General features: G+C 28.3%; 8 protein-coding genes, 1 long non-coding RNA gene and 6 pseudogenes across 15 annotated transcripts; 9 read left to right on the top strand and 6 right to left on the bottom strand.

The window, feature by feature from the left end:
- The first annotated feature begins 3,822 nt into the window (after positions 1 to 3,822).
- Positions 3,823 to 6,630, top strand: LOC149062160 (uncharacterized; annotated as a pseudogene).
- Positions 6,631 to 7,842: 1,212 nt separating this feature from the next.
- Positions 7,843 to 8,537, bottom strand: LOC149062159 (uncharacterized; annotated as a pseudogene).
- A 5,561-nt stretch (positions 8,538 to 14,098) lies between these two features.
- On the bottom strand, positions 14,099 to 17,528 carry LOC149062158 (uncharacterized). Its single transcript, XM_089215239.1, has 7 exons — positions 17,433 to 17,528; positions 16,622 to 16,950; positions 16,355 to 16,551; positions 16,014 to 16,263; positions 15,792 to 15,952; positions 14,285 to 15,341; positions 14,099 to 14,207 (listed from the first exon to the last, which is right to left on the bottom strand). Exons 1-7 carry the CDS (start codon positions 17,526 to 17,528, stop codon positions 14,099 to 14,101), a joined length of 2,199 nt encoding a protein of 732 aa, XP_089071365.1.
- Positions 17,529 to 20,915: 3,387 nt separating this feature from the next.
- On the top strand, positions 20,916 to 27,588 carry LOC149062157 (uncharacterized). The gene is made up of 2 exons (XM_089215237.1): positions 20,916 to 21,383; positions 27,538 to 27,588. The coding sequence occupies exons 1-2, from the start codon at positions 20,916 to 20,918 to the stop codon at positions 27,586 to 27,588; spliced, it is 519 nt and encodes a 172-aa protein (XP_089071363.1).
- LOC107172822 (E3 SUMO-protein ligase KIAA1586-like) lies at positions 24,168 to 27,016 on the top strand (annotated as a pseudogene).
- A 16,776-nt stretch (positions 27,589 to 44,364) lies between the features above and the next one.
- On the top strand, positions 44,365 to 46,912 carry LOC149062156 (52 kDa repressor of the inhibitor of the protein kinase-like; annotated as a pseudogene).
- Positions 46,913 to 61,319: 14,407 nt separating this feature from the next.
- On the top strand, positions 61,320 to 64,681 carry LOC107167478 (uncharacterized). Its single transcript, XM_015516531.2, has 3 exons — positions 61,320 to 61,518; positions 63,672 to 63,831; positions 64,026 to 64,681. Exons 1-3 carry the CDS (start codon positions 61,320 to 61,322, stop codon positions 64,657 to 64,659), a joined length of 993 nt encoding a protein of 330 aa, XP_015372017.2. The 3' UTR covers positions 64,660 to 64,681.
- Positions 64,682 to 68,747: 4,066 nt separating this feature from the next.
- LOC149062153 (uncharacterized) lies at positions 68,748 to 80,427 on the bottom strand. 2 transcript variants are annotated; one of them, XM_089215987.1, is made up of 6 exons: positions 80,005 to 80,427; positions 74,983 to 75,111; positions 69,650 to 69,873; positions 69,431 to 69,523; positions 69,123 to 69,294; positions 68,748 to 68,960 (listed from the first exon to the last, which is right to left on the bottom strand). In XM_089215987.1, the coding sequence occupies exons 3-6, from the start codon at positions 69,746 to 69,748 to the stop codon at positions 68,806 to 68,808; spliced, it is 519 nt and encodes a 172-aa protein (XP_089072113.1). In that variant the 5' UTR covers positions 69,749 to 69,873; positions 74,983 to 75,111; positions 80,005 to 80,427; the 3' UTR covers positions 68,748 to 68,805. The 2 variants fall into 2 exon arrangements, with proteins under 2 accessions (XP_089072113.1, XP_089072112.1); XM_089215986.1 differs by lacking the exon at positions 80,005 to 80,427 and adding an exon at positions 75,224 to 75,833.
- On the bottom strand, positions 71,358 to 71,819 carry LOC149062155 (uncharacterized). Its single transcript, XM_089217470.1, has one exon. The coding sequence runs from the start codon at positions 71,707 to 71,709 to the stop codon at positions 71,389 to 71,391; it is 321 nt and encodes a 106-aa protein (XP_089073596.1). The 5' UTR covers positions 71,710 to 71,819; the 3' UTR covers positions 71,358 to 71,388.
- Positions 75,564 to 77,057, top strand: LOC149062154 (uncharacterized). Its single transcript, XM_089215236.1, has 2 exons — positions 75,564 to 75,582; positions 75,928 to 77,057. Exons 1-2 carry the CDS (start codon positions 75,564 to 75,566, stop codon positions 77,055 to 77,057), a joined length of 1,149 nt encoding a protein of 382 aa, XP_089071362.1.
- Positions 80,428 to 87,725: 7,298 nt separating the features above from the next.
- On the bottom strand, positions 87,726 to 88,353 carry LOC149062152 (uncharacterized). The gene is made up of 2 exons (XR_016189543.1): positions 88,042 to 88,353; positions 87,726 to 87,901 (listed from the first exon to the last, which is right to left on the bottom strand). It is a non-coding gene; the product is annotated as an uncharacterized LOC149062152 (long non-coding RNA).
- A 6,844-nt stretch (positions 88,354 to 95,197) lies between these two features.
- On the bottom strand, positions 95,198 to 126,055 carry LOC107167479 (lachesin-like). 6 transcript variants are annotated; one of them, XM_089217185.1, is made up of 8 exons: positions 125,490 to 125,874; positions 120,915 to 120,969; positions 118,196 to 118,270; positions 104,853 to 105,094; positions 103,034 to 103,290; positions 102,697 to 102,960; positions 102,480 to 102,619; positions 95,198 to 97,614 (listed from the first exon to the last, which is right to left on the bottom strand). In XM_089217185.1, exons 4-8 carry the CDS (start codon positions 105,072 to 105,074, stop codon positions 97,478 to 97,480), a joined length of 1,020 nt encoding a protein of 339 aa, XP_089073311.1. In that variant the 5' UTR covers positions 105,075 to 105,094; positions 118,196 to 118,270; positions 120,915 to 120,969; positions 125,490 to 125,874; the 3' UTR covers positions 95,198 to 97,477. The 6 variants fall into 6 exon arrangements, with proteins under 6 accessions (XP_089073311.1, XP_089073308.1, XP_089073310.1 ...); XM_089217182.1 differs by lacking the exon at positions 118,196 to 118,270 and having other exon boundaries at positions 125,490 to 125,534; positions 125,718 to 125,873; XM_089217184.1 differs by lacking the exons at positions 118,196 to 118,270; positions 125,490 to 125,874 and adding an exon at positions 125,905 to 126,055.
- On the top strand, positions 111,440 to 115,344 carry LOC149062151 (uncharacterized; annotated as a pseudogene).
- LOC149062150 (uncharacterized) lies at positions 117,264 to 117,976 on the top strand (annotated as a pseudogene).
- An 8,541-nt stretch (positions 126,056 to 134,596) lies between the features above and the next one.
- LOC149062149 (zinc finger MYM-type protein 1-like) lies at positions 134,597 to 136,813 on the top strand. The gene is made up of 2 exons (XM_089215235.1): positions 134,597 to 136,080; positions 136,210 to 136,813. The coding sequence occupies exons 1-2, from the start codon at positions 134,597 to 134,599 to the stop codon at positions 136,811 to 136,813; spliced, it is 2,088 nt and encodes a 695-aa protein (XP_089071361.1).
- The last annotated feature ends 7,366 nt before the right edge of the window (positions 136,814 to 144,179 follow it).

Below are 144,179 nucleotides of genomic sequence, written 5' to 3'. Positions count from 1 at the left end.
TGATAGTGTGAACAGACAGGAATTATGGAAAGCAATGTTAAATTTTGGAATTCCGAAAAAATATGTAAATTTAGTAAATATGTGTAATGACAAGACTGTACTGAAAGTACGTTTTCTTCAGACACTATAACCAGCCTTTGAGGTTAATTCTGGATTACGACAAGGAGATGCCCTATCCCCAACATTGTTCAATCTGGGACTAGAAAAAGTTATTATAGAAGCTTATGAAGACAGAAGAATGGAAGTTATTGGTGAAGAAACTATCTTAGCATATGCTGACGATATAGTTATTTTAGGGAATACGCGAGAAGAAATTTCCCACTCACTCTCTAAACTAATAGAAACCAGCAAAAACATGGGTTTATGTATCAACGAAGAAAAAACTAAACTTATGATACTATCCAGAAGAAACGTAGATCAATCAAACCTAAAAGTGGGAAGTATGAATTTCGAAAAGGTGAATAATTTCAAATACTTGGGTGTTAATATAAACAACAGCAACAACATGCATAAGGAGATAAAAGAAAGAATATCAAATGGAAATAGGTGTTACTTCAGCATAAACAAACTATTGAGATCAAAACTGCTATCAAGAAAGTTTAAAACCACATTGTACACAAGCTACCTTAGACCAGTAGTAACCTATGGGTGTGAGACCTGGTCCACAACAAAAGATAATAATAAAAAACTTGCTATATGGGAAAGAAAAATACTAAGAAATATATATGGACCAGTGTACAACGACAACCTAGGAATATATGAAAAAAGACACAATGAAGAACTGTATAACCTGTATGAAAAACCAAATATACTCACATATTTAAGATGTAAACGCCTAGAGTGGTTAGGACATGTATGGAGATTTATTAAAGAATGTTCTGATACGAAAAATAAATAAAAAAACGTCCACTTGGAAGACCAAGAACAAGATGGAAAGACACAGTGGAAAAGGATATGAGACTAATAGATGAGGATGCAACGTTAGACTGGACTTTGAACAGAGAAAAATGGAGAGGCTTACTAATGGCAGCGCAGGTCCTTAATGGACCGTTAAGCTGTTGATGATGATGATGAATCTACAACATTTATATACTTTCTTTTCTGCTTCAACTCATATCAGCTCTAAATCTAAAACATTGAAAATGATGCTTGTCTCAGCTATAATGAATCTTGGAGTGAAATAATGCTCTGTCAGAAATAGAAAAAGAAAATAGTGAAACACTAGAAACTCGATGTGAAGCAGCTGGGTTACGTCATAACTTTGAATACTTGGAAACTAAAATTATGGCAATTTTATTTTTGAAAATTAACTTAAAACAGTATACCCGAATGAAGAAATTGTTTTAAGAATTTTTGTTTGTACACCTGCAACTAATTGTTCGGCCGAAAGATCGTTATCATGCCTCAAAAGGATTAAAAATTATCAAAGATCGACAATGAGCCAGCAAAGATTAAATGCTTTAGCAATATTGTGTATTGAAAATCAAATTACAACTGAAATGGATTATGAAGACATCATAAAAGCCTTTGCGGAACAAAAAAGCAGAAGAAAATTAATTCTATAATATTTGATTTTAGGTATTTTAATAAAAAAAAATGTTTTCACAAATATTTGTAACACTTAAAAAAAAGTTAATGATTTAATAAATTTAAAGGTTTTTTATACGATTTTGCTATTGATATTATTGATGTTACTATGATTATATTTATATATGTTGATTTTTTACTTTCCATTGTTATGGAACTGTACAAGAATCGTATTGACAAGTAAAAAAAACTATTAGGCCTACATAAGTATGTATTTTTTTAAACTTATTTGTTTTAAATCAGTTGCGTTTTGCACACCGAACAAGCAACACGTATGTTTCGCTTTCACAGTTCGCGAGATAGTGCTGACTAAGTTATTACAATTTTTTTTTTGTTAATGTTTACAATGCAAACCACGGCCTGTCGGACGGATGGTAAGTTTTTATAAACAAATATTTTTTTTAAGTGGGTCACACTAAAACTGACCGAATTGCAAAATGTATGCAAATATGGAGGTCGATTCAAATCTGCCGCATAATATAACAGTTGATGCTAGTATTTGGACACAAATACAAAACGACAATGCGACCTTGAAACAAATGGTAGCGGAATTGCGATTAAACAATGAGAAATTACAACTTCAGATTTCTGAAATGAACGCTGGGAGCTCCAAAGAAATTTTGAGCTCGCCAAAAAAAATAATCAAAGTGACGAAAGAAGTAGCGAAAACTTCTGTAAAAATCCATAAACCACCTCCAATAACAGTATGTGGTGTAAACGATTTTAAAAAATTAATGATTAATTTAAAACTCGAAGAAGCTGAAGGACATGAGCAACAAATGAAAACTTTGGCTAATGGTGAAATTAAGATACTAACAGGCGACGAACACCAGTTTCGACGAACTATAAAATATTAGAAGAGCAAAAAGTTGAGTATCATAGATACCAACTTAAAACTGAAAAAAAGTTTCGGGTGGTAAATCGTGGATTACATCCTGAAACTGATCTCTGTGATATTAAAAACGAATTATCCGAGCTAGGACATTTTGTACATACTGTCACGAACATTCAAATAAAAAAAAAAAGTCGACCCTAACAACAAGTTTAGTGATCGAACTATTGTAAGACTTCCATTATTCTTCGTGGATTTGGAACCACAAGCAAACAACAAAGATATTTATGATATTAAAAACTTGTGTTATCATATAATAAAAGTAGAACCCCCAAGGAAAAAAAGGTCACACTAAAAACTACTGTTTCAAAACACCAAATTGTGTAAAATGTAGTGAAGGACATACTTCACTAAATTGCCCTAAGTCTAAGAAATCAAAGGCGAAATGCGCAAACTGTGGTGAAGCACATACTGCAAATTGGAAAGGATGCATCACTTATAAAAATGCAATAGAAAAAGCTCACCCTAAAAAAACTACAGCAGTACAAAGAATACAACAGAAACCTGCGAAACCAGTCACTCAAGAAGTTTCTTTTGCACAGATGGCTAGTTCTTCAAACAAAAATCAAAAGGGTCCACTGATTAAAACCCATACACAACAAAACCAAAATGTACCGTCGCTATCTGACGTTATGTCAGCATTAACAAAATTAAATGAGAGATTGGACAGGCTTGAAGATAGCCAGCCGAAAACCAAAGCGCAAAAGAAAAAGAAATGAGTAGAACGCTTCGAATCATAACATGGAACGCTAATGGGCTTGTATAACGAAAACAAGAACTTGAACATCTTATGAATAACGAAAAAATTGATATAGCTTTAATTTCAGAAACCCACTTCACAACGTGGACCACTCTAAAATTACATGGCTATCGAATATATACAACAGAACATCCAAGCAATCGTGCTCATGGAGGAACTGCAGTAATAATAAAAGAAACAATTAAACATTATGAACTTGATAAACATCCTCAAGAATATTTACAGGCAACTAGTGTCCATATCAATGACGGCAACAATGATCTAACTATCTCTGCAATTTATTGTCCACCAAGACATAAAGTAGATGACAAAAAATTCATTGAATTCTTCCAGACACTCGGTAGCAGATTCATTGCTGGAGGAGATTATAATGCCAAACACACATTTTGGGGATCGAGATTGATTACCACCAAAGGGCGGGAATTGTTCAAATCAGCAAATCGTCGCTGATACTGCAACAAGACGTATCTCAAAATTTGACAAAATGAGATTATTGTTGATATTGGTAGATAAACACCGTCCGGAAATATTTTATTTCAGACTTTTTTTGCTTAGTCAACTGGTTAGACTGTAAATCACAAAAATGATAACATAACTTATATCAAACGTTGGTCATAACACAGCGTATCTCATTAAAATCACATTGAAAAACGCTGTTCCTGCCAGGTGTCTCAATAAAGTAAGTTTATTTTTTGATTTTTCTTAGATATTGCTATGAAATGGCATATTTTCTATATTTGGTTATTATATTATAATAATACAGAACGAATTTATGCTAAAACATATATAATATACAGAATTATGTTAAGTAGTTTGACTCTTTAAAATACTATTTATTTCACTTGAGATAGGCAGTGTTCATAAAACCATTATATTGATATAGGTGTTGTTATTTATTATGTTTATATTTTTGTTGAATTCAAAGTTAGATTGTTTTACATTACAAAATATAAATTAATAATGTTGTATATTATTTTTATTCTTTTAAATCTACTTATTGTCTATACCTATTACTTATACAATTATCTTTTCTTTTTACTCTTTAGGTAAAACTGTGTAATTTTGCTCTTATAATAATGGAATCAGATACAGCTGATAGTGATACAGATGTTAGTTGCTACTCATATTCAGTTGATGAATTATATGAAGCTGTAGAAAATAGTTCAAAATTAGTAATCAGGCAAACTACTGTTAAAAAAACAATATCAAAACCAGCGTCCTTAAATTTAAATGAATTAAATGAATTAGACTGTTATGTGCTCAATGACTGTAATTCAGAAATTAATATTGATAATATTGAAATATTTGAATTCAATGAAACTATGTTAAATAATGATAATATGAAAATAATTCCCAATTATGAAAATGAAACAGAAAGTGTAACAAATCATAACATTATAGCTGATATTATACAAGATGATGACACCAATAAGTCTTCTTTAGAGCATAATAATAATAATATTATACAAAATAATAAGGATATTAACGTTAGTGTTGAAGAAAATGATACCATTTCCCAAAACATTGGAAGAAAACGTAGTAAAAAAGCCAATTCAGAAGCCTGGAGTAGAAATGATGCAAAATATAAAAGAATGCGAGGAGAAGCCTATTTAGGATATAGAAGGAAGGAAAAACAAAGCACCTTAAATATATTGCATGACACACCGAGAGAAGAAAGACAAATGGGCCCACCATGTCAATCAAAAATATGTAAACAATGGAAAACAAGATTTTGTTCAGAAATAAAATGTGATGATCGTTTAAAAATATTTAATCATTTCTGGAAAGATCTGGTATGTTGGAAAGAAAAACAAATTTACATTTTATCTTTAATTGAATTAGTAGAACCTAAACAAAGAACAACTAAAAGTTTAACTTCCCGAAGAAGTGGTACATATTTTTACTACTTAAAAGTTGGTAATAGTAAATTTTGTGTATGCCGTATTATGTTTTTAAATACATTTGGATTAAAAGAGTCAACTATTAGATATTGGTTACAAAAAGATTCACTGTCTGAAAACATTTTACCAAGAAACGTCAGAGAAGATTTGGGAATAGTTGATGAAGAAATTGAATGTGAAATGGAAACAGAAAATGATGTATCAATTGGGCACAAAAGAGGAAATTCAAGACGAGCAAAAAAATATAAGAACGAATACTTAGAACATTTTTTTATCAAACTTCCTAAACTTCCATCCCATTATTGTAGGAAGTCTACTAGGAAACTGTACCTGCAAACAGACATTACTTCAATTGCTCACCTTTACAATATTTACTGTGATGCATGTAAAATTGATAATGAAGAACCACTAAGTAGAAAGAAGTTTGTTAATGTTTACAATGATAAAAATCTCTCAATATATATGCCAAAGAAAGATCAATGTGATAAATGCTGTGAATATAAAGTTAATAATGTATCTGAAGAAGAATATCAAAAACACATTGCACGAAAAAATCAAGCCAGGGAGGAAAAAAACAGAGATAAAATATCTGCTGAATCTGGTGAATGTCACACATTTACATGTGATCTAATGGCTGTACAATTATTACCTTATTGTCAAGCCAGTGCATTATATTATAAAATGAAACTGGCTGTTCACAATTATACCATCTATAACTTAAGTACTCACGAAGCAATTTGTTATTGGTTTGATGAGAGCCAATGTGATCTTGTGGCATCAGTCTTTGCATCATGTCTCGTGGATACAATCGAAAAAACATTGAACACATCATTAAAACCAGTAATAATTTATACTGATGGCTGCACGGCTCAAAACCGAAATAGTGTTCTATCCAATGTTTTATTGCATCTTAGCATTAAGTATAACATAGACATCACTCAAAAGTACTTAGAAAAAGGCCATACTCAAATGGAATGCGATAGCGTGCACAGTGTTATAGAGAGGAAAATGAAAAAGACAGATCATTATTTACCGAGTCAACTATGTAATCTGGCAACTGAGGCCAGAAGATATCCATTTCCATACAAAAATCAATTGTTAGAATTTTCTTTTTTTCCCGATTATAGCATCAAAAACTTAATGATTTACGATTCAATAAGACCAGGAAAAAAATCTTTTGACCCAGTTGTAACAGACATAAGGGTTCTCAAATACTGTGCCAAAGGAGTCATTTTATACAAAATCAACTACAATGACGATTTTACAGAGATGCCTAGAAGACCAAATAAAATTGATATGCAAAATGTATGTTCATTTCCTAAGCTATATGAGTCACAAAAAAAAATTTCACTAGATAAATGGAATGATTTACAGTCTTTAAAGTCTATAATCCCTTTTGACTGCCATGGCTTTTATGATTCCTTGCCTCATATGGACGAAAGTGTACGAAAACTAAAAAAAACACAAACCAAGAATTAAGACTGATGGATAACTGAAGACTGACTAATAATTGAAGACTGTTTTGATTATTTAATAATATTATGTTATTTTCTTATTGTTATACAAAACGATAAGTTGTTTTTTTATTATAATTTATGGATAAGACTACAAGTTATGTTAATTATTTTTTAATTTCTAATTTTTATGATTCATTTTACATTTTTATACTTACAAAGTTACGTTGATTGAAAAAGACAATAAGTTATGTTAATTATTTTTAATTTCTAATTTTTATGATTCATGTTAAATTGTTATACAAAAAAGAAAGTATATTGATTTTTATTATAATTTATGGAAAAGACTACTCGTTATGTTAATTATTTTTTAATTTCTAATTGTTATAATTAATTTTACATTTTTATACTTAACAGCAAAGTTTGTTAACTATCAATTATGTTTATTCTTTTTTTAATTATTATAATAAAAGTATTTGAGTTCTTTAAAATATGTTGTTATATTATTTTTTCTATAGTTAAATTATTTAAATCATTCTTTATAATTCATAATGTGTGGTAAGGAAAGAAAATACATTTAAGTAATAATTAAAAATATCATCTCGCCATGAATAATATAAATAATAGTGGATAAATAAAAAATAAAAATTAATTATTAAGTTAATATTAACACAGCCTATCTCAATATGATTATCCCTAACTAAACGTATCTCATGTAAAACTTTATATTTACACACAATTTGAATTATTTCATTAATGAAAAACTGAAATTATTTATCTTGTTGACAGTTTCGAACATACCGTAATTCAAAAAAGACGGCTACGGCATCGAAAAAATAATTTTTGCCCGCGCTGGGAGGAGAATGTATTAGCATGCTATTTCTTTTCGGAATTTTTTTATCCAATATGTTGACTAGAGTTTGCAAAAATCGACAAATAAGACCCTCGTTGTTTTTAAATTGATACATCAATAACTCGGAAACTATTGAAACGGATTTATCGATGTCGTAATAAATAGTTCCAGGCCCTCTAGCGTACGCGTTAAAATACGGTTATACGTTATGTTTATTATAATATTCAACGAATTCATTAATACTCCAGTCCCGTATAATAACGCACCAATTTCTAAGAGCTACTTTACATTTTTTGTCTTCTTCTAATATAGTATTTAATCGACTATTCAAATAAAATTATTTGATGTTCGCAAAAGCGTCGGGCAGACAACAAGGATACTGGTACAGCAAATTTTTAGCGACGTTGGGTACATGCATACTGATTTGATATTGGAACTTCCATCTTCGTATCCGAGTTCTTCATCAACGGGTGAGTGGTTCGCATTGCCGTCTTGATGTCGGCAGACGTGAACGCAATGAACATGGTCGCCATGGGCTGTGACGATGACTGGGAGCTTTGGAGGGAACTGTCGCAACATAGTTTGTAGCTCTTTAGAAACTTTATCAACTCCGTTAGGTCCACAGGGCACTATAACGTCGCTGATGTATCGATCATTGCCTCGAAAATCGATGTCACAAAGCCGATCGAAAACTCTTCGAAGCAAGTGCTAATAAATGGGTGAGCCACGAGCAACATGGCCTTGATTCTCTCCTTCATAGGAATATCCTCCATATTGCATTCCTCCAGTCTCTCGTCGCGTGCCAGGTTCGTAGTCATCCATTTCTTCGGGTATCAAAACTATCCATACTGAAATGTGATATTGCGTGCCCACATTCAGTTTGAAATCCGTCAGAAGTTGAGTGACGTGAACCAAATTGTCCACACTCAACTTCTGTCTCCATGGCTGTCCGAATCTGTAAAAGTGGAATGTTGGTGAACGCTGTTGACGTCGTCTTGGCCTTCTTCGTCGGTACAACAGGTTTCTTCGCCTTCCTCTTCTTGCATGTAGATTCCATTGCCGAACATTCGGCGTTGTCTCCGTCGAACATACTTACAGTCAGCCTGGGTAGGTCTGTATAGTGGTCAACGTTGTACTGAAGATGCATTGAACATTACGCTCTTTTATATGCGTTTTTACTGTTCATACCGGACGCGAGTAATTAATATTAAGTGGAATACTTATAAAAAAAATTAGATAAAATGCATAATATACGTATTTTTATCACCGTATCGTATGCAATTCTAAGAACAGCGTATCATGTTTTTTATAAACGCATAATATTGCAATTTAATGCACAGTCAATAGTGTCGATTTAAGATGATATTTTTATGATATGTTTTTATCATAATATATTTATGATATTTACTTGTCCTTGATGTTTATTAATTAATCGAACACACAATAACGGCTCCACATGGAGCAATTAATTTTACATGGCCAACCGTTTATGACGTCATCGCGCGAAGAAAAGAACTGGGTGCTTGCTCAAATTATTCTATAATTTCGACCACGACGACGACGACGACATACGCGGGTCCTCTCCATTCTGTGTCATTACTTTTGCCGCGGATGTACAGCGGCCGCCCCTATGGGGGCCATCTGCCCGATGTTTAGTACGTTAATGCGTCAAAAGTAATGGCACAGAGAGGAGGGGACCCGCGTATCGTGGATCACGTCCTTTTAAATAATATTTTATAAAATGAAAAGTTAAATAAATAAGTACCTATAATAAATAAAGTTTTATATTTACCTCACTGTAACAGTGAGTCTTTCTTCTGGAGAGAATTGGTACTCGTAAACAAGTTTCTTGTTTGGTCAAAGGTAGTCTAATCAATGATATCTGAATAAATTAATTTTTAATCAATAATATAATAAGCATAGTATATAGTTATACTATATTATATTGGTTTTTAATAATCATATAACTATAATTTAATATTCATATTATGCGTTCGCGATTTTAAATCGCAGCGTTTTTAAAAACTGGAACGCGATCGTACGAATCGCCTGGTGTGTAATCCACTTTACTCTTTACCGCTTTCTCTATACTCTTGTCCCTCATACACGTCGCCGCCGATAAGATACACACAAAAGAAAAAAGGTCTTACAGGTAGCTGGAAACCCTAGATACTATTATTGTTAATTGTTATTGTTATAATAAATAAATTATTATAGTATTACAATATAAAACGTTCATAACAAAATAAATATTATAAAATCACTTTCGTGACTGTGTTGATGAATCCCGGTTTTTCCGTTATGATATTATTTCGCATTGTTTTGTTTGATCGCATCGGGCTCTGATAGTTTGATATCATTGACCTTTTCTTCGCGTTGTATGTTGTGTTGACAATGTTGCTCTGCTCAGTGCTCGCGATCGTTTAATGACAACGTATCATTTGCTTTCGATGATTGAATATGAGCAATAATAATAATTCAATGTATTTTTCAATTACATAATTAAATAAAAAAAAACCGATGAGATAATATTTACTTTCATTTCGAATAGTTCCACTGAAATTAATCTGTAACCTATAAGACTGCCAAAGAAACTACGTTTCTTCCGGGTGTCCCAGGACAACACTCATTTTTTTGTTACGAGGTAACATTGTTTTTCGTTTTTCAAATAAGCAATTTCGTTATTTATTCTTTTTTTGTCTATTCAATTTTTTATGTTGAATTTTAGTACTAAAACCAAAAATAGGTGGGTACAAAAATTTAGAGCACTCAATTGGAAAATCGGAAAAGTTTGAAATTTATGAAAAAGTGTTGGTAAAAAACCCTCAAACAAAATGTCAAAAGTGGTTCCCAGGTAAAATTATAAAAGTACTGAGCGGTTGTAGATATTTGATTATAATAGATAAAATTGTGATAAGGGTGTATATAAAAATAAAATAATATAATATTAAAACCTAGTATGTTGAGTGAAGAAAACTAAATTTTAGTAGTTATTATGGTTATTTTAATATTATATATTTATAAAAATATTCAACGAAAAATCCAGATGTTACACTTAAACGAACATTTTCGAATACGAAATATGTTTCAGTAAAAAAAAATGTACATCTATAATTGATTTTATTCCAAATACCACACCAAATAATATTTCTAGTGAGTTTGTTGTTGAAAGTAATGTAATAGACATAGAAAATGAGAGAACATTTGTAGAAACATCAATAAGAAAATGGTTATGAAACCAAAAGGAAACTGATATTAAATCATTATGTGATAATGATTTAAACATCTCTGTTCGCATGAATGAAAATGATAATAATGATAATGAAGATTCTTATTATACTTGTAATTATATCTGCATTAGTAATTGTGTTGTATGTAACTCTAGGTAGACAGTTAGAAAGGTTGCAGATAAATCTCACGTCAAAGGTAGATCGGTTTTGAGCAAATTATACAGGCACATTATTTCACATAATACTGACTGTACAAAGCAACTTAAGACCACGGTGGGGTCTGACCACCAGTCGAAAAGTGACTTATTATTTTAATTCATCAGATTCTACATCTAATCGTGTAGTTGAAAATAGTTCTATGAATCAACAATTAACAACCAACAACGATTCTACTTAAAACGTGTAACGTCTCTAAGATGTAGGATGAGAATAAATCACAAAACCTTTTAAGTTTAACATTATCTTATTTAATCTCTACATCACAAAACATTAAACAATAAAATGTTTCTTTCACACAATAGTTCTATTCATAAAAACGTGTTCTTGTTTTAACTAATAATGGTACAATTTTGATATTGAGGTTAATCAATAATGCCAACCTTAATACATTACAGATCCTCTTTAACAATTTTAAATAATATATATAAAAAAAAAACAATGTTGATAATATTACTATGTTGTAGTAATAATACATAGAGAAATAATTATTTAAATAATAATAATAAAATAATTAGTTATAATTAAAGAAACACTAAAATATATAAAATAATAATGATACATTATAATATAATATATAAAATAATAATAATTGTTAATAATTTTTTGCGGGTTCGTAAAAACTAAATTTATTTGATTTTCTTTTGTAGCTATGTTTTCAGTTTCACGTTATAAACACCAGCAGTAATCGGCCATCATACTGACATCCCATCGACCTTGATATCGCCTTTCCATCTCTTTGATGTCTTGATGAAAACGTTCACCCTTTTCTTCACTTAATGAACCCAAATTTTCCGGGAAATAGTCAATATGTGCATTTAAAAAGTGCAATTTTATGCTCATATTACAGCCCAATAGTTGTAAATTTTTCATCAAATCGGCTACGATCGATTTATAATCTGGATCTTTCGTATTACCTAAAAACTTCGACACCACGCTTTTAAAACTAGTCCATGCATTTTTTTCTACGGTGGTCATACTATTTTGAAAATCTGTATCTTTCATTAGTATTCTGATTTGTGGCCCATCAAATATACCTTCCTTGAGCTTTGCTTCAGATAATACAGGAAATTTGTCGCACAGATATTTGAAACAATGTCCATTTTTATCAAGGGCCTTTACAAATTGTTTCATTATTCCTAACTTTATGTGCAAAGGAGATAATATAACTTTTTGTGGTTCAATTAAATTATGACGTATTATATTTTTAGTCCCCAGTTCTAAAATCTGTCTTTTTGGCCAATGCTTCACCGTCCAATGTTTCATGCGATTTCTGCTATCCCATTCACATAAAAAACATGGAAACTTAGTATAGCCACCTTGTTGACCTAATAACATTTCCAAAACTTTTAAGTCACCACAAACAATCCACTTATGTAGTGGATATTGAACTTTTTCTAACATTAAATGTAAGTTTTCGTACGTTTCTTTTAAATGTACAGAATGTACAATGGGAATATACGCTAACTGGTTTCCGTTATGAAGTAAAACACCTTTTAGACTTCTTTTAGATGAATCTATAAACAACCTCCCTTCATTCACATCATAATATTTGCCAAAATATTGAATTAATCCAGAAATATTATTACAAAATACAAGTGGTCCTTCCTTTGAAAAAAATTGTTTGAATTCCATTTCACGATTCCTATACCAAGGAAAAGTAGTACCTTTTGCAAGTAAATTTTTTTCTTTGAGTCTCGAACCCAAAATTTCAGCTGCCTCTTTAGTAAGAACTAAAGACTTCACGTACTAAATCATTTAATTCAAATTGATTGAAAAGTTGTGGAGCATCTGTGGTGTCAAGTTGAAAGTCTTCGTCATTATTACTAGAATTGCCAGCGGAATCTATAGAAGTATCGTGGTTTAAAATAGTTTCGAAAGCTTTGGATGGTACAGGCACTGGTAATTCAGGGTCATGTGGTATTGGCCGTATAGCAGAAGGTAAATTTGGGTAAATTATAATCAGATTTATTTTTTTTATTATAACCGGAAATATTAATCATAGAAAAATAGCAATCATCAATATGATTTTTTGGTTCTCGCCAAACCATTGGTACTGCAAAAGGCATTGATAAACGCTTACCTTGTTTCCAATTTCGCAAACTTTCAACACAGGATCGGCAAGCAATATGGGGTGCCCAAGATTTATTTTGATCGCCTAAATGAATACCAAAATATTCTTGGTATACATTTTTAACAAAATTTGTAATGTTATTTCGTTGTTTCATTATAACATATTCAGCACATATATAACAAAATAAATTTGAGTTGTTTTTACAACATCTTCTTTTAATTGGTTTAGACGTCATACTAAAAACAAATTGAAAATCGCACAAATAAACTCTAACTAGGATATTTTATGAAGACTAAAATGAACGTAACTATAGAGAATAAACATAAATTGTGTGAGTTTAAAAATATATTTAATTGAACTACTATAAGATAAGAACTAGGTACTATACGATAAACAATTTAATAAAGATAAGATTAAAATCAGGGCTTGGAACCTTTATGATTTTTTCGGTTTCGGTTCCAATTCGGTTCTTCAAAAAAATAAAAATTCGGTACCGGTTTCGGTTCCGGTTCTTAAAATTACAGAATTAAGGTTTCGGTTCTGGTACCGGTTAATACCGGTATTTAGAGGTTAATTTTTTTTTTCAAAAAGTAAAAAAAACCAAGTATAAACTTAATTCATATACCCATATGCGCAAACTAGGGGGAGGGGGCTACAGCCCCCCCCAAAATCCTATGACATACAATTTTAAAATGCTATATTGTAATGGTCAGCTTGCCTTTAATATATTCAGCCCCCCAAGTCAAAAGTTGAAATTGTGCCTACGCATTTAGGTATAATTATCGAAAATGATAAAATCAAATTATAGTAGGCTTATTGGGTTAAAACTTAAAGGACTTAGTAAGTTTACTATTTTGTTTTAAAAACATCCAAAATAAATTTTAAAAATAGGGTTGACTCATGTTGTAAGAAGTGGAAGTCAGTTAATTGAATAATTTGATACAGTCATGAATCAAACACTCAATGGTCTCTGTAAAAAGTGTTTTCATTTAAATAATACCCTAGCATTTTGTATGATATTCATGTGGCCAAGCCTAACAATACATTTACAATACAAACAGTTATAATGTTATGTACTAATATATTGTATACTAATTAGTAATTACAAATAAAACATAACATAAATTTTTATCATTTTCTTTTCTGTTTTTTAGACAACACAACATTTTGTTGTTCTTGTTCTTGTTCCAGTTCAACTATTCTATCTCTAACTATAAACGAATTTTGAATACTTGTTTTTCTGTAAAAAATGTATTTTACAATATTAAATTACTAGGATATACCAAATGGCAAATACATAAAAATATTTATACATACTCATTTTTATTTTGAAACAGCCTGTTAGTCCTAACCAGTAACTGATCTTCCAAATTTTTAGATGACACACTGGTTCGATAAGGAGACAATATGAATTTGAGTCCAGAAAACAATCTCTCCACACTTACTTGTGTAGAAGGAACGGAATAAATTGTTTTTGCTAATTCAGCAAGCTCTGGGTATGAGGTTTCCATTTGCTTCCAAAACTTCAAAATATCTAATTTATGGCTCAGCCTTTTCTGATCAACGTAATACGATTTAAGAACTGCTTCCATTCTAGTAGCTATGGAACCTTGAGATGGCGAGTTGAAGCTTAAAGAGGACTCATTATCTTTTTCTTGAAGAAAAGTTTCAAGTTCATCTGAATCATCCATTGAAGTCAAATTATTATCATTGCCTTCTATAGTTTGACTTTTCGTAGAACCAACAAACTCAATTTCTTTTTGTTCTAATTCTTTTATATGAACCCAGACATTAATTAAGTGCTCAATAGCAATAGTGGACTGTTCTTGAGTCAACATATTTTTAAAACGGGGATCCAGATATATAGCGGATAATAAAACTTTGTTGTTCATTATATGTTGTTCTCTTATAATTAAACACTGCGCTAAGTTATTTGAAAAATTTGTATTTAATGATTGTGTTTGAATTTTACAAGTTAGCCACGCTCCATAAAAATCTGTTAATGTCAACTGTTCAGATTGCAACTTTTTTGTACATATCTTGGCAGGTAGTAAAGCTTTGCACAAGGCATCTACTTGTTGCCATTCAAAATTACTCATGCACAATTTGTTCAATTTCGAATCATTAGCTGACATGTTTAAAATAAAAGGTTTTAAATATTGTACTCTTTCAAGCATGTCCAAGGTAGAATGCCATCTAGTCAAGCAGTCCAGAACTGGTGACTTTAATTTTTCTTTTTTAATAAGATATAAGTAAGTTTGGTTTCTTAGCTTCTTAACTAAGATTCTCACCTTGTTTAATAGTTTTTCAACAGTACTACCTTTGAGACTATCAATTACTGCTAATTGAAGCGTATGAGCTACACAGCGTATACCTGCAATAAAATGATAAAACATAAAACTATTAATTCTAAATATTCTATAATGGATAAATATTATAAAACAAATATCAATATTCATGTAAACTTATATTTATAACAATCCATTTGCAAATATACCAACTTAGTAAATAGGTATAGGGGAAATGTTCACACAGTATAATAACAAAGAGAAAATAATATGAGCTAAAGCCTCACTATAAAAAAATTTTGTCTAGTCGTGCTTATGCAACATATCACAAGAGATATTAAAATATAATAATATAATTTATTTATTTAATTTAAATATTTTTAAATTAACTAAAATATGTGTTTGTAATTATGTATAAACTATGAATTATATTTAATGAATTATTTGTGAGTTTCAATAACTATAGTTAACATTTAAAAAGTTACTGCTATTATTTTATTTATAGCCTCTGAAGAGTAATCTATTAACAGACTTACCAGTAAAAATCTCACCACCAATATTTTGGGCAACAATATCAGTTAAAATTTTTTCTGTTTTTTCATATTGTTCATCAACATCATCAAAGTTTTCATTTAATAAATCAGATATTTCTCCATCATCAAGACCCGGATTAAAGGTTGACACATTTTCAAGATCACTAAAAAAAATGTATCATATTTTTTATAATTTTGTTCAAAACATATGAGTAAAAGTATTACCTGTTATTATCATTATTGTCATCTGATGTAGAGGTAGTATCACTATCATCATTTATTAACTCATATACAGGTTCATCGACTTCTAATTCTAAGTCATTATTTTTAGAAATCTGTGTTTCACACTCATTTTCAAATAAATCAATAGCTTTAAGCATATTTGCTCCGTTGTCTGATGTAATAGTATATACTTGATTTATGTCAATTTTAAATTTTTTTAAGATATTTAAAATTGTATCTTTCAAATATATACCTAAAAGAAAAAAATGTAAAGCGTTTGAAATTAATTTTGAAAAACTGAAAATAATCCATTACCAACGTCCAAAACTAAATGTATACTTTACCTGTATGTGACTCGGTAAGTTCTATTAAGCCAATCGTCTTCAGTATAATACTATCATCGACAATGTATTGAATGTTTATTCCTAAGAAAGCTCTGTTCAGCCTCGTAACTGCATCTAATTTTAAGCTTATCAGCTTAAAATGTATGTCTTTCATTATTGTTTTTTTTATCTGATCACATTCTTCGTGTAAATATTTTCTATGAAATAAGGACAGAATTTAAAATTATTAGAAGTTAAAAAATATTTACTGAGTTACAATGTTCTTACCTAATGGACTCTGAATTTATAACAACACTATTTTTTACACCATTCAAAACTGGATCCAATATCCTGCGCAGTCCCGAATCATTCAACATACTAAATGGACGCCCATTTACCGTGACAAGTTCAACACAAGCATCTATTATATCTTTCATAGATATTGATACTTGTACGTTTGGTTTTGAAAAGTTAAAAAGTCTATGATGTGCTTCACTTTTCAAATTGGGCTTTAACTTGTTTTTTTGAAGGCTTTTTTCTGATTCTAGTTGTTTGAACTTTTCAAACAAATCAACATGTATACTCAAATGCTTTTTTAAATTAGTCCCATGCTTTCCCTATTAATTTTAAATTTGAATTATTATCAATATAATGTAATGTAGGTAGTAGGTACTATGTAATCAATCAAATAAACAAAATTTTAACATTTAAGATTAAAAAGTACCTACATTTTAACTTTCTAATCAAATGAGTAGCAGTAAGTACAGATTAAATCATTATTTTACTGAGAAAAAAACTATTTCCCAATACAAATTATAAATAAAGCAATAGAAGTATAGAACATTTTTTCAACAAAATATAGGTATTAGGTAGATACTAGATAGGTAGGTACTTTTCAAACTTCAAACAATCATTTTTTTAAATTTAAACGGCCACAACCATCTAAGATGAAATAGATAAAGTATATTATACTATATTATAATATTATATACTTCGATAGTTAAAAGATGAAATTGAAGGTAGTAAGGTAGCATAACCGTATAATGTACTTATGTATTAATGACTACCTACCAAAAAAATGACAAATTAATAAACTTACTTTTACTTTTCCACTGCAGTCTTTACATACAGATAATTTACTGTTTTTATCGTATGAAAAATACTCATAAATTGTCGATTCTGATAAACGACCCATTTCACAGGTTTCAGTTCTCACTTCTCACGTTGTACTGACGTCTGACCGCAACTGCATATACTAGTCAGTAGTCACAAATCACAATTCACAACACAAATAGAAAATTGTATAACTTATGTCAACAATCAACAATTAATTACTAGATAGAAGCAGTCTGTGGCCTGTGCTCAACATTACACTATTACCACATTAATTGATTGGTTGTTACTTTGTTTTGTATGATAGGTACTATGATATGCTATTTTTAGTGGTGGACACTGCCAAATAACGACTATCGAATAATTCGATAGTGTTATTCGAATGGTCAATAAAAATAAAGGTATTCAAAATTCAAATATTCAATTGTACACTTTAATCGATAGCTTATAATAATTAATAAGAATAAACGAACATTGCATATTGCGATATTAAAAATTATTGGTTATCCGCCCATCAGTCCTATTTTACTATTATAAGAAACTGTTAAGAAATTATATTTAATATGTATGTACCTATATACCATTATATAATATTAATATTAGTCCTTGTCGCAATCTGATAACAATTTATACGGGTGTGTATTTTGATCGTTTTAATAATCATTTTATATTTTTAGACATCATTCATCAACTTACATTACAAGAAATTGTATACAAAACTATTTATAAGTTATAAAATATATGGAAATAATCATAACTACATGCTTTACAAACCAACGGGCAAATAACAATATTAATTATATATTTATTTTAGTAAATGCTCATATTTTATTATTTCCTGGAACTGTTAGATTATAGAAATGTACAATTATAATTACCCGTATACCCGTATAAAGTATAACCAAATTTTAAGAATCAACTATTATTTAATAATGTATTGTATTACCTGCCTAAATATATTAAATAATTAAATAAAACTAGAACCGAAAAAAACCGAAATTAACCGAAAAATTCTCTTCCGATTAATATCGGTTCCGGTTCCGGTTTAGGTTCCTAGGAAAATCGAAAAAGGGTTCCGGTAAGGTTCCGGTTCCAATATTTTCAATGGGTTCCGGTTAAAATACCGGTATTTTTAATTTCGGTTCCAAGCCCAGATTAAAATTTCAGTAAAGTAGACGACATTCAGTTTATAATAATAATAATAATTCGACGAATATATCGCACATTATTGTATGACTAATGACTACAGAAGAGACAATATTTATTATTCGAATTGTAGAAAAACTAGACGTGTTAGAGAAAAATTGATTACAGATTTGAATTCAGCGCTTCAAAATCTATAAAATATATAAGTGCAAAAAGTGAAAACAGCAAAGTAGTCGCAGGACGGTGAATTTTATCATTAATATCAAACTTTTTCTCTCTACCCCATCTGTAATTCCTAGCTGCATTTTCTAAATTTTTATCATATTTGATTTTAGTAAAAGGAAGTAACCTATCCAATGAAGTGAACAATGATCTACCCAAATGTAGTTCAGCAGGGCTTACTCCCGTAGCCCCATGTTTAGAACTATAAGATAAATTAAACTTATAAATCGTTACCCTAACAGTAACACCACGTATCTGCAAATTTTCGATTTTAATATTTTGATATCAATCGATTCAGAAGAATTCCGCGTGTTGTTATCTAAAACCATGGTTATAGTAAATTAAATATTAACCTCAAAAAATTGACATTAGTGATAACCCGTATCTGAAAATGTAATGTGACAACACGTATCTACAATATTTACACTGGTAATTCGTACAATTGTACACCACTCTCGAAAAATGTAAAGAATTGGTCTCAAATTTCAGGTAATTATTAACTTAATTATAAATATTATACTATAGTATGTTGTACCAAAGTATTATTGATCTACGAGGGCGGGCTGATAAGTAATGCCTCTTATCTTATGGTTATTTTTAGATGTACGATAAAATTTTCATCTGTTGTCAATATAATACCTAGCTTATGTTTTTGGTTTAGTGTGTGCGAAGACGCGATAGTGTAATGTTAATATTTTTTTATTTATGGAATCTATAATCACGGCCCCTTCAGATGTGCGGTTCAAACAGCGTGCTGTTATTGAATTTCTCGTTGCAGAAAATGTGAAGCCAGTCGATATTCATAGACGCCTGCTTGCGGTTTATGGAAATCAAACTCTCGATGTAAGTTCTGTTCGTCGTTGGGCATTACGGGTTAAAGGTTCTGAAGTAGGAAAAGCGATTATTACCGATCAGGATCGAAGTGGACGGCCGGTGACGGTTACTGACGAGGGCCTCGTCACGAGGCCCATAAACAAAAAGTCGATGATTTGGTCAAGGGAAATCGGAGGATTAAACAATCAGAAATAGCAATAGCGTTGGGAATATCTAAAGAACGTGTCCAACATATTCTCTGCGAACTTGAATATCGAAAAATATGCACAAGGTGGGTGCCCAAAATGCTGACGGAAGAAATGAAACAAAATCGCGTAGAAATTTGCCGCCAACTTCTTTTGCGTTTTGAACGTGAGAGAAAATTTTTTAAATATTATGGTTACTGGAGATGAATCTTGGGTACATCATTATGGCCCGGAAAATAAAAGACAGTCAATGGAATTTCGTCATAAGACTTCACCAGCCCCAAAGAAGTTTAAAGTTCAAGCGTCAGCTGGAAAAGTGATGTTGACTGTGTTTTGGGATTCAAAAGGTGTGATCCACACTGAATACTTAGAAAAAGGATCAACAATAAATTCTATACGATACATAGAGGCACTAAAAAAGCTGAAAAAAAGGATTAAGCGTGTTAGACCAAATTTAACCCAATTTTTGCTTCATCACGACAACGCAAGACCTCATTGCAGCCGTGCCACAATGACAGCAATTGAATCACTGGGATTTCAAGTCATTCCACATCCACCCTACAGCCCGGATTTGGCACCATGTGATTTTTTTCTGTTTCCTAAGCTCAAAGAACATCTCAAGGGTACAAAATTCAATTCTGACGAGAAAGTTAAAGCTGAAGTTAAACGATGGTTCAATGCTCAACCCGAAGAATTTTATTTGAACGGCATTTCTAAATTAGTAAATCGTTGGCAAAAATGTATCGCCTTAGAAGGTAGTTATGTTGAAAAATAATAGTATGTAAATAAAAATCATTTAAATTACTATACGTGTGTTTTTCATTAATTATTCTATGTATAATACTTTTAAAACTACGCGTCAACAGGCATTACTTATCAGCCCGCCCTCGTATGTATTGTTATTATGTATTAAATTTGTATTAAAATCCTATTTGAATTGATGTTTTCAGATACGTGTTGTTGAAAACTGAAATATTTTTGATTGAGTCACATACGTGGTTATACTCACAACGTACCATAAAAACTAAGGTAAACTTCGTATTAGTATAGTATTATTATTTTAGTAATAATTTTTAGTTACCATGGCCAAACGTCGTTTAAAGACCATATTAAGTTTAGCCGAACAAAATTGTATAGAAGTACCAAAAGCTAATACAAATACCGATTATGCAAATATAATTTTAAATTCAGATATTGTATTTCTTGACAAAAATAATTTAAATGAATTATCACCAAGTCATAACTTAGTTGGTAATGAAACAAATAACATTAGTGCTGATGATAGAATAAAACCTACTACAGAATATTTAACAGTTGATGAAAACCATTTAATTTTCAATGCATCTGAAGAAATAATTGATTTCTCTGAATTACATTTTGGTGATTTATTTAACTATGGTGCTACTGACATAACTATAAATAAAGAAAATGAAGCAAGTAAAATTACTGAAAGCCTAGAAAAAGTAGAGAGTAGTAGTAGTAACTTCATTAACCATGATGATACTAGTATAATTACTTATGAAATTGATACTAATAAGAGTACTGAGGACATGGAAAATGAAGATTTAACTAACTTCTTAATTGATGAAGATGCTAATACTATGATATCTTATGAAACTGATATTAATAAAAGTACTTTGGACATGGAAGAAAATTTATCAGATTGTGATACAGCTGTAACTAACAAAAGAAAGCGTAGTTTAAAATCAAATTCGATGAAATGGAAACGTGAAGTAACCAAAAAAAAAAAGAATGTCTGGAGATGCTTATATAGGTTATAGCAGGCATGGAAAAAATGTTAAACATGACTCAAACAGAAATAAAAGAACTATGAAAGCAACATGTAGTTCTAAAAAATGTAAAAGTCTTAAGAATAGGTTTTGCCATTTTTTTGATGAAGATATGAGAGAAAATATCTTTAACAAATATTGGAATGCAACTTGGGAAGAAAAAAAAACATTTGTTACTACTATGGTTATAAATACAACACGTAAAAGAGACACTACAGGACTGGGTAATGACAGTAGAAGGTCAAATACTTTTTTTATTTCTTGAAATACAACCGTTCTGAGCGTCTTCAAGTATGTAAAACAATGTTTTTAAATACTTTGGGGTTAAATGAATGGATGGTACGTAACTGGGTCAATACAGCTGTTCATGGACTACCAGGACAAATAAATAAAACAAAATCAACACATTCATTAAGTACAGAATCAGATAATATTTCACCCCGACAAAAAGCTTCATTATCCAAAAGAATAGAACATTTGAAAAAATGGTTTTCTTTACTGCCTAAAATGCCCTTTCATGACTGTAGGAGTCAGATTGATAGACTTTACCTCGAAGGGCCATTTTACAGTAAACAGGAAATCATAAATGTATATAAGGCAAAATGTGGTATTGATAATATAGTACCACTAAGTGACTGTTATGTATTAAATTATATGTCAGAAAATAAACTGTCAATATTTTTACCCAAAAAAGACAAGTGTGATTTTTGTACTTCATGCAGTATGGGTCACATTGATGTTAATGAATATGCCGAGCACATTGCTCACAAGGACAGAGCTAGACAGGAGAAAGAAAATGATACAAATTTAGCAAAAAACAATTCATGTATTGTACTAACCATGGATTGTCAAGCAGTGAAACTTTGTCCTGTGTTAGAAGCAAGTGCTCTGTACTATTCCATGAAATTAAAAGTACACAACATGACTATTTATAATAATGCAAGTGGAAATTGTCATAATTATTGGTGGCATGAAGCTGATGGGGAATTAGAAGCATCTGTATTTGTGTCAATAATTATTAAGCATTTAGAAAAGTATTATATAACTGAGAAGAAACCTATAATTTTATACTCAGATGGATGTGGGTACCAAAACCGCAATGTTATTATGGCAAACGCTCTATTACATTTCTCCATAAAATATAAAATAACTGTCGAACAGAAATACTTAATAAAAGGTCACACACAAATGAAATGTGACAGTGTCCATAGTCTTATTGAGAGGAAACTAAAAGGCCATAAAATCTACTTACCTTCAGACTATATAAGAATTACTAAAGATGCAAGAAAAAAACCATCGCCACTTGAAGCTACATTACTAAAGTATGACTACTTTTTAAATTTTAAAACTAATCAAACTTATTCATCTATTAGACCAGGAAGAACAAAAGGTGATCCTGAAGTTAGGGACATTAGAGCATTGCAATACAATCCTAACTCAAAGACAATAATGTATAAATTAATTTTTGATGAACCCTATGAAGAAGTACCTACTGGTAGAAAACAATATGTTAAATTAGTTTCAGACAATGATATTCATTATGAACAGTTGTATAAAAAACCAATACCTATCACATTATCCAAGTGGCAAGATCTACAAAAATTAAAAAAATTCCTTCCACCTGATACACATTCTTTTTATGATACCTTAGAACATTCTTCATCATTTAAATCTAGGTAAGGAAAAGTTTAAAATTTGTTTTTATTTTTACTTAAAAATGTTAATATAACCAGTGGTTAAAGTGAGGGGGGACGGAGGGGGACGGAGTCCCCCTTCTTATTTACGGTAAGATTATGCGTCCCCTTTAATTTAAGTCTCCAAAGTCCGGGGGGACGCTACCAAATTTTAGTAATGTATAAAATAGCTCACTCATCCACACACACACATCGATTATTCACCGAATTTAAACGTATTTTATTTCGCGTCAATAATCTCCATGTTTCTAATGATAGGGGCGCGTGCAATATGTGATTATTAAATAATAAATTATAGTGACTAATATAGTGTATAGTGGTGTCTAATTATAGATACACGGTCGCTCGTGTAGATAGCCTGATAACACGTACTCGGGCTATACGTAGAAACATACGAACGCCAGAACGTGGGAATACCGTTTAGCGAGACACACAATAGTCAATAATATAACATAAATGATAAATCATAATATTCATAATACTATTGATATTTATTATTTAATGCTCTATTATTGATATGATATTGGGAATGGTTGTGATAGTGTGATTAACGATTTTAATGAGTAATGACCAATAAATAATTTTATTAGTTAATACTTACCATCAGTTGACAGTTGGTAAGTTTTCATTTTTTTGATTTTGGTGTTACCTATAGTGTACTTTTTACAAGTTATTACGATATAATATAGTAGGTAAGTTAATAAGTTTTAATAATTTATATTTTTATTGAAGATCTTTATAATTAAAATAAATATATTCCAAACCACATTTATATTCTAAATTAATTTCATTGGTAAGTTTGTTAATTGTTATTGAGTTACCTAGTTTTTAATTTATACAGAATTGTATCATGGCTGGCCTACTAAAATACAAATTTACCAAGATCAAAAAGACTGATGGTAGTGAGAATGTTGCACAAATTATTCAAAGTCCATGTACAGAAAATACGGTCTCTTCTGTCAAAAAATATGTCGCTGAAATACCAATAATACCAGACTCTAAATCAGAGTTTCCTGAATGCTGGGATTTTAAGCAGGTAGATATAAGTTATTTGATATGAATAGGGTAGAGGACTTATAGTAGTTTTAGCTCTAAAAAGTCACCAATTTATTTATTTATTTTGTATATTTAAGTGTAATACATTTAAGTATACAAAATAAATTAATAAATCTAATTAATTATGAATAAAACTTACTAATTGAATGTATGAACAATGAACTACTTACTTTATACAATATTGTTTAGGTTTTATAAATTTCAAAATTGTTGTTACTTTTACAAGTTATATATAATTATTTTATATTTAGTATTTAGCACCTAACACTAAATTAAAATTAATATATTTTTTAAAATTGTTAAGTAGGTATATAAAATATTTATTTTACAAATTCCTTTTATTATGTACAATTTAATATAGCAAATGATGAGTATTTGATAAAATATGGTATCAAGATATAAACATAATATAAAAATATCTAAACCTCTATCAGGATATTTAACATACCTTTTTTTTGCAATTAAAATTTTAAAATTTTAAGATATTAACTAAGTTTTGATATTAATTATTAGTATAGGTAATGTACCTATAGCCATTGATAAAATATAGGTACTATATATACTATAGCATATGAATACATTTAAATAAATATTATTATCAAACTGTTAGAATGTCTGTTCTATTTTTTTAGATTACTTATTTTACTAAAGAATATCCTTGGATTTATTTTAAAAATAAACATATTGGATGTATGATCTGTAGAGATGTAAATCAAAATTTATTAAATCAAAAAGGATCACATGTGGCATCTGAATGGTCTAATGGAGAAGTTTATTCATCAGGTTCTACATTAGAAAAGAAAAAAACTAATTTAAGAAAAAAAATTTCTAAACACAAGAATTCTGCTGCTCATTTAAATGCACAAAAAGTTATATTTTTGTCTGAAAAAAAAGTTATTGATGAACATATTTCAATGTTGATGGTGACTGATCAAGAAAATACTGCAAGAATATTTCGCACAGCTTATTTAATAGCTAAAAATCAACGCCCTTATACAGATATGCCAAAACTTACAGATCTCCAAGAATTAAATGGACTTGATATGGGAAGAATACTTCAGACTAACGTATCATGTTCTAATATTATTGATCACTTGGCCTTAGAAATGAGAAGGAAGATTGCTATGGACATTGTGAAAAATAATAGAAAAATTTGTATTTTAGTTGATGAATCCACAACATTAAGTAAAAAATCTATGTTAGTTATATGTTTACGTTGTGCAGTTGGTGAACTTAATGAAGTATACACATTTTTGTTTGATATTGTTGAAGTATCAAATACTTCAGCTAAAACTATAAAAGATTCTATATTACAAGTATTGGAAAAATATGGTATGGACACTCATTTTTTGAAAAAAAATTTAATTTCTTTTGTAAGCGATGGAGCTTCAAACATGTTAGGCCGTAAAGCAGGAGTTGGTGTATTATTACAGAAAAGTTTTCCTCATATTATACTTTGGCATTGTTGTAATCACCGTCTAGAACTTGCTGTTGCGGATTGTTTAAAAGAAGTAAGTGGAATTAATCATTTCCAATCATTTATTGAAAAACTATACTCACTGTATCACATGTCACCAAAAAATATGAATGAGTTGAAAGAATGTGCTAATTCCATTGATCAACAGTTATTAAAAATAGGTAAAATATTTACAATTAGATGGGTAGCTTCAAGTCTTCGGACAATAAAAGCTGTTTGGAATAACTTTGAATCTCTTTTTCAACATTTTTCTAATGCAATAATGGATGATCAAAGGAGCTCTAAAGAAAAAGCAAAGTATGTTGGTTTGAAAAATACTTTAAAATCAATAGAATTTGTTCACAACCTTGGCATACTGTTTGATGCTCTGACAGAATTATCAGATTTGTCCATTCAGCTCCAAAAAAGAGATCTATCTCTTATGGCTGCTCATAAATTAATTGAACGGACCATTAGCGTTTATATATATGGCTAATAAAAATGGTGAAAAAACCAAAGAAGTAAATTCTGCTTGTGAACAAAAAGAATTTAAAGGCATTATATTAGAACATAAATATTCTGTGGTAAAAATTGAAATCGGCCAATTTTTTAGAAGTTTGTCTGACAATCTAAAACAAAGACTTTTTACTACACAATCGTCTCATGTATCAATTTTAGATAAAGCTGATCCTTATAAAGATTTATTTAATAATTTATTGATTGATTTAACCATGCTTTCTCCAGATAATTGGCCTGATAACTGTGATGTACAGTTTGGTGATATAAATGTAAGCCGTTTGTCTAAAATATTTCAAATTGATCAAAGAGCCAGTGTACGAGGATTTCGTGAATACAAAGTGTCTTATCCTTCAGTAAATACAGACATTGAACCATTAATGACCGCTGTAAAGACTTTGGCTATTTCTTCTGCTGAATGTGAACGGTCCTTTAGTTCAATGAACGAAATTGTTTCTTCAAAAAGAAGTGTGTTGACTAGTGATCATATTTCATCGTTAGCTTTCATTAATTGTACTGGACCACCAATTAATAAATTCAATCCCAACATCTATATTAAAACTTGGATATTATCAGGGAAAAGAACTGCAGATGAACAATGTTGTCCAAAAAGAAAAAAGAAAGATGAAGAAGAATCTTATACATCTTTATGGTTATGTTTAGATAAATAGTTACACATACTGGCTATACTTGTACTTATAACATTTACATAGCTTATGTCACTTATAATACCTATGCGATATGATAATATTATAATTTAAATAAATTATTTATTATTTGTTTTTTTAATTAAATGTTTAAAAATAAAATGTAAACCCATATTTTTTTTTTTTAACATTTCAGGCAATGAATTGCAATTTATATTTTACATTACTTAGCAGGCATTATATATTTTAAATCATTTCTTTAGGAGAAAATTTGATTTTATATACTATTAACATAAACTTTTTGTGAAAAAATTACAAGGGTGTGTGAAAGAAACAAATTATACCTAGTGAGTAGTGGGTTTCTTAAAAAAGTTTGGTTAGATATAGACTTTGGAAGAACTCGGGAACGCTCCTCAATTTTTAGTGACTTTAGTCCCCCCTCAACATTTTTTCCACTTTAACCACTGAATATAACCCAAAGACTGGGTAGTTAACTTTTGTTTTAATTAGCTATGATAATTTTTTATTTTATTATTATTTTTAAATCCAACCAAAAAATCCAAAGACTGGTAAAAAGTTGTTCATGTTTTGATTGATATGTTCAAATTATATTATAATTACATTTCTTTTGTTTGTTTATTCGATTTGTTATTTAAAAAGATTAATGTAAACCAAAGACTGGTTAGTTAACTTTTTTATTTTAATTGGTGATAATATTTTTTTATTTTATTATTACTTTTACAAATGTGAACCAAAGACTGGTAATTTAATTTGTTATGTTTTTATTTATAATTATTTATTGTTTTAAATAAAAAATTTTATTTTCAGTTATGTGTTGTTTCTTATGTTTTTTAATAATTTAATAACACTTATCTACAAAAACAATAACACTTATCTGTAATATTATTTGTGAATAACACATAAAATAATATAAGATATTTTTTTATAAGTTCGATTCAATAAAAAGTATAATAAGCTCATGCATGATGACATATTAGATCAATAATTTTTTCAGGTTTATACATTTATTGAAAAGTAGATGGTTTTTAAGCTCTCCTGAAAAATAAGGTTTTTGCAGATACATGTTGTTACTGTTAGGGTAGCGAAATGTTAGTTTCCACTTCTTTAAATAATTCTTAAAAATGCGAACCAAATTTTCTGCTGCACCGTGTTAGATGAAGGATTGTAAGGTGAAGTTTTAATATGAAAAACTCTATTGTTTTTTAAAAACAATTCAAAATCTTCAGAATATAGCGATGGACCGTTATCCGTAACCAACCTTGCAGGAATACCCCACAAGGAAAAATATTCTTTTAATACTTTAATTGTTGAAAATGTTGTAATATTTTTCATATATTTAACAAAAACCCATTTAGAATAGGCATCAATAATACAAACATATTTCCATTTACTGGAGCCATAAAATCCAAATGTACTCGTTGTGCATGACCTTTTGGCCAAGGCCAACTATGAAAAACGGATTTAGGCGGATTATCACTGTATGCCAAACATTTTTCACATTCTTTTGTAATTAATTCAATATCCTTCTCAATTTTAGGCCATCACTCATAAGATCTAGCAAGAGATTTCATTTTGACAATCCCTAAATGAGTATTGTGTAATTCCTGTAGCAATTCCTTCCTGCATTTAGTTGGTATAATCAATCTATGCCCCCACATAAGACATCCCTGTTCAATTGCTAACTCATTCGTCCTATGATAATAAGGTTTCAACTCATCAGAAATATTGCTTATATTATCTGACCAATTCCCAGTAAATACATTAAGAAAAACTTCTTTAAGAACCCGATCACTTTTAACTTCCTTACAAATATCTAAATCTGATACCGATTTAATGTTTGAAATTATTAAGTTAATAAAAAAATTGTCACATTCATCAAAATTATTTTATCGGATTTAATTAATGGTAAACGAGATAACGCACCCGCTTCCCATTATCTATTCCAGCGGTTCTTAACCTTTTGTAGAACACGGACCCCGATGAAAGATTTTTAGAGATCGCGGACCACCTACCAATTTTTTTTCAAATACCTTTTTTTTTACAAAACATATCAAGTTATCATAACCAAAATTATAATAACTATTTTATACTACAAATTATAGAAGTAGACATAACAAAATGTACACATTTATAATTATTACACTTGAACATAATTAGACTTAAATTTAAAAAAAAAAATTGTAATATAAATTATTTTATTATTAATTATTATTATTATTATCTTATTCTTAATATTCTAAAACTTAATTTTTATTTGCTTAATCAATAAGTTTTAATGCGATGGTTGATGTTGCATTTCAGTTACTAGTTTTTGAACATCGGGCTCAATACTCGAAAGCTTTAATCGTAGTTCAGATTCTACGTTTTCTAATCGGTTTCGAAACTTATTCTTAATATAAACGAGGGCGGAGAATGCTTTTTCACATAAGAAAATCACGTATTAATTGAAATTATGTAGGTATAAAACTGATCAACTGCACTTATTGGTAGTAAATATACGACTGTCGAGTGCCGACTTCAATGCTGCATGCCTATAAAATTCGTATGAACAAGAAATTGATAAATAAATATTAATAATAAAATTATTAGGTTTAGATACTTAATTTATCGAATTCCACATTGTAATCGGTGTAATAAAGATAAGATAGGTTTACCTATCTCTTACAATATAAGATATATTTTATAATTTTATATGAAACAAAAATAATAATCGAAAAATATTGTAATAATACACTCATGTCACAAATTGACTTATGTTAGGTGGTAAAGTTGCCGTGGACCCCCGACATGAGTGTTGCGGACCCCCAGGGGGCCGCGGACCACAGGTTAAGAACCGCTGATCTATTCCTTTAATAAATTGAATTGTAAAAGAATATCCTGACAAAAATATAGCGTACCTCTGTAACCTATGAGCTGCCATTGTAGGAATCTCTTTACCCTCACCAAAAATACTTATCAATGGCTTGTGATCAGTTCTTAATATAAATTTCCTACCATACAAAAATTGATGGAAATATTTAACATCATATACTAAAGCAAGAGCTTCTTTATCTATTTGTGAATATCCTTGTTCACTTTTTGTTAAAGTTCTAGAAGTTAAAGCAATTGGTTTATCTTTACCATCAGGTAACCGATGTGACAACACTGCACCCACACTTACTGGACTAGCATCACAGGCTAATATTAATTCCAAATCAGTATTATAATGAATAAGAACCTTTTTAGACATTAATTTTTTTTAATTTCATCAAATCCTTTTTGCTGATCTTTGCCCTATATAAACTTAATAATATTTAATAATGCATATAGAGGACTCGCTACAGTAGACATGTTAGGTACAAATTTACCATAATAGTTTACAAGTCCCAAAAAAGCTTTCAATTCATGAATATTCTTTGGAGTAGGTACCTCTGAAATTGCTTTGATTCTATCCGTAGAAATATGAAGTCCTTTTTCATCAATAGAATAACCTAAAAAAGTAATTTTTGTCTTATAGTATTCACATTTCTCCTTGCGCACTGTCAACCCCGCAGAATCCAATTTCCTCACGTACGTGAAGTTGGCCCCCCCACATCAACCCAGAAACTTCAAACCTCTTTAGAAAAATTGCTACTTATTTGCTAGAATTTGCTATGTAGTTTTTAGAATTTGCATGGTTTTGGTTTTCCCAGCAAAAACATTTTTCACTCGGGGGGGCCAACTTCACTGTAGCCCCCCCACATTTACTCAGAAACTTCAAACCTCTTTAGAAAAATTGCTACTTATTTGCTAGAATTTGCTATGTAGTTTTTAGAATTTGCATGGTTTTGGTTTTCCCAGCAAAAACATTTTTTATAAAAAAATATTTTTTTTTTATTCCTAATATATTTATATCATTTTTAAATCTCTTTAGAAAAATTGCTACTAACTTTTTATTTTTTTTTTTATTGAATAAAAACATGATGAATACGTGTTTTTTTAATTTTATTTTTTCTTATGTTTAAAAAATTATATTTATTCTCATTATTAGAATGAAAACAAAAAATAAAATATAAAATATTTTTTTCGATTCATTCTTCCATCAACAAATATAATAGAGTATCATGTTGGCCATTGGGTGTATAATAACAAAATAGTTTATTATAAAAATTAAAGTCTAATGAACTACATTATAATAAACATTATTAATTATAATCATTTATCTGTTATATATTACTTTTTTACGTCCTGAAGTTGACACCTTGAGTATGGTTGACCAAATTCAAACTTGTGCCAATAAGGTTTTGCAGATTTCATGCAACAATTTGAAACATAAGTTTTAGAATTTGTAACATTGCTTTATGTCCACAACTTTCAACATAGTTTTGGATGCCAAATTTATTGCGTCATTTTTAAGCATGTCTGTTGATGTTGGTATTGTCATAGATGGTTATAACATCAATATTAATGACTCATCAAATATTATTTTAATAATTAATAAACAACACGTCAATGAACTTGGCCCACCCACTTTACGCAATCCACTGCAAATATATGTCAAAAAATAGCGAATACTTATTACTTAGCAATTAATAGCAAGTTGGTTTTCAAAATTAGTAAGTCAAAGTGCTTGCGGAAACTATGCAACAAAATAGTTCATATTTAACTTCTAATTGCATAATTTTTTTTTTTTCGAAAATCAACGATTTATCAAATTTATTACTAATGAACTATACTATAATGAACATTATTAATTATAAGCAATTTAAAAAAAAATGAAATAAGTCTTTTATCTAAAAATGATAATAATAATATTAAAAGTTTAAATTAACATTTCACGTGTTTCTTTTTAAAATGTTTAGTTTAATCTTATATATACAAGAAGATGTGGAGTTAAATATTTTTCTTTTGTACTTGAGAATTTCATAATTTTTTTCAAAATATCATTGTGAAGTTCCCATTTATTTTCGGATCTTCGTATATACGCCACGTAGTGACCAGAACTAAAAGCTACAGCTCCGTAAAATATGTAGCTGAAAAATAATATATGAGTATGATTGTTACTAAGTTGTATGAAATTATATGAAATTTGTTCAATTTTAACTCAGTAAAAATAAATATAATTATATTTTTTGTTTAAATTATAAATAAAATTTTAACTACTATACTAACTTTTTTGTTTCAATATTTATGTTCACTGGAAAATCATCCAGCTTAAATTGTTGATTTTCAGCAAAAATATCAGTCTCAATAAATAAATGATATCCCAAGACTCTGGATGAATTCATGATCCCGCTACAAAATTCTTCTTGGCATTCGTATCTATTATTTTCTATATACTGAATAAGACTTTGTTGTAATAAATTAAATCCATTGCCTTTAAAACGCATGATGATTGTTGGGCAACCGTGAGTTTTTGAAGCATTTTTACATTGATTATTAGAACAAGTGATGTATTCTTCAGCCGATGGTGCATCTTTGAGCAATTGTGTAACAATAAAAGAAACGTTACATTCAGTGTTAATTAGTTTTATGTTGGATACATTCATGTCTTCGTTAAAAATGCCTTTTAGTAGAACAAATCGATCGGTGTATGTTTTTTTTGATGTCTTGTGATGAGCTAATTCTTTGCAAAATTGTAACATCCTATTTTTACTTGTGTTTATAAAATCTTTGTAGAAACTTATATCAATGTATGCCATTACTAATATCGACGAAACCGAATCAAACGGGCAGGTGTTGTGTAATAAATATTTATTTTTATTATATCGAATAGGAGTAGATGTATTACCATTTAACAATATAGTATCCAATGATGAACGCGTTGAAGGATTACTAAGAATTCTTTCTATTTCTGGATTTGAACTCATATATTTAGTAACTCTTTGTTTTTTATGTTTATTTATTTGAACTGGAGAAATAGTTGTATCATTCCCAAAACCACGCCAATTTTCAACAGCACTCAGAGAACATTCCGAGTTAATTGAAGTACTTAATTCATCGTCCGTAGCTGAGGAGTTTGGACTACTGATAGAATAATTCTGAATATTATCATTGTTGGTTGGTATTGGACTTGTTGTATTTAAATCGGAATCAGAATAGTCAATATTTTTTAAATATTCTATTGGTGCACATACAAGTTTATTTTTTGATTTCTCGTGAACCATTGTGTCATCAATGATTGAAATGTGATTATTTCTGTGATCTTGTGATATTAAAGAGTCTCGAATCTGAGTACTTCTGGTCAGTTTTGCATTAGATTCAATACTTTTTAGATGTGTTATTATAAACCTATCCACACTCATAGGTCGAACATCAAACCTCAGAATTTGAGATTTAAGCTCTTTGAAATCATTTTCAACTACGGCAGAACTTCCATTAGTATAAGGTGATTTAAACATTGTTCTCATAACATTGGTCCATAGAGGGAAATCTTTACAAATACGTAGAACATGGTTGGCTAATTCAGGAAGATAATATGCCGATAACCGATCTCCTTTTACTAAAGAATTTGTTTTACTTTGCTCGTAAATACTGTTTAAATATTGCTGTACATGATTTGAACTTAATACTTCAATATTATTATCTTCTATAACATAATCATCATCAGTACTTTGAAAACCATCTATAAAATCATTTTGTTCAGGCAACCCTTTTATTTTATTAATTATATTTTCTCTATTTTTCTCAGCCGGAGTTTTATTATGGTTATCATTTTCAATCCATCCATCAGTTTCGCTCATAATTACAGTCAGTACCGCTTCTAAATAATAACCAAATTCAAAAAGATTTTCTGATGATAAGAGAAGCCGCAGTGATCTAACATAAAATTCTTTCAGTGTTTTATTTCTTACACCAGTTAAACATTTCAATCGACAAAATATTTTAATAACATGTGCAACATCTATGCGTAAGAAACAACACGGTAAACGTTCCTCATGACCCATCAATGCCATGAAACAATTTTCTACATAGCTGCTTATGCTGCTACCGTTACAAAAGGCTCTCGACGTGGCTCCAAGTAGAGCTTTCGAATAATCACAGACAACTTCATTAGGATTGCCAATACCAAACTGCATCCATTCACTCAACCATAAAAAAATTGTCAAAGTATTTTGTTTTTCTGACAACATTTGTGAAACAGTCATGTTATTTCCAAAACTGGTACTTACTACAGCCTCATATAAGAATATGTGACTTGATAGTAATTTTAGCGACGAACGTTTAAGCTTTTTAACTAAAGAACCAGTAGCATCAATTGATAACTTACAATAATTTTTGCATGCTTCTTTGTAAATTATAATTTGATGTTGAGTCCAATAATGTACTAAAAAAGGATCGATGCCAATAGTATGTATAGACCCTGAATACTTTGAATTATTCTTAAATTCTACAAGTGATTGAACTGAGCATTTATATTTTTTACCTATTTCTTTATCTTTCGACTCCTGTTTCGCTTTTCGTAAGACAGATGTCTTATATAAATTTGGTGGGGAAATACTACCAAACTCCATATCATCAACATTTGCACGCCTCCAATTGCAAGCGAGATCGGTTTTTAATGATTGCCCTATTTCTTGACGTTTTATTCCTTTCAACGGTCTTTTTGTATTATGTTGATGTTCAAGCCCCTTTGTGTTATTCGTTAAAATTGAAACATCTAGCGGTTTTCCTTCGTCAGGTTTAGATTCACTCCAACCAAAAAGATTAGCATCACAATCCTTACATTTTGCCTTAAATGTAATGTAATACCTACTTTCGGAATTCGTGTATGCTTTCCCTCTTTTATAAATGAAGTTACAAGGAAGTTTATGAGCCTTTAAAAATTCATCATTTATTATATCTGTCCAAACATATGGTGTTAATATTTCATAATTTCTTCTTTTATTTTTTCTTTTATACGAAGTTGTTGTAGGACATATTAGTCTAAATTTTTCATATGACAGATAAAATTTAAATAACTCTCTACTAGAGTCATTTAATGATAATGATGATTCTGATGACGATATAAATGATTCATCTGTTGAACTTTCTTTATCATTTGATGATAGAACAGTTATTTTTTCATTAATACCTAGTAGATTCTTTAATTTGGTTTGCCAATTATTTCGATTATGATGCACAGCCAAATGCAATGTTACTGATGTAATTTTTCCTTCAAGAGCAGTAGAAATCTCATTCCAAATTTTCGAAGAGGCTTTTTTCAAAATACCATTTTCATTAAATAAGTCATTTTTCCTTTTTTCAAGATGACTGAAGACAATACCTAGCTCAACTACTGGTTTTCTACCTTTCTTCGATTTTTCCTAAAATAAAATTGTTTAAAAACTTAGACACCCGCATTTTATATTATCAGAAAAAAAAAATATGTAGGTATTTATTGTTGTTTTTAAAAATAAAATATCAATCTCGCAATCCATTTTACATATAGCACAGTAGGACAATAAGTTATCACTTTAATAGCTTAATATATATAGTAAATTTTGTTAAATATTGATTCAATTTTGTATCATTGTAAAAGAAAAACGTTTCTGAGCAAAGGCTGTCAAAGGTATTTTATATTCATATTAGGTACCAAAATACACATAAGTCGTAATTAAAAAAATTAAAAATTTGTTAATTTTTTGACTAATTCGATATAATGTTATTCAAATTTGAACATAAAATTACTATAGCAGCACCAATTTTATATTTTTAACATTATTCTACTTTAAAATATCATTAAATATAGAAAATATAACCTACTTGAAGCTGGCACCACAAAGTTAGCACAATCAACTAAAACCATTCCAACAAACTCTACTCGGACTTGTTGGACAATTGTTGGATTTTGTTTGAAGCTATAAAAAAAGTTATTCGATTTCAAAGTTTGTAGTGCCAACTACATGACCAGCACTACATTTATAAAAAAACACTTCAAAACTCTTACAAAAATACTCATATAACGTTGTTGGACATTGTTGGGCATTTGTTGGAAGCTATATAAAAAGGTATTCAATTTCAAAGTTCAAATGCCCAACAATGTCCAACAACGTTATATGAGTATTTTTGTAAGAGTTTTAAAGTGTTTTTTTATAAATGTAGTGCTTGTCATGTAGTTGGCACTACAAACTTTGAAATCGAATAACTTTTTTTATAGCTTCCAACAAAATCTAACAATTGTCCAACAAGTCCGAGTAGAGTTTGTTGGAATGGTTTTAGGTGATTGTGCTAACTTTGTGGTGCCAGCTTCACGTAGGTGAAAATATAAGATATGAAAATAAATTTATATTTTAAAATAGTTTTTATTTATTAAATATATTTATACTACCTAATAATCTTATAATTTACTTAATTATATTTATTCTTCTTTAGATTCTGAACGAAGTGATTAATGTATTGATTTTACAATTATGAGTTTTTTTTTTGTATGTATACTGTACAACAATTTTCGATATTTCTAATTATTTTTTTTAAAGTGTCAATAAAAAAGTTTTGGGTACTCAAAAAAACTTGAAAATTTAATACAACGTTACTTATAAGTCGCTCTTATTGTAGTTAAAAAAAAATCAAAAATTGTTAAGCACAATCTTTTTTATAAGTGTTAAAAGTTCAAATTTTTACAAAATATGTCAAAATCGCGAAAATAAACAATTAATTTTGTAGTTGAAAATTCATAAAAATGTTGTATAAGTAGCTACGAGTTAAAAATTTAATACAAGATTTTCAATAAGTTTGGCTTGTATTATTATTATATAAATATTCATATTAGACGAGGAATTTCAAAAAATTAATTTAATTTTAAAATAACATGAATTATTGAAGTAATCTTACTACTATTAACTTAATATAATAACAGTTTATGTATATTAGGTATTTCCTATCATGAGATAAAATATCATTCTGAGAACCTTAATTTAAAACATAAAAAAGCGGGTAAGTGGATGTCGCTCTGCTGTACATTAGGGGGTGGGGTGGACCTCTGACTAGGGTAGGTTAAATTTGAATGAAATGATAGGTATCATTGTATACAAAAAACGATTCTAAACGGAGATGATTTGTCAGTCTAGGATATATTATAGATTATTAAATATCGAACCTTAGATTTAAAAAGAAAATTTGTCATGCATTTCTAGCTTAAAATAATTTGCGAATTTTTGTGATTTTTACGTATTTAGTCAAAATTTTAACTTTAAATGCTTATAAAAAAAAATCGTGCCTACGAATTTTTAATATTTTTTAACTGCTATTGTTACAATGTGTTAGAAGCCTTGTATTAAATTTTCAAGCTTTTCTACCGAACAAATAAATTTTTATCGATATTTATAGAAAAAAAAACTAAAAAAGTTGAAAAATTAAAATGTCAGTAAACAGCTCAAAACAAATCTAAATATTTTGAAAATTGTATCAAATATATAAAATGCCTATATAAATATTCAGTGAAAATTTCAAGTATCTGCGGTCATTTGTTTTAGTCTTTTAGAGTTACACCAAAATAAGAAAATCACTAAATGTGAAATCCAGTGAAAATCCAATGTTGTAAAAATTTAAATTTCAAATGCTCATAAAAATTTAATTTGAATTTCCGGTGGAATTTTTATTTGTGATAAAGATTGAAAAACTTGTAAGAAATCTTGTATTAAATTTTTAAATCTTAGATTTAAAAAGAAAATTTTTTATGAATTTCTACCTTAAAATAATTTGAGAATTTTCGAGATTTTTACGTATTTTGTCGAAATTCAAACTTTGAAGGCATATAAAATAAAATTGTGACAATGAATTTCTTTTATTTTTCAGCTGCTATTGTAACAATATATTTAGAGCCTTGAATTAAATGTTCAAGCTTTTCTGCCTAACAAATAAATTTTTATCGATATTAATTTTAAAAAAACTAATAATGATCGAAAATTTCAAATGCCTATGAATAGTTCAACTTAAGTCGAAATTTTTTGAAAATTGCATGTTTGATAGAATATACTTATATAAATATTCGGTGAAAATTTCATGTATCTATGGTCATTCGTTTTAAAGTTACATCAAAAACCAAAATCGATTTTGTCGAAAAATGAGTGTGCGTAAAATTTCCCGTTTTTCCCTTAATTTTTAGTTTGTTTTTCTCGATTATTTAGAAAAGTATTATTAAGAATTTTTTACTTTTGACCCCCCAAAGTACCAACTAGATTCACTTTCTGATCGAACGAGGTACTGAAGTCAAAAATCGAAGCACTTTTACTGCCCCAAAACGTGATGACAGACACAAAAAAAAACACACATCATTGTAAAATTAATACATTCATCGCTCCGCTCAGAATCTAATACAAACTGTTTTATTATTCGTAATTTCGTCACATTTGTCGTATTCACATAGGACACGGCGTAATAACCTTATGATAATTATTATTGCTTTATTATTTTCTTACTTCTAGATTTATTAAAACATAAAAGTACATAATTTATAAACAATCAAGGTAACTTACTATTTTGTTGTCCATTTTTCAAACGCGGCAAGCAAATGACAATGTGATAAATCAATATTATAAGTTGGTACACGAAATCGCATCAAACATCACACGTTGGAAATCGTAATACGAAAACGAATGACAGACAATCTAGTGTTTTTTACTTTATCGATAGTAAAATCAACGACGATACAATCATATGTAAATAACAAGATAACAATACTAAATATAAACCATTTTAATCGTTCGTATAGTCGATATACATAATAAGGTCGGGTTATATTAAACATTTAAAAATAGCAATATTTTAAAAGACAGTGGGAAATATTATTAGAACTCATATTATTTTTCATGTACTTTCTTGAAGTAATCGACCCGAAATCATTAGTGTGGGGCACAGGCGGGGTATCTTCACGGACATAATAAATTAATAACTAATAATGTATAGTTAAATTGTATTTGTTCATTACTGGGATAAATTAATTTAGTTAAGAATGTGACAGCCGACAGGTACTAGTCACAAAATAGGCACTTATCAAAGTACCTAAATTTACTTTGGATTTTATTTTTATTGTTATATAATAAAACAAATCTACCTATACCAAATAATACATAATATAATACTTTTCATGTAACTACTAGAGAGTAAATAAGAAATAATTATATGAAGTCTGAACAATCCGTTGCTATTACACGTTATGATTTGTCGATGGCTATAGTAGTGTTATAATATTATTTGATAAATCGTTGATTTTCGAAAAAAAAAAAAATTATGCAATTAGAAGTTAAATATGAACTATTTTGTTGCATAGTTTCCGCAAGCACTTTGACTTACTAATTTTGAAAACCAACTTGCTATTAATTGCTAAGTAATAAGTATTCGCTATTTTTTGACATATATTTGCAGTGGATTGCGTAAAGTGGGTGGGCCAAGTTCATTGACGTGTTGTTTATTAATTATTAAAATAATATTTGATGAGTCATTAATATTGATGTTATAACCATCTATGACAATACCAACATCAACAGACATGCTTAAAAATGACGCAATAAATTTGGCATCCAAAACTATGTTGAAAGTTGTGGACATAAAGCAATGTTACAAATTCTAAAACTTATGTTTCAAATTGTTGCATGAAATCTGCAAAACCTTATTGGCACAAGTTTGAATTTGGTCAACCATACTCAAGGTGTCAACTTCAGGACGTAAAAAAGTAATATATAACAGATAAATGATTATAATTAATAATGTTTATTATAATGTAGTTCATTAGACTTTAATTTTTATAATAAACTATTTTGTTATTATACACCCAATGGCCAACATGATACTCTATTATATTTGTTGATGGAAGAATGAATCGAAAAAAATATTTTATATTTTATTTTTTGTTTTCATTCTAATAATGAGAATAAATATAATTTTTTAAACATAAGAAAAAATAAAATTAAAAAACACGTATTCATCATGTTTTTATTCAATAAAAAAAAAAATAAAAAGTTAGTAGCAATTTTTCTAAAGAGATTTAAAAATGATATAAATATATTAGGAATAAAAAAAAAATATTTTTTTATAAAAAATGTTTTTGCTGGGAAAACCAAAACCATGCAAATTCTAAAAATTACATAGCAAATTCTAGCAAATAAGTAGCAATTTTCCTAAAGAGGTTTAAAGTTTCTGAGTTAATGTGGGGGGGCTACAGTGAAGTTGGCCCCCCCGAGTGAAAAATGTTTTTGCTGGGAAAACCAAAACCATGCAAATTCTAAAAACTACATAGCAAATTCTAGCAAATAAGTAGCAATTTTCCTAAAGAGGTTTAAAGTTTCTGAGTTAATGTGGGGGGGCTACAGTGAAGTTGGCCCCCCCGAGTGAAAAATGTTTTTGCTGGGAAAACCAAAACCATGCAAATTCTAAAAACTACATAGCAAATTCTAGCAAATAAGTAGCAATTTTTCTAAAGAGGTTTGAAGTTTCTGAGTAAATGTGGGGGGGCTACAGTGAAGTTGGCCCCCCCGAGTGAAAAATGTTTTTGCTGGGAAAACCAAAACCATGCAAATTCTAAAAACTACATAGCAAATTCTAGCAAATAAGTAGCAATTTTTCTAAAGAGGTTTGAAGTTTCTGAGTAAATGTGGGGGGGCTACAGTGAAGTTGGCCCCCCCGAGTGAAAAATGTTTTTGCTGGGAAAACCAAAACCATGCAAATTCTAAAAACTACATAGCAAATTCTAGCAAATAAGTAGCAATTTTTCTAAAGAGGTTTGAAGTTTCTGGGTTGATGTGGGGGGGCCAACTTCACGTACGTAATTTCCTCAATACCTTATGTAACCTATCATTAACTTCTGGCTTGCCAATGCCTGAAATAAAAATATCATCAAAAAAAACAACCAACTCCTTCAATACCACTCAACATACTTTCCATTTCCCTTTGTAAGTTCCCAGGAGCAGAAGCTACTCCATAAGGTAATCGCTTATACATAAATAATCCCTTATATGTAGAAATGGTAGTGAGTTTTTGACTATTAGTACTTATAGGTAACTGTTGGTAAGCTTGAGAAATCTAAGGTACAGAATAATTTAGCTCCTTGAAATATACTAATTAAATCATTTACTCTTGGAATTGGGTATCTATCTATTTTTAAAAATGTATTAAGTGTCACCTTATAATCTCCACACAGTCTGATTGACCCATCTGATTTAATAACTGGCACTATCGGAGTACCCCACTCGGACGTTTCAACTGCCACCAATATCTATTCTCTTACCAATCTATTAAGTTCCTCACTTTGGTTTACAAAAAATAGGAACAAAATCATCTTTCAAATAAAATTCCAATTGCTTCAGTTTAAAACGACCCAAGGAATCCTTAAATACTAAAGGAAACAACTTACTAATATCTTCACATTATAATGAATTAATGTCAAATTTAGAAGAAAAAAATATCAAGCTCCCCAAGACAATCTCTTCCTATTATAGGAGGACCACCATTTTCAATAACATACAGTTTTAATTTTTTACAACAATTTTTAATCTTAACATTAACAATAAAATAGCCCAGAGGAATGATAACTGAGTTATTATATGCTTTTAAACTTACATCAGAATTATTAATATCTTTAATTTCAGCTATCTTTAAATATTTAAAATCTTTAAAAGATATTGCTGATATACCAGACCCTGTGTCTATTAATGAATTAGTACTATTAATGACTAGTATTGACTTACTTACTATTAATATAATTAAAAATTATGAAATTTATAACAAAAAATTCTGAAACAAAGAATTCTTAGATTAGTTTGTATCTGTTAAATTATAGAAATCTTGAAATGCTTACCAATTACAAATGAACATCAAATCAACAAAGCTGGAATGCAGTGAGTATGAAAAAAGCAATTGATGCAGTTAAAAATAAGAACTTAGGTTACCACTGGGTAATTCCCCAAAATCATATTACTCATTGTTATTTGTTTTGTATTCTTCTATCTCATCTAATTAATGTACATACTTGTTGTATAGATTGTAGATTGTCTTTTTACTCAATAAAAAAAAAAATTTTGTAACAAAAAAAAAAAAAAAAAGGTTACAATAAAACTGCCAAATATTTCAACGTCCCGAGAACCACATTAAAAAGAAGAGTTGAAGATATTATTATTATTGATGCAACAGGTATGTATTAATATTATTATATTAATATACTTAATAGGACGCTACACCCGTGTTGTCTCCATCTTACAAGTGCGTGACATTGCAAAAACTATTTCACGCGGTAAAGAATCGAGAAAGCTACAGTTATAACTAAGAAACGAATTATTCACCTCATAAAAAGGAGATTTTGTCCGTGCAATATCGTTTTTATTTTTCGATATCAGAACTACAAAAAAAGTTATTCGTGCTTAAAAACTTTTAAACTTTTTAAAATTAATGTATTATAAAACAATAAAAAATTTTTTTAGCTTTCTCGGTTCTTTCCCGCGCGAAACAGTTTTTGCAATGTTACGCACTTGTAAGACGGAGACAACACATGCGGGTGTAGCGTCCTCTTAATATCTAAAATATACAATATTACAGATGTTAAGAGGTATATTATTATATTTGTCAGGTAGTAAAAAAAATTCTTCGCCGATTTCATTCAGTTTTCTCTAACGATCAAGAACAAGAAATTGTAAATTACCTATTTGATATGGAACAGTAGCTTAATGTTTGCGTAGAATAGTAGATGTGATATTTTCTGGATTTTTGGCCCCACATAGTTAACTGTATTTTCTTATTACATCAGATGCCTTCAAATAACCAAGTGATTGCGGTAAAGATAATAGGTAAATATCTTAATTTTCAATGAAACTTACTGTTTTTCTCAATTCTATGAGATAATTTAAACTCTTTTGTACCTGTGGTGTAAATAGAATTGGCACCAACACTAGCTGTGCTAGTACACTTCCTTAGAGGTCTAAATTTTTTCTTTTTAAATCTTTGATTTAAAAATGTAATACAAGATTCTTCATAAATTTGTCTTATTTTAACAAAACAAAAAAATCTTTACTGGAAAGTCAAATAAAATTGTGTCGTGCGCTACAGCTCCTTTTTTTTGTTCGCTCGTGATACTACCATGTCGCATGGATGATGAAATGTAATAATAAAATGTAATAAATATTTTGCAATACTTAGCAACAAGATCTACTTTTGTATCGTTTGCATTATACTTTTCTACAGTTATATACATAATACGTGAAATTATAAAATTAATCTGGGAATTATTATTAAAAGATTCTTATATGCCTACACCAGCGTTTCTTAAACTGTGTTCCGCGAAACCTTGGGGTTCCGCGTAGATTACTTCAGGGTTCCGCGAAGCTTAAGTAATTTTTTTAAATGTTCAAGAAAATTACTTTAAAATATCCATTATGGAAAATAATACTTGTATATTAAATAATAATGTATAAGTCATATGGAATAATCTAACTCTATATATTCAATAATCTATACTTCTGCTTAATATTATAATTTATTTGCAAATGTAGTGATGCAGATGGTTTATCACTACTATCGAAACTGGCTATGCTGGTAGATAATAATAATGATGATGGCGGAATATTTCGAGCATCAACAATTAAGAAATGGATTACAACTGGAAGATTGAATATACCATTACCTTCAAAATTATTAGATGATATAAATGATTATAATTTTCCTTTCAACTTTTTCGGCAACGAAGCCTTTCGATTGACACCATATTTGTTGCGACCATATCCACAGAGAATTCTTAATAGTGTCAAAAAAATGTTTAACTGCAGACTAAGCCGAGGGAAACTTCAAGTTTTAAGCAGTGTAATTCGCATCTGTAATACAGAAAGAGTGACTGATATCATAAAATCTGTATGCATTCTTAACAAGGGCGTATTTTTTTTTTTTTGCGGGGGGATCGCTCCATAAGCCTCTGTTTTTCTTTTTATTATTTTAATATTTTCGTAGTAATATAACGACTTATGATACACAAAGTGTACACCGAATATAGCTAAATAATTTTAAATTTTAAAATATGGTAACACTGCTGAACACTGTTTATCGCTTCGACCATATAAGCTATATATACTATATAGTATATATACCATATTAGCTTATATGGTCAAAGGTTTATCGCACTAGACATGCCGAGTGAGAAGTCTATGGTTAGCATAAGCTGGTCTATGACGGTTAGAAATATCGTGATTTGTTATCGTGATTAGTGGTTATCAATTTATTATAGAGTTTATATTTTTCGTTTATCATCTAGTTGACGCTGTTAATAGTTGTGTTGTTGTGTATTACAATTTAGTTATTGGTTAATATTATAAAATAGACTAATAAGTTTTTTGTGAATGTCAATAATAAAGGTATGTTTTTATAATGAATAAACGAAAATAGTCTACGCTCTTAGAGTTTTGTAATAAAAAAAGAACAATAGTTCCAATTCTACAATGGTAACTGCGGATGCCGATGATGCAGTTGTAATATCCGAGGTAATACCAGCGTCAACAACAACTTATAATAAAGTAACTACTAGTAATATTGAGGTAGAAAATGATATTTCCTCATTAATTATTAGTAATGATATCGGCCATTATATTAATTCATCACGTGTTATTGAAGATACTGTTAAAATGAAACTTTTGGAAAATAAGTGGAAACCACCCCCAAGCTTTAAATATCCGTTTTCAGTTCATAAAAAACAGGGAATGGAAGAAAAACGGTTTTTAAGTTATAACCATTTTGAACAATTTCCATGGCTTGTTTATTCGTAGTCATTATCTGGTTGTTTTTGTTTATACAGTACATTGTTCTTAGTTCAAAATACTGGTGGAAAACAAACTACGAAACAAAAAAAATTGTTACAGTTCCCTTCCTAAATAAGTATGCTAAATTACTAGGCAAACATGGTGATTTGGAAACGCATAGTAACAATGATATCACAAAAATGCTATCTTATGTTCTGAAGATTTTGTACGAACACATCTCTGTCCCGACAAACGAGTAGATAATTTATTAAGTACTGAACGTTATAAACAAGTAACTGGAAACCGAAATCGGTTAAAGCCAATTGTTGAATCTATAATATTTTTGGGCCGCCAAAATATAGCGTTCAGAGGGCACGGTGACCAAGGAAATTTAACTGATAAACATAATTTAAATGAAATTAAAATATCATCTGTAGCTAACGAAGGCAACTTTCGTGAACTTTTGAGATTCCGTGTTGGATCTGGAGATGATTTCTCAAAAAATCACTTGCTTACAGCCCATTCAAAAGCAACATATATCTCACATACCACACAAGATCAATTGATTAACTGTTGCAAAGAAGAAATGCTAACGATTATTTTAAAACACGTAAAACAAAATCATTATTATAGTATTATATTTGATGAGATCACGGACATAGCTCATATTTCTCAAATGAGCTTAATTTTAAGATATATCGATGAAAAAAATAAAGTTTTTGAACGATTTGTCGGATTTTTGAATTGTCATGATAAATCTTATGATAATGCAAATGTTGACGAAGAACTTCAAGTAAACGAACCCAAATTGACTGGAGGAAAATTAGGAGATATTGTAATATCTATTTTAAAAAGCATGTCACTGGATCTGGAAAACTGTGTTGGTATTGGAACAGACGGATGTTCGGTCATGATTTCTCAACTTCGTGGTGCTGTTCAACAGGTTCAAAAATATTGTATAAATGCTGTACACAGTCCCTGTTCTAACCACGCATTAAATTTATCAATTTCAAAGTCATCAGACGTACGGCTTGTAAGAAATACAATGGGTATTATAAAAGGATAATATCATTTTTTAAATTATCATCAAAGCGAATTTTTATTTTGAAGAACAATCTTAAAGGATGCAAACGTTCTATAACTAGTTTATGCGAAACAAGGTGGATTGAACGTCATACAGCATTTTTGAATTTCAGTCTTGTTTGTCAGAAATTATAGAAAGTTTAACTGACATATCTGAATAGACTGACCATATTTCTTCGTCAAAAGCTAAAACACTTTTAATGGCTGTAACTTGTTGTGATTTTATTATTACCTTATTTACATTGACGGACGTTTTAAATGTTACACTACCAGCCAGTAGACTTTTGCAAAGTTACAATATAGACATTGCAAAAGCATCTGATATAATTGATGGTATTATACTTACCCTCTCTGGAAAACGATCTAATTGTGAATCAGACTTTTCACAATTATTTGAACAAAGTAAGAATGTTATGAATAAATTGGACATTGATTTAAAATTACCAAGAATCGCCAAACGTCAAACACAAAGATCTAATACCCCGGCTCAATCACTAGAAGAATATTATCGTCGAGTTTTATATATTCCATTACTTGAAAACATTTCAGAAGAATGCAGTCACGTTTTCTTAATGCAAAAACTAAAATAAGAGTTATATTGATGCTGCTTATGTCATCCAATGTTTTAAACATATCATATGACAAAAAAAACGAACTTCTTCGGGCTGTAACAAATCACTATGCATACTTGGATATTAATATTTTAGAATTTCAAGAAGAATATGGAAAACCAAATGGATTGAAAGTAAAAATAAAGGGAAGTATTTGATTTATATTTGTCTTTATGTTAATATATTATTAGTATAAATATTTATACTAATAGTATTTTATAAAATTATAGGTAAAACAATTCCTGAAAACGTATTAGAATCAATTACGCATTGTAATAAAATACCATTTCCAGGGATCAGAAAAATACTGATAATATTAGCTAGGTACTTTGCCAGTAAGTGTTGCTTCCGCTGATAGGAGTTTTTCGACGTTACGCAGGTACTTACATAAAGTTTGATAAAAAATAATTATAGATTAAATGGTATGTAAGTCTTGATTATTTTTGCTTATTTATGCTTCTTATGCTTTATTGCTTTATGATTTAATGCTTATCAGATTAAAAACTTGGTTAAGAAGTCAAATTGGACAGGAAAGATTGACTGGTTTGGCACTGTAGCATGTACATCGCGATATATAAGTAGAATTAGATGCATGGAAAATAATAGATCGGTTTGCAGAACACAAATGCTTTAAACTTTAAAGAATTTGTTTTATAGAATAAAAATAAATAATAACTTGGTGCTTAATTAAAATATTATAATTATATTTTTATTATTATTATGATTATTAACTAAAGGTTACATATTTGTATCTTTTTTTACCTATAAACAATTTATATGTATAAAATTTGCAGATCAAAATGACTTGACCAGCAATAAGTTACAAATTACTATTTTCATAAATTAGAATTTAATAAGTCGCCCCCCCCCCCCTGAAAACAGGGCCAGAGACGCCCTTGATTCTTAACAATTTCATTTGTAAAAAAAGAAGGAGTTTAATATACACGATATGAACAAGAAGACAAAATGTATCAATTTCGTGAAAGTGAAGGTGTTTTTGAAATTTTAACTAACCGTTATTTAAGTAAAAATGAAACTAAGTTTCGGCAATTTTTTCGTATTAACTATAAACAGTTCGACTTTTTGCCTTTTGGTTTCATTGATCGAAGTAGAATTGTGTGAAGAACCTAGCAATGGAATAAAGAAACCAATAAGCAATCAGAAAAACTGGCACTCATATATTTTTAAAATAAAAATATATGTTTCATACAGTGTTGGGGGTGTTGCTTTTTTGTAGTTAAATTACACCACGAATAATCTTTCAAAATTGTAACTCAGTTATTTTAAAGTTATTTTTTGTATTTTGTCAAGCTGTATTGTTTTTGAGAAAAAAAGTAACTGCATTAGAAATTACAAATAATATATTAAAATAAATGATTATGATGTTTATAGGCAGGTATATTAACTATAACTTATAAGTAATGAGTATAGGTAATGAAAATTAACAATTACTTAAAATAAAATAAATATAATTTAAGGTGGCCCTTATTTATGAACTTTCAAATTTTTAATTTCTCACCCTCCCAATTTTTTCATAACCATACAAAAGTTATGTGGGTAAAATTTGGTGATGATTAATAATCCCCTTCAGGTGCCGCAAGAGGGTTGAATATTCACCAAATAGGGTAGTTTTAGGGTTATTCTGATTTAATTCATTATATATTGCATTTAGCATAAAACTGTATAGGACCTAAATTGTAGATTCAAGTATTCTCTATAAAAAACGTTCCGATAAAATTTCTCATAAATCTATTATTTTCTGTAAAAATTAGAATAAAATAAAAATTATCACCTTTTTCTGAAAAAAAAAAAATTGAAATTTTTCATTTATTCTCTATATGATTGCTTTTACGATAACATACTTACAAATCTTCAAAAATGAAATAAAATAAAATAGTTAAAACTAATGTACTAAAACTAATTTTACAATTATATATGTCCTGTCCTTATCATTTTTCGGACGACTGTCCCCTATTCGGTTTTAATATATCTCTATTACGAGAGTGTAACGAAACGTGTATAATAACTGCGTTAACTTACGATTAGATAAGAAATTAAAGAATACCTAATGCATAGGTTCGCTGCATGACACTTTTAACGAATTGGTGTTATTTTTTTCAAATGTGCGGTGTAAAAACGATTTGCGCGCCCGCTCGAAGGTTAAATTATATCTTATCTATATTTGTATATTTCTTATCGAGCTTTTCTTATTCAGTTATTACACACTGTCACTTCGTGCATTATTGTCTGTTTATGTAGGTACTGTTCATTGTTCAATGTTCATAAATCGCGATACCGTATATCATTTATGCTTTACATTATTTTATTTACGAATAATATTTTGAAAAAAATGCATGTTCTATAAATTAATATTGAATATTTATTATAAAATGGCTTCATCGTCACCACATGTTGTTCTACGTACGCATGATGAAGTATATTTAGTTGGAAATGTGAACAACCAAATTGTTGGCAGTAAGTTACCATCTATTAAACAAGTTTTGAGTGTGCTATTTTATAATTTGAGACATGTAAAATTGAATTTGCGGGAAAGTGCAAGATTGGTATTTAAAGAAATAGTACTATTTTGGCAAAAAGCGAGAATACCAGTTCGAGATGAACAGCATTGTATTTTAAAATTGGAAAAATTATATCAAAACTTACGAGAGTTACAAAAATCGGCTAAAAGAGCATCAGAAAAAAATACTAAAAATGTCAACGAGTTCAAGGAAAAATTAAATGACTTATTTGATGTATCTCATTCAAATGCATTAAATATAATGAAAAATGAGGAAGATAAAAATTTTTTACTAATACAAAGACAAAAGGGAAGACCGGGATGCATGTTGGATGCATGTTGGGAACTGATAGAAATTTGGCAAAAAAATAAAACAGGGCCTTTGTCAATTTACATAAATCCGAACGTCGAAAAAAAGCAAAAATAGAAATTGAACAAATAGGTAAGTAATTTTGATAAATTTACAATTTAAATAACATATAATAAAGTATTATTTAGTATTTTTTACTAATTAAAAGTATATTTAAATTTAATTTGTTTAGATCACACCGTACAAATAGATTTCAATACTGATAGCAGTTCAACCGAAGAAGAGGTTGATATAGAAGAAGAAGACATAACGCCAAGTCCACCAAGTCCATCATGTAGTAAGAAATAGAGAGGATCAAGAGATTTTATGACTCCTAAACTACTCGCTGCATTAGATAAATGTAAGTTGAGTGATCGCGATGCTGTTCACATAATAATATCAACTGCTGACGCCCTAGGTAATGATGTTTCTAAATTAATAATAAATCGATCAACAATTCAACGTGATCGAATAAGGTTTCGAGAAAATAAAACGATTGAACTTCAAAAAAAAATTAATTTGCTAGAAAAAGAGTCTCTTGTCTTACATTGGGATGGAAAACTTCTACCAGATATTACATATGGAAAATCAAAAGTAGATAGGTTACCTGTAATTGTTTCGTTTGAGGGAATAACTCAATTACTTGGTGTGCCAAAGCTCAAAAGTGGTACTGGAGAACAACAAGCAAATGCAATATTTGATATTATAAATGATTGGGGCGTAACAAATAAAATACAAGCTTTATGTTGTGATACGACGGCATCAAACACGGGTCGGTTAAATGGTGCCTGTATTATATTGGAACAACTGATAGGACGAAATCTTTTATATTTACCTTGTAGGCGACATATATACGAATTAGTGCTAAGAAGTGTTTTTGAAATTAAATTAAAAATAAATTCTATTGGTCCTGATGTTCCTATTTTTAAAAAATTCCAACAAGCCTGGCCCGAAATTGACTTAAAAAAGTACGAAATTGGAATAAATGATGCAGTTGTAAAATCTACAGTTGAAACAAATAAATCTCAAATTATAGACTTCTGTTTACAAAATTTAAAAAAAAAACAATGTAGAGATGATTACAAAGAGCTTCTAGAGTTGACTGTTATTTTTTTAGGTGAAAACCCACCAAACGGTATATTTTTCCACTATCCTGGTGCTTTTCACCATGCCAGGTGGATGTCAAAGGCAATTTATTCATTCAAATTATATTTGTTTCGAAAACAATTTAAACTTAATGTTCGAGAAGAAAATGCATTTCGAGATATATGTATTTTTCTAGTTACGATATACGTAGAAGCATGGTTTAGATGCCCTGCTACAATTGAAGCACCTTATAACGACTTCATATTTTTAAAAAAATTAATCGAATACCCAGATAAAGCTATTTCTGAAACAGCTACACATAAATTTTGTGGACACTTATGGTACCTTGCGCCGGAAAGTATAGCCTTATCTTTTTTTGATTTTCGGGTGCCAACCGAAATTAAAATTAAAATGGTGGAAGCACTTAAATCAACCCAGAACAATGATGATACAATTAAAAAAATTGTTTTGAGTAAAGAGGGTATAAAAACATTTATAAAAAAAGAATTACATGAATTTGTATCACCAGAAACAGTCAACTTTTTTTCAAGATTTAAAATTTCAGCTGACTTCATAGATTTCCACCCGGATAATTGGAAAGAAAGAGAAGACTATAAAAAAGGAATTAATATTTTAACAGAGTTATCAGTCATAAATGATGTTGCAGAAAGAGGCGTTAAGTTAATTCAAGAATACAATAGTATACTGACGAAAGACGAAAATCAAAAACAATTTCTATTACAAGTTGTAAATGATTATAGAACAAATTACCCTGACTGTAAAAAAAATACATTAATTCGTTCGTAATTAACAAATATTTTATTTGAATGTAATGCATCTAATTTTAATATTGTATTACTCCATTGATCCACTTCCTATTTATTTTAAATGACACTAATATTTTTATGTACTTATGTAGATAAACGATTTTTTTTTTTTAAGATTAAGTTTTTCACAGAAATTAATAGATTTACGAGAAATTTTATCAGAACGTTTTTTATAGAGAATACTTGAATCTACAATTTAGGTTCTATATAATTTTATACTAAAAGCAATATATAATGAATTAAATCAAAATAACACTAAAACTACCCTATTTGATGAATATTCAACCCTCTTGCGGCACCTGAAAGGGGTTATTAATCATCACCAAATTTAACCCACATAACTTTCGTATGGTAATGAAAAAATTGGGTGGGTGAGAAATCAAAAATATTTAACTTTCCTTACCCCCCTACTATATAAGGGCCACCCTAAAATATATACATTAAAATTATTCAAAAAGTTATTATTTACAATAACTTATAACATGTCAAGTTACTCCCCAACACTGATTTTAAATGATAAAATTAAAATAAATATATTTTGTAATATAGGTATATAATGTATATGGCAACTGGCGAGTCATTCCATTCGTTGTCATTTGGCTTTCGTATTAGTCATAGCAACATTAGCCTGATAATAAAGGAAACATTCTCTGTTTTAAGAACTAAATTAATGCCCATATTTTTGCCAGACGCTAATACAATTCTGTGGTATGATGGCAGAAGCTGATATGTCGTTTTTTGTTGATTTTTGGATTATCATGTAAATAGTTGATAAATAATGTGTTTCAAATGGTGGCAATGTATGATATGTCTTTTATGTGTGTAGCGCCATCTATGAGCAAAGACCAAAACTGATAAGTCATTATTTGAAAATATAGATGATGGCAAATCTTGATATGTCAAAAACAAAAACATGAAACATCAATACAGAGCTGATTTGCTCAGATTCAGAATCTGAACCTGGTACTGTTTATTTTATATAATAATATAAATAAATATTAATTATGCTGTATAAAATATTTTATTTTACCTCTAATTTTATTTAATTTTAGTATGTCATAATACAAATGAATTTGAAGTACACGATGACACAGTATCTCCTGAAGAAGTAGCCCTTTCTAATTCAGGTAAATATGATAAAATAGTATTAAAATATTTTTTCAAAAGTATATTATACTTTATAAAATATTTTTTCTTTATATTATTATAATTATTTATTTTTTACCATAAGATATTAATAACAGTCCCAAATCTGTAACTTTCAATAAAATTGATGATGACAATATTATTATAATATCTCCTGAAGATATACCAGCAGTTTTTAATTTAGGTAAATACATAATAATAAACTTTTTGAAAATAGATATTATATTAATTGTTTTCTTATGTTTTTAATTTTATTTTTACTAAAAGAGAGCAATAATGGTCCTAACACTGAGAATACCTATGAAATAGATATCCATGATGAAAATATTATAACATTGTATGAAGAGCAACCACCAGTTTCTAATTTAGGTACACAAATAAAATTTCATTAAAATTATTTAAAAGTACATAATATTTTATTATTTTATCCAGTTAATATAATTTTTTTTTTTATTTATTGTATCACATAAAGGCAACAATGGTGTTAATACTGAAGTTATGGATGAAACAGACATCCATGAACCACCAAAAAAGAAAAAAAGAATTGAACAGAAATATTTGAAAGATCATGGGATGGAGCATATCAATCGCAAAGGAGTAACAATTCCTCAAAATAAATTTAAGGAATTAATTAATTGCTGTCGTAGAAAATGTGACAATATCTGTCCACCAGATAAACAAAAAATAATATTTGAAGGTTTTTATAAATTGGAAAAAGAAATTCAATATCAAATTATGTCTTGTGGAATAACTTTAACTGACAAAAAAAGCACAAGACTAGGAAGAGGTAAATATGGAATAAGTCATGATCGTTTAGTAACTGTTTTATATGTGATACAAATAGAAAATCAAAATATAACAGTATGTAAAAAGATGTTTCAAAGTGTGTATGGAGTAACTAGAGGTAAAATTGATTTACTGATACAGAAAAAAAAATTCAGTGATTCAGGTACATTACAACAGCTTGATAATCGTGGTCGCCATGAACCACATAATAAAATGACAGAAGAAAAAGAAGAAATGAGAAATCATATTGAAAAATATCCTAAATACCAGAGTCACTATTCTCGAAGGCACACAAATAAATTTTATCTTCAATGTCATTTAAATATTAAAAAGTTGTATGAAGAATATAAACTAGAGAAAAATGGTAACAAATGTGGATCATATGATTTGTTTAAAGAAGTTTTTAATAAAACTGGTTATAAATTTAAAAAACCAAAACTGGATACATGTAAGACTTGTGATACTTTTGTACTACAGATTAAACAATGTAATGATAACCAACAAAAGATATTACTCCAACAACAACATGAAACCCATAAAAAACTCGCAGATTTAGGTTATATGCAAAAAAAAGAAGATAAAATTAATGCTTTAGCTTCTAACAATATTAGAGTTTTAGTATTTGATTTAGAACAAGTTTTAGATACTCCTGCTCTCTCTACAAATGTTTCATTCTACAAAAGGCTTTTGTCAACGTTTAACTTGACCATTAGAGATTGTTCTGAAAATGAAGGTACTGAATGTTATATGTGGCATGAGGCAATCGGAGGAAGAGGATCAAACGACATAGCATCTTGTCTTTACCAAAAAATATTAAATTTGCCCAATAATATAACCCATATTATCACCTACTCTGACACATGTGGAGGACAAAACAGAAATATTAACATGGCTGCTATGTTAAGTCTAGTTGCTGCAAGTTCTTCAACGTTGCAAATAATTGACCAAAAATTTTTACTGCCAGGCCACACTCACTTGGAGTGTGATGTAGATCATGCGAAAATAGAAAGAGCGAAAAAATTTTCTGACATTCCTATAATGATACCAAGAGATTGGTATCAATTTGTTAGAACAGTAAAAGGAAAGAAACCATTTAAAGTAGTTGAAATGAAACAAGAGCAGTTTTTTTCATTTTCAAATTTAGTAAGCACTTCACTGACTAAAAAAACAGTAGATACTGATGGGAATAAAGTAAATTGGTTTCATATAAGGTGGATTCGATATGAAAAAGTTTATGGTGAGTTGCAGTTTAAGTATAGCCTCGATCCAGAAGAACCATTTAGAGTGTTAGATCTTACACAACGTGGTAAAAGAGGAAGGCCAAAAAATATAACATCATTATATTCAATAGCGTTAACCAATTGTTATAAAAGTCCTTTACCTATCAACCCCAAAAAAAAAAAAGATTTGTTAAGTTTATTGCCGCTGATACATGAAGACTGCCATAGTTTCTACCTAAACTTAAAAACGTCCAAAGAAGCTGCTGAACTGCCTTCAATCAATAGTGATTTTTCATCAGATGAAGGCTAAAATTATAATAATATATTATGTACTAATTAAAACCATAAGTTGTTTTATTTTTTACTTTTATTGTATTTTATTTAAAATTTTTAACTAATTGTTATTTTGTTAAGTTTTATAAAAGGCTAATTTCATTTTTTTTATTTATTGACCAAGAGTTAAAAGATCAATTTTATGTTTTTACATTTATTTAATGAACTTTGTTGTTTTATTCTAAAATTGTTTTGAATGCTATAATGCTGTGTTTTAAAAAAAGTTACTTTTATAATTTTTATTTTGTTGATATGTTGAAAATTTAAAAAAATAAATGTTGGCAAAAAATGATATGTCTTTATTTTCTACTTAAAAACTTTTTGAAAAATAATTTATTTATTATAGTGTAATAATTTAATTCATGAAAGGTTATTGATTACAATGATACATGAATAAAGGCATTTCACATCAAATTGTATTTTTTATTCCATTCTAAACCTTTAAACTCGTTTTTCCGAAAGTTTAAAAAATGTACATATCAGCTTCTGCCGTCATACCACAGATATTGATTTTAAAGTGAAAGCGGCCGAATTCAGTAATAAATGGAATTATCTGAATTGTATTTGGACTATTGACGGTAAACATGTCTGGATACGCAGTCCAAGTAATTCGGGATCTCTTTTCCATAACTACAAGGATTATTTTTCGATAGTACCTATTGCTCGCTATGCTCGACGCAAATTATAAATTTATCGTTGTTAATATAGGATCGTATGGAAAAGAGGGTGACAGCTGGATTTTTTTTTAAATCCTAATTGGGAAAACAAATTCTTGGAGGAACATTTAGATTTCCCAATATAATTGTTACCCATGTCATTATCGGTTACGAGGCATTTAGACTACACAAGCACATAATGAAGCCATATTCTAAGAAGGCAAGCAGAGAAGACGATTCTAAAAAAAAAATTTAACTATAGACTAAGCCGTGCTAGGCGAGTCACAGAAAATGCTTTCGGTTTGCTCAGTCAAATGTTTAGTTTTTTACCAACCTATAAATATAAATATAACATGTGATGATTTAATTTGGGTTGAATGTTGTTTGCATAATATGTTGAGGGATGCTTACATGAAAAACAATAAACGACCATTTTATGAACTCAATTCTGAACAAACAGAACCCACCAATAATATGCTGTCAATGACAAGAGGAGGCGGATTCTACAATATTGAAGGATTTGAAGTAACTCCAATCAGTATTCATTTATTTAATAATTAAATGATTCAGCATATTAATCATGATTTTACAAGTTTAGATTACGGTTAATACAAATAGAATATGGAATGGGGATTGTAGATAATTTTAATGAGGTATGTAGATAAGAGATTTAATATTGGAAGTAATGGCTGCTATGGGAATATTGCTGTGAGTTATTATTAATAATAATATTAATATTAATATAAAATTTAAAATAAAAACAAAATTTCTTAAAATGTGTCTTTCTTGACAAATGTTTATAAATTAGTGTTAATAAAAACAAATATATAGGGACTAAAAAATATTTTAAAATAATAACCTTTTATTTAGTCAATACTTAGGTACCTATTTATCAATAGACAAAACTTAACAAAAATAAATAAATATAAATTTCTGAAGTAGGAAAATCCAACTAAAACTTCATCCGATTTTGTGGCATTAAAGGCAACAGAACTTTGATAATTCTTTGTGTTTTTAATGAATGTATTCCTCTTGAGCTTAGTTTTTGTAGTGGTTGTTCAACGCCATTTTTTAATTTGGATTGCTTAAGAAAGTCAAGTTGCTGAAGTAGTGAATAATTATTATAGGTAGTGAAATACATTAAGTACCTAATCCAATCCTCTTTCGGCTTTAATGTGAACTATGTCATTTAACATGGGTCTAACTAAATTTTTGTTTAATTTGTATACTGAACATTCTAAATTGTAATCAAAAAGTCTTCTATTATCATTACTATGGCATTAAAAAACCTTTGTTAGCTGATTTAATACATTGTTAAAAATCTTGAAAACATTATTTTTTATTATTATATTATTCATTTTAAATATATTATACAGTATTAGTGGTATAGAAGATACGAAGTCATCGTTAATAATGCCACCTAAAGAACTGGATTTGTCAGTTTTAAGAGTTGATAAGAATTTTGGCTGCTCATCAGAAAATATTGAATCAAAAATATTGATAATAATGCCGAAAACACAGGTTTCGTCGTTGAACCGGCGCTGTGATTCAGCTGGGCTCCGGGTACTTTGTCTCGGTGCACACGAATTGCGTACCAAAACAGGAAGACGAACCTTTTTGAACGAATTGCGTCCCGGATGCAATTTGTGTTACCTTTTCATCACTCAACATTTTTTTGAGGTTTGCAGTGGTTTTCAAATTTATTTTTAAATTTTTAACAAAATAATAATATTTAAATATTTATCATTAACATAATATTATTATATGAAAACTTATTTTTTGTGGATTGTACTTTTAGGCCGCGGCGTTTTCTATCGAATTAAAACCAATGCATTTTTAGTTCGACGGATAAGCGGCGGTATACGCAGTGTAAAGTAATAGCTCTGACCTGATGAATATTTTCGATAAAAATATTAGGGACTATATGGACATCCCAATCGATAAGTAACTATGGATTACAACCGAGACACTATATTATAAGATAATATAGTATACAGCATTAATGCATTTTGTATCATGTTGACACCACAGTGATTAGGTAATTTCAGATAAAACAAATAAAATTAGTGACACCAGAATTCAATACCTACATTATTTCGGAGTGGTCTAATCATATTCACTGTTTGATATTAAATTTAATTCATTGATAATTTTATTATTATGGAAAATGAACTTATTATGTCAACAATGTTAAGTGAAAAAGGTGAAATATTAAAAGTTATTAATGATTTTAAATTTGAATGTCACAAAAATTATTCAAATGGAGATATTAGATGGAAGTGTACAAATAAAAACTTCAGAGCATTTTTACGAATAGATACCCAACATAAAATAAAGGTTAGTGCAAGTTGTTTAATTCACACTCACGATAAACTAGAAGTAAATATTCTGAATCACCAAAAATTTAGTAATAGTTTAAAACGTAACGCAATTACAGACGTATCAGAATGACCTAGTAAATTATTTCATAGACAATTAAAAGAAGAAGACGTACCCACACTAACATTAACTGATGTTACGTATATAAAAAATAATATGCATTATGCTCGTAGAACCAGTTACCCTCAATTACCAAAGACTATCAATGGTGTTCATTCTATTTTAAACTTTATAGAAATTAATACAATAGACAATGAACAATTTGTACTATTTAATAACTCGGACAATGGAATAGTTATGTTTTTGTGCCAATCTAATTTAAGCTTTTTTAGTAAAATAAGTGTATTTTACGTAGATGGAACTTTTGATTATTGTACTAAATTTTTCTGCAGTTATTCACAATTCATGGATTACATAATGGTTTTTATATTCCACTTATTGTATTTTTTTTACTAAAAGATAAGCAAACATTGAGTTACTTTGAAGCATTTAAAGCAATTAATCATGAAATAACCAAAATAAATCCTACATTTACTCCAAAAATAATTTACGTGGATTTTGAAAAGGCAATACACAAAGCCGTTAATAAAATATGGCCAAAAACCTTAATAAGAGGTTGTACATTTCATCTCGGACAAGAATTAGGCTTGGCTTCTGACTATATCTTGAATAATGAAATAGGCAAGTATTTATCATTGCCGTTTGGATTATCTTTCCTAGAACCACGCGAAGTTGGAGATTTTTTTCGTTTGAAATGTCTGCTATTCAACCAGACGAACACAAAATTACCGAGTTTGCTAACTATTTAGTAGACACATATATAAATGAAAACTCAATATTTCCTCCAGAGTTATGAGTTATAATTTCATTATTTTTATATAACCTGGCATATCGTTATTTTGACAATATCGTTATAGGAACCACTTACAATAGTTAACTGTAGATGAAAAACTAACACGAATTGCGTCCCGGACGTAATTCGTTCAAAAGGGTTCATCTACCTGTTTTGGTACGCAATTCGTGTGTACCCCTCAGCCTAGCTGAGTGATAGTGGGTTCCTCAATGATGCGGGCCCTTTGAGGGCGGCCGGTGTTGGGCGTTGACTATGGGCTCCTGGGTCGTCTACGGTACGCTCCTTGGGTGTCGGGGGTGGTGACAGACCGTCTGGATTCGGTGGGTTGCCGGTATCAGGTCTCCGTATCCGAGTGCGGTCAGTAGTATGAAATAGCCGGTTCTGGCTCCCCCCGCTTCGCCCCCCTTTTAGGAATGATAACTATATTATGAACTATGAATATACAATTGTACAAATGTATATCATACACCACTATTTATAGGTAGGTAGGTATTTTTGTAATACAATTGTCACTATTCATGATAATCGACAATCATAAAAATTATAAAATAAGATATTAATAAATATTAAGTAATAATAATAATAATAATTAATGAGTACCTAACAAGCCTGGTATTATTAAACGTGACTTCGTGAGTTCATAGCTATTGATATATCTTATATGATAATATACGGTCATACGGACGACTAAATGTCACATTGTTACAATGTTATCTCTATATTATAAATTATAAATTTATTATTTTATTAAAACATACTTATAATTATTATAACATATTATCTAGTTGTTATTTATAAAAATAATCTCGAAAATATCTGCTTGTTTTCCAACAATATTTTCTAATATTCTACGATTTTTTTAAATCGATGAACCATTATAGACTAAATATATTCTAGATAAAACGTAAATTCAAAATTAACTTAACTAGTGATATTAAAAATGTAGAAGTTTATTTTAAGTTAACGTAGATAGAAATAAGTTAAGTTAAAGTTAAGTTAATTAAAACAGCGAACTAGTAAGTTAAGTTAATAAGTTAAAATTATCTTAACTTTTAACTTATTAACTCGTGAATGCCCGGCCTTGATGCAAAGAACATCCAGGGTGTTTCAGCGCCTTCACGACTGCAAGATAGCCTTTCCGTAATAATGACGGACATTTCCACAAAATTATATATCTATTTCAGGTCGGGCAGGCTGGAAAAATGGCTAAAATTTGTTTAGTTTACTCATATAAAATAAATTAGTATATTTTACATGTTTTTCCCCTTTATTCATTTGATTAAAGTGAACTTTTTGGCAACCTATATGTTACGAGGACGACTACTTGGCTTTATGTGGTGCCGAACGGGACCACTTGCCATAGGCCGATGTGTAGAGCGCCCGAAGTTAATCTAGGTAGGCACCTCCTCTCACTTCCCCCGATACCCCTTATAATGATATGCATAGGCAACTAACTACTCTGAGGGCGGCGGCCGCGTGGACCGACGATTATGTGACAACGTAAAGGAAGCTACCTACTTACATAGGAAACAGGATAGTACAGGCTATATATGGGGACTGGGGGCCCTGTGGTCGATCCGGTTTGGTGCAATGACGCAGCAGGGCTTACAACAGAATGGACCCTTAAATTTAACTTAGTCTAATGATGAGGACTGTGCGTGTTGAGATGGATGGAGGTTGAAGTGAACTGGATACGAGAAGGCCTTGGCGGCCTCTCACACACCACGGCGGGTGCTGGCGGACTTACGTGTGCCGGCAAACTCAACAACAGTTGACGTGGTATCGACGGCGGAATACGGAGACCAAAGCTCGTAGCACTCAGTGCGTCGGGTTGCGACTTTGCTAGACGTGTGTGAGGAGGATATATACAATAATAATGACTCACTTCTGTGTGTTGTGGTCACGGCTAAAGATAGAATGGTTGCACAACGAGTCATTATTTTGTGATCACCAATTGTTCTTATCAGAAATCTGTTAAAAGTTACGTTACACCGCTATCTAGTTGCTTACATATACATCATCAAAATTCTATTCTTATTTTATATTGTGGTATTCAAAAAGTACTAATTAGTAATTTACAAATTTTATGGATAATCCGATAAAACATTAAAGTTTCAAACTCATCAAATTATGAAATGAAAAATACTGGGTATTTAGAACAAGAAATAGCACCTTGACAACATATTAATGAATCCAAAATAATCAAACACATTTGTACATCTTCGATGTTTTCAGCTTTAAAATCATTTAGTCCTATTTCTGATGGTACTATTGTTTTACCATTAATTTGCATAATTAATCCAGAATCTGAATAAAAATTGTATTTTGGTAATACAATATTATGTTAAGTTGTAAACAAATTTTATGCATTTTAATGCAATACTTATAAGCACGGTTATCTATATTATAATGTAGATAACCGTGCTTATAAGTAACTCAATATTGGGTTACAAATATAAAAGTTAAAATAATAATAGTTACCATTATTGAGTTTTAACTTAATAATTATATAAAACATATTTTTTATTATAAATGGAATTATTTGGGATTATGGGATTATTAAGGTACGGTTTCCCTTGCGCGATCGCGAACGCGATCTGCGTTCTAAGATCGCGCGTCCCGATCGCGCGACTGCTGATACAATGTAAATTAATAGCGTTGGTTTCCCCTGCGCGATCGCGGTCGGCGATCTAAATTTGTTCGCGGCGCGAACGCGGACTGGTCTCCGAGCAGACAAATCGCGTTCGCACCGCGATCGATGTGTTGTTTTGATGATATTATTTAATATTAATATTAATATGCAACTCATTTATGATTGAACACTCGTTGACATCGGCCGTTCAAAACATGAGTTTTTCAATGGTAAAATTCACTAAGGAGCAAGACGAGATATTGGTTGAATCTGTAGCTAAACACCCCCCAATTTATAATCCCCAAAGCAAAGATTATAAAGATTTGAACATACGGGATGCAATTTGGAAAGATATAAGTTGCAACGTTGGACGAAGTGGTAAGCAAACTATTATTATAAATATTGTTTGTAAAAAGTATTAAATTTGTGGGAATATAAATAATTTTGTTTTTACATTGAAATTATAATATATTATTATAATATTACGATTATAACAAGTGTACAACAGATAATTTAACTATTTAAGTTTAAAATAAATGATTATTTTCAAGATAAGACCATGACACTGTCTATTTATGATTGAGTATTTTAGAAGTGATTAAAGCACGTGTATGTACATCTATACAACAAGCAACAAGCTAAAAATAAATTATAATTTCTGGACATTTATTTTTATCGTGTATATTATAATATCAAAACTAATTTTAATCTCCGTGATATACCTACATTATAATGAATTATGAATTATTTTTAAAATATTAACATAGCAAAATAATTTTTAAAATGTAAGCATTTTTGTGTGAGACGGTTACTTATATTAAACATTGTTAAAACTAATTATTTATTTATTTAAAAAAAAACACACACTAAGTATTGGTCGAAGTATTGGTAGATGATATTCTTGAAATTTGGTGATTTTGCCACGAGACTGCACCTTCTTGAATAAAAAATTGTTTAAATTTTTCTCTAACATCAAAACCATCTGCACTCGCAAAGCCACCTTTACTACATAAAGTGCCCATCTCAATACTTTGTCCTTCGTCATATTCATAGTAAATTTTATAACCTTTTTCTAAAAACGCATCTCTCAGCATATTGTGCAAACAACATGCGACAATAACAAAATCGTCGCATACTTCTACATCAATTGCTATTGCAGTATGAAATATTCTAAAAACTTGTGCTAATAAGCCAAATGCATTTTCCGTCACCCTACGACAACGACTCAACCTGTAATTAAAAATAGTTTTTGCTCTATCTTGTTTAGCCGTAGATCTAGAGTACGATTTCATTATATGTCTGTGAAGTCTGAATGCTTCATCGCCAACAATAACAAATGGTGTAGAATTATCAGAGCCTGGTAGTTTTTCGTCACTTGGGAAATTAAAATTGCCAGAATAAATTTGTTGTCCCATTTTTGATTTTGCAAATATGCCACTGTCTCCTTCTTTACCATAGGACCCAACATCAATGACTAAAAATTTACAATTCACATCTACCAATGCTAATAAGACGAGTGAAAAATGTTCTTTATAGTTAAAATATAAAGAACCTGTATTTTTTGGGCACTTCATTCGAATATGTTTACCATCGATTGCGCCAATACAATTTGGAAAATTCCATCTTGTCCAAAACTCTTGAGCTTTTTCTTTCATATTTAATTTACTCGGATTAGGTATAAAATGTGTTAACAGATGCTTTTTCATAGATTTTAAGGTGTTTTGTATTATAATACTAATATAGCTGTGTGATATCCGGAAAGCAAAAGATAAAGAACGGTACGTTTCTCCAGAAGCTAAAAATCTGAAAAAAATAAACATATATTATATGCATGTCATTATTTATTTATTTATTTGAATCAAAATACACTTATAATACAATAGGTACTATTGTACTAATAACTAAATAACCGACACCAATTTATGTTCTAAATATTTTATTTGTTAAAGTTAACGAAATATAATTTTTTAATCTGCAGCTTATTAATAGCTAATTAATATACTGCAGTATACAGATGCGTTTTATGTTTATATTTGAAATTTCAAGACACAATAAGATTTTCAAAATATTTTAACTTTTGTTGAGCTATTCATAAGCATAATAAATTTTCTGGTTTTTTTCATTTTTTTTTTATAAGCATTTAAACTTCGAATTTTTACCGAAATTAATCATTGAAGTATTGCAAATAGTTTTGTAGTTAAAAATTCATAAAATGTTCAGTTTTTATATTTAAGGATTGAAAATTTAATGCAAGGTTTTTTGTAATTAGTTTATAATTTAACCAAAAAATCAGAAAAATATATTAAAATTATAACAGCAGATTTTTATATAAATTTTATTTTATTTTTTTATTTATTTTTTTATTTACTTATTTATTTTATTTATATTTAAATTATATAAAATATAAAAAAAATATATACATTTTTATATAAAAAATAACACGATTTTTTTTTATTAATTACGTTTTTATTATTAATCAGTATTTTAATAACTCTTGTTCGAAATCGATTACGAATATTTATTTGTACTAGATGAAGACTGCAAGAGAAGGTACAAGAATATTAAAGATGCCTATTTAAAAAATAAACGGGCAAGAATAATGAATACTGGAGCAAGTGCCTCTTCAAAACCCTCAAAATGGCATTTAGCACCATTTTTAAGTTTTTTGGATACAGTACCACAAGAAAGAAAGTAAGTACCTTATTACATATGATAGAGTGATTGATTTCAAGTGCAACACTAATTATTATTTATTTCCCAAACCATTAACTTTTTTCAAAATTTTTTTTTTTTTTAATTTTTTGATACATATTATTTATTAATTGCGGTTAATTTTAATTTGGCTATAATAACAAATTATTAATATTTATTATTCATTTTAACAGCACAACATCAAATATATATGATACTGATAATAATGAAGATTCTGGCTCAGACGAAGAGGAAATAAATATCACACAAGATGATATTATACTGCAGGCATCACCAGTAACGCAATGTCCTCAATCTCCGTCGACTTCAAAAGCACAAAAATCGATTAATAAAAGAAAAAAATTAAATGTCACTGAATTATTAGAAAAAAGATCCAAAGAAAGAACAGAGCTGATGACACAACTAATTGCTAAAAAAAATACGGATGAGTACGATGATGTTGATCATTTTTTTAAAAGTTTAACTCTATCTGTCAAAAAGTTGCCACCACACTTAATTTCACAGGCGAAATTGAAAATGTTGACAATTGTGACTGACTTGGAACTTCAAGCTGCAAATAATCATGCACATAACGTCCACATCATACCTGGCAATCGCAGAGTATCATTACAGTCAAATAATTCTACCAGTAGTTCCCCATATTCTAACAACTTTACTCCATACAGTTATAGTCCACCTTCACTAGATTCACCATTATATTCAAATATTCAACAACAGTTTGGACCAGAAAATCCAGCTACATTTACGCCTTTCCAGTCAGTTCAAAATTTGAATAATGAATGGAACACCAATTCTCAAGAAATTTAACAATATATTTTAAAATATTATCTTATAAGGTATTTTTATTTTTTTTTAAATTAATTGTTCATAAGTCAATGAAATATATGATAAGGTAACTATTTTTATTTATTTTGATCAATACAAAATTGATTTATTATTAACTTTGATACAAATTGTATATTAAAATAAAACAACAGTATTCCACAAATAAATTTATAAATCTGAGTTCTTATTTCATTTTACTTTATCTGTACCTAATTGAAAAATTGTACTTACCTCAATGTAACCGCCAATTTTTCTTCTGGTGATATGGGTTTCCTTATAAAAAATGTTGGATTTAATGTTAAATCGTCTCTTATTAGATTCAAAATAAAATCGAACTGATTACGGTTTAATCTAAAAAATTCTCTAAACTTAATTTCATTATTTTTCAGATGACCGTTGATAAGTATTTCATGATAACCTTCGGTACTCCTCTTTGTAAATAATGGATCATGCGGCTTTCTTTTTTCTTCCAACAAATACCAGTGTAAGATCTCATCATCATCTTCTTCTTCTAGCAAAAGAATTTTTAAGACTTCTTTATCGACTGTATCCATTATAATAATTTTTAAAAACGAACAGTATTCGTGCACCGTGAACTTAGCACTTCAAAATATCACGTTCGACTGACGGACGACTGTTAAAATATAAATTATAAATCTTTGGGTCGCAACGTAGAATCGTCTAGAGCAAACCAACATGACGCGAACGCGATCTTATTTCGTAGTTCGCGTACGCAGTTCGCGTTCGCGGTTTGCGTTCGCTATCGCGCAAGGGAAACACCGTACCTTTAGGTACCTTCAGTTATAACCAATTGTTTTTCAATATATCTGTTAAAATTCGGTTGAAAATTGCTCAATTTATGATAGGAAACATAAGGTTCAATTCCAAAATACCAATTTTTTGGAACATTAATTGAGTCCAAATTTTTCAAAACATTTTGATAAAAAGACATTTCTAAAACTTCTATATCAATCTGTCGACAACATTAAAACAATGATAAAATTAATCTTAAATCATACTAGCTAGAATTAATCAAATTAATATACTTAGAACCTTTCTTCTTTTAGAAGTTGAGGCTTCTGATAATATTCCATTAAAACAGATAGATTCAGAATTGTCTATATCCATTACATCTTTATTATGTGAATCAGTTAGGTTTTGAATCTAAAATATTGTAATAGAATTTTTTATTAAATACCTACATGTACTTGACAAATTATTTCATCAATAATAATAAGGTGCTTATAGTGGCTTCACATATGTAATAAAACTTTATATCCCAAAACAAATAAACACTAATTTAAAATTTACTATTTGGTAAATAGCAATGTGTGTAATAGCCTCTATACAATTTACATATTAGTAAAAGATATAATATCTATCAGCGAATTGTAATTGCTATTTACTCCAATATCCAATGGGTCCACTGAAGGTTCTGAAGTTTCTGGTTCACACAATTTTAATGGAATTGCTCCCTTTCTTAATTTGTGTTTTTTTTAAGCATATCTATAAATTAAAATAATACCTACAGACTACAACATATTTTAACACATAGGTACATAGTGTATTGAATAATATCATATCATTCATAATACAACAAATTCTTATTGTATGTAGCTCAATAAAGAAGTAAACTTACGGTGTACTTATTAAGTCCTTCACCAGACTCCCATGTGCTAATAATATCACATTCTTTAAAATGTGAGGCGCACACTCTAAAACTTTTTTTTAATTTAATACCTAGAGCATCCTCCCAAAGTTTTTTTATTTCGTCTTCTTTAAGAACGCCAAAAAGAGTTTTGGACGCACAATGTGACTCACGAATTGCACAACAATTAGGCATAATGACCAAAAAGGCAATAAACGTAATTGAATATTCACAAAACCAATTATCAAACACAGACTACAGTGATGAGATTTCGTTTAAAAGATAATACATAAACATAACATTGTCATTTAATTATTATATAGATAGAATATGAGATCATTGCATCGTGATTATAATAATTAAGTTACTTATTAACTCAATTATATTATATTTATTATTGAAAATGCAATAATTTAATATTATGGCGGGAAATGGGAATATTTTAATACTGTAGTACAAAATTAAAATTAAACGAATACGGGGCACATTGTAAATTTTGTAAACAAACATTTGTATCCGAAATATGTGTACTTAAAAATCATAGTAAAGGTTATAAATTTATAATTAGCATCAGTTACAGCCAGTAGGTTAAAAGAAAAAAATGTTTGTAATTATAGTACATACTGCCGGAATTCGCCGGGCATTTTATACGGATGTGTTTCCCATCAATGCTTCCAATACAGTGTGGAAAACCCCATTTTTTATAAAATTCTTGTGCAATTTTTTTAAACAAGTCTGAAGAAGGAGTAGGTATATGGATTTTTTGCAAACATTCCCATATAGCTTCACATGTTTCCCCGAGCAATAGTGGATTTTCCAATTTGAAAAGAATAAGCCAATCATCTGAAAGGAGTCCCACTCGCCAAATAACTAAATTAAAATACAAGATTAATTATAATTATAATAATTAAGTAAATTATATTCTATATTTGTTCATGCATTTTTGCCCGCTTATAGCTTTTGATATTTTCTATAATTTCGATTCTACAATAAAAATATTATAACCAATCATATAATAATTGTAGATTTTACAACAAAAGCTGTACGATTAACAATGTATAAAAATGTATATGTTGGCTGGTTAAACGATACTGTTTGAAAAACAGAAAAAATTATCAAATTGATAAAAAATATCTTGTTGACTCAATATTAACAAGATTATTGTCAATTTAACATAGTTTGTTCCGATTTTAATCGGACAATTTTTTTTTGTATATATAAATTTTTAAAATTTGATACAAGATTACTACTATTTATTATCATTTATCAATGGTATTACTAAAAACAATATATATATATACCTAATACAATATATCCTCGACTGACAGACCGTGTCCACTATAAACGTTTTTCGTACACAAATAAATTATTTTTAACATAAGAAACTTGTAAACTCTATAGCAATATGTATATATAAATATGTATATTTTAGAAGAGTATGTAAAACAAAAATGGAAAAATCTTCGAGATCAGTTTAGAAAAGAATTGCAGAAAATTCCCGTGATGCGTTCAGGAGATGAAGCTACAGTAACTGATGTGAAATGGCCTTATTTTCAATCGATGATTTTTTTGAAAGATATCCTTCAACCAAGACCAACAATAAGTAGCCTAGATACATTTCAGTGTCATGATGATAACTTTGAAAGTCTTGATGAATTAAATGACAGTGAAAATTATGAACATGATAGTATTGATCATAGTCACAATAATTGTAATAGTGATAATGTGTCATGTTTTAAACGACCTAGTTCTGAATCTGTTGTTAATGATGAGGAAAACTCTCAAATTAAAAAGTCAAAGACAAAAAAACGTTTACAAAAGGCAAATGGAGATGTCATTAAAATGACTGAATTTGAAAAACACATGGTCAATCTAGAGTCTCAAAAATTACAAATGTTACAAGAACCCGGGGACGCCCTTAGGAAAAAAAACTACTCGAAACTATTAAAAAAAAAACTACTTAAAATCCTTAGTAGTCTTTTTGGACTAACTACTAAGAAGTTTTTATAGTTAACTTCTAAAAGTTTACTACTAGTGGTTAGTAGTTTACTACTAAAATATGATTAGTAGTTTACTACTAGTGGTTAGTAGTTTACTACTAAAAAATGATTAGTAGTTTACTACTAGTGGTTAGTAGTTTACTATTAGAAAATGTTCAGTAGTTAACTACTAGAAGATTGTCAATAGTTAACTACTAGTGGTTATAGTAGATTACTAAAAATTATATAGTTGTTATTCTTTATTAATAGTAATGTATTAAAATAAAAAATGATATTATTACCATAAATATATTAAGATGTTTATAAAATAGAATAAAAAAGAATATTATAGTTATTTTTTTATAACATAGCGATAGTATTTATTTTATTATTTCTATAAAATTTAAGAAAGGATGGAATAAAATATATACTTGAATGGAGTGTTTACGCTCAAAACTACACACAAATATGATATATTTATATATAGAATATAAATTATAATTAATTATTAATTTGAATGTTATTTGTAAGCCTGATAGCTGAACCAGCATTGAAGTCTAGGGTTTTTTGTTTTTTTGAAAAATTATTTAATTTTGTTCTTATAGCTTTGTTCATTATTTCATCAGTGACATCTATGAAGATATTTTGTGTAAAATCTGAAATATCATAATTAAGATATATATTTTAGAATACTAGATTATTTTAAACCTGTATAATTCATCTATTTATTAAAAAAATATAAACATTGATAGCTTTTATTGCCTTTACTTTCTGGTCATCTAGCTTTTTTTTTAGTTCTCCACTTTTAATAAAATTACTTTTTTTGCCAGTAACTGATCCATTGCGTAATTCATCGTCAGTGAATACAATAATCATAAGATCTGATATCATTTTTGATGGGCATTTACGATTAATTGATGATAATGCGAATGAGTTAACTTCTATTCCCGATTTTGGCCACAGTTCAACCCAATTTTCTGAAGAAACAGTCTGAAAATAAATATAACAAAAATAATATTAGAATATAGATAATAATTTATTTGTATACATATTGTTATAACATAAATAAATGCAGATTATAATATATAAAAATATTAGTAGTCTGAGTAATAAGTATACCAAGTACCTCAGATTGGTGTATAATAGCACTAGATGAAGCAACTTTTTTTACAATTTCCATATCCTTGGGATTTGCCATTTTCTGAAGTTCATTAAAATCCTTGAAATAAATTAATAATAAAACATAACTATGAATAAATTTAAGCTTAATAAAACAAAAAATAAACATATATTTATACATTTGTATATATCTTAAACATATAGATGACCGATATAGTTAACACACCTCCAATATACTTTGGGGTTGATTTGAAAATAATTCAAGCACATTATCAACTTTGGAAGCATCCTCAACTAAATATTTATTTGCTATCTTTGATACCATAGATATTGAAAAAATCTTTGATCTAGCATTTAAAGGAGAAGCAGAAATTGAATTTGTTTGTTTTTCTATAACGCTTTCCTAATTTTTTAACACCAAATTTGATAGTTCATGTATTCTTGGGAATGCTATACAGAAATAAAAGGTGTAAATATAATAAATATATAGCAGTGAAAAATTATAATTATGTATCACAATGATATTAAAGTATGCTTATAACAAGAAACTATAACAACATTATTTTTATTAATGACATGTTTTACTATAATATAACAATTAATTACAATATTTTTTTTTTGTAACATAATCATTTTTTTTTAAATTTTATTTTGTAACATTTTATTTTTATTTTTTTTTTTGTATGCATGAATTCGAAAAAAACAATCCAAACAAAAATAGGAATCACATTTAGGACAAATCGTTGATACGCGAGAGGTTTTCTTTCTTGCTATCTGCGTTCCTGTATACAAAAATGTATTTATTTAATACAATAAAATATAACAATTATGTATAAGTATATTATTACCTTCTGTTCGAGAAATGTATTTGTAGCATTGATTACACCGACCTCTTTTTTTATTGTTTACCAACTTATGTTCATCATATAATTCTGGAACTTCTGGAACACTGTTTGATTGCTGAATTAATCCATTAATAATGTCGTCTTTGAACTGGGTAATTGTCTTAGAATTTCCAGTGACTCCTTTATAAATACTAAAAGCATTCAATAATGATGTGTTGCAAATAATATCCATAGCAACTTTACGGTACCACTTCACACCTCTTCTTATGACTTCTTCCATCGTGTTTGAATGTTTTGTACTTATCATAAGAACATCTCTACGGTCTCTCCATTTTAGTACCATAATTTCGCGATCACTCTTTTTTGCAAATATTTCACCCCGGTTAAGTTTTTTTTGTGTTACATCTTTAGGATTTCTTTTTCTATTTGATCTAAGAGTTCCTACTAAGTGTGTTTTCTGTTGCAATAATTTTTCCGCTAAGTCAATGGAGTTATACCAATTATCTGCATACAATGTTCTACCGAAATCGAGATATGGTTCCATTAGTTCAATTACTACTTTACATGGAACTGAATCACCCATTGTCGCTTCTTTTCCTACATATATTTTATATTTTGACGTATAAAAGTCCCGTGTACACAGCTTAAAGATTTTGACTCCATAACGATGACGTTTATTAGAAATATACTGCCGAAACGATAATCGACCCAAGTAAGGGACCATAGACTCATCGATACAAACTGACTCTTCAGGAATTACTGCACTATTGAACTTTTCGACGAGTAAATCAATCAATATTGGATTTTGTATAATCTATCATTAGTAGGAGCTTTGTCATTATCAGACATGTGTAACATACTCAAAATAATTTCAAACCTGTTTCGGGACATAAATTTTGGAATATTGCAAGAATATAATTTAGAATTTTTCCAATAGTGAGCAATTTATGGCAGTTTCATCATGCCCATCCACATAGCAATACCAAAAAAGAGTTTAATTTCCTGCTCATTTGTGTCGACCCATTTTCTAATTCTAGCATGTCGAGATAAGCCTGCTGTGTTTTTTTTAGCATTAGCATACCTGTTTGTTTCAACCACTAACATGTCAATAATTTCTTTGTCAAAAAAAAGATAAAAAAAAGTCGATAGGACTGGCATCAGACATAGTTTCAATTATTATATCTGGATTTATTCCAGTAGTATTTACATCAGAATTAAAAATTATATGACTATTTAGCTGTCCATTAGAAAAATCGTTATTCCAATTATTACCAATCGTATTAATAGTTACGTTACAATTATCCAATAATTCAAGTTTGTAAATATTTTCGTCCGGTTCACTTTCCGAGGACCAGTTTGGATCAGCGTCAATATCGTCGTAATCTTCCAAATATGAATCCGAATTTGATTCCAGCATAGCTTCTATTTCTTGTCTATTCATTTTCGATTTCAATATTTTATAAATATACAAAATAAACAAAAGAATTTGAAATTGATACGAGGCAACACAACGCAATGAAATACAACCGTCTACTAAGACAAACCCGTGTGGCCGTGTATAGTTTGTCGATAGCCCGTATACGACATAAAATTGAAATCAGAAATAATAAACAAGATATAAAGGGAAAAAACTAAAGAATAATAAAATAATTTCATGTCTAAATGGGGTGCAGGGTAGTTGTTCGAAAAATGATAAGAGCCTCGGATACGATAATTCTGAAATTTTCATGTTACCAACATAATATTTTTTTTTTTACATTGTAATTAATTTGACATTTCATATATGTGCTGCACTGAGTATGAATCCATAATATATATTATTAATATTACATAATACAAATTATGTAACAAATAACTCTGAACTGTCTGAACATGCTATTTTTAACTTCTATTGTCTTATATTATTAAACAGTCTTATTGGCTTTGGACGCTTTGGTTATTGCATAATTCGTTGACAAAACAAGGTTAGGTATTAAATGGTGAAGTTTATAATTTATATGCAGTTTCTATTTAATATTTTTTCTATGGTCTAATGGTCTATCCTCTAAATAAATAAGACGTTTAGACCAATTTAATAGTATTGTGTATGGTCTAGACTACATCCAACATCCGTACACTACTGACTACTACTCTGTACAAGTAATTATAGAATTGGAATTTTGAAATACACTGCAGGTAATTACAAAATATGCTTTATTGAAATTCGTAATATAATAGTTAATACTTTAATATAATAATAATAATAGTAAATACACTTAAGTGTTTCTGCTCTACGGAAGTTTTCGACATTTAACCACAACATTTACCATTTACTATACAAGTACATACTAAATATCAACTTATGAACTTAACTAGTTCAACTGACAATTAAAATAACTTAGTTTTGCTCAGTTGATTTACAAATAATCCATCAAGATATGCATCAACATTTATTGAAATTTTAAAAATAGTATATAGTAATATAAAATTAAAATTAAATACTGCCCATAGCTATAATAATACAATTTAATAGTAAATCAACTTTTTTTAAACAAATTTAATTTCAAATTTTTTTTCATAACCGCGTAGAGGTTTTTTCCTTGTCCCCCGGAACCATATTAAAATATGGTTTTTAAATTAGTTTTTGGATACAAAATTGTCAATACACTTGTCATACAATTGTCAACTAATCAAGTTAAACGTCAAATTAATTAGGTAGTTAAATCTTAAATACTATAATAATAATTACAATAATTACACATATGAAAAAAATAATGAAATTGTTAATTATTTTGCAGAAGAAGGTCTGGTTTTCCTAAAATATATGAAATATAATTATTCAAAAACTGTCAAATATCTGCGAATAAAATAAATTGTAAATTACCTGGATAAGGACCAATTTGTTGTGTTATGTATCCATCTATCCTATGGCCTGCTCTACGTAGAAATGTTACTACACGTTCTTCAGAATAATCTTCAATTAAATCATCAATGAACTGTTGAATTGCCTTAGTATTTAGTTCTCTGGTATGCTTTGACCGTTCTAACCGAATCTAGGTATATAATTATTTTAACAAAAATAAATAAAGGTGATTAAAGAATACTTTATTTTCTTATAATAGGTATCATGTTGAAACTTGCCTTCAGATTATTTGATGCTTGTTTAAATTCTACTTCACAAGTATTTTCCAAATACCTCAACTGGTCTATAGATGAAAAACAATATGTGACCGACTTTGATAGCAACTGGAATTGACTAGTTAAATTAACACTTACCAATAAACTCCCATATTTTTGGATGAGGCTTTATGATTTTCAACAATACGGCATGGTAGCTTTCTAAAAAATTATTTGTCCTAATATTTCGATTGTAAACTGTAAATCTTTCAGGAGTTATAGAATGAATCCAAAATGGAATTATGTATTCATAAATAAAGCTGTGGTACGCCAAAAAATCAATATCATTTAGTGAAATATATATTTTTATTTTATAAATTATCGCATTACATTTAAATAAATAAAAAATTATAACGCATTAGAAGGTATTTTCATCATTAGGCTAAGTTTGCGTAATATAAATTTTTATACAATGTTTAATACTTAATTTTCCAACATGCACACATTGACATATATATATATATATAAGTTACATATTAGGTAGGTAATATTAATTATTATAATATTATACATTTAAATTATTATTTAAACATTGTACTTTCCATTGAGTAATAGGTAGAAAGGTAGAATAAGAGAATGTTAAAACACAAATTAAAAAAATTAACATTTAAAGTTAACATTTTGACACGTAATGTACCTTATTTTTATTTCTTTGTATTAGCATTGATTATACATAGTATATATAATATATACATACTATATATAATCAATGGTATTAGTATTTATTTATTGCACTAAATTCAAAATTCAAATTGAGAAATTTTTTTCGGTTACGTTGGTGTACATGTAGGAGGTTAATGATAAAAATGTCTTATCATTTTTCGAACAACTATCGGCTTCCGGTCTAAATGAGCGATAAGATAATAGTTCCAAGACATGGACATTATGCGTACCATCTAGGAAGTACTTTACTAACATTTATTAGATTATTATTAGTCATGATGATTAAACTAATCGTGTACAGTTAATGATGCACATGGATCTGCAGTATAAAATTAAGTGTAAGTTATAATGCAGAGCCGCGTGTACCATTTTTGGTACATGTTAAAAAATTAATTTTTTAGTATAAATAATTACATAATAACCATTCAAATACTAAAAGCATAAACTAAAAAGCTTATTTTATGATTATTGTGGTATAGCGTATTGGACAAACATTGTAATAAATTGTATTAATTGCTTGGCAATACAACAGTGTACCATATATGGTACACATGGCAGTTAACCTGATAATGTATTTGATTTTTACTACCTAGTATAATAAAATGAATTAGGTATTAATTTCAATTGTGATCAAATACACTAGCCGATTTGTATTTTCCCTATAAAATTGACATTTTTAAACAAAATGTAAATAAATAATGCTCATCTTGATTTATTAATTTACTATTTAGAATTTTGTAATATAAAGTTATAATGTAACAATTTTCTACTGCTTAGCTAGGGCCTACACCTATGAAATATTTGGATATAATATTAGGTAAAATACATTAAGTTTAATAATTATATTTATTATAAAATAATATATTTACAACAATATTTATATTTTTTAACCCACCTCTAATTTATCAATATGATCCTCAAAATTTGATTCGCATGGTTCAACTGATCCTTTTTTGCAATTCAATCTTTTTAAAATACTTGATGAGCTAAGCACTGCAGACTTACGTTTAGTTGATGTAGCAACCTAAACATTACAATTATTTTAGTTAATATCTCCTAAATTATGATATTTCCTATTCCTAATATACAAAGTTTAAAGATTATGCTAAATAATATTGTATTTAATATTTCATTACCATTTTATTTTTATCGGTGACATTTGATTCTGATAAAATAATGTGTCTTTCATGACGTTTAGAGCGACACACAGTGGGATATTGTCGTAAAAACCTGGCCAAAATTAGAAATTTCAAAATGCATCTAGAATGATAATTGTTGATAGTTTATCTAATAGAGATAATATTAAAGCAATTACGTAATATTTTACGTTGTTACCAGTATTAATTGTATTGCAATAATACCCCACAGTATGGCATTACAGATGCGACGCGTACGTCGGTATTATTCTGTACAAAAAGTTTTGTTAGAACATAGCTGATATTTTTTGTTGTATAGTTATTTTTACGAAAAAAAAAAATGAACTCGTTACCTGGAGGTATGTATATAGTATTTAAGTTTAATAAAATATAAAATCAATTTATCTTTATATTTTTATATACAATTTTAATAAAAAATACAAGAATTAAAATAAAATATACAAACACAAAATTCATCATTAATTTTAGTAAATTTCCGAGATAGTCCGAGTCCATACAATCTTATCTTTTTTTATTGTATGTTATGCAGTTTCAAAAAAATTAAAAAACAATTGCGCATACTTGCGCTTTATTGTGTAAATTACTTTTGATTCACATACATGTGATTAAACGTATTAAAATTGTTTTTATTCAAACTACACTTGGTATTTTTATACTAATGTTATAATATTATAATATTTTAGGATCTGGTGATAATCATATGTCTTTAAGTCGGAGAACATTATTTCATATAATGCAAGAAATTAATGCTAAACATTTTAATGCACAATTTGACCATTTAAAGAAACGTTTAGTTACATTAACAGAATGTCCAGAAAATTCCTTAAATAAATTATTATCATACTTCATTAGTGAGTTTAAATCTAAATGGCAATCATCACAGAGAAAAAAGAACATATTTCTATCAAAAAATAAAATCTGGTTAGACACTGAAAAACATTTTCCTTCAAAGATTTCAACTCAGTCGGGCAAATCTAGAGGTCGGCCTTCCACGTCATTTCATGATAGTAGTGATCGATCAAAAAGAAGAAAAACGGAACAATTACGTACCCAATATAGTCCAACTATGCTTTTATATGCTGCTCAAATGTCTCTAAGAAAATCTGGAAATGTAGATAGTGCTTACGTTATAAAAAATATTACATGTACAACACCTACAAGAGCTTCAAAGTACAAAAAATCTTATAAAGACAGTAAAAATAAAATTAAGGTTATTTCTAATGACGAAGCTCTTTCTTTGCTTATTGAGGCTCAGTTGACAAAGCATCAGTACAATTTAATTAGGACATGGGCAAAAAATCATGGTTGTAATATTTATCCTGCATATCATCTTTTAAGATACGTGAAATTACAAGCATTATTAGATATAACTACTCAAAGAATTTTAAAATCACAGGGTAGTATTACTGATTCAGTGAGTGATAAATATTTTGAAAAATTATATTTAATTTCCAAATGGGGTTGTGATGGTAGTTCTCAACAAAGTGAATACAAACAAGTTTTTAATAGTGAATGCGACTCGGACTCGAGTATATTTTTTACATCTGTTGTACCTTTGCAATTAGTTAGTGGAGATATGGATGGCCCCAATAAGATAATACTATGGCAAAATCCCCGTCCTTCATCACCCAGATATTGTCGACCAATTAAAATTCAATTTCAAAAAAAAGTCGAGAATTATAGAGGCATAACACTACTGAACTCTGGATATAAAATACTATCATTAATTATACTCAAAAGATTGCAAGTATACACAGATGAGATAGTAGGTGATTACCAAAGTGGATTCAGAAAAAAACAAATCAACTACTGACCACATATTTGTCTTAAGACAAGTTATGGAAAGAAGCTACGAATACGCGAAAGATCTAAATATGGTTTTTATAGACTACAAACAAGCCTATGATAGTATAGATAGAGAAATATTATGGAAAATCCTTAAAAACTTTGGCTTACCAACTAAATTAATCAACATGATAAAACTATGTAACACAAACATCAGCAGCCGAGTCAAGGTGAACAACGAAATATCGTCTCCGTTTACAATAAATAGTGGACTGAAGCAAGGGGATGTGATGTCACCAGCACTCTTCAATATGGCATTGGAGAGCGTAATAAGAAAGATACCACGAACTGAGACACTAAACCTTGATGAAGGAAATATCCTACTAGCATATGCAGACGATATAGTGGTTATTGGGAATTCGCAAGAGAATATCCAGAGTACTGTTGAAGAACTGATGAAGATAGGAAAATATATTGGCTTAACAATTAACAGTGGAAAAACTAAATACATGATGTTAAAACGAGGAGGGGATGATCATAATAACCTCCAAGTGGGAAATAACATCTTCGAACAAGTACAAGAGTTTAAGTACCTGGGGTCTACTCTAAATAACCAAAACAACATGCACGGAGAGATAAATATCAGATTGGACGCTGCTAATCGATGCCTTTATGCACTATCGACACTCTTTAAATCTAAGTTGTTGTCAAGAAAAACAAAAGAACATCTATATATTAGTTACATTCGCCCTGTATTGACATATGCATGTGCCACATGGGCAACGACAAAGGGCGACGATGAAAAACTACGTCTATTTGAGAGAAAAATTCTTAGAAAAATTTACGGACCTGTATTCAACAATGCGGAACAAAAATGGGAAATAAGAACCAACACCCAACTATACCAGCTTTACAAAAAAGAAGATGTGGTCCAATTTATCAAAGGGACAAGGATAGAATGGGCAGGCCATGTGTGGCGAGCTGATGGAAGTGTATTGAAAGGAGCACTGACATATATGATAAGAGGAAAGAGACCAAGGGGAAGGCCACGGAAAAGATGGAAGGATAGCGTCAAGGAAGTATTAGAAGAAATTGGAGGAGACTGGGAACAGGCATACAATAGAGAACAATGGAAGGAATTAGTTTTGGCGGCCAAGAGTCTAAATGGCTCGTAAAAAAAAAAAAAAAAAAATTAAAATTCAATTTATACATGAGACCGTAGACATAACTTTACAAGAAAAGGTGTGTATAGAAAATCAAATAGAAAAACTTCAACCATCTATTGTTCATTTTAACGATACTGAAATCATGGTGAAACATATTTTGATGTTTACTATGATTGATGGTAAAGTGTGTAACTCAGTCACTTCAACTAAGTCTGCAATGAAGTGTTATATATGTGGAAGTACATCTAAAGATTTTAATAAAATTGAAAAAATGATAGATATAAAAACAAATGATTTAAATTTAAAGTTTGGGCTTTCAATTTTGCATGCGTGGATACGATTTTTTGAGTGTTTGTTACATTTGTCATACAAAATTGGTATCAAAAAGTGGCAAGCGCGTGGAGATGAAGAGAAAAGAAAAGTTTTGGAAAATAAGAAAAGGATTCAAGAAGATTTTAAATCTAAATTAAGACTACTGGTTGATATTCCTAAATGTGGTTATGGAACTTCAAATGACGGAAACACAGCGAGGCGATTTTTCGAAAATACAGAAATGTCGTCATCTATTACTGGAGTAGATATTGAAATAATTAATCGTTTTAAAATAGTACTACTAACAATATCTAGTGGATACAAAATAGATTTGAAAAAGTTTAATAATTACTGTATATTAACTGCACAAAAATTTGTCGACAAGTATCCATGGTATAACATGCCAACATCTGTTCACAAAATATTAATTCATGGAACTCAAATAATTGAGGCACTGTCAATATTACCGATTGGTAAATTTTCGGAAGAGTCACAAGAAGCTAGAAATAAGGATATAAAAAAATATAGAGAAGGATTTTCAAGAAAATGTTCTAGAATTAAAAATTTAGAGGATGTTTTTAATAGACTTTTAGTAAGTTCTGATCCATTAATTTCCAGTCTAAGGCAACTACCTCAAAAAAAAAATTAAACATATTCACCCAGAAGTATTGGAAATGATTTTGCCTCCAGACATCAACATAAAAACCATAAAAACAAAAGGAACAGAGTCAGATATTAGTAGTGAAAATGAAGTTTCCACGTCGTCGTCGAGTGAATAAATTCAACAGAAACGTGACTTAAAATTTAATTTTTATGATATCTGTAAAATAATATTATTCTATTAAAATAACATGATATAAATAATTAAATAAAGTTAAGAAAATTGATTTTTAATTAGTATTTATATTTTGGCCAGGTTTTTATGAAAATATCCCACTGTGCGACATGGAGGTATTTTATTATGTTGTAAATAATACTTTCTTTTTTCACACATATCAATCCAATCTGTATAAAAAATTGAAGTAACAAAATATGTTATATAAGTTATAGATTGGAATAAATAGTAATATAGATACAGTGATGCATAAAAGGGTTAATAATTATTAAGTGGTTACCTATGTGGGTACTTTTACTACTTAATATGAAACTACATGTGCACTCAAGCAGATATATGGTTGTAAATTAGGCACTGGTGTAATGGGTCAGCTTATGTAAATTATAATAGGACAAATAATAATAATAATAATCAGTACCTACTTTAGGTATAAGATTTAATTTAACATTTAAAAAAAAATTGTATTACCTCTACAATATTTTTTTACATAGGTATTATTTAAAAAAAAGGAGGGCGAGTTGTAATTACTTTTATTAACTCAAAATGTGCGCCACTGTCTGCTGGTAATAGATATTATAATACATTATATATAATATATAATGTATAATATATAATAATATTATTATAATAGATATTATCTAATTTGAATTTATTTTACTTACTCCCTTGTGCTAAAAGAATAGCCGATACTTTTGTCCACTGTACATCTTTTTTCTTACATCTTTTAACCATAGATGAAGCATATGTCACATCAATACTTGGCCAAAATAAAACAATCTTGGTTTTTTCGCTGATCAATTCTTGATTAGTAATTTGATCGCCTGTGTTTGATGAAGTCTGAATATTAATCCAGCATAAAAATCCAACTTCAACAGAATTACCTTCATTGGTAAACTCAAATAATCCACATTTTTCATCACTCATATCACTAATAAGTAATTTTGTGTTTTCATTATTAATCGAACACATTTTTGAAATTACGACGTTGTTACACCAACGGAAAACAGTGATAGGCAAAATAAAAATGTTGACACTCAATGATAAACTGTTTATTATGTTACAAAATAATGACGCCGTTAGGGAATCTGATCATAAACGTAGATCGCATTTATTTGCATTAGAACAAAGAAAAAACCGCTAAATGAAAATGACGCGTTGCATGCATATCATGGGTACTGTGTTACTGTGTTAGTGTGTTGTTTGTGTGTACCGCGTGTTGTGTCGCCTGCCGCCGTGCTGGGGGCCTATTCTCAAAGGTATCGAATCTGATAATCGAACAATATGGTTCGATTGACAATATTCGATCGTTAATATCGATATTTTCGATCAATCGTATTCTCAAACAACTGTCGAATATAATAAATTACTTTCGACACTCCATTCGACTGTCGAATAAAATCATATTTTTTCCATGACATTTTTAATTGTTATCATTAATTTGAATGATAACAAAAGTTAATTAATATTATTAAATCATACCAATTTATTACCAAATACTATCTAAGCCTAAAGTATTTATAATACTTAATACTTATAGGTACTTAGTAGTTAGTTTGAACTTTGAAGTTATAAATTTATAATAACTATAACACTATGAGCCTAAAGAAATGCAAAGGAAGGTCCGTAACAAATGCACAGAAGGAAGCACTCGTCGAGTTTATGGAGAATAATACGGATTTAAAAAGAGGTAAATTTACCTCCAGCTTCACCCACAAAAAGGCTCACAATTTATGGGAACAAATAACTCAGTTATTAAATTCTATGGTTGGTGCTAACAAGACCGCTGACAAATGGAGAAAAGTAATTATTAATGAATAATGACTAATATTAATTATTAACACCAATTAATTAACTCATCACTAATTTTTGTTTTACATATTTTTTATTTTTATACCAAATAGTGTTGGACAGATATGAAGTGTAATGCCAAAACAAGATGTATTGAACTTAAAAAAAGTACTAGAAAAACAGGTGGAGGGAGCTATGAGTTAGAGAATGAGTTAGCACCATTAGATGAAAAAATTGTTGGTATAATAGGTGATGTACCAATTTATGGTCAACCAAATACACTTGAACCCATCGTCTCTTTTGAGGGATATGAAATTACAGTGGATTCTTCGACCAATAGTTTACAGTAAGCATTAAATATTTAATAAAATAATTTATAATAAAACAATTGAAAATTCCAATAACAATTGAGAGTAGTAATTAAAATAATTACATTTTTAAACCAAACAATATAATATTTTTTAGTCCACTAGTTGAATCACAAGTTGATTACGAAAAAAGTGAGACAGAGACTTGTTTGCCAGATTTATCACTACCAAGATCAATCGAACTTGTGTCTACGGACATAATGTAACTATAAATATTTTTTTTTTACACATTTTATTTGATAATATATTTAAATCATATTTTATTACAGACCATTACAAGATTTTATTATGACTGATAATACCAGTAAAGACAACAGCAAGAGGGAAGACAAAGTTGGATTAAAAACTAAAAACAGGTAATATATTGATATTTTATTAGTGACAATGGCACTCAAAGAAAGGATAAAACTTTTTTTATGTAAAAAAATCATATGCTATAAAAAATATTAATTTCTGTTCAATCAAGGGGGCCTTGACATATACTATGTATTAAAAAAATCAAATGTTACCCATTAATTTTGATAGTCAGATTTAAAGAGAGATTTCAATAATTACAACTTTAAATAAGGACACTCGAAATATGGTTGAGTGTATGTATTTTAAACTTAAATTACCTAACATGAACTTGTATTTTGCAAGGTATGAAAGTAATACCTAAAACTTATACATACAAAACATAATTAAAGTGGTTTTAATTAAAAATGTTCTAGTAAACTAGATGTCTTTCAAAAATCTGTCAATGCATCTTTACAAGTAATTAGCATAAGTGAAGACAGAAATAAAATTCTTAAAGAGTACTACACTCAGAAGTTGCTGCTCTTAGAAAGGATTGCCATTGTCAAAGAGAGGAAGTTGGCTTTAATGGAAGCAAACATAAATATTATAAATTAAAATTAAAATTTATAATTGAATATTCTATAAGACAATATTTAATAATATTTAATTTAAATTTAAATTCCAAATGTTTATATGAAAAAACCAAGTATCATTATTATTAATTTTAATTTGTGATATGTACATTTTATGGTAAAAGACTACTCGTAACTACAAGGCTGAGGTAATATTTATTTTGTTAAAGTTAAAGTTAAATTGTAAATTTTATATAATAACTAGGTATTGTTATTATTATTATTTTTAATTTGTGATACATTTTATGGTAATAATATACTACTCGTAACTACAAGGCTGAGGTAATATTTATTTTGTTAAAGTTAAAGTTAAATTGTAAATTTTAAATAATTACTAGGTATTGTTATTATTATTATTTTTAATTTGTGATACATTTTATGGTAATAAAATACTACTCATAACTACAAGACTGAGGTAATATTTATTTTGTTAAAGTTAAATTTTAAATGTTTATATAAAAAACTAAGTATCATTATTATTATTTTGTGATACATTTTGTGGTGTAAGACCCACTAACCACTATGAACCTATACATTAAATATACATTGTTAGTAATACGCTTATCTAAATAAATAAACTATTAATGTTTTAACTATTTGTCAGTTTTCTGAATTCATTTAAAATATGAATTAATTATTTGTTGTTGCATTCGTTTTCCTGCTATTAGCTCTGTATTTGCACGGGTTGCATTTGGCTCATTAATAGCTGCATTATTTAAAATGCCATAATCATTTTCTTCAAATTCGCCATCATTGTCTATAATAGGTAAATTGTTGCTTATACAAATATTATGAAGCACAGCACAAGCATTTATTATGCTTGATGCTTTTTCTGGTGCATAATGTAGCACTCTGTGCTTAAGTAAACATCTAAAAAAAAAAAACAAATTGGTCATTTCTATCTTTTGGTCTAGGTAATATAAATATATAATCACATTTTAATAATACCTAAAACGCATTTTAAAAACACCATTACACCGCTCTATCAGTGACCTTGTTCTACACAACCAAGTGTTGTACCTAGCTTCTGGGGTGTTTGGTTGATATTCTGTAAGTGGTGTCAATAGCCATGGTCTTAAACCATACCCAGAGTCACCTATTTAAATTACAAATAAATAAGTCAACAGTTACTAGAACCAATAAATTAGTAATTTGAATTAAATTGGTGTACCTACCTAGTAAAAAATAAGAAGTATGTCCAATTGAGTGTAAATGTTTTAATAGTCCTAAAACAGGACTAACACGCCAAATATGACTGTCATGTGTGCTTCCAGGGAATTTTGCGCATACATTTAAAATTTTCATATTAGAGTCACAAATCTTTAACACAGTATAAAAAAATATTTAAATTCCAAATGTTGATTATACTCTAAAATAGATTTACCAATTGTGTGTTAATGCTATGATACCCTTTACGGTTAACATATACATGTTCCGGATAAATAATATCCTCTGACTTTGGAGGTACTATGGCTATGTGAGTCCCATCAATAACTCCTATTACACCAGGTATACCAAATTTTTCATAAAATCTAGTAATGAAAGTATATAAATGCAATATTTTCTAAGATGTTCCAATAACAGAATACTTACCCAAAACGGACATCATTGAGTTCTCCAAGGGAACTTGGAAAATGAATATATTTATTTAATATTTCTGGACAATTAAAAGCATTTATTACCTCAGTAATGCATCTGCTAACAGAAGGTTGACTTACAGCAGAACCTCTATTTTCCCCTATATCTTGTTGATAGCTCCCACTGGCAAAAAATCTTAGAGCAGTTAACAACTTAAAGAATAACAGAACAAAAAAATATTACATAATATAATATAATTACAATAATCTTATATTTGTACAACATTGTTATTTATTACAAACCTTTCTTTGTATACTTAAGCCAGCATTTGTCACAGAACTAACCATAAATGGAGTCAGAATGTCTAATAATTCTCGAACTAGCATCTTATTCAACCGATAAGTTCCAATAAATTGTCTATCACTAAGTTCTAAAAATTAAAATGTACATGATTATATAGAAAAGTTTTCTGTTTCAAAAACTTAGGCATTGAAATTAATTTTCCAATAGTTAAAACAAACATATCTATCTATTTACATCAAAATTAGCAAAAACTGAAAAATTAAAAATTAAAACCATATTTCTTTTTATGAAAATCACAAATTACATACTTATGTTCAAATATCTTGAAATTAGTAGGTACAATAGTCAATAGTAGTTAATGTTTGTACAACAATATTAATATTCATATATCTGTGTTAAAAAAATAAATATGATTATTACCAACAAATGGATCTTCCACTAGTAAAATACGCCTTGGTATATTTTCTATATTCATAATATTAAATATGTCCATATTTCCGATGTTATTTAGCATATAATCTTCCAAGTCATGGTCAAATGCCATGGTTGTAATGTTGTAAATTATAAATTTCACCAATTATAAGTTTAAACAAAATAATATAATAATAATGATAAGTGACGATTGTCGTAAAGTGTTTTCGACACGTAATTCACTGTCGTTGTGAATTGTCGAATATTACTGTCGAACTAGCTGTCGAAAACGTTTGAGAATAGTAATTTTTGCGGAAATCGTAAAAGACGATATTTACGATCGATTTTTGATCGAAAGTGGTTTTCGATACCTTTGAGAATAGACCCCCTGGAACGTAAAGTTTGGTATCAGCGCTATGGCGATAACGGCAGCGTATGCGCCTATCAGAGGCCAGGGCTACATGACCACATTATTATTATCAAGTTATTAATAGCTTATATTATCATATTATGATGATTGTAAAAGCTAAAATGTAAACATGACATTTAGCATTAGCAATATTATAGTTAATTTAATAGTTATTATACAAGGAATATTTTTAACCACGCACTATACGTATTTTATATTTTCCTTTTATTCATTTATTTCTCTAATATTATATAAGTAAAACATAAAAAATGTGTATCATATATTCATATATTTACGTTAGCTAAAGAAAATAAAAATAAATAAAATAAATGGAAAATTACGTACCAAAAAAATATAAAAATTCCTTACTATCGGAAATAATGGATCGCCAATATCAACAGTTTCTAGACAAACCAAGTGGTTTAGAAGACGACAGGTAAATATAATTGATTTTTTTTTAAATTGTTTGTAGGTGTATTTCATAAATATTGTATAGTACGTATCTTAGGTATAAGATGATGTCTAAAGGGTCAGAACCTCATTAAATTGTGTGCACAAATATTTATTACCTATTTGGTATTCTGTTTGTTTTATGTAAACTCAAGAAGATAATTTGAGACCGGCGCCTAACCGAATGTTACTAGCAGTTGCAGATGATGCTCCCAATAATCTTAATGATTATTGTAACTTAAACATCAATTCAATCATTGAAGTGAATCATGAAGTAAATTATATTGTTTATTATGTTTTTATTAATTTAATTTTATAAATAGGTACTGCTCACCCAAGAACATTGATATAGGTGTATTTTCTCAGTTATTGTTATTTATTACCAATTTATAATAACTATAAATTTACATTTTTAACATTATGTTTAGTTTTTTAGTATTTTTATAATCTGTAAACAACATGATAATGCTAAAATACCTAAATATTTTATTGTTTAATTATTTCAAATTGAGTATATTATCTACTAGTAGATAGCTATCATCTACTTATAGTTTAATACTAAGTATAATTCTTTATATACAATTTAAATTATTCACAAGCAAACTTTGAGGGATTTTGAATTCAACTTTTTATTATTTGTGTAGTAATAAATAATATAAAATGTTCCTATTTATAATTTTACAGCCTAATAGAAATCATACAGATGGTTCTGGAGATCTTTTAACAGTAGATATGGATGTTTCTGAAAGAGTTTTATATAACAATACTATGCTAGTTGATGAAAATATTGAAGATTATGATAATGCACAGCAGGAATTTTTGGTAATAAAATGCATAAATATTTTGATGTATTCAGATCCACATGATAAATTATAAAATGTACGTTTTTAAAATATGTTGAATAGGACAATAGTGATATTGCAGATGAAACCACCACACATTTTAGTAATAGCAAAGTAACAACTGAGGAAAGTGAACTACTTCTTCTTGCATTTGCGTTGCGTCACAAATTGACAAGTAGAGCACTAGAAGATTTGATTGATTTAATTAATTGTCATACACCTGATCATCCTATACATCAATCTAAGTATTATTTATTGAAAAAGTTTACTGAAGTAATTACTCCACCTGAAGTACATTACTTCTGTGAAAAATGTCAAGCCATTCTCCCTAATGACAATTCAAATGAAGACACCATGGGTGTGATAAAATGCACTCAATGCTATTTTGAAAATATTTTCAAACATTTAAAGGACACTTCATGTTATGCCCCTTGACATATTCCAGGGAGGGCTATTGCCCCTTCGAACCACCCCTTAAATACGGCCCTGAGTGATATGATAACATTAAAAGTTAGTAGTTCACTACTATAACTTTGAGTAGTAACTATAAGCGTACTTCTAATAATTTAATAGTTGACTACTAGAAATACATACCGAATTAATAGTTATGAATAGTTTACTACTAGTAATGAATAGTAAACTACTAGTGATGAGTATTTTCCTACTAGCTGATTTCTTATTTTATAGTAGTTAACTATTTGTTTTTAGTAATAACTATACAAGAACTATTCAATTTGAGTAGTAAACTAGTAAAATTAAGTAGTTAACTACTAGACTGCAATAGTTATGTTTCCTAAGGGCGAAGACTTAAATTTTTTTAAATCTCTACTACCTTATTTTAAAAAACTACCAGATTTATCAAAAATGAATGTTAGAACTCAAATGCAAAGTATAGTTTTTCAGGAGTATACAAAGGTTGTACAAATGAATGAACGTTACTCGACTATGAATAATAATGCTAATGTAAGACCTGTCTCAACTTACTCTACACTAAGTTCTTCTGAAATTTCACCAGTTCCTTCTCCCGGATCATCAAGTGCTACACAACGTTATTATGAATCTTTCACTGAAAAACCAACTGAAAATTCATGCTATGGAATCCCTACAGATAATTGGGAACATGATTTTTAAAATTTTTTATTTTATTCAAAAAGTGATTTTAATTTTACTATATTTTATTATAATTTTAAAATACAAAAAGGAATTTTTTAATTTATCGATTGGCATAATTAATATGTTTTTTTAGTTTTATATAATAATTTGTTTAGTACAAAAAATGTTACAAGATGGTAAAACTGTCTTACTTTATTGTTAGAAATAGTCGTTCTTCTGCTGATATTGGTTCACAGAAATTTGTTGTAGTTCGCGTAATGTCAGATCGTATTTCATTCAGAATATAATCAAATGTTTTAATGCTCATTCTTGTATAATCAAAAAATTTACAAGGATATATTTCCTGAGTTGACCGTATAATGTATAGAATTCACCATATAAATGTCTATCTAAAATTATGAAATCAATACAATTTACAACAATATATTTATACAGGATTTATTTAATAATAAAATGCACATTAAAGTACATAAAATTACCTATAAATTATTTAACAAAAATAAACTGTTAAGTTAATGTGAAAACTTACCTAGGTAAATTTGGTTTGTCATTTTTCTTTGCTGTTTCTTTTTATCCAATATTTCTTGTTTCTTCATAGCATAGTACTTTAGTAGTGAATTTTCATAGAGAATTACATTACTCGGATCCATTATTAAGAATATATAATATAGTATAATTAACAATTAAGATATAAGCTACTTGCACAACAGACAACCGCCAACTAAAAAATACAGTATTAACAACTATAAGATACATTCGCGCTTGCCGACCCCACAGGCAACCAGGACACCCGATCGCTCGCGTGGAATATCGCGTTGCCCAGTCGCTCGGCCGCTCGCCCGTCCGCCCGCAAAATCGCATTCACCTAGGACGCAGCGTAAACATCTGATTTAAGAATTTCATTTAGAGAAAGCAATAACTGCACATGGGTGAAGCTGGGTTATTCAGCTGTATGTAGCATGCTCACGAGTCAGAAAACCTTTTGTCTTATGTGTGTACGCACCAGAAGGAAGTACAACAAAATATTGTGTATCCAATTATTAACTTTTCTAGATAAAACGATTATTTATTCGTACATCATGATATACTAAATTGAATATCGTTGTAAAATTATTCCTTAATATATTTTAATCGTTGTTTAAAAATTTATTGTTAGCATAATCACAGAAAACGAATTTAACACACAGTTTGAGCCATAAAAGTGGAAGAATTTTTAACGGGCTACGAAGTGCACGGGTTCTAGTTTTATATTATGCGATGTTCACGCCCATCATTAAGGGGCTACCCAAAGGACCACTCGTTAACAACCGAGACGAGATTGTCTCTATTTATGCTTTTTGCAAAGGTGCCTACTACTAGCAAGTAAGCAACCGAAGTTGCCTACGCCTTATTATTTCCAGATAGGCAATTATAGTTGCACGACGACGACGAGGATGGGACAGACCGAACTTTGGAATTAGGATGATGCAGTTTAATTATGGGGAGGGGTCTCTGGGATTGATTCTTGTTTGGTGCAATAATCCCAGAGCTCACAATATAAGGCCAATGCTTAGAAACTAATTTAATTACTACGGAAGTCAGGAGACGGTGATACGCTGCAGACGACGCCGCTCGGGAAACTGACTCTCGAAGACCTGGGCGGCCTCTCACACAACGTCCTGGCACGTTGCTGGCGGACTTACGCGGACGACTCGTTCGTTACGATGTGTATGATAATAATAATAATGACTTACACGTTCAAGTTTTGTACGATGTCGTGGTTTATTGAATGGATGGTTGTACAGCGACACAAAGTTTAATAACAATACTAACAGTGAGCAACCAGGCGCACAGTGCAGTAATACATAAAAGAAGTATAATATAGATTTGGTGCTCACTGTTGTGGTGAACAACACATAATAATATAAAGATTGCTTTAATAGCGGATAAAAAAAAGCACAAGAGCGAGACAACCTTTTTTTGTAGACGTAGATACACGACAGAGACCCAGCATACGAAAAAAAAAAGATAATAAAACAAAAACAAGGGCGTTGGCCGTATAAAGTAAACAGAGAAAACAAGATATGATTACACAAAATGATAATCATGCCCAAAGACAGCGGATATACAATAATAACGGATAAAGAATATTGATAAGTATAATGAATACAAACATAAGAATAATACACATTTAAATAATGAGAGGCATAGAAAAGAGATTAAATAGAAAGGCGACTCCCGTGAAACGTTTTGATACTAAGTTCGATACTAGCGCTCCCGACGGTTGTCTTAATTACTAAACAATCGATTGTCAACCATCGATATTACTGATAGAATATCGATATTTATACTATTGTATCGATCTAATTGCTATGGAAATTATTTTAAAAATTAAGAATAAAATTTTCAAATATTCTAAATAAAATAAAATAATATACTCAATTCATTATGTCAATAAATATTTATTAAGTCATAAAACATAAAATGTATACAATTATTTACATAGTACAAACATAATTTTTGTCATAAAATATTAGAATATATACAATTATTTACAAAGTACAAACATAATTTTTGTCAGGGTTATAGATTTATACATAATAATATCTACGTAAATATTTAATTAAAAACATCAAAATATTAGTTCAAAATACAACTAATTATTTACTATTTTTTTACATTGTGTCATTGTTATCATAAAATACAATTAATTTAATACAGAGGTATTTGCTAAAGGTAAATTAATGCAATAATTTTGTCTATACATAATTAACATTTTGCCGTAACAAAACCCTTTTTTTTTTTGAATATTTATCATGATAAGAAATAGCAGCAAGTTTTATAGGATCAGAAGTGCAGTTGTTTTTTTCTCCTTTACTCAAAATACGATTTATATGGTTTACATAGGAATAAATTAATAGTTTACAAGCTGTTTTGAGAAAAATTTTAAATAAATCATGTTCACTGCAAACTAAATTTTGGATAGGCACATTCTGAGAAACAAATGAATACAATTCACCAAATGCATTATTTTTATATACATACTTATGGAAATTAGAATTAAACAGATTTATTATCAAACTGTACACATCTATTGTTTCTTTATCCGGGTAAAATAAGTGACATTGTGAATATTGGCGTTCTTGAATTAAAAAATGTTCATCCAAAGGATAAGTAGCACAAAGTTTTGAAATGCAGGTAGAACAATTTTTAGTCAATTGCTTTACTTTTTTAATAATCCACCCACTAACATAAGCTCTACTGCCAGAGGTTATAATATTATCGTTATTGGGTGGCATTGACACTAAAGTAGTTTGTAATTGGTCATTACAATCAGCTTCTTCAACAACAGATTCAATTGGTATTTCATTGAATAAAAATTCTTTTAAATTATCTAAGACTCCATCGCAGTCGTCGTCTTCACAGTTTGCACCAACGGAATGATTAGATGTAAAATTATTAATAACAAGAGCTTTAAAAGAAGAAATGAAGTTTGCAGGGGTTGGGTTAATATTTCGTATTCCATGACTTCTTATTGAACCAAAAAAGTTTTCAATAGGGTCCTGGTTGAAATTTCTAAGTAAAACATACTTGAAACCATCTTTCAATAGTCTTTTACAAATTAACTGCATTCCTTTAATAGTTCTTGTCCAATTTGAAACTGATGGAATTGATTTATTTGTTTCATACTTCATGGTACTTAGGACATCAAGACATTTTGGCCAAAACTTCCAATGAGGTGAATTTAATGTTACTGCACTACTAAGCTCTTTACCTGGGCTAGGCTTGATCACATTTCCGTTGGCACTGTCAAAAAGGTTGTCAATAAATAGGCATAATTGGCCAGTATCTTCTGCCCCAGAGTCAATGCCTTTGTATTCTATAACAATTAATAAAAACTATAAGTACTGTATAAAATGAAAAATAACATTAATTGTTCAAGCAATAACATAAGTTGAAAATAATATTGTTTCATGTTTTTAAATGGTTTGTTACAAATATATATATAGCTTACCAGTGAAGTTAGAGTTGTTTGTCATTATGGCCATTCTCTTCATGATTGCTCCAACACGCTGACTGAAGACTTGGGCTGCAATTGATACCTTCATTTTTTTAATTTTTATACTTGATTTCAACCGTTTGATTAAAACTGATGTCAAGTATTGGCTATATGCACCCAATACGTAGATATCTTATTATCTTAAGTTATAGGAATAACTAAGAAGTAAGAACATTTAGGCTGACAAAACATATATCACTATAGAACATATAAACAAAAAAACAAATATTACAAAATATTGAAAATTTCAACATATTATATAAACTTAAAATAATATATTTACCTGGTAAATTCAGAGTTGGCAATGAATTAGTAATCAACTTTTTAAATCCAGGACTTTTACAAGTTTCTTCAAAATGCTTATCACACATAACAAAAGATTTATAAACTATGTCAATTGGTTTATTTAATAATTTGTTATTTCCTGATCTCTTCACCCAAGCGTCAAATGTGTTTTTTTCTTTTGGAAACCTATGACGAAGAACAGTTTTGTCAGTGTATTTGGTGTCACAACCAATCACAACACAACTATTTGACGGCATGGCGAAACAGTAACAATTATTCACCAAAACTATTAATTTAACAATTAAAAACAAAAGCAAGTTAAATTGAAAATCGTTAAAACGGAACAGTTTTGAAAAATTAGTAAAACCGTTATGGCGTTGCGTTATGTGGTTATGTCGATACTCGATGACGCGTCACTAGATGTAAACAAAATTACTGCCGAGTGCTGGAACGGCAAAAACAGAGTGACCCGTCACGCAAATATTTATAATTGTACGCGACATATATTACGTTGGTATGGCGCGTGTCTTAAAAGTGTATATCAGACCCACCGTATAGAGTTATACCCCCCTGATGAGAGGTATCGGTGAAACCGAGAGAATATGATAAGGAAAGGACGGTCGTCGTCGCGGCGCCACGGTAACGATATCGTATCGCTAATTTCTAGGCGCGAACATGCGATACCCATAACCCATACTTAAGTCTATGGTGGCTCCACAGTCCACACTCCACGCCACAGACTTAAAAACAAAATTTCAATACAATGTATTATAGAAGTCTCTAGAGTAGTCTAGTCTGTGAACTGTGATATACACTTTTACAATTCACATAATAATATCAAAAATATTATGGTAGGGTGGCAAGGTAGCTGAACAATAGAATTTACCGCTATCGTTGAAGTTTCTACTGGCCTTTAGGTGGGAAAAAAATAAGAATCATTAAATAATATTGATAATATAATACATTGTTAAAAATTTAAAATATTAAATATAAAGTACTTACTATAATCTATGTCAACTTATTCATCTTCATATTATTGTCACTTAAATATCATTATGACAAAATACAATTGATCATTTATCTTAATGATTAATTTTTTTAAAGTTGCAATATTGCAATATCTATACGCAGGAGTGGACTAGCCCCCTTTGCTACAGTGTCATTGCACAGAAGGATGGTACAAAATTAACCATTTTCTATATTATTATTGTTGAATATTTTTCTTTTATAATGACAAACGCAGAATTTAGATATAATATATATACCACACCCCTCGTGAAATATATTATTATAAATTGTATATTATAATATATACCTATAGAACAGGTATATTATGAATTAGTTAGGGATACCTAGATAATTTATTTATTACCTTTTAATTAACGCCCATGAGGGCAATTTTACAAAGATAAATACACTAATTAAACATTCTTATTATTATAATACACTTTTTTCTATGATTTTTCGAAATAATTCACATAATATAATTTGGATTATAGCAGTGTTGATAGCAAGAATTATCCTACAAAAAGGTGGATTGCATATTAATAATATGTAATTAGTTTTCAATGCATAAATTATAACCATTGTAAATACTTATATATACACCAACTACTTATCCTGATAGATTAATTTATGGTGTAGGTAAGCCTTATTACAAATATTATGAATTATATATTACCTAATAATATATTTAAAGGAGCCTTATAATGGGCTTTATTTTTATTATTGATATTTTTCATATTATTATAATAATAATTAAAATAATAAGGTAACTCTAACTAAACAATTTAAATAATAAGGTATGGTAAGAAGTATATAATATATTTAAAAATCTAGTTACCTGCAATACCTAGTTGAATATTTAACTATAATCAGGCAAATTATAGCCAGAGTGCCAGAGAGGGCTTACTCTGCCTCTAAATATTGCCGTCTAGACCTCTCTTAGCCTAACCATTATAAATTATAAAATGTAGGTACCAGATCGTCATATGTTATTTTTATATGAACTAAATTATCATTGATTGTACCAATCAGTAATTATTTACATTGGTACACCTGCATTTAAGTTCGGCCCCGATTTGTGCGTTTATACCATGAAAATTATTCTGCATGTTATCCCGGGGTCAAAATACATAATGATGACAATATTATGGTGTCGTAGTATTTATAACGATCCAGTAAGTCGAGTACATAATGAATCTGATTTGATTAATTTTAAATCCATTTTATAGATACCTTCGTACGTTTTTATTTTTAAATAATAACATTATAATGAGTTTAGTATAAAATATCCTAGGTTGACAAACAGTCTCAGCTCAGAAACGTTTTTCAAATACAATGATATTATGTTAGCGGTTCTCAAACTTTTTTGTTGGCGGATCCTTTATATTTCTAAAAAAAAAAATACGGAGCCCCAAAAATCAGAAATGTCTATATGAGACAACAAAAATTCATAAAAAAAATGATGTCAATTGTAAATTATTTGCTTTTTATTTTTATTTTCTGTAAAATACGAATATAGACAAATTATTTAATTAAGATTAATAATTTAAATTTAATTAATACAGATATTCTCAGGGAGCCACGCAGTGCCGCAACTTGGTACATATTGGTGGGTGTGCGACCAACTAAAAGGGCCCATGTACAGAGGCACAACAATATGGGGAGGGGGGGGTCAAAGCCCCCCCCCCCCCCCCGAATATGATTCAGACCCCTCACAAAAATATTTCTTATTTATTTAGAAATAAGCCGCTTATAGGTTATTTTAAATTAATAGTTTTGTTAGGTAGGCCCCCCCAGAAATGTAATCCTAGTTGAGACCATCTTCATGCACCAATAAGTCATTACAATATATTGCTTGTTGTTTTTAGCTATATACATCGGTAGGAATAATGTTAAACGAATAACTATAATGACTCGATATATTACAACGTAGCAACAAATTACAAAGTACAACAAACAAATGAGGAAAACAACAACGGTACGACACTATGACTCGTCGGGCGTCACAACATCACTGGTCTCTTCAGGCAGGCCCTCACACTGCTTTGGCTCGACTTGGTCGACACCAGTGTTACCATCCCACATTCTCCCACCTTGAACAGCGCTCAGCCACGGAGCCCTTAGATTACTCTCGCGGAGCCCTAGGGCTCCGCGGAGCACAGTTTGAGAACCGCTGTATTATATCATATTAAATATCTATATTAAATGTATCAAATTAAATACCATCCATTAAAGTAGCTAAATTGTTTCCTACAGCAGAGTGACATCCACTTCGCCACTTTTTTTAAAATGATTTTTCATAAACACTGATATGCTGACAGTTTGAAAACAAACCAAAAATACTATACTCGCAAAATATTGTTTTCAATTAATTTTTACTCAAATAAATTTTTAATCAATAACTTAATAAAAGATGAATTAATCATTTACATTAATTAATCAAATAATTAAATAATTTATAATGATCATACATACAAACAGGGGCGGAGTGGCCCGCCGGGCAACCGGGACAATGCCCGGTGGCCTGGCTTGCTTATATTAGAAGTGGCCTGGTCCTGGTGTGATGAAAATAATTAATATTTAAAATATTTAGCTGTTTTTGATGATTGTAAAAACAACGAAAACAAATTAATAATGTGATATGTGAACCACCAATTATAAGTAGTAAATACTCTATGTTGCGATAACTCGTTTTCTTATTATCGGTCGTCTTATCATAATAATAGACAAGTAAAACACGCAATCTATAAATAGTTATTCAAACGGGGTATATTATTTTGTAATTGACACAAAACAACAAAGTACCTATATGACAATGGTTGTAAATAACATCACAGGTTTGCATTTTTATTTAATAATACCAAATACCACAGATTATGTTTGTAGTTTGTATAATCTGCGATAATACGATCAATACGGAATAAATCCAAACAAAGCCGTAAAGTTTTAATAAGTTAATGTGCAATTTTCTATTTGTTTTTATTTTCAATATTCATAAAAATTCCAAAAACAAACGAAAAGGAGGACATGAGAGGGAACAAAATAAAAATAAAAAGCTCTTGTCTTTGATTGGGAAAAAGTGTGAAAAAATTAATTAATATTTCAAAGGTAGGTATTGACATATTGTAGTATGCAGAGTTGGGCAAAATAATATTATCTAGTTAATTATTTGAATTAGTATAATTTGGAATAAAAAAATATTCGAATAAACATATTTTTATAATAAAATTGTATTTAAATACCCCCTACTCTGGTAGTATGTTATTACTTTTATTTTTTAATTTAGGTAAATTTTAAAATTTTTGTCAATGCATAATATATTATGCTCATGCAAATAAGCTGATGGTATTACTTTTCTTATTTATGAAGTAGATAACGCTGTCATTATTAACGAGTTGGGCAGTAAAAGTAATTTACTAATTTACTAAGCAAATTGTTATCGTAAAATATTATTTAATACATTTCCTAAAACAAGAAGCTTAAGTGTTTTTATAATATATAAGTATAAAAAATAAATTTCTATAGTAAGGATATATTTGTGTTAATATAAAATAATATCTGTGTTCAGTTATAAGATTACTTAGAGGGAGTTTTTTGGTTCAAATACTTGATATTATAATGAATAAACATTTTTATGGCTGATACCTACTACCTACTTTACAATAGAAGCTAGGAAGAATATAAAATGTGTATAATAATAAATTGATAATATCTTCTAGCAATATGTAGGCTAAATAAATTGTTTTATACTTCACCCAATCAAAAAATGGTAAGCACACATCTAGCAGTAAGACAATAAATTGAAAGAAATTAAATTTGAAAAAAATGGCCTGAAAATATCTGTTTGCCCGGTAAGAATTGTTGGGCCACTCCGCCCCTGCATACAAATAGTATGTAATGTATATGTTGCGTATTCAACTAGCAAATTTTAATGTTTATAACTTACTATTGTATTGATTTCTAAGCGTAGTTTTGTTTCAAATGTTAAGAAATTTAATTTTCTAAAAGATCAAATTAAAATTTTATAAAATATAGTTTGGACATTTGTATACTCTAAAAACAAATGTGAATAAAATGTATGTATGCGAAATTAGAGCAATAATAATGGTCCTAACTCAGTGGTCGGCCACCTTTTTTGACGGAAGAGCCAAAAGTTACAATATACAAAACTTTTCTGACTTTAAAGAGCCACTAAAAGTTTTCATAATATTTTTAAAATAATTTTATTTTTAAATTTTAATAGCTATAATAATACAATTTTATGGTTATTAATTAATCAGTTACATCAAGAGCGACACATTAAGATCAAAATATATAAAGAGTATCAATGGGAATATTGGCTTTACAAGTCTTTTGAAAGTTTTGTTAAGTCTGGCTCATAAGTTGTTGTTTTAAGTATCAAATTATTGTTATGTAGTATTTCATATTTTTAAAAGGACCAAAACTAATATAATATAAAAAAATTTTTATTATTTTATATTATAAAATATTGGTTTTGAACATAAAATATTAATTTTTGAATGGGAACTGGAGAGTCGCGACTTAAGATTCAAAGAGCCACATGTGGCTCGAGAGCCGCAGGTTGCCGAACCCTGTACTAACTTATTGATACATTGTTTTTAGATGGAATAATAATTTAAAAGTTAAAGTAGACAAAAAATAAGTAAAGAACAATCAAGAACGAAGAACTGGTAAAATTGATAGTGGAGTTTTTTAAGTGTGATGATGATGGTAATTGACCACAAGCTGGTGGACATACTGGTATTATAGTTTCTGTAAAATAAACAAATTTACATAGTTAACAGAAAATAAGTAAATAGTTCAGTTATTATAAACTAGAACCATAGTTATAACGCAAAATTAGTAGATGAAAATAAATATAAAAATAAACATAAAAGTGCACCAGGAAGATTTTATCTATATATCTCTTACCATAGAACATTATGGTTCAATTTTGTCAGACTAAAAAAAAAAAACAGATTTAGAAATAATTGAATAGAATAAGGCTGTTTTTTAATTGTATTATTTTCAAAAACTGAAATTAATTATGTTAGTTATTTATCTGTAGATGAATACAAGTTGGTAACTATTTTGCTTTAAATTATATTAGTAACAATATGTTTTATTAATACTATGAGTTATGATAAATTATAATAAATGTATTTAATTTATTGACCAATTGTGACAGGCAAGCAGTGGTTAAACTGAGTGGGGACGAAGGAGGACTGAGTACCCCTTCTTATTTACGGTTAGATTATGCGTCCCCTTTAATTTAAGTCTCCAAAGTCTGGGGGGACGCTAAAAAAATTAATTTATTGTGAATTTAATAATATGTTGCATGTTCATTTTAATAATTTATTAAATTATTTATGCAGCCACACACATTGATTAGATTTTGAATTTAAACGTATTTTATTTCACTCGAATAATCTCCACGTTCTGAAGATGGTTAAGTTTAGTGCGATAAGCGATTTTTAAATAATAAATTATTGTGTAGTAGTGTCACAGAATAGATTAAATAGTGTAGTTTGTTATCCATAATAGTGTGCGATTCCATGTGATATAATAATTATGGTTTAAATAAAATATTAAACTGAAAGAATATGAATAGTGATATTATTTATTATAAATTGTTTTTTTAATGAAATGTTTAAAACTAAAATGTAAATGTATTTTTTTTTTAATTTCGGGCAATGATTTTCAATTCATTTTTAACTTAGCAGGCATTATATATTTAAAATCATTTTTCATAGGAGAAAATTTGATATTACATACTATATTAACATAACATTTTTATGAAACATGGTGTATAAAAAAATCAAATTATATAGGTTCATACCTAGTAGGTTTCTTAAAAAAGTTTGGTTAGATATAGATTTTGGATGAAGAACTCGGGAACGCTCCTTAGTTTTTGGTAACGTTAGTCCCCCCTCAAAATTTTTCCCACTTTAACCACAGCAGGCAAGTCCATTACACTATTATCAGCAAATATGAATTACAAAATACTTTTGTTTGATTAGGTTGAATGTTCTAAGTTTAAGATAATTGTTTTGATATATGGCCGAAAAATGAGAGAAAAAAAATGCGAAAGGAAAAATAGCGAATATTTAATATTGTAGATAAAAATAACTAAACTAAGTTATTGCAAAAAATAAAACATGTCAAATGTTTGGGGAAAAACTTATGTTTTTATAATGAATAGTGAATAATGTAATCTTATTAGTCTATCATTATTATTGTGACTCAAAGTAATATCCATTATCGCTTTTATTATGAACATTTTAGATTCTGAACGAAGTGATGAATGTATTGATTTTACGATGATGTATTTTTTTTTTTTTTTTTTTATGTTTGTTTTTGTGTCTGTGTACAGCATAACTAGTCGAAATAATGCTTCAATTTAAAAAGTTGGGGGTGATTTCCGATGTAAAATTGAATATCCTTGGTGCATTATTAGGTCAAAAGTAAACATTTTCCAACAGTTTTCAAAAAAATCGATATTTTTATATGGTTGTAATTCAAAAACTAATCACTGTAAATACTTGAAATTTTCACCAAATGTTTATGTTAGTGTTATCTATATACAGTTTAATTTTCAAAAATTTCGACTTTTTTTGATTTATTTATAGACCACTGAAATTTTCGATTTTTTTGAGAATTTTGTTTTGAAGTGTCAGTAAAAAAATGTTGGACGACCAAAAAAACTTGAAAATTTAATACAAGGTTCCTTATGAGTTGTTCTAATTGTAGATAAAAAAAATTAAAAATCGATAGTCACAATATTTTTTATAAGCGTTTATAGTTCAAAATTTTACGAAATCTGTCGAAAACGCGAAAATTTGCAAGTAATTTTGAATTTGAAAAATCATAAAATTTTTGAGTTTATAACTAAGGATTAAAAATATAACACTAAGTTTTCCATAAGTTTTCCTTCAAATAGCTATAGAGAAAACTCGAAGCGTCGTTATAGGAAAAATTTTAAGTGTGTTTGAATTTTAAATTTTTACGAAATAGCGTAACGATAACGATTTATCCTGAAACGATTTTAAACATTTGTTATTTTTCAAAAAGTATAAGTCCTAGATACTTGAAAATTTTACCAATTATTTAGATTGGCATTTTCTTTACATGATTTAATTTTCAAAATATTTTGACTTTTTGAGGTATTTATAGACCACTGAAATTTTCAATTTTTCTGAAAATTTTTTTTTGAAGTGTCGATAAAAAATTTTTGGCCCTATAAAAATACTTGAAAATTTAATACAAAGTTCCTCATAAGTTATTCTTATAGTGATTAAAAAATTATAAAAATACATAGGCACAATTTGTTTTAATTAGCATTTGAAGTTCAAATATTGACTTAATACGTAAAAATTACGGCAATTTTCAAATTATCTTAGATCGAAATTCATAAAAATATTTATTTTTAATTCTAAGATTTGAGAATTTAATACAAGGCACATAATATAATTTACAATAGCAGTTGAAAAATAAAATAAATATATAGCCACAATTTTTTTTTACATGTATTCAAATTTTAATTTTGACAACATACGTAAAAATCACGAAAATTCGTAAATTATTTTATCCTAGAAATTCATAAAAAATTTTCTTTTTATACCTAAGATTTGAAAATTTAATACAAGATTCCTTACAAATTTGTCAATCTTTATCACAAAAAAAATGTCCACCGGAAATTCAAATTAAATTTTAATTAGCATTTGAATTTCAAATATTGACAAAAATTCGTCAAAACCATGAATATTTGCAAATTATTTTGTAGTTCAAAATTCATAATATTTTTTGTATTTATATCTAAGGTTATAAAATTTAACACCAAGTTTTCCATAAGTTTTGTTTCAAATAGCTATAGAGAAAATTTGAAGCGTCATTATAGGAAAAATGTTTTGAGCGTTTTGAGTTTTAAATTTCTATGAAATCGCATAATGATAATGATTTATCCACAAACAGGTATTCGTATATCTATGATAATATAAGGTATTATGAATTATGATAACTACACTAATTGATTAACCAGGCTTTTTGCAAAATGCGACTTAATTGAAAAATAAAATATTTGTTTCAAAATAGAATATATGACAATATTTATATATAATATATCCTAGACTGACAAATCATCCCCGTTCAGAATCTTTTTCGTATACAATGATACCTATCATTGCATTCAAATTTAATCTCATCCATTACAGTAACCTACTGTACAGCAGAGCGACATCCACGACTTACCCGCTTTTTTTTAACCTTGAAGTACCTGAAAAGTATACTTTAACTAAAGATGGAAGGCAATTTATGCAGTACTATAGCGGGCCATCAGATGATCGAATTTTGACTATTGTAAGGGAATAATAAATTATAGCAAAAAATACAACAGCATGGTGTTCACTGTTCATAGCACTTTCGTGTGAAAATAAATGTCTAATACCAAACGAAATAATAAATTGTCAACTTGGAGACATACCAAATTTTATACACATTAAAGAGAAGCCATTTTTTCTGAGAGGCACAATTGGGTATTGTCCACCCCTATCAAATACAAGAGCAATTGGACATTATTTGGGTTTTGCTAAACGAAGCAATATATTTTGGGAAGTAAGTTAATATTATTAATACTTTGAAATTTAGCTTACAAAAAACTTGAGTTTTAACAATTACAAATAAATAACAATAATAAGTACTACAAACAATATTTCAAATCATTAAAGAAAAAAACCATCACAACCCATTCTTCATAATTTAGTAAACCAACCACGGTCCTCAATCACTAATCAAAATTCTTATTCAGTCCTACACAAGAACTTCACAGGTCACACATCTGTTTTAGTATTTTTATTATACTACGCTTATCATTATTCCTTTGTTCGTTTTACTATCCACTGCTTACTATTCTACAATTCAGATTTAAAATATTAAACAAAAATGATGAATAAATATGATAAATTAATTTAATTTATCAATATCGAATTACAAAAATGTAAAATGTATTGTTTTAGGTTCATGATGACTTGAATAAAAAAATCAAACCAGTACGATCATCGAAACAGGTCACGGCTGCATTACTACTCTATACCGAATAAATGTAAATATTATATAAGTATTTAAAAATTAAAAGGACAAAATTTTGATAGAAGGATTATAATGATTTTATTTTTTTTATACATTTATTTTAAACTCTGGTTTAGATAGAGTACTGATATTTGTTTTGTAATAATATAATATAAGTACATGCTTCAGGCGCTTCAGCAAAGTTGAAAAACAGGGACGTTTTTATAATCGTGGATAATCGATGTTAAGATAGAGCACTAATTTTTAATTTTGTATATTCTTTGAGCACTAATTGAGCACTAAAAATTAGTAGTATAGCGGGAATTAGTGCTTTTCATGATCCCGCTAACTTCACGCACCTTAATACGAAACATGAATAAATATACATGGTCAAAATAATATATAAATTTGTAGGCGAATTAAAAGCATAGGAGAAAAAATATTAAAAACTGGAAATATTCTACTGAGAACTAACCATAAATTGACTTATGCCCTTTTTTATAAAACATCTAACTTAAGCAAAATCAGTCGAAATCCTGAATACATGATTTCTTATTAATGGAAACAATATTTACCATAAAGAGTCACTGTAACTTCAGTAGTTCCTAATACATTTGATGCTTTACAGACATAATCCCCATATTGACGGTTTTCAATTGAAATAATTCGTATAGTAGTGTCTGTTATTTCATCTGTAGTAGCGAAATGTGATATTCTAAAGGGAAGGAAAAATCACTATACATTTTATTCAAACATTATTAATGTTTTAGAGCGCTCAACACTTGAGTATACTTGTAATGTTGATTATTAGATAGTTGTATTCCATTATTTAACCAAATGATAGCTGGTGGAGGATATGCTTCAACATGGCACTCGAGATCCATGTCATACTGTAAAGCTTGTCCCAAATGACGTTTGGGAATTGTTATAACTGGAGCAAATTCAACCTCTATGGCAATATGGCGCCTGGCACCTCTGCCAACACCATTTTCAGCTACACAGAAATATGTTCCACGATCTTCTTTAGTAATAGAAGGAATTTTCAAAATGTTACCTCTAGAAGATTAAATTGATGTAGGTAAATGTTTAATTTTTATATTATCTATTTTTTTATTATTATAGTTGGTACCTAAATATTGATATATTCTTAGATAAAATTGCATTGTTTGCTCGTCTCCAGGAAACTTTTGGGCTAGGGTATCCACCAGCATAACATTCTAGTGTTACTGATTGACCTTCATTTACAACCAATGATCTGGTTGAGTTGTCAGAAATGAATGGACGTCTACGTACTATTAACTCGGTTTCAGCTGATAATTTGTTATTTGTTCCAAGATTCACATCACAGCGATAGAAACCGGCATCAGTCTCTTGGATATTACTAATCTGAAGTTAAAAATTTATGTTGGTAAAATTATTTTATCACGAAGTAATAGAACTGATTTGGGAAAATGAGAGACTCCCGGAAGATTGGAGCACTTCGTTAATATGTCCAATACATAAGAAGAATGACCTTCAAGACTGTAAAAATTATAGAGGTATAGCTCTAATAAATGTAGCCTATAAGATTCTGGCGTATTGTATTCTCGATAGGATAAAACCTCTATCGGAAGGTGTTCTGGGAGAATACCAGGGGGGTTTTAGACCTAACAGATCTACAACAGATCAGATTTTCTGTATTCGCCAAATTGCATAAAAGTCATGGGAATATGATAATGAATTATACATTCTATTTATAGATTTTGAGAAAGCATATGACTCCATCCATAGATCTACTCCAATCAACATATTAAAAGAATTTAACTTCCCAATAAAACTAGTAAACTTGATAAAGGCTAGTCTTGAAAACACTTTGATAAAAATTAAAATTGCGAATGCAGTATCGGAGACAGTTAGAGTATCCACGGGCTTAAGACAAGGAGACGCTCTTTCTCCTGTCCTCTTTAATCTAGTGCTTAAAAAAATTGTCAGAGAACTAAACACTATTCACGGGGTTGCGATGGGTAACACGACAATAGGTTTACTAGCATATGCCGATGACTTAGCCCTTTTGGGAAATAATTTAGATACTGTAAAACAGAATTGTAGAAAATTAATAAATGTAGCAGGCAAATGTGGTCTAAAGATAAATGATAAAAAAACGGAGTATGTCATAATTGGAAGAAGAAGTAGAGAATACCGACAAGGAGAGTTTATAGAAATAGATCACCATAAGTTTAAGAGAGCGTCACATTTTAAATACCTAGGATCTATAATAACACAGGATAGTGACCTTAAGATGGAGATGGACACTAGGATTCTAATGGGAAATAGGTGCTATTTTGGCCTAAGGAGTATGTTTAGCTCAAAAATCTTGTCGACAAAATTAAAAATACAATTATACATGACCCTGATAAGACCAGTAGTGTTATTTGGTTCTGAGACGTGGACACTGAGAAAGGTAGAAGAAACAAGACTTGAGGTGTTTGAACGAAATTTCTAAGAAGAATCTATGGACCATGTATCGATTCTGACACTGGAGAATGGAGGATACGCCACAATGATGAAACTGAAGAACTTATTTAAAAAACCAGATATTATATCCGAAATTAATAGAAGAAGATTAATGTGGGCTGGGCAATGGGCATGCCTGGAGGAAAGAGGGCTCTTTCATTAAGGCGGTTATTAAAGAAAATCCGTCTGGGAAAAGACCGTTAGGAAGACCGCGCTTACGGTGGGAGGATCGTATCAAAAAGGAAGTTAAAGCAGTGGAACCAAATACACAGTGGAGAGAAGCTGCAGAGGATAGGGAAAGATGGCGACAAATTTGTATGCAGGGATGGTCTTGAGGGCCGTAACCCACAAGAACAAGAACAAGAAGAAGAAAATTATTTTATCAATTATCATACTATGTATAAAATGTAGATACCATTTTATCAATTATCATACTATGTATAAAATGTAGATACCTGTAATGAGTAACTATTGCTATCCATGTCATATCTCAATGATAATCTTGAATCTTTGATGATGAGTGTACTTCCAGATGAAAATGTAACAGGATCAGTAGATCTTTCTTTGTCAACCTTAATCCACAAAATATTGAAATCAGAAGCATATAAAACTGTACATTTCAATTCAGTTGTATCACCAATATCTGTTATACGTTGCTGAGTAATATGTGATATCATTGGTGTTCTTTGAGAATAAACTAAAATTAAAATTTAATTGGAATTATTAGTAAAATTAAGCAACATTTTAAATATTTAATTATAATATATTATATTTTTCATTTATATAATCTCTACATACATCATTTTAATTCATTTGTGAGTGTTATATTATTATTTTTTTTTTTTAATGAATTCAAATGAAATGTGTCATAAGTTTTCTGAAGCATTATCTGATTTATTGAAAAATGAAAAATATAAACAAATAATAAATCATTTTTGTAATATAATAATATGTGTTATAATTACAAGAAGTGAAATTGGATAAGGACAAATATGAGAAGAAAATGGAGAATAAAAGTGCAAAGCCTTTATACTTTTATAAGGTATCAAGGCTTTAGGGATACCTGCCACAACTCTAGATTTATAGGGCTGGCGAAATTGCATCATTAAGTTGGATGGATAGTCCTGTTAGTGGCAGGGGCGCCATTTCAGTTTTAAAATAGGGCTGCCAAATTTTTTAACAGGCCTCATTTTTCTAACAACAGGCCACAGTTATAACAATGAAAATTTAAATGTAGCCATGTTGGAGTTATTTCTAACCTCACTATTAGGGAAAAATAAATCTGCAAATAGAAAAAGGAACTGCAAAATAAAAATAGAACCCTATGCTTCCATAAAACTTGTACTTCTTTTAGATTACAGTAGGTAGTTATTAGAAAGCTACTTTTTTTGTAATTTATATGCTGTTATATAATCTAGATTACACTGTCATCTATAAGCCCAAATCAAACATTTAATAATAGTATCTTAACTTAAAATGACTAGTACCATAAATTAAAATTGAATCTTTAATCATACAAATAAAGCAGTTACCAACAAAACGTCGTTGCCAAAACAATACCACGTATCTCCAAAAAAATCAAAAATGAGTTATATACATCAAATTTTTCAGAAAAAAAACTCATGTTTTAGTGTAAATATCACGTATAATACACAAAATCCAAAGAGAATATAAACGTTGAAACATTATCACGTATCTCCAGGTTATCATTTTATACAACAACTGTTACTACAGTAGGTACTATTTTATAATTTATAATAATGAAATAATGATTAATAATTATTTGTACGTTCAACGTCATTTAATAAATCATTTCTTATAACTTTAAACTCAATAATATGAACGAATTCGAAATTGATACACTGTTAAAAGAATTTGATGAAGTCGTTGATGATGGTAAATTATTTAAATTTTTTGAATAGTCACATTATAATAATTGTAAATAAATATTTTAAGTGATAATAATTTTACTTTTTTGACATTAGAATTCAACATATCAGACCATACAGATCAGGGCAATACAAAAGATGATTTACAGGTTTGTAATGATACACTGTTAAAAGAATTTGATGAAGTCGTTGATGATGGTAAATTATTTAAATTTTTTGAATAGTCACATTATAATAATTGTAAATAAATATTTTAAGTGATAATAATTTTACTTTTTTGACATTAGAATTCAACATATCAGACCATAAAGATCAGGGCAATACAAAAGATGATTTACAGGTTTGTAATGATATTGTTCTTGATGTACAGGAAAATAAAAAAAGGTCACCTAAACCTGGAAAAAAAATTTAAATAAAATATTACGTATATTACGTATGGAAGGTAAGCCTTATTTAGGTTATAGGAGAATTAATGAAAAGAAAATCCATCATGATGTTGATAGAGCAGCTAAACAAATGGGTCCTACATGTAATAGCAAGATTTGTGAAAAGTCTTCCAAACGAATGTGTAATACATTTTCTGAAAATGATAGACTTGATATATTTACATATTTTTGGACAAATTTAAATTGGGATGAGAAACAAATGTATGTATCTTTTTTGGTGAAAAAAGTCCCTGTAGAACGTAGGAGGAGTGATGCTTCATCATCTCGAAGACATTATACATACCATTATTATTTAAAACTTCATGGTGAACTTGTTAGTGTATGTAAAAAGATGTTTTTGAACACTCTAAGTGTGGGCGAATGTCAAATACAAGGTTGGTTTATAGATAAAGGTGAAGAAAAAACTGCATCTAGTCAAAACTCAATTCCACGCAAAACAAAAACAAACAACAAAATGTTTGTTAGTACTTTTCTAGAATCATTGCCAAAAATGGAGTCTCACTATTGTAGAAAATCTACTTCAAAATTATATCTTGAACCTATAGTACAATCTCACTTACAACTCTATAATATCTACACAGAAAAATGTAAGGAAGAGGGAAAAACATTAGTATCAAGAACTAATTTCATGAACATTTTTAATGAGAAAAACCTGTCATTATTTTCACCTAAAAAGGACCAGTGTGACTTATGTTGTGGCCATAAAACTGGAAACATAAATGATGAAGAATGGCACAAACACATTGAAAATAAAAATCGAAGCAGAGAAGAGAAACACATTGATAAAGAGAAGTGGCTTTCAGATGAAATTTTTGTTTTTACCATGGATTTACAGGCCGTTAAAATATGCCCCTCATTGAAAGCTAGTGCATTATATTATAAATGTAAATTATGTGTTCATAATTTCACAATGTACAATCTTTCTTTCCATGAATGTTTGTGCTACTGGTGGGACGAGACTCAGTCCGATCTTTCAGCGTCTTCATTTACAAGTTGTATAATTGACCAGCTAACAAAGTGTAATAATAAAAGTCCAAGTAAAAATTTTATTTTGTGGAGTGATGGGTGCTGCTATCAAAATAAAAATACCGTTTTGGCCAATGCATTGTTAGAGTTTGCAGTCAGTAATAAAGTAGTCATTGAGCAAAAGTATTTAACTAAGGGCCACACTCAAATGGAGTGTGACTCAGTGCACTCTGCCATAGAGAGGAAACTAAAAAATATAGATATCTACTTGCCTTCTGATTACTTAAAAGTTACAAAAAATGCAAGATCAAAACCATTTTCTTATGAAGTCAAATCATGTGATATTTCTTTTTTTAGACAATACCAGACTAACTTTTTTAGGTATAGTTCTATAAGACCTGGGAAGGTAGCTGGAGACCCTACTGTAACTGATATTAAAGCTATCCGATATAATTGTAATGGTACTATTGATTACAAACTAGACTTTAACCATGAATATTCTGATCTAGATTCTGTACAGAAAAAAAGAAATAAGGAAAAACAACCTGTATCACCTATAGTGTATGACCAGCTTCATGAGACAAGTTTAAAAATACCTAAAACCAAATGGGATCACTTACAACAACTCAAAAAAGTACTTCCAAATGACTGTCATTCATTCTATGACCAAATAAAATATTAAAATGTAATGCAAGGCTGAATTTAAAGTGATTTAACTGTTTTTTTATTGTTTAATTGTTAAAAATAATTAGATATATTTTAATTTTTTTTTTAAAGATTACATACTATTACTATTTTTATATTCAAGACTGAATGGATAGTGATATTACAACTGTTTTTTTATTGTTTAATATTGTTAAAAATAATTAGATATATTTTAATTTTTTTTTTTAAAGATTACATACTATTACTATTTTTATATTCAAGACTGAATGGATAGTGATATTACAACTGTTTTTTTATTGTTTAATATTGTTAAAAATAATTAGATATATTTTAATTTTTTTTTTTAAAGATTACATACTATTACTATTTTTATATTCAAGACTGAATGGATAGTGATATTATAATATTGTTTTTTACTATATTGTTTTAATTATAACTAACAGGAACAATTTATTTTTGTTTTACATTTTAAAATGTTGGTGATATTAGTTTAATTTTAATTAAATAGAATTAAGTGTTTAACAGAATAAAGTGAATTTTTATGTGATACTAAGTATTTTTTATATTATATTGATACAATATACATACATTTTATGAACATAATAATTACTACTAAGCACTATGGAACTATGATCAAATATCACGTATCTCCACTATATTGTCTGAATAGTAGAGACAATACCTCGTAAGTCCTAATTATAATTACTGATTATTTTAATTGTAGGTTGTATGAAAAATTATTTTTTCAAACATAATTTTGATAGCCTTTTTAAATATGAGGTTAATCTATTCCCGAAATTTGATTTTATAATTAGTTTTTTGTGTCTCCTGAAAAATTTACATTTTGGAGATACGTAGTATTGTTTTGGCAACGACGATTAAATATACATAAAAAAAAAATTTATGTTTCTCATACATGTAGTTATTTGAAGTAAGCAAGCAAGATGCAAGTAATTAATCAATACATTATTTATAGTTTGAAATTAAAAATTCCACTTAAATAAGTTTGTATCTTCGAACTTTCAGTTGAGCAAATTCATCTACTGCTGCATTTAAGTTAACTTTGCCAGCATCTTCTTTTTCTAGAGCAATTACCATTAAATCACTCAAACGATCATTGCTCATAATAGTTCTAATGTAGGATTTCAATCTTTTGAGAGAAGAAAAGAACCTTTCATTAGATGCTGTACTTATTGGGAGAGTAATAATAATGTGAAGAATTTTTATTGTTTCAATAAAAGCTCCAGAGTGAAGAGTCAGAGTATTCATTATAGAATACAAATCTGGTTTTAAAATATCTTTATTTTTTAACAATGATTTTGACATATTTTAACAATATTTAAGGTGGCATCACTTAATGACTGGGCATCACATCTTTTCATGTGGTAACATCCTAAAGTTTTTTCTTGAATATTTAAGTTTTTATCTAAAAATCGAATTAAAAAACTTAACTGTTCTTTTTTACTTGCATCTTTTGTTTCATCCACCAACACAGCATATGCACCAACATTATTTATGCTACTCAAAATATCACAATCACAACAGCTTGTTTCAAAATTATATTTGGAATCATTTTTTATGTAGTTAAATATTTATCTTATTAGGAACAAAAAGCAAATTAAATTAATTCTTAACTCATTACATATTTTTATAATTGTTGAGCTATCATAGTTATTTAACTCAAGGCTAATAAAAAATTTTTAAATTTTTTTGTGTACTCATGACAAATCTGCCATAATCTAATTGTATAATATAAAATTAAGTATTTCGAATTCATATTTTACTCACTTCAACTACTGTAGGTAACTGCATAGGTTTTTTAGAAAACATATCATTTAAACTATAATAAGTAGATGCGCTTTTGAGCAATAATTTGTTTTTCTTGTCTCTTAAACGAGCAGCACCGCCCTTTCTTTTACTTCCCTTATTAGAATTAATCTGGCTCATACTGAGGAGAATTCCAAAAATTTCGAAATGAACCTTAATAAATTAAGAAAAAAAACTGCACCTATATAGTCGAGCAGTCAGATAATCACTACTCAGTACCTACTCACTACTCACTAGTCACTATTCACTAATTAATAGTCAGTAATCAATCATCGATGGGATTGTGATAAAACGAACAAGTAATAACCATAGAGTAACAACTCTATGGTAATAACGATTATAATTATTAATAGTAACAAAATAATTCTTATTATGTACCACGATTTAAGATACTATCTTAAATCGTGTTATGTACCGAACACTGCCCAGGCCACGGATACCAACTATGGTAATACCCAGTGTTCGGACTTATCTAGATATTTATCTAGATAGTTTTTTGTTCATCTTTTATCTTATCTAGATAAACAGTTATAAGGTATCTAAACGTTTATCTTAGATAAATAATTTACTAATCTAAATAAATTCATCTAGATACTTTTTTTATTGATGAAAATCGTAAGAATTGGCCAAACGATTTTTTTTAATTTTTATTAAATGTATTATTTATAAATAATACAATTTATAATAATATGTACAAATGACGTAAAATAACGACTGTGTTAAACTCATTTCCCATTGTCACATATCGTCATATCGATATCGTAGCCTGTAGAAATTAAAAATGTACAATTCGTCTATTTTAGGAATAGATGCTTGCCGTTGTCTGGTTATTATCGACGGTTGTCTATTATGGACTATTTATATTTTATACAATCATAATATTAAATATATAGTTACAACTTAGATAAAAATAACGGTCGCCGAAGCCCACAAAACACACTGACAATGTTACAGCCTATGACTTACCAGCGAAAAACATAATATACACAATATACCAATATACCAATATAGTCAATACGCATTCGAATTATTTTAGATTTTATTTATAGTTTGGTTTGTTGAGTGTGTTGTCTCTGTTTCCCGATAGTCGATTGTCATTCTTTGTCAGTTGTCATTTATTCATTTTTTCTGTCTTCACTGTCTTCAGTCATCAGTGTGTCACGTTACCGATTTCGGCATTTGTTAATACGTCAGAAAAATAATAAAATTTCAAAACACCGCCGTTAAAACTGTTAATTATTAAACATAATGAAGCGTTTTTTAGTTACAAGTTCTGAAAATAATAAAAAATTGGTTCAAGAAGCAATCGATGATCCTCCACCCGCTTCACTTAGCTCAGATGAATCAATGGTTCATAATCCTTTAGCTCAATCAACTACCAAAGTTGATAAATTTAAAAACAATTATTTGTTTAACGGTACATTTTATAAAGTGATTTCCAATATTGAAAATAAATTGGCTGTTCAGTGTCAATTGTGCAATAAAACAATACATGGAAACATCAATTCCACTGGAAACTTTTTAAATCATATTAAGGTAAGTATGTTAATTATAATCCATATGTATTATTTATTAATTAACATTAAAAAACAAATACTTAAGATATCATTTTTAAATTCAGTTTATCTGAGTATTAAAGCTAGAATAGGAAAAATCAATACCTACGTATAAAATATATAAAACAAAATAAATGAAAATTATTTATGTTTCAGAATAAACATCCTTCAGTATTATCAAAGCTACAAGCAAATAAAAATGAAAAAAAAAATTTGATCAATGCTAGTCTAAGTAAGACATTTTTTTATTATAATATATAAAGCGTGGATTTGTATGCATTTGCATATTTCTTCTGGTTGATTGTATGATATTTTAATTAAGAACAACATTTGTTACATGGCATAACGATTTAAAAAATGAAAATTTTTTATTCCATATTTTACATAGGTATTTTAACGTTTTCTATTTTAAGGGCTTATTTAAAAATTGTAATAGATAATATTTCATCTTTTAGTGCATATTTCGATATTTTTTTTTACTTTTTGGACATTTTTTAAAAACATACAATAATTGTCTGTTATAATATAAGAATAAAATATTATATTTTTAATTTTTATAGTTTTGAATAATATCAAATAAAATAATAGGTAGGTATACTTGTAAGAATAAACTGTTTTTCTAAATATGACCTTAGGGCTTAGAGCTTAATTAGAGTCACCTTAGAGTCAATAATCATTAATCGGGGAAATAAGATATGTAAAATAAGATAAGAAAATATCAATTATGATCATGATTGAACATTGACATTATTTCACTATAATTATAATTGTTTTTTTTTTTGCTTATTTTTGTACTCATATTTTAACATTTTACCAGTGGTTAAAGTGGGAAAAATGTTGACGGGGATTAACGTCACCAAAAATTAAGGAGCGTTCCCGAGTTCTTCATCCAAAGCCTATATTTAACTAAACTTTTTTAAGAAACCTACTAGATATGAATCTATAATTTGATTTTTTCATACACATTGTTCATAAAAAGTTTATGTTAATAGCATGTAAAATCAAATGTTATTCTAAGAAAAATTATTTTAAATATATATGCCTGCCATGTTAAAAATAAATAGCAATTCATTGCCTGAATTAAAAACAAAAATACATTTACATTTTAGTTATAAACATTTCATTAAAAAAAAAAAAATTAAAAAACAATTTGTAATAAATAATATCATTATTTATATTTTATATTCTTTTAGTGCAATATTTTATTTAAATCATAATTATTATATCACATGAAATCGCGTGAATGTGGATAACATATTACTAGGTACACAATAATTTATTATTTAATAATCGTTTATCGCACTAAACTTAACCATCTTCAGAACGTGGAGATAATTCGCGCAAAATAAAATATGTTTAAATTCGATGTTTAATCAATGTGTGTGTCTGTGTAAGCTATTTTATATTTAATAAATAATTTTTTTTAAGCGTCCGGACTTTGAAGGCTTAAATTAAAGGGGACGCATATTCTTACCTTAAATAAGAAGGGGTACTCCATCCCCCTCTTCCCCTTCACTTAAACCATTGCATAGTGCATGTTAGTGCATATATTTTTATACAAATTAAGATTTTTTAGCGCATATTTGGTTCCTTTTTAATATATATAAATCCGCGCTCTAATTATAATATTATTCTAACTCAGCCCCATTGTAGCAAGAACATTTTTGTTGTACCTATGCTATTGTTATTATTCAAAAATTAATTTTATTATTTATTAGGTAAGAAAGACATTTTAACATTATCAGGTTGTTCGAATAAACAATTGAAATTACCATACTCTCAACAATCTCAACTAAAGCAGATATCAAAGCAAAATGTAAATATATTTTTTAATTTTAGTAATCCTAATTTATAAATTAGACTATAAATATCTTTAAAATCAACTTGTTTAATTTTTTGTTTTATAGATTGTCAATTTGGTATTTGATTATATCATAGAAGAAATGAGACCACTAGCAACTTGTGAAAAAGCAGCCTTTAGAAATTTAATTATGGGTTTAACTGGTATAACTGATGTAGCTCATCTTCCAGACGGTAAAGTTATGAAGAAAGAATTGCAATTAAGGTATAAAAACTATGTCACAATGCTAACTGAATTAATATCTAAGCAATATTTTATATGTATAACCGCTGATATATGGTCTTGTAATAATAAGAGTTATCTTGGAATGACCTGTCATTATATTAATGAAACAAATTATAATAGATGCTCTTATATATTAGGATGTAGACGTGTTAAAGGTAGCCATACATACTTAAACATTGCTCATGGTATACTTGAAATCCTAAAAACATTTAATATTAAAAATTCTAAAATTACACATTGTGTGACAGACAATGCTTCTAATTTTGGAAAAGCTTTTCGAACATTTTCTAAGCAGCCACAGACACCAAATGTAATACCAACAATCCCTTTGGAATACTTTCATGAGAGCAGTTCTGAAATAGAATCTGAGTTAGATGATACAAATTCGAATGTTGATGTTGTTCAATTATCAAACATTTTTTTAAATTCAAATGAATTAACAAATGAGTATGATGATGATATTATTTTACCAGAACATTTGACATGTGCTTCACATACACTAAGTTTGATTGCCACTACTGATATCAGTAAAATTTCGGATTCATCATACAAAAATCTGTATTTGAAAAGTTACACAGTTATTTTGGAATATTATAAGTAGGAGTACTGTTGAATCTGACAAAATATATGATATATGCAATTGTAAGTTTCCAGTACCCATCTTAACAAGATGGAATTCAATGTTCTATGCGGTTAAAAAAATTTTATCTAATAAAGAAAAACTATTGTGTGGGTTTGATGAACTTAAAATTAATAAATTAAAAAGCGTTGAATGGAAGTTTCTTGAAGAATACTGTTTAGTAATGGAACCATTAGCATTATCCCTCGATAAATTACAAGGGGAGAAATCAACTTTCTTGGGTTATGTAGCTCCAACAATAATTGCACTTAGACTAAAGTTGATTCAAGCTACTCATTTACAATATTGCAGACCATTATCTTTATTAATTATTGCTAGTCTTGAAAAACGGTTTGATTATATTTTTCATTTAGAAACCCCCAAAAGCAGAACTTTTATCTTAGCTTCTATCAGCCATCCAAATTTTAAACTTAATTGGGTACCTGTAAGATATACAGATTTATGTAAAAAACTATTTATTTCTGAATGTGATAGAATAAACGCAGTTGAAAAAAATTCTCAAAATGTATCTGATGATGAAAATGATGATGTCAGTGATAATGAATTTTATAAAATTCTAACTGGAACTGATGATAATAATTTTGAAGGATGTAATTTTATGGATACTGTAGGAGAAAAAAGAAAGGAAAAAAATAATTTGGCTAGCGTTCAAGCACTATCTTACTTAGACTGTAAAAAAAAGGATTTATCATTATTAGATAACTTTCCTATTGTCAAACAAGTTTTTTTTAAATATAATATGTCCCTTCCATCGTCTGCTCCTGTTGAGAGACTTTTCAGTAGTGGTTCCCAAATATTAACTCCTAGAAGGAATAGGCTCAATGATTCAACATTTGAAATGCTATTATGTTGTAGGAATCAAAATATATAATATATTAAGTTCATTACATTTTACATATATTTAAAATATCTATATATTATGTACTTTTTATTACTGTATTGTGTTAAAATTAATTATTAAGATTATATAATTTACCTGATAATATTATGTGTTTGTTATTCTGTAAAAATAATTTTTATAGTTTTTTTAACTTAATTTTTTTTTAAAAAGAACATTACTAATTTTAAATTGTAATTTTTACTTATATTGTAATTAAAGCTTTTTATTGAAGTATATTTAATTTTGTTTAATAGCATTTATTATGTATTATTATTATATTATATAATATATACATTTTTCAAAATTTTTAACTTTATTGTAATTTGTTGGCTATGTCTATTATAAAAAAATGTTGTTATTATAATTTATTAAGATATTTGTTATTTTACATTAAATTAATACAAATTACAAAATTAACAAAAGTAATTTAACTAATTTTCATTTGTTTTTATTTATTAATTAATTATTATGTAAGTACCTAGTGCCCAATTAAAGTATACTTAAATTTAAAAATTTGAAATAATTTGCCTTATAAAATATGGATATTCATAAATAGAATGTCATACAGTTAATACTTATATTATAATTTAACTTTTGTCTATTGATAATTATAATTACAATTTAAATGATAATTATTATTATTATAACAAAGCATAATTATTATTAATATTTAATTTAAAAATGTGATTTACTTGTTCTATATATGTTAATCCATTAACATATAAAAATATTTTTTACACACTAAAAAAAATAAAATGAACAAAAAATAACTATATTGTTAGGTCAGAGATTATGGTACACCTATTTTAAAATAATTAAAAAAAAAATTTATCTTTTTTTTATCTAGATAAAAAAATATCTATCTTTATCTTTATCTAGATGAATATGAGTTAAGTCATCTTTCATCTCTATTTAGATACTTTTGAGTTGCATCATCTTTATCTTTATCTAGATAGAAAAATACTTATCTAATCCGAACACTGGACTAATACCGTTGCGTCGTGTTACGTTTCGATGAATCCCGTTCCTGTATGATGAGTACATATTTTGAATTTAACGTTAATATTTTAAGTGATAACACTCATAAAAGTATTATATCATTAATATTATTATTATATTATATATATATATATATATGTATTTTTCTTTCTATATCTCTAATATCTATTTATATTATATTATTTATAAAATATTTGTATTAACAATTAATTCTTATATCGATAAATACAAATCTGGCGAAATTAGTAGAAACAAATTTTTAAACATTGTGTGTTATCATTATTGTAAAAATGTTTAAATGTGAATTATAATATTATCATGTACCTATTAATTTATTTGTGTTATATATATATATATATTTTATATAAATCATCATATTATTATTATACCTCGTGGTGCCTAAATTAATTATTTTAAAATAATTGAAAACTTGTGACTGGTTAGTGTTAGTGTTACTAGTTAGTTCATTTATTTGTATTATACTTTTTTCTAAATTGTGATGGCATGCTCAAATTGTGGTGTTGGTGACACTGAGAGATGTACTGCGTATTGTGCGGCATCGGTCATCCAACACACACGCTCACATAATTACACAAGTCGTGTCCACAATATGTTGACTGTGAATCATGTTCTGTATTATTTTTGTAATCACGTGCGATCATTTTATATGAATATTTAATAAAGATTTAATTAAGTTCTTATACTTAACACCGTGTATTGTATTAATACCTTGAGATACAACAGTGGCGACGAAGATGGGATATTGAGAAGTGTTATTAATATAAAATTCACACGGATCAAAACGGATATAAAAAAATAAAAAATAAATGGCTAAAATTGGTAATATAGAAGAATTCAAATTACAGCAAGAAGATTTCGAAACCTGGGTAGAACGACTAGAACTATATAATATGCTGGTGAATAAAATAAAAGATAATAAAGCAGCTATATTTTTAACTTTAATTTAAGTGAAGGTTATAAAATACTTAAATGTCTTTGTACTCCAGAACTACTCAAAGATGTCGAGTATGAAAATCTAGTAAGTAATATGAAAAATTACTTACAAACGAAAGTTTCGATTCTTGCTGAACGTTCCAAATTCCGTAATTGTCTACAAGAAAATAATGAAATGATCGCTGAATTTATTACAAAACTACAAAAATTATCAATATTATGTAGTTTTGGAAATAACTTGGAGGAAGCATTACGTGATCAAATAGATCATGGTGTAAGCGACCGTATGCTGAAAAAGAAACTTTGTGAAGAACCGGATTTAACTTATGGAAGAACTAAAGAAATATGTCAAGCACACGAGGGCGCAGAGAAAAGTCTGGAGAACTTTCAACAGACTACCAAAGGAGAAGACAACTTCATAAAAAAGAAATCATCAAACAAATGGAAGGAGCCAAATTGGAAAAATGGGAAAAATTGTGACAATGCTGACGGCACATGTACATGTTGTGGTAATATGAACCATGTATTTAGTAATTGTTATTTTAAAAATCGAAATTGTGAAATATGTAATAGGAAGGGACATTTAAAAAAGGTTTGTTATTTTAATAAAAATAAAACTGATAAGGTTCAATCTAAGTTTTCAGATGCTAAAAATAAAAATCATTGTTGAATGTAAACAACACACCCTATAGTATGTAGATTATAAGTAAAATTATTCACACTGTAGTACAGCAGACGCTAAATAGGCATTTTGTATTACTAGCATATTCGTCCTATGTAGTAGCCTGTAGGACGATTAGTCGTTGTTTTATATTACGCCTCGGAGCACTATAGTTATTCGTATCAATTATACATATCATTACATATATCCGATCTTATTATTATTTACCTTAAGCTTCTGTGTATCTGGTGTACTTCAACAATTATAATAAAGGTAATGTTGGTACAATGAATAAAAAGGTTTCTAGAAACAAAATAAATAAATCAAATAATTTTTTGGAATCGGATAATTTAGACATAGATACATTATTTCAATTAGAATTAGTGAATAAAAATAATAATAACATAACAATTAAAATTCAAATTCAAAATGAAAATGAAATAATTGATATGCAATTAAATACAGGTTCAGCCATTTCAGCAATATCTTTATCAGATTATAAAAATAATTTTAATAATTTAACTATTGTTAAAACAAACTTAAATTTAAGAAGTTACTCGGGTGATAGTAATACACCAATTGGTTTAATAAATGTAAAAGTTAAATTTAATGAAAAAAATTATAACTTAAAATTATATATTGTTGAAAATGGTGGCCCACCTTTAACATGTAATGATGGTTGAAGTATTTAGGTATTAAGGTTAATATTGATTTTGAAATGAATAATATTACATTTCAGAATTACTCAAATCAAATTAAAGAATTAATAATTAAGTTTCCTGAAGTTTTTATTGATAAATTAGGTACTTACAATAAAAATAAATGTAAATTGCATTTAAAAGAGGATTTTAAACCGATTTTCTTTAAAGACCAAGTAGGAGTTGAGCTTGGTAGGTTAGTTAAAGAGGGTATATTAACACCAGTGGAAACACGTGATTTTGGAACTCCTATAGTACCAGTACCTATATTAAAGCCAATGGATCGATTCGTATTTGTGGAGATTATAAATTTACTATCAATCGTTACTTAAAAATAGATAGGTATCCACTCCCACGGATAGAAGATTTATTTTCTAACATCAGTGGTAGTGTAATATGGTCAAAAATTGATTTATCACAAGCATATACACAATTATCAGTTGCAGAAAATTCTAATGAAATTCTGACTTTATCAACTCATCGGGGGTTACAGGGGTTATATGTACCAAATAGATTAATGTATGGAATTGCTTCAGTGCCAGGGATTTTTCAGAGAGAGATCGAAAATTTATTTAGGAAAATAGACAACGTGATTTTTTTTTTAGATGATATTTTAATTCATAGTGATAGTGTATAAATAAATTAAATGAAGTTTTTAAGAAGTTGAAGGAATGTGGTTTAACAGTAGAGAAGAAAAATGTGCATTTTTCAAGATGAAATACAGTATTTAGGGTACAAAATAAATAAACATGGATTAAATACAAGCGAAACAAAAATTAAAGCAATTGTAGAAGCACCAATTCCCACTAATATAACACAAGTTAAGTATTTTTTAGAGATGGTAAATTATTATTTTAAATTTATTAAAAATAGCACTGAAATATTATATCCACCATACAATCTACTTAAAAAAGATAATGAATTTGATTGGAATAAGAAATGTGATAATGCTTTTAATGAAATAAAAAAAAATTCTAACTTCAGCTCCAATATTAACACATTTCAATCAAAATTACAAAATTAAATTCGAACACATGACCTCCACCCCTATTGAGCGCCCCATAAAATGAGTAATTAATGACACTGATCATATGTTAAACGTATAATGTATTAGGCAAAGCAAAGCTGGAAGCTTTTGACAGCAAATACATTATATGTAAATTATATGTAAAGCATATCTATAGAATTGTTGGTAGTTGCATAACAGTCAGGAGAGAAATAAGAAACTTTGAAATATGCCACCTAAGTGAATTATTTAATCAACATAAACTGTATTGTATCAAGTAGGGTGGTTGAACAAAAGGGCTAAATAATTATTTTGATGTCATGGTCTTAAAATTCTTGTTGTTATGGTCTACAAATCAGTGAAGGCTCGCAAATAAATTCATTGTAGAGACTGACAATTTATAATGTAATTTATTATATTATAATCAAGTTTGTGACTTGTGTATTATACCATTTATACCAATAATAAATAATAATATTATCATTACTACATGAGACGATACAATGTCGAATAACTAAATTCACTCGTTTAATACGGACGCACGACAATAAGATACGCTGCAAATTTTAGGTGTTAACTGAAATGTACGTGACGACTGCGATGCAAACGGCAGAAACTTTGAATGAGTCTAGTCTCAATCTCAATGTACTGTATAACATCTATACAATCTATCCCCGTCCTCAGCTTTGTCGTACATATGAAATTTGGATACACAATTGAGTCTCTTGAGATTCCCGAACTAGCAACCGTCATCGTTATCGATATTTTTCTCCCGTATTATTATTAAATGACACCCGTATTCCCATCATTAATGTAAAAATAGAAAACAAATATTATATTGTCAATTTTAATATCGAAAACTATAATTATTATTTTTTAAATGGATAAAAATATTAAATTATAATACAATTTTCTTCAAACTTTTTTATTTTGTAACTACTTTTTATTATAGGGAATCGCCGTCTCAAAAACTCCCCTGATGAGCCACCACTGCTATAAATCATAAAATCATTTCTAAAAGAAATTAACATCCAGATTCTACAACAAACATGAAATGTGTTCATGCATATGCCATAACCATGATCGATTATATGATAGCTCAACCGGTAATGATCTACAACGTATTTGATCTTAGGCGATCCGCATAATAGCTGAATTCAACGTTACCTATTTCATTGGACGTGGTCAAAGGTTTGGTAAAGTTTATATCGGTCAAACAAGTAGATGATAAAATGATACTCACCTAAGTGGATGCACAGCACGACGAGGACTTCATAGACGTTCTTCATCTCGGGGAACTGGAATTAACAGAAATGTTAGTGTCAACAAATGCCAAACAAACAAGTAAAATTTAATATCAATTAAATGTTTTTCGTTTTCGTGGAATGCGGAAACGCAAAAATCTTTTTTTTTCAAATCTTTTTCCGACTTTTAAACACACAGAGGTGAAGTTTATATAACAAACGCGCGTGTTGTTTAATCAAATAAAGCATTTATCAACTCGAAGTTTATAGTTAAATGCAATTTGGAAGAGATTTCAAAAAAGTAGCAGTCACAGTAATTCGTAATGTCAGAGTGGCAGTACTGTATTTAAGACGTAAGTAACTACCTACCACTGTAAGTTTTCCTTCAAGTAGCTATAGAGAAAACTCGAAACAACATTATAGGGAAAATTTAAAATGCGTTTGAATTTTAAATTTTTACGAAATAGCGTAACGATCACGATTTAAAATATTTGTTATTATTCAAAAAGTATATGTAGTAGATACTTGAAAATTTTACCAGTTAAGATTGGCATTTTCTTTACATGATTTAATTTTCAAAATATTTTGACTTTTTTGAAATATTTATAGACAACTGAAATTTTCAATTTTCTGAAAATTTTTTTTTGAAGTGTCGATAAAATTTTTTTAGCCCTATCAAAATATCTAGTTGGTACTTTGGTGGTCAAAATTAAAAATATTCTTATATATTTTTCTAAATAATCGGGATAAACAAACTAAAAATTAAGGGAAAAACGGAAAATTTTACGCACAATCAGTTTTCGACAAAATCGATTTTGATTATTGATGTAACTTTAAAACAAATGACCATTGATACATGAAATTTTCACCGAATGTTTTATAAGTATATTCTATTCGCCACGAAATTTTTAAAAATGTTTGACTTATGTTGTACTATTCATAGGTATATGCAATTTTCGATCATTATTAGTTTTTTTTTAAATTTATTTTTTGGGTAGAAAATATTGAAGATTTAATATATTGTTACAATAGCAGTTGAAAAATAAAAGAAATTCATAGGTAGTCACAATTTTTTTTTATAAGCATTCAAATTTTGAATTTTGACATGATACGAATTAATCACAAAAATTCGCAAATTGTTTTAAGCTAGATATTCATAAAAAATTTTCTTTTTAAATCTAAGATTTGAAAATTTAATACAAGATTCCTTAAAAATTTGTCAATCTTTATCACCAAAAAAATGTCCACTGGAAATTCAAATTAAATTTTTATGAGCATTTGAAATTTAAATTTTTACAACATTGAATTTTAACTTTTAGCGATTTCTTTATTTTGGTGTAACTCTAAAACAAATGACCGCAGATACTTGAAATTTTCACTGAATGTTTATATAGGCGTTTTGATTAAATTTTCAAAATATTTCAATTTGATTTGAGCTGTCAACTGACATTTTAATTATTCAGCTTTTTTAGTTTTATTTTCTATAAATATCGATAAAAATTTATTTGTTCGGTAGAAAAGCTTGAAAATTTAATACAAGGCTTCTAATACTAGGCATATTTTTTTTTAAACTTATATTCAACGTATATTATGGTGGTTTTATTCTGGGTACAGTCCAAAATACTTCATAAATAGCTTTTAATGATTAATTTTATAATGCATTGGCCAATAAATAAAAATAATATACCGTATAAATACGATTTTCACAAATATTTTCAGATGTTTCGCTTGCGCTAAAATTACCTATTGTAATTATTTATAGATACTTTTTTATATGCAAATAAACTGGTTCACCCAAGTTCACACACAGGACGGTTAACAGATGTACCTAGGTATACTATCTCGAAATTATGTCTAATATGCTAACTATTTACACGTTTTTAATGTAGAAATATCTTATGGTCTTAATTAAATATACAATATTCTAATTGACAATAATATGGATAAGAATGAATAAGATTTATGCTTTCATATGATAATAACATGTAAACCTAGCTAGGTATAGGTAACGCGTGCAATATAAAAAAAGCATGGTTAATCAATTAGTGTAGTTAGCATGTAATCATAATACTTTATATTATTATAGATATACATGTACCTGGTTTGAGGATAAATCGTTATCATTACACGATTTCATAAAAATTTAAAACTCAAACGCTCAAAACATTTTTCATATAATGACGCATCAAATTTTCTCTATAGCTATTTGAAGTAAAAGTTATTGAAAACTTAGTGTTAAATTTTATAACCTTAGATATAAATACAAACAATATTATGAATTTTGAAGTACAAAATAATTTGCAAATATTCATGGTTTTGACGAATTTTTGTCAATATTTGAAATTCAAATGCTAATAAAAATTTAATTTGAATTTCCGGTGGACATTTTTTTTGTGATTAATGATTGACAAATTTGAAAGGAACCTTGTATTAAATTTTCAAATCTTAAATTTAAAAAGAAAATTTTTTATGAATTTCTAGCTTAAATAATAATTTGCGAATTTTCGTGATTTTTACGTATGTTGTCAAATTTAAAATTTAAATGCTTGTAAAAAGAAAATGTGATTATACATTTCTTGTATTTTTCAACTGCTATTGTAAAAATATTTTAGGAGCCTTGTATTAAATTTTCAAATCTTAGGTATAAAAGGAAAATGTTTTATGAATTTCTAGAATAAAATAATTTACGAATTTTCGTGATTTTTACGTATATTGTCAAAGTTAAAATTTGAACGCATGTAAAAAAAAATGTGGCTATATATTTCTTTTATTTTTCAACTGCTATTGCAAAACTATATTATGAGCCTTGTATTAAATTCTCAAATCTTAGAATTAAAAAGAAAAACTTTTATGAATTTTGATCTAAGATAATTTGAACATTGCCGTAATTTTTATGTATTTAGTCAAAATTTGAACTGTAAATGCTTATAAAAAAAATGTGTGACTATATATTTCTTTTATTTTTCAAATGCTATTGTAAAACTATTTTAGGATCCTTGTATTAAATTTTCAAATCTTAGGTATAAGAGGAAAATTTTTTATGAATTTCTAGGATATAATAATTTACGAATTTTTGTGATTTTTACGTATGTTGTCAACATTAAAATTTGAATACATGTAAAAAAAAAATTGTGGCCATACATTTATTTTATTTTTCAACTGCTATTGTAAAAATATATTATGAGCCTTGTATTAAATTCTCAAATCTTAGAATTAAAAAGAAAAACTTTTATGAATTTCGATCTAAGATAATTTGAAAATTGCTGTAATTTTTACGTAATTAAGTCAATATTTGAACTTCAAATGCTAATAAAAAAAATCGTGCCTATGAATTCTTATAATTTTTTAATCACTATAAGAATAACTTATGAGGAACTTTGTATTAAATTTTCAAGTATTTTGATAGGGCCAAAAAAATTTTATCGACACTTCAAAAAAAATTTTCAGACAAATTGAAAATTTCAGTCGTCTATGAATATCTCAAAAAAAGTCAAAATATTTTGAAAATTAAATCATGTAAAGAAAATGCCAATCTAAATAACTGATAAAATTTTCAAGTATCTGCGACTTATACTTTTTGAATAATAACAAATATTTAAAATAGTTTCAGGATAAATCATTATCGTTACGCTATTTCGTAAAAATTTAAAATTCAAACGCACTTAAAATTTTTCCTATAATGATGCTTCGAGTTTTCTCTGTAGCTACTTGAAGCAAAACTTATGGAAAACTTAGTGTTGTATTTTTAATCCTGAGTTATAAACGCAAAAAAATTTATGATTTTTCAACTTCAAAATTACTTGCAAATTTTCGCGTTTTCGACAGATTTCGTAAAATTTTGAACTATAAACGCTTTTATTAAAAAAAATTGTGACTTACGATTTTTAATTTTTTTTTACTACAATAAGAACAACTCAAAAGGAACCTTGTATTAAATTTTCAAGTTTTATTGGTCGTCCAACATTTTTTTACCGGCACTTCAAAAAAAAATTCTCAAAAAAATTGAAAATTTCAGTTGTCTATATATAACTCAAAAAAAGTCAAACATTTTTGAAAATTAAACTGTATATAGATAACACTAACATAAACATTTGGTGAAAATTTCAAGTATTTACAGTTATAAGTTTTTGAATTAGAACCATATAAAAAAATCGATTTGGTCGAAAGCTGGTTTTGCGTAAAATTCCCGTTTTTCTGTCATTTTTTTTTTGTTTTTCTCGATTTTTTTGAAAACTGTTGGAAAATGTTTACTTTTGACCTCTATAATGCACCAAGGATCTTCAATTTTACATCGGAAACCACCCCTAAAGTTTGAAATCGAAGCATTATTTCGACTAGTTATGCTGTACACAGACACAAAAAAAAAAAACACACATCATTGTAAAATCAATACATTCTTCACTTCGTTCAGAATCTAAAATTAACATCAACCATGTAAGAAATAGGTACCTATAATACAAATTAATAAAATTGAAAAAATATTGCAAATACGAATTCAAAATTTGTTTAATTAAGCTATTGAGAACTCATTAACTCGTGTAATAATTGTAAAAATATTTGATGTCCATACTCACGTTTTAAGTGAAAAGTCAGGAAAAGTTTTTTTGGATTTGGCTTACCTATAGTGAAAAAGTTGATAACAGTTTTGACGTTATTAATTAATGATAAATAAGGTTTTCAATAGCTCGCGCAATATAAATTTTACAGGAAATGTTCCGGTTAATTAAACAGTGAAGACTAAAATGTATTACGGTGACTACATATTTTTCTATAGTTAATAATACGATAAAACAATTTCTGACCCGATCAGAGTCAAAGCCTTCTATAGTTCTATCCCTCAATCTGAGCATAAATTGTACATAACACTGATAACGCGCACTACACACTTTCTTAATACACCTATATTATTTAATATGTATATAACATATATATTAACTATGTGTTTATGTATATTTAATAAATATTAAACATGAAAATATTAACACGCACAGTTTTAGACCTGGGTGTCTAGGAGTCAAAAGAAAAATAATTGTATGATATTGTTCAAATAAAGAAATTAAATCCACTAGCAAATCACTTATATTTAAAAAATAGTAGTATAAAACGAAAACATACGAAAGACACATGCATTACATTAAATCATTAGTATGTGACTATATTATAATGCGTGTCTACGTGATGAATTACTATAGCAGTTTTAATATGAGTTAAGAATGCGTTACATCAGCTCTATTTTTTTTATAAATACATATTCACCGTTCTGATTATTATTATATTTAATCTACAGGATGACAACATTACTTACCGACTATGATATATAGGGTAGTGACTACTGGCTAGTATTGCTAGTAATGTAAGTAACTAGCAATTAAATATCTTAACCACACTACCCAAAGTATGATAAAAATGTATACAATTAATTTTTTAGGTACCTATGCCTGATGTCGGTGTACCCCTCTTTTGAGTGGGCATAGTCAAATTTCCCATTTGTCCTTTTTTTAAATAAATATGGCACAACTTATAAAGTTATAAATTTATAATGTATCTTCTGCGTAATAACAAACGAATATTATTTTTGTACCCATGTGTAGTACACTGTGTACTGTACACACATGTGTTTTATCTGTCTTACATACAACACCAAATTATCGTTCACCAGTTTCAATAGTGTGCTGTTAGTTTTAATATTAGAAACGAGTTATTATTGACCAATTACTCGTATATTTTTTAGAAATGCTAAGCAGCTGCGTTTGGCTAGACTACTACAGTGGCGTAATTACAGGGGGGGGATTTGGGTGTCGTATCCCCCCCATGACCCTGTTTTTTTTTTAATAGTCAAACACATTTATGTACTTATTATGCCATTATGGTATATTTTATAGATATAACAAAAATCACCCGAATCGGCCGAATCCCATAATATTATATTATTATCTAACAATATTATACCAGCTAAAAATAACCGATGGATTTACCACGTTATCGGTTTATCGGAATATTCACAATGACTCCGACCTTTAGTACTTACTAAAGCAGCAATTTGAAACAAAATTAAGATATAATAAATTATTATATTAATTATATAATTATCAATTTTAATAGCTATAACTTAAAGGGTCTTAAAAAAAATTATTAATACTAAAAATAATTTTAATTTCTTTTTGTTTATTAAATATTTTTATTTTATATTATTAGGTTTTTATTTTTAAATGTGAATTAAAAGCAAATTAATAAAATATAAATTTACCAAAGCTTAGATTAGTTGTGACAGAAGTGGTTTTCGATGTGCAGTTGGACATTATACTGCGTGTGCTTATAAGTCAAATAGAAATAGGGAATTATATGATGACACAAAAATGAAAATCCAAAGCATAAGTGCTTCTAAAAAATTAGATATTGAAATTTTAATTTTTACAACTTAATACAATAGTGTATTTTATGTTAATTTATTTTTTACTCAAGCAAAAGGTACAAACTTAATGTTATATTGTTATTTATATTTAAACTGTGCCACAGTGTAAAGCACTATTTATTTTATTTTTTTATTTAGAATACATATAAAGGTCTCTTGTTTTTATTATTGGTTTTATTTATACGTGATTTCAGGACATAGCTAGGTTATCCTATTGTAGTTACTATATCCTATAAATTCTTATAATAATAATAACCAAGGTAACCAAGTAAAAAATAATTTAATTTAATTCCAAATTCGTGGTTACGAATGATTACTAATCGGTTACTAAAGTCTAGATTAGGTTTGAACTTTCTAAAGGCGGCTGCACACCTACTTCGTGTTTCGTGTCGTGTCGTTTCGTGGAGTTGTGATGTTTGTCGGTACAACCTGGTAATAATGGTATAGGACATAGGTAAACATATTCCCGCCACTCATGATAGTAGATAATTGATATTTATAGTATTTATTAAAATGTATTAAAAATCAGTGGCGTAAACTGGGGGTCGCACGCGGGGTTACATTTGCGACCTTTGAAAATATTATAGAGTTGCAAGAGTGTTTTTTTGCGTCCCCGAAAATCACAATTTCAGTTTTCAAAAAATTAAAATATCAATAATTATTTAATTAATTGACTAATTTATATTTTGTTTTGAATCCCTGGAATTATTATTATATTATATACTTTCCACATTTTCTTATAGTTTTGTTTTTGACCATTTTCTATTAATATACCTACCATTACACATAACTTGATTTATATTTATGTATTTTTTTTTCTCTCTTCTTTTTCCCCAAAGTAGCTACTAATGTAACTTATATATTTTAACTCTTACATATTTATTTAAAATGTAATTGGAATTTATTTCCGTAATAAACAAACAATAAACAATATGTATTTATTGTGATCGGCAGAGTCGAATCTCAATGGTAGCTGAATATTAATAGTGAAAACGTGTTTCACTATTTTATGTTTATAGATTAAAATTATTATTATTTGTTTTACATATTCATTTATTTTTCGACACTTGTATTTATTTCCTATTCCGCGAACGATGCAAAATTAAAAGTATTTCAACAGCTTGCTGAAATAGACAAATTTCTTGTAAAAATATCGAAGCCGAAAGTAAGCATCTATTTTTACTTTAAATTCATAAATAACTTTTGATTTGTATGCATTAAGTTTAAAGTAGCGGTTAAACTATATTATTGATTTACATTATATAAAAACTACAATTTTGACAAATAAAACAATTTATATTTGATCTGTAAATTAATTTATCAGGTAATATAATATGATTATTGAACAAGTTTGATACAATTATATTTATTAGAGTTTAGATTAAAAGAACTGTAGTATTTTATGTATTCATATATTGTTTAAGAAAATTATACATATTCTATTGACGATGAATTATACCCTATTTATATTGTACATATATTCATAATACATAACAGTTACCAATAGATACTATATATGTTTAAGGTTAAAATAATTTTGTTGAGATTGTGTACTTTTTACTTAAAATATTATATTTAGGTCAATACAAAACTTTGTAGGGGGGTATGAGTGGCTTAGCCCCCCCCCCCCAAAAGTCTGTCTAACCAGGAAACTGATTGCCACCCTAACAGTTTAGCCCAATTTACGCCACTGTTAAAAATATATAATGTTTTATAATGAAACAAAATTGAAAATAGCTATGTAAATTATTATATTTACATGTTACAATATTATTAAATCATTAAAAAACACAAATATATCTCAAACTTCTAAATCAATTTTTTTTTTTTTTGGAGGAATCACATCAATACGCCATGAAAAAATCATGTGTAATAACAATACTCAGAGCTATTGAATGTATTATATTTATTTTATACTTACCATTTTCATCTATATATTTATTTTGAAAACAAACATGTTTATTTTGGTTATTTTTTATGTACACAACTTTGCACAACAGGCATTTTTCTGCTTGAAATAAAATAACCAGACACTTAACATAATCAGATTAATTAACTAAATATAAAAATGAAAAAATATTATCCGTCTCTCCATTCGAACGTTATCGTCGTTTTAAAATGACGCGTGACGTCACAGGTTTCATCGGTCGGCCGTCCGCCTATTTTAATACACGTATTTTCTCGACGCGTCGTTAGTCATTTATTTATATATTTATAAATTGTAATGAGTTAAAAATATGAAGTAAGAAAATGATAGTATTGAAAGGTATATTAAGTGTAGAATTATTATTATATATTTTTTAACTCATCACTTCATGAAATATATTACGGGGGATAGGTACGAGAGTTTTTCCTTTCCAAACAAATAAATGTATTAAAATATTTGTTGTGTATAATTTTTACTTACCTTTCGAAAAACCCTCAGGTAGAAAACTATCTCGTATAATCCAATGTATAGTTGAAGTCAACCTGACCAGAATAGTGAGAGGTATATTCAAATGTTGTGATTGAACAAGTCGGTAAAAATAATTACAGCAAATTTAATTTATTTCTACTTATAAAAATTGACACATACAATTTACAAATTATTAAAAATATAACATCGGGTAAGGTACTGGATGACTGAGCACGGTGTTGATTGTTGTGTTTGCTTTCATAGATGTTGATGGCCGACTTTGTACTCGACTTAGCGAGTTGCCGCCTTACTCATTTCCGTGACATTATAAGTAAATTGTTATAATATGTACTAAATAATTAATGTTTATACAGCTGCAAAGATTATGATTATTTACTGTCCAGAATCCAAGAGTAAGTTAATTATTAGTAGTTTGTTAGATTCTGAACGAAGTGATGAATGTATTGATTTTATAATGATGTGTTTTTTTTTTTTTATCTTTGTTTTTGTGTCTGTGTATAGCATAACTAGTCGAAATAATGCTTCGATTTCAAACTTTGGGGGTGGTTTCCGATGTAAAATTGAAGATCCTTGGTGCATTATACAGGTCAAAAGTAAACATTTTCCAACAGTTTTCAAAAAAATCGAGAAAAACAAAAAAAAATGACAGAAAAACGGGAATTTTATGCAAAATCCGTTTTCGACCACATCGATTTTTTTATATGGTTCTAATTCAAAAACTTATAACTGTAAATACTTGAAATTTTCACCAAATGTTTATGTTAGTGTTATCTATATACAGTTTAATTTTCAAAAATGTTTGACTTTTTTTGAGTTATATATAGACAACTGAAATTTTCAATTTTTTTGAGAATTTTTTTTTGAAGTGGCGGTAAAAAAGTGTTGGACGACCAAAAAAACTTGAAAATTTAATACAAGGTTCCTTATGAGTGGTTTAAAAAAAATTAAAAATCGTAAGTCACAATTTTTTTCAATCAGCGTTTATAGTTCAAAATTTTACGAAATCTGTCGAAAACGCGAAAATTTGCAAGTAATTTTGAAGTTGAAAAATCATAAAATTTTTTGCGTTTATAACTAAGGATTAAAAACACAACACTAAGTTCCCCATAAGTTTTGCTTCAAGTAGCTATAGAGAAAACTCGAAGCATCGTTATAGGAAAAATTTTAAGTGCGTTTGAATTTTAAATTTTTACGAAATAGCGTAACGATATACCGATTTATCCTGAAACAATTTTAAATATTTGTTATTATTCAAAAAGTATAAGTCGTAGACACTTAAAAATTTTATCAGTTATTTAGATTGGCATTTTTTTTATATGATTTAATTTTCAAAATATTTTGACTTTTTTTGAGATATTTATAGACGACTGAAATTTTCAATTTGTCTGAAAAATTTTTTCAGCCCTATCAAAATACTTGAAAATTTAATACAAAGTTCCTCATAAGTTATTCTTATAGTGATTAAAAAATTTTAAAAATACACAGGCACAATTTTTTTTTATTAACATTTGAAGTTCAAATATTGACAAAAATTCGTAAAAACCATGAATATTTGCAAATTATTTTTAAGTTTCGTTTTGGGGTAGTAAAAGTGCTTTGATTTTTGACTTCAGTACCTTATTCGATCAGAAAGTGAATCTAGTTGGTACTTTGGTGGTCAAAAGTAAAAATATTCTTATATATTTTTCTAAATAATTGGGATAAACAAACTAAAAATTAAGGGAAAAACGGGAAATTTTACGCACAATCAGTTTTCGACAAAATCGATTTTGATCATTGATGTAACTTTAAAACAAATGACCATTGATACAAGAAATTTTCACCGAATGTTTTTATAAAAATATTCTATCCGCCATGAAATTTTCAAAAAATTTTGACTTATGTTGTACTATTCATAGGTATATGCAATTTTTAAAACAAATTCATAGTCACAATTTTTTTTTATAAGCATTCAAATTTTGAATTTTGACATAATACGTAATAATCACAAAAATTCACAAATTATTATAAGCTAGAAATTCATAAAAAATTTTCTTTTTAAATATAAGATTTGAAAATTTAATACAAGGTTCCTTTCAAATTTGTCAATCTTTAATCACAAAAAAAATGTCCACCGGAAATTCAAATTAAATTTTTATTAGCATTTGAATTTCAAATATTGACAAAAATTCGTCAAAACCATGAATATTTGCAAATTATTTTGTAATTCAAAATTCATAATATTGTTTGTATTTATATCTAAGGTTATAAAATTTAACACTAAGTTTTCCATAACTTTTACTTCAAATAGCTATAGAGAAAATTCGATGCGTCATTATATGAAAAATGTTTTGAGCGTTTGAGTTTTAAATTTTTATGAAATCGCGTAATGATAACGATTTATCCTCAAACCAGGTACATGTATATCTATGATAATATAAAGTATTATGATTACATGATAACTACACTAATTGATTAACCATGCCATATGCAAAATGCGTCTTAATTGAAAAATAAAATATTTGTTGCAAAATAAAATATATGACAATATTTAAATATAATATATCCTAGACTGACAAATCATCTCCGTTCAGAATCGTTTTTCGTATACAATGATACCTATCATTGCATTCAAATTTAATCCCATCCATTACAGTAACCTACTGTACAGCAGAGCGACATCCACGACTTCCCCGCTTTTTTGTTTATTAGTATTTTAGAAATATTTGATTTTTTAAAACCAATATACCATCCATCTTTTTGTGGGTACTTATTTCTTATTTTGTTTATAACACATGCAAGAATGACAACTCTTACACCTAAAAATAATTAAACTTGGTTACTAAAATGTAACTACATAGGTACCCTACCTAACTATAGGCTATAATATGAAATTTTAAACACAACTAAAGCAATAAATTTTCTCTTATAAATTTTGGAGGTGTAATTATATTTTTGCACAAATACATTTTAATATTTAAATATACCTTTTCCCAATAACGTCCAAGAATTTACCCAATGAGTGAACTGTACATAACAAATGTATAATGTATACTATCTCCATGTTTTATTTGTGTACTTCTAATGCGCTCAAGGCTCAACTTCTTTTTCTTCAATTTATTTTTAGTTTTCAAAATCATAATCATCTGCTAGCGAATAATGTTCAATATTTCTTCATCTAAAATGATTTTTTCAAAGGAAGTAGTTACAGTAACACATTTTTTTGAATCCAATAATAATTGTTTTATGTTATCAAATTCTGAACAACACATGCATTCAAAATCGTTCGACATTTTTGCACAATTTTCACAACTACACCACTCATTTACTTCTACTTGAGTTCTTCTTTGAATATCCGGTAAACATAATGATATAGAATAATTTAGTTCAAATCTATCAATGTCACCAACATTTGGTTCAAAACTATATGGTTTTAAAGACATTTTAGAACACACAGCGTTTGATGTAAAATAATGAATGCAAAGATATAGCGTGCCTAATACAAGTAATATGTAACAACATAGGCGTGCGCACGAGGGGGGCAGGGTGGGCAGCTGCCCCTCCTGCGGGCTAAATTTTATCTCCCAAATATAGTTTAAAAAAAAAACATTATAATTTAATTTTATATTACAATGAATACATTTTAAGCATTTATGGTGCACGATAATTTTGTGTTGTCAAAAGTCCAACTTTGTTAAAACCACAAGCGATACCGCGTTGATAATGTGTGTTAATAGATACGCGGTAATCACGGTCATGTTTATACCGTGGTGGTCAAGGTTTATAGATAATATTATCTATAAACCTTGCCGAAATCACGCCAATATATTCTATTATCAATTTTAATGTTCATTTGTTTTTAATTACGATAACGTGACTTTTTGATAGTATTAATCCAAGACCGTTGTATTAATATTTGATGTTTGATGAATTGGTGTTTGTCAAATTGTGAAACATGGACATTAGAAAATTTTTAGTTAGTAAGTATATAAATTATTTATTATTATTGAATGGCTTTTATGTCAGCTAATAGTAATTAGTAACATTGTAAAATATACATAGGTAATGCTATAATATGGTATATTATAAATACCTACTTAATACAAATTATATTATATAATAATATAGTTTTGTAAATTATTAAGTTTTAATTTGTTACAAGAACACTCATTAGTTTTTTATGTAAGTTCTGGATAGGTACAATAGGTACATACAATTTTACATTAGCCATTACTCATTAGATCCTTACTAAATTACATTTATTTATGTTTGTATCAGACAAAGCTGTTCCAAATCCAGATGATCTACCAGTTCCATTACATGAGGACAATATATCAAAACATTCAGAATACCCAATGCCTGAGGGAATTTCATCACTGATGAAAAATTCCAATGATTCATTAGGTATTTGTTTTATATTTTAAAATTGTGTGGTTATTTAAATAAATGTGTTGTGTTAACTGATTGGGTTTAATTTTTTATGTTATTTATTTTATTACATTATAAGCAATGTGTCTTACTAATATATAATATAGAAATGTTCACTATATACTTTTTGATTAAACATTCCTAAAAACTTAGGTAAGTATAGAATTTTATAAATATTTCAAATATGTAAGTAAAGTTAATGGACAATGGTGCTTGTAATAAGCTAGCATTTTTTTTTTGTTATGTAGTTAATAGTTATATGTTTTTTTTTGTTTAGTTGCTTAATAGATATTTTTTGTTAGCTTTGTCGTGTTGTCAGATAATCAATATTAAATGTTTAGTTTTGTAAATTTTTTGTTTATTGTTATTATTTATTTATTACATATTAGTACAATTTTTTAAAGATAAAATCTCATTTATACCTATTGCCCATAGGTCATAATAAAATGGTCCCTGATATACATCCTGAAGATCCTAAAAATTCTATTCCTAAAAATCAGATTGAATTTAGACAAAGACTTTTAAAAGGCCCATTTCAACCTGTATTGGACATTTTTCCGAGAACCAGTTTTAGTGGCGTAAAACGTAGTTTTCAGAAGTCATGGTACCAACAGTTTACTTGGTTAGAGTATAGCCCAAAGGATGATTTAGCGTTTTGCTTCCCTTGTCGGATGTTTAGCGGATCAACGGGACTTAATATTGGACAATCAGAATTGGTATATTCAAAAATCGGATTTAAAAATTGGAAAGCCTCTACCTCCAAATTTAGTGCACATGAAAAATCCAAAAATCATTTAAATAGTTCAACATCACTGACAAATTTTTTAAATTCAAAGCCTATTGATGAAGTTATAGATGACCAGAGAAAAAATATTAACAGTGTGAAGGAATTAACTCGACAAAAAAATAGAGAGATTATGAGACGATTAATTGATATCACTGTTTGTTTAGGTATTGGTGGTAAGCCATTCCGAGGACATACAGAAAGTAAAAATGATGTTCATAAAGGTTTATTCTTAGATATAGTATGTCTCTTGCGTAAATATGATCCAATTTTTAATGAACATTTTTTATCAGGACCAAAAAATGCAATATATACAAGCAATCATATACAGAACGATCTAATTTCATCTATTAACCAGGTTATCAAAAGGCAATTAAAAGATGCAATACTTAATGAAAAAGTATCTTTAATAGCAGACGAGACGAGTGACATAGGCCACCACGAGCAATTGTCTATTGTGATACGTTATTTTAACAAACATACAAACTGTACTGTAGAACAATTTATTTGTTTAAAACGAATAACATCAGTAGATGCACAAAGTATTTTTAGTTCATTACATGATATTATTCAAGAATATAGTATTAAATGGGAAAATATAGTTTCCGTTTGTTTCGATGGAGCGTCAACTATGTCAGGGTGTACTAACGGAGTACAAGCAAAATTCAAAGAGAAAAACTCAAACACATTTTTTGTTCATTGCTATGGGCATTGCTTGAACCTCGTTCTAGTCGATTCTGTTGGGAGAAATAATCGAACAACGTTTGATTTTTTTGGAAATATCCAGCTCATTTATAATTTTATTGAAGGCAGCTGCGTTAGACATGCAGTATTGGAGAAAATTGCCAATTCAGTTAACATAAAATTAAAAACGTTGAAGTCAGTTTCTACAACACGATGGGCTTGTCGCTACGAAGCCGTTAGTGCGGTCAAAGTAAATTACTCAGCTCTACTTATTGCCATTAATGAAATTTCAGAATCCACTAGACAAGCTGATATTCGTGCTAAAGGTTTGGGGATTATTTACCAAATGAAAACTTTCGAGTTTGTTTTTGCGTTGGAAATGCTGGAGCCTATATTATGTTCAATATTAAAAGTGAGTTCATATTTGCAAAAATCTGATATTAATTTATTAACAGCAGTTCAGTTAGTTGAATCATTGAAAAAGACACTGAAAACTATGAGAAATACTGAATCTAATTTCAATAATATTTACAAAAAAGTATTTAAATTATGTGAAGAAAATCAAATTGTAATACCACCAGTTAAAAAAAGAAAAGTTTCGAGTAAAGTTGATTGTTTTTCTAATACCCAACATTTCATGGATACTAAAGAGGAAGAAATGAAGATTACAGTTTATAATGCAACATTAGACCAAATGATTAATGGTATTAATTTGAGATTTAGCCAGGAAACTTTGAATATGATAAAGAGTATTTCCAATGTACTAGAATTAAATGTTGACGACAACGATATCACCATTTTAACTGATGCCTTTGGTTTGGAAGCAGAAATGTTAAAAAGTGAAATAAGTCTACTTAAACATACAGATAATGTACCCAAAAATAATATAAAAAATTGTGACACGTGGATAAAATGGTTAACAGAGTTTGGCAGTGGAAGGGAAACTATATTCAATAATATATTAAAAATGCTAAAAATATTTGTTACTATTCCTGTGACTAGTTGTTCTTGTGAAAGGGCATTCTCAAAATTAAGCTTAATTAAAACAAAATTACGTAGTACCATGCATCAAGATCGACTAGATGGACTACTCACCATGTCAATTGAACAGGAATTAGCCTATAATATTAACATTGACGAAGTAATAGAACAATTTAAAATATTAATTTCTTCTGAAAGAAGAATGGTACTCTAAAGAAATAAAGAGGTAAGACTTACTTATTTATATTTCATATTAAATTTGTATACTAATACATTAAAAATAAACTTTGAAGTGTCAATTATTTTATTAAATTTGTAAATAATTAATGATATATAAAATAAAATACTGCCATTTCTAATATTGATTGAACTACCTAACTAATAACCAAAATAATATTCAATTATATATTATATAGTATATAACATACTATATAATTTATTATAGTATAATATTCACTACTGTATAATATAATAATATATAATAATGTGTAATATATTATACATTCTGCCCCCCCTGCCAGCAAGGTCTGCGCACGCCTATGTGTAACAATAATAAATAATATGTAATACTAATGATACAGATAACAAAATAAAACGTAGTCTGCAGTGGTATTTAGGAAAACCCATAAACTACATTTGTATTGTAATTGTTTGTGTTGGTTTGGTATATATAAGCAAATACAACTAATAAATATTTATAAATTATGGATAAAATAAACGTTTTATACGTTTAATATTTATTATTTCAATAGGATGTTGGTATCAGATTGTAGAAAAATATCTAAGCTTTTGTAATATGAAACCAGCTTTTTATTTTGAGTATTATAACTTAATATATAATTTATTTAAAATGACTAACGACACGTAGAGGAAATACGTGTATTAAAATAGGCGGGCGGCCGACCGGTGGAACCTGTGACGTCACGCGTCATTTTAAAATGACGATAGTCGATAAATACTGAAGCATTGAAAAACTATTTTTACCAAAATTCATAATTGTTTTCATTCTACAATATTTCATAAAAATATTTATTTTTTTAAATTTTCCTTGGATAGGTCCTTTAAGTAAGTTATGATCAAAAACGTCATTGCTAGAGTTCTGGACTATTGTTGCATTTGCATAATAGACTGCAGAATAGTTTAGTAAGATATAATTTTGTTTAAAGTAATAACGGATTAAAATACATACATTTTAATTACATATTTTCGCATATTTCTCCGTTTCTTGAGCGAAACGCAAATTTGATCAATTTGATCAATTTTAGCGATTTAATTGTTATTTATTGCATATTTACGCAGTTTTTGTTTTATGTTAAGTAAATTTATTATAAAGGTTAACATTATTTCTTTTTTTTACTTTCACGCGTCGGTCAATACTTGTATAAGTACTTAATCATAGATTAGGTCAACAAGTTAGCCAGTTAGGACAGGGCAGCAAGGGCTTCTAATTGCTTCTGCACAATTCAATATTACTATCGATTATCGTAAATATTTTATATGGGGATCAAGAAAGTTCGAAGGTTTATCTGAAGATTTAAAATTAAACGACTTTGTATATTTAAAATATCCGCCGATAACGTCAGTATAGACGTGAAACGTTCATTTTCAATTTATAAAAATATGCTGACCAATGGGCATCATTCACTGTACGTTTAAATTTTATAATATCAAAAAAAAAAATTTACTGTACAGTCAAATTTAACAGGTACATTTTTAGATTTAATATTAAATAAAATACCAAACCTTTTTTTTCATTTAGGAAAATATGAAGAAAATGAAATCGAACATACACTGAAATATAATATTTGAAGTGTTATTGTTATCAAAAATTAATTGCCATTAAAAATATATATATAGTTACATATTTCCGTTACTTTAGGTGCATATTTCCTACAGATTGTGTGCAATAAGTCTCGAGCCCTAGTCATAACTTATGCCTAGTTAAAAATAATAAAATCAATACCCACTTGGGCAGGGCCGTATTACCGCTTAGGCTGATTAGGCTAAAGCCTAGGGTGGCAAATATTAAAAGGCGGCAAATTTTAACGGTCGAACAACAAAAAGTTGAAATAGATTGTGGTCTCGTAGTTGAGTTTAACGAATCTTTAATTCAACTTACTACAAATCCTCAAGAAAATGTTGATGGATTTGAAAGAAAAGCTCTTGAAAAACCTGTTACAAAAAAATATAAACATATAATAACTCGTAAAAAAATTAAATCAATTTTTAATGATGAAACTTGACATAATGATTTAATTACTTATGGAAGAGAACAATTTAAAATTGATATCTTTTTAGTTATTTTAGATAGTTTATTGAATTAACTTAACAAGAGAAGAGCTACGTATCATACATATTTTTTTTGGAAGTTATAGTTATATTCTTGCAAAGTTTGAGAGTTTTCGGTTAGGTATGTGTGTAACACATGGTATAGATATTAGATATGCCATATGCGCACAACTCTGTAGAATTTTGATTTTTTTTTAGAACTTACTATTTTAAAGAGTTAATAATATAGTGGTGCAATCAAAACTTGTACAATCAGCGATCATAATTTTTTTTTCGATTTAAGTAATTATTAACCATAATGCATAATTACTAACAATTAGTAACAAACTAATAAAGTAGGACAAGTGCCAACAAAAGACGGTAACCGCTCGCTACGCCTACCATAGCTCCAGTCATTAATTTAAATATCTACCTACTGTTAACATTTTAACTCCAAACGACCATAAAATATTGTTATAACTTTCTATTAAACTTTTTTTTGATAGAGGTAGAAAAACTTAAGAATAATCATTTATTAAAATTTTTAATTCTAGATGAAATAACGTTATGAATAAAAATTCGAGTTTTTTTAATTATATTTATATTTTTTTTTATTAGAAACTTTACTTTTGATCTCAAAATGTACCAATAACTAGATTCCCTTTCTTACCAGAAATTATGCTGAAGTAAAATCAAAGAATTTTAATTGCTAAATAACACAAAATATTTTTCGAAAAAAATACATCATTGTAAAATCATAATAGGTAGTTAATAGTTCAATATATTAATTGCTCAACTGAGTATTTAAAATTCATTTTATATGTACAAAAAAGCAGCTGCCTTTATATAGGTAGCTATAAAATGTAATAAGTCAAGTTTAAATCATTTCAACCATACAGAGGCGTATATAGGAATTTTAATGCGGGGTATATGTATTAATTATTTTAAGATAAATTACATTAATCGTTGGGTACCTACTGACCACTGCACCAATCTTGTATTCAATTTTCAAATTATTAATATAAATAAAACATTTATAACTCAAAATAATTTACACATTTTCGTAATTTTGTCGAATTTTGTTGACATTTTAACTTACGACTCTCAAAAAAATATAGTGTGGATTTACGCTACAATTTTTTTTAAATTTTTTTCCAACTTAAAAGAAACCTTGTATTATGTTTTTGAGTTTCTTGACACAGCATAATGCATAATGATTTGTACATTTTTTCAACATTTTAACTGTGAATGCTTTAAAAAAATTGTGTTTATTTAATTATAATATTTTTTAGCTACTATTCTAACAATGTATCAGGAACCTTGTATTAAATTCTCAAGTTTATAACCTAACAAATACAATTTTATCAAAATTTAAGGGAAAAACCATAGCAAAATTGAAAACTGAAAATTATTCAAAACACTTTGAAAATTTTATCAAGTACCTATAGGAAAGATAAAATAAACATTTAGTGTAAATTTCAAGTACCCTATCTACAGTTATTAATTTCTAATTTGCGACAAAATAGGAACATTTTTTAATGAGAAATCGAGTTAATAATTCGGATGTAAACGTTTGAACTTCAAACCCTCATGAAAATTTAATTTGACTTTCTAGTAAAAAATTTTTTTTATTATTATTTAGAAAAAGGAAAACAAAATTATGAGGGATTTTGTAGTAAATTTTCAAAACTAAGATTTAACAGAAATTTTCTTATGGATTTCTAACTCAAAATAATCTGCAAACTTTCACCATTTAACGTATTTTGTAAAAATTCTAAAATCTGACACTCATAAAAAAATATTGAGGATTTACGCTCAATTTTTTTTTTTTAATTTCACCATCTCCTATTCTCTATTTCACACGCTCCGATTAACACTATCTTAGACCCAACTAACTAGTTGGTAACTAGTAACTAGTTAGCAACTAGCTACTTTTTTCTTCTATTAAAGCCACTTTCGTAGGTACGTCCTTTTGCAAGCCCGGATTAAGACCTTCAGGGGCCCAGGGGCCAATACACGGTTGTGGGCCCCCCATCAATAAAAACAATTCTTTAAAATTATAAAAGTAGGTATACAATAAAACAAATTCAAACCTTTTTATTCAAATATGATAATAATAATAAAAAATGATTATATATATATGAGAATTAATGAGAATAAAAATATTAAAAACATAATTTTTTTTAAATACATATTTACAAATAAAATGAAGTATTGTTTAAGTAAAAGTTTTTTTCTAGCTTTTTGAGTAGCAAATATTTCTAATGTTTTATCGAAGCTTAAATTTTGAAGAACATAATTTTCTATTGATAAAATCAATAATAATGACAAATTATCTTGTGTTTGAGAATATCTATTTTTATTTTTAATTCTGGCCAACTTCGAAAATGCTCTCTCAGCAGTACAATTAGCAACAGGAATGGTAAGATATAATTTTAAAGCAATATGAATGTTATGGAAAATATTAATAACATTACATTCAGTCATCCATTAAAATATCTTGAGTACATCACTTCCATCAAATGTTGGTTTTAACTGATCCCAAAACTGCTTGAAATGTACTATTTCATACTTTATTGAATCATCAACATCATCTTTATATACACTAATGAATTTGTTAACACTTTCCTCAACATCAATAGTAGACTCAACATGTAGTCTAGTTAAGAACAAAAATTTTTCAACCACTACACTATATGCATTTATTCTTTGTCCAGTTCTGAGTAAAATTTATCAACTATAACATGATGTGTTTCAACCCAAAATTTATCAATTCCACTAAGTGCAGTTAAAGTTTTATTGTTACCATCAGGAAATTTTTTTATAATTTTTATTTTATTTTCATCTTTATATGTGATACTTATTTGGGAGCAAAACTCTCCAACCCTACGTTCATAGACCATGTTTGAATCCCTTAAACTTGAAACAATATTTTTTAAACTTTTTAACAAATTCAGCTTTTAAAATATCATTGCTTATGCTTTGTAAATCAATAGATACTTTATTACAATGTTGTAATATGTCATTCCAAAATAGACACAAATAGCCTGTTTCTTTTTTCAACATTTTCTTCAACAACACCTTTGCATTATACTTTGTATCCCCATTTTCATTTTTATAGTTGGTAAATACGGTCGACGGGCCCCATTGCATGTTAGTTCAACCAATAAAAAAATTAAAAATTAAAATATTCTTGTAAGTACTATCAGTGATGTTTTGGAGGGTATACGCGGGTATACGACGTATACCCGTGAACCATCTTGGTGATTTAGCGTATACCTAATAAAAGTAACACCAATACGCACGTATACTCACGTATACGCTCGTATACCTACTTCATAAAAAGAAAAAAATCCATAGGGAACAGTTTATATTTAGAAAATTTGTTATTGGTAGGTAAATAATAACATTGATAATTGATTATTATTTATAGCCATCGATTATCGTCATTCATTCGATATTCATTAGGTATCAAATTATAATATATCTATAAGCGACCGTTGACGTTTCTATACAAGAATATACTAGTTAGTGTGGCGAGTGCTATTCCGGCTATTCCGAGTGCTGACTTCCTGCGGCATTGCTCGTCTTCCGTTATTATTTATTTTACATTTTGTTTCTTGTAATATTTTTTTTTTTTGTGGCTTGTGAAGTGAAGTGTTAAGTGTTAAAAATATGGATTCTACACACTCAAAAGAAAAAAAACACTTTATTTTCTTATTTTTCAATAAATACAAATAAAAAAATCCGTTAAAAATTTTGAGGTAAGTAACTATAAAAATTAATAAGGTAATACATTTTAAAGGACCATAAAACACTCAAAATTGACTTTTATTTAAAAAATCTGACTAAAAAAATGGTACCAATAATATTTTTCTGCATTAAATAGTTTTCGAGTTACGAAGTCTTTAAAATCACGCGTGACGTCATAAGATCCTACTCGCGGCGGCAACGTGTACACGCGTGCCTGTTACTAATCGGGTGTCTTCTTACTGTTCTTAGTAAATTGAGTCTATACTTTTGTTTTTCACATAATTTTTCTAAATATGTAATTATTATCTTTTTGATATGATACTATGCTATGATATTATTTATTTAAGACGAATAACATCTGGTTCATATGAGTAACAAAACAATGTATTTTATTACGTATTAACCATTATTATTTATTAACTTATTATTATTATTGTTATTATAACAAGTACGTATACAAACATTGTTAACAATTTAAATTGATTTAGTAGTATTATTATAAGTATTGTATTAAAAAAAAAAAAAAAAAACAAAAAAAAAATATAATATTTGTACATACAGCGAGTAATTAGAAATACAGAAATTAGGTAGGAAGTTTATCGTTAGGCCGAAATCCTACATAAACACCATTTTCTTCTGGATAAGTCTGTCTTGTTTTATAAATAACACATGATGGAATTACTATCCTATTTCCCTTTCCAATCGTTGTCCATGCATTTATCCACGAAATAAACTGTTTGTAAGCCAAGTATCGCCAGACTTTATTTTGTGGTTCACTTTTACACAAAACTTTTTTTTTCTGTTTTTTTTTAGACTTTAAAATCATTTTATGACGAGAAATATTTAAAACATCTTTGTCTAAAACTAGTTTGTTCAACGCCTGGTCCTTTTTTGGTAACACTTGGACTTGGTAACACTGGTAACATTTTTACAATTATTCCTTTTTTTTAAATTATTTAACATTAACATTTTAATTCACACATAATATATAGAAAATTCAATTTTTTATATCTACTGTAATTTTTATAATACATAACTTTTATGACATATGATTTTTATGAGAAATATATTTTATAACATTTGATTTTTATGACACTTAATATTATAATATCTGACCTTATAACACATGACTTTCTAACACTAGACCTAGATTCATTTCAATTAAGTATACTCATCTATATCACGTACGTCATATTTAGAAACAATATTTTCTTACGTCTAGCTAGATCTCGATATTTTTTATTTGTGGTAGGAGAGGTTTCAGTTAAATGTTGTTCTTTTTTAAGAACCTCAATAAGTCACCATATATTAGGAAGACAAAAATGATCTATGGAATGAGAGATTTTCTAGCGTACATTCCGACTTCAGTAAAATCCAAATGTAACTATGCAAAAATAATGTATTCCTAAACTTAAAAAAAATCCTTCTCTAAAAAATTTTATAAATAATATATAATTGCGTCATCTAACCCGTTTAATTAAATAAATAAAATAAAATTATACAATACCTACTTAAAACTCAGAATAGAGAAATTATGTCCCCAAAAAAAGGTCATAGTC

The sequence above is a fragment of the Diuraphis noxia genome, unplaced genomic scaffold (genome assembly GCF_037042655.1).
Source record: "Diuraphis noxia isolate RWA-SAM2 unplaced genomic scaffold, SU_Dnox_SAM2 contig0001, whole genome shotgun sequence".
Classification (NCBI taxonomy): domain Eukaryota; kingdom Metazoa; phylum Arthropoda; class Insecta; order Hemiptera; family Aphididae; genus Diuraphis; species Diuraphis noxia.
Note: the sequence above shows the minus strand (reverse complement) of the source record. Positions and strands in the feature narration are given on the sequence as shown.

What these genes read in the sequence shown, in the direction of transcription:
- LOC149062158 (XM_089215239.1), bottom strand. Translation starts at nt 17,528, where the DNA reads ATGGGTCGTTTATCAGAATCGACAATTTATGAGTATTTTTCATACGAT. An exon ending in ATAAATTCAGAGTCCATTAG is followed by an intron (nt 16,552 to 16,621) that starts GTAAGAACATTG and finishes CTTATTTCATAG; the next exon opens with AAAATATTTACACGAAGAAT. An exon ending in ACTTACCGAGTCACATACAG is followed by an intron (nt 16,264 to 16,354) that starts GTAAAGTATACA and finishes TTTTTCTTTTAG; the next exon opens with GTATATATTTGAAAGATACA.
- LOC149062155 (XM_089217470.1), bottom strand. Translation starts at nt 71,709, where the DNA reads ATGAATAGACAAGAAATAGAAGCTATGCTGGAATCAAATTCGGATTCA.
- LOC149062149 (XM_089215235.1), top strand. Translation starts at nt 134,597, where the DNA reads ATGGTCCCTGATATACATCCTGAAGATCCTAAAAATTCTATTCCTAAA. An exon ending in AATTTATTAACAGCAGTTCA is followed by an intron (nt 136,081 to 136,209) that starts GTTAGTTGAATC and finishes AGTTAAAAAAAG; the next exon opens with AAAAGTTTCGAGTAAAGTTG.
- LOC149062153 (XM_089215987.1), bottom strand. Translation starts at nt 69,748, where the DNA reads ATGGTATCAAAGATAGCAAATAAATATTTAGTTGAGGATGCTTCCAAA. An exon ending in AACCCCAAAGTATATTGGAG is followed by an intron (nt 69,524 to 69,649) that starts GTGTGTTAACTA and finishes ATTTATTTCAAG; the next exon opens with GATTTTAATGAACTTCAGAA. An exon ending in CTATTATACACCAATCTGAG is followed by an intron (nt 69,295 to 69,430) that starts GTACTTGGTATA and finishes ATTTATTTTCAG; the next exon opens with ACTGTTTCTTCAGAAAATTG.
- LOC107167479 (XM_089217180.1), bottom strand. Translation starts at nt 125,765, where the DNA reads ATGCTCAGATTGAGGGATAGAACTATAGAAGGCTTTGACTCTGATCGG. An exon ending in AAGGCTTTGACTCTGATCGG is followed by an intron (nt 120,970 to 125,717) that starts GTCAGAAATTGT and finishes TGTTAATTCCAG; the next exon opens with TTCCCCGAGATGAAGAACGT. An exon ending in TCTAATAATCAACATTACAA is followed by an intron (nt 102,620 to 102,696) that starts GTATACTCAAGT and finishes CCTTCCCTTTAG; the next exon opens with AATATCACATTTCGCTACTA.
- LOC149062157 (XM_089215237.1), top strand. Translation starts at nt 20,916, where the DNA reads ATGGCCAAACGTCGTTTAAAGACCATATTAAGTTTAGCCGAACAAAAT. An exon ending in CTAATAAGAGTACTGAGGAC is followed by an intron (nt 21,384 to 27,537) that starts ATGGAAAATGAA and finishes ATTATTTTTAAA; the next exon opens with TCCAACCAAAAAATCCAAAG.
- LOC107167478 (XM_015516531.2), top strand. Translation starts at nt 61,320, where the DNA reads ATGATTGAACACTCGTTGACATCGGCCGTTCAAAACATGAGTTTTTCA. An exon ending in TTGCAACGTTGGACGAAGTG is followed by an intron (nt 61,519 to 63,671) that starts GTAAGCAAACTA and finishes TATTTGTACTAG; the next exon opens with ATGAAGACTGCAAGAGAAGG. An exon ending in ACAGTACCACAAGAAAGAAA is followed by an intron (nt 63,832 to 64,025) that starts GTAAGTACCTTA and finishes TCATTTTAACAG; the next exon opens with CACAACATCAAATATATATG.